A 144179-nucleotide genomic window follows, 5' to 3' on the forward strand; every position below is an offset into this window, starting at 1 on the left:
ACTTAAGACAGGACGGTAATTTTAATACGACAAATAAAATTAAAAGGTTAATATATACTATTATTTTCCGGGCGGGATGGAGCGCCTGGTCCCCGGCACGAATCCGCACGGCGGATTTGTGTCGAGGTCCAGTGAACCGGCCAATCTGTGGATGGTTTTCAAGCGGTTTTCCACCCGCCTCGGCGAATGCGGGCTGGTTCCCCTTATTCCGCCTCAGTTACACTATGTCGGCGATTGCTGCGCAAAACAAGTTCTCCACGTAAGCGTAAACCATCATTACTCTACCACGCGAACATAGGGGTTACACTCGTCTGGTGTGAGACGTTCCCTGGGGGGGGGGGGGGGGGGGGGGGTCCACCGGGGGCCGAACCGCACAATAACCTTGGATTCGGTGTGGGGCGGCGGAGAGGTGAAGTAGACTGCGGTAGTCGTCGTGAGGTTGTGGACCACTGCGGCTGCGGCGGGGACGGAGCCTCTCCGTCGTTTCTAGGTCCCCGGTTAACATACAATACAATACAATATACTATTATTATTATTAGTGTCTAACTGTATGCCCGTACTTCGTAACGGAAGTTAAAGAATGGCTTTTACTTCCGTCGCGTTTATATGGTTCCGTATCTCAATCTGTAAGACGAAATTTTGTACAATGGGGTGAGAAAGTCATGGGATAGCGATACGCACATACACATATAGAGGTAGTATCGCGTACACAAGGTATGGGAGGGCAGTGCCTTGGTGGAGCTGGCATTTGTACTCACGTGATTCATGTAAAAGTGTTTCCGACGTAATAATGGCCACACGAAGTTGAACACGGATTAGTAGATGTAGGTAGATGCGTGGGACATTCCATTTTGGAAATCGTCAGGGAATTCTATATTTCGAGATCCACAGTGTCAGTACCAGGCCGAAAATTGCAAATTTCAGGCATTACCTCACATCATGGACGAAGCAGCGGCCAACGACGTTCACTTAACGACAGAGGGCAGCGGCGACTGCGTAGAATTGTCAGTGCTAGCAGACAAGCAACATTGCGTGAAATAGTCGCAGAAATCAATGTGGCACGTACGATGAACGTATTCGTTAGGACAGTGCGGCGAAATCTGACGTTAAGGCAATGGTACCAGACGACCGACAAGGGTACGTTTGCTAACAGCACGGCATCGCCTGCAGCGCTTGTCCTAGGCTCGTAACCATGTCGCTAGACGACTGAGAAACCGTGGAGTGGTCGGATGAGTCAAGATTTGAATTGTTAATAGCTGACGGTAGGGTTCGACTGTGGCTCAGACTCCACGAAGCCGCTGACCCAAGTTGTCAATAACTCACTGGGCAAGTTGGTGGTGGCTCCATGATAATGTAGGCTGTGTCCACGTGGAATAGACGGTGTCCTCTGGTGCAACTGAACCAATCATTGTCTGCAAACGGATATTTTCTGATACTTGGAGACCATTTTCAGCCATTCATGGACATCATTTTTCCAAACAATGATGGAATTTTTTTTTTTTTGGATGACAGTGCGCCATGTCACCTGGTCACAATTGTTCGCGCTTGGTTTGAAGAACATTCTGGGCAGTTGGAGCAAATTATGTGGCCACCCTCATGAATCCCATCGAACATATACGGGACTTAATCGAGAGGTCATTTCGTCCACAAAGTCCTGCACCGTCAACATTTTGTCATTTATGGACCGCTAAGAGGCAGCATGGGTCAGTATTTCTTCAGGGGACTTGCAACGACTTGTTGAGTCCATGCCACATAGAGTTTCTGCACTAAGCCGGGCAAAGGAAGGTCTGACACGATATTAGGAGGTAACCCATGACTTTTTTCACCGTAGTATGTGATCACTTTGTCAACAAATAAAAGTCAAATAAAAATAAAACCTATCGAAAGAAGTAAAATAATTTTGTTATGTTTCAATACACTATGCAAAATCAGTAAATTCGTATCTCATAGCCAAGCAAATTCAGAGTTAATCTGTCAACGTAATGATAAGTCAGCGTTGCTTATTCTGTCACTGACGTAAATAGCCGGCCGGAGTGGCCGTGCGGTTCTAGACGCTACAGTCTGGAGCCGAGCGACCGCTACTGTCGCAGGTTCGAATGCTGCCTCGGGCGTGGATGTGTCTGATGTCCTTAGGTTAGTTAGGTGTAATGAGTTGTAAGTTCTAGGGGACTGATGACATCAGAAGTTAAGTCGCATAGTGCTGAGAGCCATTTGAACAATATTTGACGTAAATTTCTTGTAAAATTCTGCCAGTGAGCTAAATAAAAACCATCAGTGTCACCTATTGGCTCTTTGTTGTAATACGAAACTAATATGAGGAACGGGCTAATTTTCATCATTTTATAAGCGATGATACAATACAATCAAAACAGTATCTATTTCTCAGTGCAAACTGTTTACAATTATCACATACATTGTATACATTTTAGGACGTTTTGTGGCATTATGCTACTGTGACGAAGAAATTGACGTCTGTTTAATATTAAGCAAGTTTTTGTTATACACTTTGAAACGTCCCCTTGGAAAAATTAATGAATTACTGTGCTGGTAAACCCCTTACGTTATTTGATTTTCAAACAGCTGAGCAAAACTGAACGTGCACAGACATTTCTCTCTTTATTTATTCAGATTATCAATAAACTGACACACAATAGTTTTAGCACAACGCAATCTGACTTTCAATAATCCCAACAAAAGAATGGCCCTGATTAACCTTTCAGGAATCACTTACCTCACAAAAATCTTCGTTACTCGAACTACTGCAATATAGCGAGCGCCAATACTGCCAGCTAAATAAAAGATTCAAACTACTGAAGTCACTAACTACTGATGGGCACAGTTAGCAAATGAAAGATTTTGATAAAGAACAAACAATGTATTTACCTTAATAGTGTTCAAAAGTCATTATATATATATCAGTTCATGACATCCAGTCTTACAAATTTACTGTCTCTGATGGACACACGTCTAGATCATCTGCTCTCAAGACTCCGCCACCTCCCTCCCCACAGCCACCACTGCTGGCGGCTCACCTCCAACTGCGCAACGCTACGCGCTGTTCACATCCAGCTGCTCAACATTACAATAGCGAATATTACAACAATGCCAACCAGCCACAGACTGCACACAGCACAACCAGTGATTTTCATACAGATCGCTACGTGGCGTTACCAACATAAAAACTTAAACAGCCTACTTACATTTTTTTATACTTTACACAAATGTATGGCCAAAATCTAATGATTTATAATACACCAAATTTCCTAGGCTTCTGACGACAATAGAGTAATCTGTTGAAACCGATAAAGCGAAATAAAATTATTTGTGCAAGTGACGACTGAAGTTTGTTCTGTAGTACATACTACAGTTGCTGAGAAAATAACAGCTGTGACTACAGTTATGAAACGCTTGTACTTCCCACTGTCGGTTAGAACCACGTTCTTGGTGGAAGTTTTCGGTATGCTTGCTTACAAATATGCCAGAAATTTTCATGTACATTGTTTCTTTTTCATACTTCGAGCCCCCTTTCTTTTTAGCGTCTCATCATTGTAATGATTTTTGTGAGACCGTTTAGAAATGTTGTGGAGATTAGAGATTCCTCTCCGCACAGCATATCTTGTCTTCTACTTTAAGATACCGAAAAATACATATTTCTTAGACTATAAATACAGTAATTTGTTGTAGTGCATATTTCACTATACCTGCTTTTCTGTACGACATCTAAAGTGTGCTAGAACGTAATGTGTCGACGACCGCCCCCTGACTTCGGTCAAATAACCACCCCATATGTATCTGCAGTTCTTACTCGTAGATGAAGAAGCTTGCACAAGACACAGAGCGTGGAGAGCTGCATCAAACCAGTCTTCGGACTGACGACCACAACAACAACAACACGTTTTCTCTTCGCTCTCTATGACAGCAGTCTGGATAACCGGAAGGAACGCACTGGTACTCGCCGCTTTGTCGGATCCTATTAGTTGTAGTCCAGACCACTAACCGGCCTCTCCGTCTGCTCCGGCTAGGCTCCTACGGCAGTACCGAAGGTAACGGGCAGCGTCACATTGACCTGTAGAACGGCTGACTTAATGGTCGGTTAACTTGACTCGCTCACCGCAGCTATATGCTACAAACTTCCCCTGCCACAAAGTGAGAGCCTTTCTGAAGCCGTAAGCAGTGTGTATAGTGCGAAATTGCTGTATTTATGTCCTGGTCAAGTATATAGTGCGAGATTGCCGTATTTATGTCCTGGTCAAGTCTCTACTGGATGCTGGGAACAAGACTGCCGTATTTATGTCCTGTTCAAGTCTCTACTGGATACTGGGAACGAAGTATGTGCCTAAATCTTACGGATGGTTGTGATGAATGTTTGCACAGTATAATGTTACAATTGTGCACTTGTGAAAGGGTGATTTCTACAAACACCAACTAGCTCGCTGAGCTTAATGCTTCCACCTGACTGACGAACCAGTATCAACAGTTCATATACCTTCATTCCAGTTGACAAAGCAGCAATTTTTTCGTTATAAGCTAGGACTATGATGCAAAGTATGACAAAATACCGACTATTTATTTACTTGCTGTTTAATTGTGGTCTATATCTGTGTTTTACAACGGACCACACTTAGCACATACAACCGTAGGTGTAATACAAAGCCGGCAGGGGTGGCCGAGCGGTTCTAGGCGCTACAGTCTGGAACCGCGCGACCACTACGGTCGCAGGTTCGAATACCCTCTCGGGCATGGATGTGCGTGATATCCTTAGGTTAGTTAGGTTTAAGTAGTTCTAAGTTCTAGGGGACTGATGACCTTAGAAGTTAAGTCCCATAGTGCTCAGAGCCATTTGTAATACTAAGGTTTGACAATGTAACGTGCTGACATATGCGCATCCAGAATTCAGAACACAAATTACATGTTACTGAACTGCTCCCACCCACCAAATATACCAAAAATTTATACTACACTACGCATAACTACAGTACACCATCCTACTCTACTGGAAATTATGACTTAAATATGGTATTTATGTATTCTTGCATTCCCGGGATCCCGGGTTCCATTTCCGGCGGGGTCAGGGAGTTTCTCTGCCTCGTGATGACTGGGTGTTGTGTGATGTCCTTAGGTTAGTTAGGTTTAAGTAGTTCTAAGTTCTAGGGGACTGATGACCATAGATGTTAAGTCCCATAGTGCTCAGAGCCATTTGAACCATTTTTTTTATTCTTGCATTGGTAATCTTACTAACAGTGTCTCCGCCAGATAGGCTCGCATTTTATAGTCTGATATTATGCTTCATAGTATATTCAGATTATGCGATAAATATACCTTTATATACATGTTTCTGAGCCAGTATCGTTTTGTGGCGGAACACATTCATGCCAATGTTAGCACCGTTCTTGTCTATATTTCATTCGCATTTTCTGTGAGAAAAATATGACTGATGCGCCTTTAACTTTTATATAACATGATCCACTTGTTCGGTGGCGGCCAAATTCCTTTATAATTGGGGTTGCACTCTTTCCCTACCATTCGTCATTACGACTGGCCAGAACTCTGTGAGCAAGGATTAGAAAAGGCAGAATGTCTCCGCCGTTGCAGCAGTTCCATCACGTTTCCTCCGCTGTCCGGAAATATTTACGAAATTAAAACTTTCTCCAAAACTAGGTGTACCGCTGCGGCGCTAGAATTTCTTTTAATTAAAATTCTCGTCTTGATGTCTTCGTCTTGCCAGGCGGAAAGTTGTTTCGTATAAAATATTTTAATTGCTTATTATCGCTTTCGCTTCTACAGAAATGATAAAATTCTTCTGCCAGACAAAATACTCCCTCGTCAGAATTCCTTCAGAAACTGCAAATATTTCTCTCGCCTCTGTGACGCTAACGATTCGCTAACAACGCTCTGCAAACAGGAGAAAATGAGGAGCAGGCACTGTGTTATGGCTCAGGAATAGTTTCTGTAAGCGAGGCGGCGGCGTTAATCTGCTAGTCTAAGTTTATCGGTAAATGTATTTATTTAATAACACAAGAAATTGATTCAAAGTGTACAATACATTATTAACTGCGAAATGTTCAAACTTAAAAGCAGAAGGGAACGTGAAGAAAGTAAAAGAAAATTTTTGAAGCAGAATAAATGATGAAACTCTAAGAAGTCCTAACCCTTCTGAACTAATGTAAAGCAGACGTGGAATACCTGCCGAAAGAAATGGACAGCTCATGTAGTAAGGAATGAACGAAGCAAAGACGAAGGTGATGGATAGTAGTAGAAAGAAAAATAACGGTTTTCTCAATATGAAAGTCAGAATGGACAGTGGTAGCAAATTTGGGTGACAGGTAAAAAATAGCAGAACAGATGAGGAGAACTGGCTATGGAAGACCTACACCAGAAGAACGAATAGGTTATTGGTAGATCTCTAACGCCGTACAGGATTCGGCTCTGGAAGGAGCAGTAGAGTGGCAAAGTAGTGGAAGGAGCCAAACAATGGAAAATGGAAAGCAGCTTACAATGTATTTTTGGTATTGTTCGTATGTAGAGATGAAGAGATCAATACAGGATAGGAAACGATGATATTTATCATCAACCCACCGAAAGACACGATTTAAAAATGATAGAGAAATTTTAGCCGACCAGGGTAGTGACGGTTAAAACGATTTGCTCTGGATATGCCGAATGATACTTACTATTAGGGAACACGATTTTGTGAATAATCAGTACCCATTCAATACTCCTTCGTTGGCCCTTTACTCTCCTTTGAACCGTAACTAATTGCACAACGAGCTAAGACATTAAAGTGTCTGAATCAACAAATTTCATATTCTACTTCTGTCACCTGAGTTTGTGTTCATAGGAATTACTTGTTCTTCTCAAAGCTATAATATCATCAACCGTCGATACTATATCCCGTACTCAGAGATAACACTAATAATACAACTTTTTTCAAAAATGAGACTCTATCAACGATACAAACAATTAAGCTCTATCGATGATGAATTTACCGCGTTTTTTTTTTTTTTTTTTTTTTTTTTTAGCAGTTTCGATGCCGATGCCTCATTCACTTGCTTGACGAGTCAGTTTGGAACTCTCAAAAATCTAGCTACACCCAGATAGATCAAAACAGTAACTGGTAGGCGACTGATGACCTCAGAAGTTAAGTCGCATAGTGCTCAGAGCCATTTGAACCATTTGAAGTAACTGGTCGAGATTACCTAATATCTAACATAAAGTGGTGAACATTATTTCAAGACCAAGTGGATCAGTTTTACATGTATCAAAACTTATTTTTAACGATACATCTTTACGTATGACTCTGCAGAAACTGAACGTGGCGTACTTCTTGCTATAGACAGCGTCGAGTCGTTGGCAACTTCACAATAATTTTATTCATTAAGGGGCTCCGGAAAGGCTCAAAATCATGAAAAGTTCAATTTTTACTTTTTTGCGTTTTCTGAATCTGCAGACTATTACCTTTTAATAGATATATAATTTATTCAATTCCGAAGACTACAACTATTTTTAAATTTTTTTTGAAATGTGTTCTACATGGGCGTGACCCACTTTGGCGCTGTTAAACTGCTGTCAAATGGTGTTATTATTAACGTCCGTGTTCATCAGGTACATTTTAGTGATGTGAGATAAAGTATGTGTTGTGGCTAACCTGTGATGGTTCAATATATATCGCTGGTGTGATTGTCAATTGTTTCATGTTTATTTACTCTGTCGTTATCTCGAAAATATTCGTAATTAATTCTGTTTCTTGAGTCTCTGTTTTGTTGAAGTATAATAATGAGTAAAAGTAAAGTTATTAGAAATCCTCTGAAGGCTTTTAAGAAAAGAAGAAATGTTGGAAAGCCAAAGGTATGTGTTATTACTGTAAACAATAAAGACGATGAAAATCCCCAACATAGCTTGTGTCCCAAAGAAGAAGACAGTTGGTGTAAATATAACAAAGGATTGCTAACTGGTGAAGTGTACACTCATAAGCATAGTCTGCCTCATGCAATAATGGAGGTGATAAAACCTATTTTCAGAGACTTAGCAGCACCTGAACTGTTGAAAAAGTGTATTCACGGAAAAACTCAAAACCCCAATGAAAGTGTAAATAGTGTTATATGGTCGAGAACCCCCAAGACTGTATTTGTTGGAATAGAAACACTTCACTTTGGTGTGTATGATGCTGTTGCGACTTTCAATGATGGCAACATTGTAAGGTATTTAGAAATATGGGAATGAAGATAGGTTCTAACATGTTACGAGCGATGCTTGCTTTAGACAAGGAACGCCTTCGGGCTGCAGACAGGGCTGTAAAGAGTCTAGAAATACAAGCAAGAGTAAACAGGAGGAGGAACAAGAGGAAACTGGAGGAGGAGTTTGCAGAGGATGAAGATAATCCATCCTATGGACCTGGAATGCACTAAAAAGTTAATCCAATCTTTGTCGCTCGATTCCCAAAACTTTTATTTTCTCATACTAATTACATGTTTTCTAAGGATCTTCCAAACATATTTGTTTCAACCTTTCAGTAAATGTTACACAGTACCTTCTGCATAATTTAACACAGCCTTTTTCCAAAAAACTGTATATTTTTGAATATATAAATAAAAAATTGCAAAAAAATGTTGTGAATTTTCATTACAATTGAAAAAAATCATCTTTAATAACTGAACTAAAATTTTGTAAAATCCCTGTGTTAAGTTGTAGCCCATACTCCAATAAATAATCTGTAAAAAGTTCAACTTCCTACCTCAAATACTTTGTGAGGAAAGATGTAATTTATAAGCGTTATTTTAACATTGCAAGTATAGGGCGTTCCGGAGCCCCTTAAGCACCTGTTTCAAATACGTGGGGCGTATAGAGATGTAGCTTTTACTTGAGGAAAGCACACAAATCACCAGAAGGATGTAGAGTTTTCCGGCGGTAATATTAAATAAAAATTTCTCGGGTTTCTAACCGCGTCAAGTTGTTAAAATTACACGAGCTTTCGGCCATTGCTATGACTGCGACACCACATTACAATGACTAAGGAATGCTTTTCCTAAGACTTGTGTAATTACAGTCACTTGACGCGGCTGGAAATCTGAAAACTTTTGAACTTGCCTCAATGACGGTTTCGTTTTCGTAATAAGCATCGCTGTGTTAATACACTCTAGTTTGTGCACATCATAAAGCTCGTTGCAAAACGACCAAGGACGAAAATGTCGGCATGACTGTCAGCTGACACGATACATTGGCAAGAAGAAACGAAAGCACTATACTTAACACACAAATTCGTCCGGGTAGCCATGTGCGTTTGCATACCGTTTCATGATTCGGGGAGTTGCGCCGGCCGCAGACCAAATGTAGTCGGTGGACAAAAGACGACATTGTGCTGGCCAGCCTGGATGTCGTTTTTAGGTGGTTTCTCAAATCCGGATAGGTGAATAAGGGACTGGTACCCACGTCCGGTCTGAGTTACGCGATTCGCAAACATTTGGAAAACGTTCGCACACTTTCACGTGGCTAACACTAGCCGCAATCAGGTGGGATGCACAATTTTCGTCTTCGGTTACATTGGCCAAGTCGGGTTAACACGCCAGCCCCGTGAAGTACGGGATAGGGCCAGGAAAGAAGGAGACTAGTTAACACAAGCAGATCGAAATGAGCTCACATTATAGCGATCTAAGAAAAAGACAGTGCAATAATATCAAAAAATAATTGCAGATATGATGGAGCAAATTTTGTGATAGGAAAGTGAATTGTGGAGATTACCTAAGATTCAAGTGGATATATTATTATTTCTGCAACAAGTGCATATATTTTACGACTCCACGAGAGAAAAACAGCTGACATACCAACGCGAGACGAATGCGACGAAATGCTTAAAAGTATTCAATGTCAGTATCGCGTATTTTCTCGTGGTGGCTGGGAGACTGGACAGTCCGAAGTCGACACAGGCGTCCGTCATGCTTCGCTATGGCCGAGTTGTATGCCCTGTAATTAAGATTCAGAATTTTTTTAAATCTGGGAAGTTATGTACATAATTGTCAAGCATAAAGAAGCTGATGGCTTGCCGGTGCATTCAAACGTACAATCCCGTTAACTAATTCCGTTTACAGTGCAGTTACAAATTTAATTTGCGAAATGAGTTGCCACGTACGGCGCATCTGTACTGAAATTGATGACAGACTCGAGTGACACTCGAGTAGAAAGCGGACAGGTGTATTGTGCGTAATTGTGCCGGCTTTGATGTGAGAGCGATTGGATTAGTCGACCGTGATATTAATTACATGCTGCTCGCAGATACGTCCATATGTGGACATCAAACGGATCTGGCATTTTTAAACCGATCTGAATATATTCCCCAAACGGGGGCTCGCTAACTTGCGTTTCAAATGTAATGCACACGGGCATTTGTAATCTCCTCCCCCTGAAGTGATGTGAGTCGTTTGTTTCCATTTTGGAAACAAGGCAAGGAACTGGTTAAGCAGTGGACGCAGAACTGGTGATACAGTAGCTTAGTTCTACGCGCATGCGGCTTGTTCCATTATAACTACCACATCTGTAGATGCACAGTACTTAGTTGTCTGGATACTGGCGGAGTTAGTAGAACGAATGTAATTGCTTCATCACTACAGGCCGTTTTCGGAGTGAATTATTTCTCTCTCAGAAAGTTACACATATATCTCTCCCAAAAATCGAATGGAGCATTATCGTTCCACTTCAGCAAATATCTTAAAGCTATAACTTATCAAAATTTTCTGCTAGGCTAAAACTGTGAGTCGGGTTGGATATTGAAGCCAGAATTTTCAGATCGCGGGCTTTAATGTACCAGAATGTTCCAAAACGGGGTACACATTGCCGCAGAATAAAAGATTCATGCCTATAAATTATTGTCGGTAATGACATAAATCAGAGTTTAAATGATCATTCTAACCTTTAAACCTTACCCAGTTCCACTATTTAGTGATCTGGTAAAGTCTCTCTCCCTCTCCCTCTCGGTATTAATATAAATTGCATCCGTTATGGAACTAAACTTCTTAAAATCACTTTTAGATCACTCTAAGTTTCTGAGGCTCATAAGTTTGTAATAATAGAGTATAACATTCAGCTAACATTATTAAACAACCGCGCGAAGTAGATTGGCAAGTGCTCTGAGACAAGATAAGGAGCAGAGATACGTAATATGAAAAATTGTCTCGCTGACGTTGGTTTTATTTAAAAATAGTAGGACTTCTCCTACATCTGTGGATCTGGATAGGTCCGAAGCCGATACGGTTTGGACTTAGGGTAAAGATTCTTGCAACAGGGAAAACTCGATTTGGCAGTAATTGAGAGCTCAGTGTAATGAATGGCATTAGCAAATATTGTTTGCAAGCAAAACCCACTCTGTATTGCCGACTATGTTAATCTCAGGACGTCTATATTTATATCGCTGACGCGAAGTGTTGTCAACTTCCTCCCACGTCGAATGAAGTGGATTGGTTCAAATGGCTCTGAGCACTATGGGACTCAACTGCTGAGGTCATTAGTCCCCTAGAACTTAGAACTAGTTAAACCTAACTAACCTAAGGACATCACAAACATTCATGCCCGAGGCAGGATTCGAACCTGCGACCGTTGCGGTCTTGCGGTCCCAGGCTGCAGCGCCTTTAACCGCACGGCCACTTCGGCCGGTTAATGAAGTGGAAACCGACACAGTATGTATTAGTAAACCTATCTCCTTGTGGTTTCAGTTAATCGAAGTGTCTAACTTCTTGGGCCATCTGAAACTTATACATGTCATACATATCAAAAAGTTGTGCTTTTCTGGATTTGCTCTTTTGTCTAAGAATTTTCCCACATCCAAAAATCTGATATACATTTATGTTTGTTTTGTTTCAGGTACGTATGACGTTACTGCACGAAATTCCCAGCTGGCAGTGAGTAAAACAGATTTTTCGTTTATGAATGGTCCAGTGTTTCAAATACTGGGTGTAGAAACATTATTGATAATTATGGCATTGTGTTTACACTGCTTTCATTTGAAACCTTCCTTTTCGGTAAATACCATTCACTTATAATCTAGTTTTAAACGTTTCCAACTGAATAGTTAAGAATCTCGTGTTTTCTGTGGCGCTTCATCATCTGAAATACATAGATATTGAAAGTCATTGTAATTTGAAAGACATTTAGGCCAATGGTAACTCTGTCTTCATTGTAAAATATGTTCATAATGCCTCATCGTTGACGTTGCAGACTTCATTTAGGAAACTTGTTATTTGTCATAGACGCAAGGAAGTTCAATTGTTAATAGTTTCGACTAGTTAAATGGCCACTTTCAGAGCTCAAAGTATACAGAGGGCACACACAGACACAAACAGTGTCTACCTCGGTTATTAAAGTGAGATGCTTTGTAACAATCATGTGACAATTCCAAGCAAATTACACTGGACTCGCATTCGGGAGGACGACGGTTCAATCCCGCGACCGGCCATTCTGATTTAGGTTTCCCGTGATTTCCTTAAATAGCTCCAGTCAAATGCCTGGATGGTTCCTTTGCAAGGGCACGGCCGACTTCCTTCCCCGTCTTTCCCTAATCCCATGAGATCGATGACCTCGCTGTCTGGTTTCCTCCCCCACAACAACCCAACCCATAAGTTGTAGTTACAATACGTATACGCTATGCATCATTTCATTGTACGGTATAAAAGATATATGATAGTGATTGTGACAAATCGTTTCGCTTTCATAACCAACGTAGATACTGCTTTCTATTGTGTGCCTTCTGTATAACTTCCGGTCTGAGGATGGCTGCTTAACTGGTTGAAACCAATAATCGTTTTATCCTTCCTTGTGATCTTGGCAAAAGAAGTTTTTCAAAAGAACACTACAAATACTATACTTACAGATCACACTGCTCCAATCACACTGCTAATTTCAGGTAATTATGTTTGTCATCGAACTGAATCTGAATCTGAGATTGTACTCCGTTTCTAGTGACCGAAAAGTTGTAGTTTTTCTTCTTCTTTTATATGTACTCCCCGGATACGGGGCAAAAGGGGTGTTTGTTGAGGTGTGTGGGTGATAGTAAGATGAAAGAAGTAATGTGTTACAGCTTTTCATCATTTAAGTTGTAAATATGTAGTCAAAAGTCACAAGGTGGCAGGTTGAAAACCAGCTTCAAATTACACATACATTCTAAATACCCACAATATTGGAACATATCAGTCTACCTGTGTTCCACTTAGCTGCAGATCAAAATATCTGTGAGGTTTGTCGTTATGAATTCTAATTAAGTAGAGTTCGTTAAAAAAATCCTTCTTTAGTTCCAGGACATCCGATTATCAGATACTACTTCTTCTTCTTCTTCTTTTTCTTCTTCAGTAGCGCTACAGCCCTTGGTGAGCCTTGGCTTCTTCAACAATCTTCCTCCACACTTCTCGGTTCTTTGCTGCTCTTTTCCACCCCCGGACTCCCATACTGGTGATATCCATTATTTCCTCGTCGATCCATCTTCTTCTAGGTCTCCCTTTTCGCCTAGCTGAATGGATCACACCTTTCATCATTTTCTTTGGAATTCTATCCTCTGCCATTCTCTCCAAGTGTCCTAACCATCGTATTCGCTGTGATTTCACAAATTTTAATATGTCCCTGCCTTTATTAACTCTTGTAATTCGGCATTGTAGCGTATTCTTCTGCCTTCTTCCTCCCTTATTGGCCCATATATTTTGGGTAGTATTTTCCGCTAAATGGTTCTTAGTGCATTTTTATCGTGTTCTGTCAACGTCAATAGCTCTGACCCGTATGTGATAACTCGGCGAACTAGGGAATTACATATTAGCACTTTTGTTTTTCTTGTAACAAGGCTATTTTTGAAAAGTTGCATATTTGCAAAGTAAGCTCTGTTTCCTGGTTGTATTCTTTCCCTTATAGCCTTTCCAATACTGTTATCATTTGTTATCACGGCTACCAAGCAGTTAAAAGAGGACACTCCCTTGAAACATTTCCCATCGATGTTCAGGTTTTTGTGGGTTCTTCTGGTCTCATATTGTGACATCACCGTATATTTCGTTTTGTTTTCTTTTACTATGAGGCCAGTTTTAAGGCTTCTGTTTCCATTGCCCAGTATGTTTGTAGGACTGTGTTGGCACTTCTTCCTACTATAGCAATGTCATCAGTGTGCGCACATGTCTGGCTAGTTTTCATAAATATGGTGGCTTTTTTGTTCATTTTATTTACTACACTATGGAGGGCTATATTGAATAGGACAGTGGAGAGACTATGACCTTGTTACACATCTTTATTAAAGACAGAGCTTTCACTTGTTCTTTTAAGGAGCTTTACTTTTGCTCTTGTCTCTGTCATTGTCATTCTGATTAGTCTTATTAGTTTATCAGACACTAATGTCTGGTTATTTGGAGGTGCGGGCAGTTGAAAGATCTACCCAATAGTGCAAAGTGATTCAGTCGCCATTGACAGTATTGAAAACTTTCATAAGTGCAACACACCTTTAATTGGCCTGTTACCTGCTCAATGTATTACGTATTACTTAGGGGTAATATGCTTCAATTGTCAACAGTAACTTAAACATTCCCGGAGGGTAGGGTTGGTGGCCACTTCATTATTTTAATGTTTTCGTCCTTCAATTTTGTACACTGGATTTATTCAATATGATACTTTTTCACACCATGTAGAGCAAAACATGAAGGACGGCGGGCAACATTCCGAGAAGTGCTTGGCGCGGTGCCCTCTACAGACAATGAAGGTACGAGCATACGGGATAGAATCCCAGGCATGAGAGTGGCTGAAAGACTTCTTAAGTGACGGACCGCAGTACATTGTCAAGTGTTCATCAGAGACTAGGGTATTGCCAGTAGTGCCCCATGGAAGTGTGATAAAAGTCTTATTCTCTACATACATGAATGATCTGACGAACAGGGTGAGCAGCAATCTGAGGCTGTTTACTGATGATGTGGTGTACGGGAAGGTGCCGTCGTTGAATGACTGTGGGAGGATAGAGGATGACCTAGAAAAAATTTCTACTCGGTGTGATGAGCGACAGCTTGCTCTAAATGTAAAAAAAATTAATCTAATGTAGACGAGTAGGAAGAACAAACCTGTTATGTTCAAAAACAGTATTACCAGTATACTGCTTGATACAGTCACGTCGATCAAATTTCTAAGCATAGCAACGAAAGCCGATAAGAATTGGAAAGAACATGTAAGGACGGTGGCAGCAATGGCGAATGGTCGACTTCTGTGTAGCTCGTCTACAAACAATATAGCGTATAGAACACTAGTCCGACGCATTCTTGAGTAATGCTCGAGTGTTCAGGATCCCCAACAGGTCGGATCAATTGAATACATCAAAACAGTTCAGAGGCGTTTTCCAAAATACGTTGTCATTAGGTTCGATCAACAAACTAGTACTACAGGGATGCTTCATTAACTCAAACTGGAATACCTGGAGTGAATGCGATTTTCTTTTCGCGGAACACTATTGAGAAAATGTAGAGAACCGGCATTGAAGATGACTGCAGAACGATTCTACTGCCGCCAACGTACATTTCGCGTAAAGATCATAAAGGTAAGATAAGAGAAATGGCTCTGGGCACTATGGGACTTAACATTTGTGGTCATCAGTCCCCTAGAACTTAGAACTACTTAAACCTAACTAACCTAAGGACATCACACACATCCATGCCCGAGGCTGGATTCGAACCTGCGACCGTAGCAGTTGCGCGGCTCCGGACTGAGCGCCTAGAACCGCGAGACCACCGCGGCCGGCAAGATAAGAGAAATTAGGGCCAGTACGGAAGCATATAAACAGTAGTTTTTCCATCATGCATCTTATGGTGGCTCGCGGGATATGTTTCTGGATATAGACTTAGAAGATTCATAAATGATTTGATTGTTTCGCCGGAAGTTACACCGTAGTCTAGTGCCTTAGGCGTTAGTTGTGGCTTATTTGTTCATTCCTCAAGTAAGGTAGCACCATTAAACGTTTGGGAACGGTGAAGGAGGCGGTCATGGAATCCGAGTGGAAACATTGTAATTGATTCTGAGCTTGACCTCGAAATGTCAAAGGCGAAGGCGACAGGTCAAAGCTGCGAGCAAGATCAAAGAGCCTGCACATATTTCGCAGGGCGCATATTCGACCCTATAAATACGCAGCTGCCGCGTGTTCAGCTGAGGGGAAAATCTTCGCTCAACAAAAGGCTTTAAAAATAATTCTACAGCAGTGCGGCTACGGAGACATCATGTTTTCGCAGCTTACCGTAGTATATTTTCATATAACACATCTCTCACTTAAGTTATTAGATTAATTGCGCGGTCTTGAAATGCACCTGAGAAAAACTAACGTGCTATACACACATTACAGTCCGATTCTTGGAAGCAAAATTATATCTGTGAGACTGGGTCTATTTACACACTCAAATTATTTCAAAGCTAATCCAAGCCTTGCGGTGTGAATGATACGGGGTGTCCCAGGAGTAATGGTCAACATTCAGGTAGATGACACAACGATCGTCTGAAGCAAAAGACTTCATATAGATATACGTCTTTCGAATGGCTTCCAAGGTAGATCACATTTAATGTACATTGTTATTTATTTTCACTTGTATTCAATATATTGTCATGTTTACACATGTAAAACAGTTATGGAACATAACAACATGTGCATCAATTGAAAAATACGTATTTTTAACACATTCACCCCTAAGCATTATCGTACACGTCCCATTACTGTTGTTGTACAGTTCACAATAAATGTTATATTATCCCAACGCCAACTTCAATTAATTTGTGTGCTCTTCGGAGAACATGTTGTGTTGCTTGTCTGAGTGCCTTTGAACGTTTCCTAATGAGGGTAGCAGCCTCCATATTGCCATCAACCAATCCATATTCTTTCGTTTGTACGCCTCAGACTACATCCAACCACATAAACAGAAATCTAATGCCGCAAGGTCTGTCGATCATTGTGGCCAGTTAATACTACTACCAAGACAAATCGAGTGAATAGGGCAAGTGCAGTTAGGGTGGTCAAATGGATCAGATGGATCTGAGCACTATGGGGCTTAACATCTGAAGTCATCAGTCCCCCAGACTTAGAACTACTAAAACCTAAATAACCTAAGGACAGCAGGAGGCAGGATTCGAACCTGCAACCGAAGCAGCAGCGTGGTTCCGGACCGAAGCGCCGAGAACCGCTCGGGCCACAACGGCCAGCTAGTTAGGGGGTTCTGTAAAGAGGGTAGCAGCCTCCATGTTGCCGCCAACCAGTCCATATCGCGTGTTCATCATTCGTTTGTACACCTCAGACTTCGTCCAACTGTATAAACAGAAAGCTAATGCCGCAAGGTCTGGCTATCACCGTGCCCAGTTAATATTACTACCAAGACAAATCCAGCGACTAGGGCAAGTGCAGTTAGGGTGTTCCCTCACACATCTGGTAAAACGTGGAGTGGCTCCGTCATGCGGGATGTACATTGCGTTCCGTATGAGCGTAGGAAAGTCATCAGAGCGTTCAACAAAAGAGTTTTCCAAAAAATGATAGTAACTCTGTCCCGTAAATTGCTCTTCTAAAAAGACTAGACCTATTAATATGTTACCGATAATGACGCACCAAACCAGATTTCTTGGCCTTTGTGGTGTTGGATGGCCCCAGATCGAATACGTCCGGCGGACTACCGACGAGTTCGGTGTGCCGGCCTGATTGGATATGGTTTTTAGGCAGTTTCTCACATCCCACATCGGTGTGCCGGCCTGATTGGATATTGTTTTTAGGCAGTTTCCCACATCCCACATACCACAAAAGCACTCAAGTCCCGCATCAGTTACAGGTTTCGTAAACATTTAGAAAACTTTCATTCCTTTTCACATGAATAACTCTACACAGAAACACATATTTGTCCCGAGCGATTGCGTGGTGGCTGTAGAAAGGGCATTCGGCCACCCTTTAAACTATCCGTGTCAAATCCGTTAATAACCGTTACGACCCCGCGCCTATGTGTGACAAAGGCTCAAGGAAGAAAAAAATGGACCTCGTTGACTATACATCATCTTTCAAGACTTGAAAAATATCACCCAGTAGTCTGGCTTACTCGTTCCTTGAGGTGCTTATTTTCGCCGCTGTGATGAAAAGTATGAGTGCAGTAACTTAGAAGAGTAACAGAAATAATTGCACTTTTCATGTTCTGCCTTCTTCCATTAATTACGGTACATGCACTCCATGTAGAAAAATTGTTCAAATGGCTCTGAGCACTATGGGACTTAACAGCTGAGGTCATCAGTCCCCTAGAACTTAGAACTACTTAAACCTAACTAACCTAAGGACATCACACACAGCCATGCCCGAGGCAGGATTAGAACCTGCGACCGTAGCAGCAGCCCGGTTCCGGACTGAAGCGCCTAGAACCGCTCAGCCACAGCGGCCGGCGATGTGTCGGTCATTTAAATTTTATGCGCAGAGGAGAGTGCAACATCTCACCCGCAGGTGAGACGTAAGTTTCCCTTTTCGTCTGTAGAGACGCCTGGCCAGTTATTTCGAATTTTCTCTTTGGAGCGAGAACGGTGACGATTGTCTCCTCTCACGTCATTGGATTACAAGAAGTCATGAGCTTTGATTGGCCAAAGTCGGGCCAGACGCATCATTTTTCACGAGGATGCCAGCAAGAGAGATAAGCAAAGTTTATGGTCACTGGCGCTGACTCCGATCTTGAGGTTGGTTCGGTAAGTGCTTTTTCTATTGAGTGATTGATCTGAACCGAAAATGGAGAATATGTAGTTTCGGTCAAGCTTCATTTTTATTTTTAGCCTCACGATGACCCTTAATTTATTTGATATCGCGTCAGTGATTTCATTATTTTCTTACGAGTGCTATATCTTAGTGAATCTTTGTCCACATAACTGCATGTGATTGCATCCCTGAATCCCGGCATCCCTGACCATCCCTCTCTGCCCCCCCCGCCCCTCCACCCCTCACAGCATGGTCAACTAATTATTTTTGCAGTATCGGTGAGTGTAGATTCGACCGTGATCTGTAATTTTACCGATTTTGATTTCCTACATAAGTGTCTTATAGGGGATAAGGTATCTCCTTCATGGTGCCTTTACTCAGCCCGAAAAAATTATATTTATCAGTGAAACACGAGTAAAATAACTTTGTTAACGCCTTTAGCAATGAGAACATGTTTGATAATGACCTAACGGAACCGTGTTCATTACCTGGAAGTTGTCCGCAGCTCGTGGTCGTGAGATAGCGTTCTCGCTTCCCGCGCCCGGGTTTCCGGGTTCGATTCCCGGCGGGGTCAGGGATTTTCTCTGCCACGTGATGACTGGGTGTTGTGTGATGTCCTTAGGTTAGTTAGGTTTAAGTAGTTCTAAGTTCTAGGGGACTGATGACCATAGATGTTAAGTCCCATAGTGCTCAGAGCCATTTGAACCTGGAAGTTAGCAACTAGCTGATGCTAAATGAAATTCGCAAATGGTTCAGAAACGTTGCCTATTGGCGTACGTTTCACCACCAGAAACAACGGAATTAACAGGACCTATCAAAATGGGAAATGTGGAAGTAACAACTTTCCCGTATATTAGCTCTGAACCTTTTACGAAAGATATAGCGCAGGCAGCATAAAACGAATTGGTAGGGACAGCGGACACACCCTGTATGCCAATTTTATAAGTATGTTGAATTGGAAGGATGCTTTCGAAACACCTTGTAGCTCCACTCTCTTTCGATATGTCGAGACGATTTGAGTCGTCTGCTGTGTCAAGTTAGTAACAGCACTACAAGTTCCAGGTGATACACCTGTCGCACAGTATAGAAGTGCAGGCGCCCCCCTTGATTCTCGCACCTCCGTTGTTTACGCCACGCCCCCGCTGCCTACTCTCCCACACGACACATTTTTTTCTTTCTTTTTTCGCCACGTCGCGCAGTGAGCGGCGTGCTGTCACAGGCGACGTTATCTCGGCCAGGCGGGCCCGCTGCTGTGCCACTAAGGCTGGCTGGCGATCGCCGCTGCACGTCCCACCTGTCTACATACCTGCCGGGTCTGCGAGCACGAAAAGGGACCACTTCCCCGATACTACCACCTCTGACGTGTCGCCGAGTCTGCTACAAAACACTGTGAGCCATTTCGGAAAAAGTGCCTCCTACGAAATGCAAAAGCGTTGGAGACGTTCCTTCCGTTACGTCGCGTCTCGGGAAGTCTCCCTCCCAGATGCTGGTGGCCAGAATTCGTGCACCCCTGGCGAAGTGTGACGTCCTCGGAAAAATAAATAAATAAGCTGATGAGCCAAAACATTATGCCCTCCTCCTTAATAGCAGGTTTGTCCGTCTTTGGAATGAAATACGTCACTGACTCTTCGTATCATGGGTCCGACAGTTAGCTGGTAGGTTTGTGAAGGTATGTGGAATTAGATGTCACAGGTCATGTAATTTGCGTAAATAGCGGGCCGCTGATTTGCGGACGTGGTGATGACGCCCGATAGCGACCCAGATGAGTTCCATAAGATTTACATCAGAAGAATTTGGTCGCTGAGGCATCAACGGGAGTTCACTATATTTTTTCTCAAACCACTGTAGCACTGTTCTGGCTCTGAGACACGGACAATTATTCTGTTGAAATAAGCTGTCGGGGAAGATATTACGCATGAAGGGATGCAGGTGGCTGCCAGCGTCCAAGTGTACGAGTATGTCTCCCATAGCTTAAAAAAAATGGATTCAGCCGAAGAGCCGACACGTTTCCATTGATCGACAGTCGAATCCAAATGGTGCCATGTCCACTGTAGTCGTTATTGACGATGTCATTGTGCCAACATGTGAACGCGTAGGGGAGGTCTGCCGTGGAGCTCCATGTTCAACAGTGTACAATGAACGGTGCGCTCCGAAACACTTGCACGTGCATCACCATTGTTCTTTTTCGGCAGAGATGCCACAGATCACCATCTGTCCTACTTTATAGAGCAGACAAGCCTCGCAACGTCTGTGAAGAGTCGTGGACGTCCAACCATTTAGCGCCTAGTGGTAGTTTCACTGTCGTTCTACGTCTTTCCGTATATGTTCACGGCAGCAGCATGTGAACTTTCGACGAGCTCGCCGTTTTAGAGTTACTCGTTCACAGGCTCTGCGTAATAATAACCTGCCCTTTGCCAAATTGGCTTATCTCAGTGGATTTCACCATTTGCAGCCCATATCTTCGCCAGGGTGATCCACAGTTCGTGTCTGCTTCGCTTACATACTTTAGTTATCGCGTCATGTGCCGGCAACGCCACCAGGAGGGATCCAACTTCACGGTGGTCAGTGGTCATTAATTATGGCTTAGCTTAAATTGGCGTGCTCTCTCTCTCTCTCTCTCTCTCTCTCTTTCTGACACACACACAAACACACACACACACAAACGCACACACACACACACACACACACACACACACAGTACATTGTACTCTTGGTTGGCACAATTGATAACGTAAGCTTACTCCCTATCGTGTGCCTTGTGGGTAGTATAATTTAATTGTAATCTTTAATTAAACATCTTACACTGGCACTGTATATGTGACATAAGTTAAACCTCCCATCAGGAAGTTTCATATCACCACAGGTCTATATTTACTGAATGACACTGTAACTGTTGTGTACGACTTCGACACAACGCTAAGGAGACATGGGTTACGGAGTGGTGCGGCAACTGTCATCTTAAGAAAGCTGGACACTAGCAGAAGAGATTAACGAACAAGTTAATACACCAAACCGAAGATTTATGTGTATTTCTTCAAATGTACGAAGACTCATTACAAATGGTGCAACAAGGAACATAGTCCAGTTGTCTCATTGTCAACATGGATGAAGCACAAACTATGGTGTTGGAGCTGTGACCGGATGGGGTCTGCGTAGCACCACGTGGCGATGTGTCTCCGAGCGAAGGTGGGGTGAGTTGCTGCCGCCGGCGGGGGATGCTCAAAGTGCAGGGCTGCAGGAGGTTTGGCTCGGCAGACGTTCATCATTGGGTCCGCCAGATCTCACATGATCTCTGTCAGCGTTGGACAGAAGCTTGCAGTTCCACGCCAACTGTGGAACGGCAGTGGGATGGTATCGAAATGAGATATAGCAGTAATTGTTCTGCCCCAGCTGTTGTTTAGGCGTATTTACTTTCTTTATTTTCACATGACGCGGCTCAGCCTTGTAGACCATTGTCAAGTTCTGTAAGTGCCAACATGTCTTAATGTATCCAGTCATCTAGCAGCAGAAGTGATAGTTCTAACTGCGAGCACGTATACATGTAAGCGTCAAATTTGAAATAATATGTTAATCAACTACAATAACAGCCATTATAGAAACTATTGTCACGTTCTCAGACACTGTACGAATCAGTTTCATAGTTTAAAAAAGGTCCGTTCTCAGACACTGTATGTCCTCATTTATGTACTGGTACTTTAAAACTAACTCAATCGTAAAGTACATTTAGCAGTATCCAAATACATAACATTTAATCATGTCATAATTTATAAGCAAATTTAGTACGAATACATAATAGTTTATCAACACGTGAAGAAAACAAACAGATTTGAATGCGAAACTTCCTGGCAGATTAAAACTGTGTGCCAGACCGAGACTCGAACTCGAGACCTTCGTCTTTCGCGGGCTAGTGTTCCAACATCTGAGCTACCCAAGCACGACTCATGACCCGCCCCCAAAGCTTCAGTTGGGCCATTACCTCGTCTACTACCTTCCAAACTTCACGGAATCTTTTCTGCGAACCTTATTAGAGCACTTGCCCGCGAAAGGCGAAGGTCCCGAGTTCGAGTCCCGGTCCGGCACACAGTTTTAATCTGCCAGGAAGTTTCATATCAGCGCACACTCCGCTACAGAGTGAAAATCTCATTCTGGAGATCTGAATTCCACTGACCGTCACCTGAAGTCTATACGATCAGGAGTTGAGATCGGTTACACTAACGGTGCGGATATACTGACGTGCTGATTTGAAATGATCAACCATTTTTGGCCGATGTCGTCTATCAGTGGAACCCCATGATGTCAGTGTCACTGTGATTACAGCTTCTCTCGAAGCTACGCATTTCAGATGAGGGTCAGCGGATTGGACCAGTGTCCTTTCTTCATCTGTTGCTGTTGGTAAACCACTGTGTATTAGCACTAGACATCATTTTAATTTAAGCCATGATGGTATATTACGTATTTGGATTAAAGAATGTGGATATATTGCTAAATTAACTTTGTCGTGTAATTGTAATGTGTATACTCCATTTTGAGGGAAATGAAGTCGAGTACAAAAAAAGAAAAAGAAAAAAAATCCTTACTGCATCATGGGTAGTGATGCATCTCAAACGACCCCAGTTAGTAATCTATGTCGTACATTGTAGTAAACACACACCTTACAGTATCTGTCAATAGTCTCAGTCATTACAATATATCATTGCGTCCTATAAACAAAACGTGGGCTGTGAGTATCTTATAATTTTAATATTAGAAAGGAATAGTTTATGGCATGCTGATAGATACATCTTGGCAACTATTTTTTTACGATGAAGTATTGTTAAAATTTCTGAATGTTGAAACCGTTTCAAACTTTCATTTAATGCTATTAACTGTTCAATGTTATCTAGGAAGAGAGAGACATAGTACTAAATAATATTTAATATGACATACATCACCAGCTCAAATGCATTTGAGAATGGCCACAGGCCGAAACTAACCAGCAATATAATATAATACATGATGATCTTTATTTCATCTTGTATCAAGAAACTGTCCCCCCCCCCCCCCCACGCCCCCTCACCCATTCCCATTAACCATGGACGTTGCTTGGTGGGCAGGCTTGCGTGCCTCAGCGAATCAAGTAACTGTAATACAAGAGTAGGTTTAATAATTAATTAAAAATTAGGAACGCGGATAAGCTACTACGAACAGCATAGTGAACGCATTATTGTAGCGAAGATAGACGCGAAGACCGTGCCTACCACAGTAGTACAAGTTTATATGCCAACTATCTCCACAGATAGTGAAGAATGTTCAAATAGTCATGGAGGACTGGAATTCGACAGTAGGGAAAGGAAGAGAAGGAAAAGTAATAGGTTAATATGGATTGGGGAGAAGGAACGAAAGAGTAAGTCGCGTGTTAGTTTTGCACAGAGCATCATTCCTAATACTTGGTTTGAGACTCATGAAACAATGTTGTATGCATGGAAGGCACCTGGAGTCACCGGAAGGTTCCAGATTGACTATATAATGGTGAGACAGATATTTAGGTACCAGGTTTTAAATAGTAAGACATTTCCAGGGGCAAATGTGGATTCTGACCACAATTTATTGGTGATGAACTGTAAATTAAAACTGAAAAAACTACAGAAAAGTAAGAATGTAAGGACGGACCTGGATAAACGTAAAGAACTAGAAGTTGTAGAGAGTTTCAGAGGGAGCAATAGTGATCGATTGACAAGAACAGGGGAAAGGAATACACTAGAAGAAGACTGGGTAGGTTTGAGAGATGAAATAGTGAGGCAGCGAATGATCAAGTAGGTGAAATGATGAGGGCTCGTAGAAATCCTTGGGTAACACAGGAAATATTGAATTTAATTGATGAAAGGAGAAAATATAAAATTGCAGTAAATGAAGCAGGCGAAAACGAATACAAACGTTACAAAAATGAGATCGACAGGAAATGCAGAACGGCAAGCGGGAATAGCTAGATAGCTAGAGGACAAATGTAAGGATGTAGAAGCGTATATCACAAGGAGTAAGATAGATGCCGCCTACAGAAAAATTAAAGAAACCTTTGGAGAAAAAGAACTACATGTATGAATACCAAGAGCTTAGATGGTAAACCAATCCTAAGCAAAGAAGGGAAATGCGAAAGGTGAAAGGTGAAAGGGGTGCGTAGAGGTTCTATACAACGGAGATGTACTTGAGAACAAATTTGGAAATCTGTGGTAAGTTCTTTGAGGCCAAATTTCTGAGGTCATCGGTCCCTAACCTTACACACTATTTTCTCTGCATTAAACTTAACTACACTAAGGACAACACACACACACAGCCATGCCCGAGAGACGACTCGAACCTCCGACAGTAGGTGCTAGAGGGCAGTGTTATGGAAATGGAAGAGGACGTAGATGAAGATGAGATGGGAATACGATATTGCGTGAAAAATTTGGAAGAGCACTGGAAGCTCTAAATAGAAACAAGGCCCCAGGAGTAGACAACATTCTGTTAGTACTACTTACAGCCTTGGGAGAGCCAGCCATGACAAAACTCTTCCATCTGGTGGACAAGATGAATATAGTAATTCCAGTTCCAAGCAAAGCAGGTGGTAACAGGTGTGAAGATTATCGAACTATCAAATTAATATATCACGGTTGCAAAATATTAACAGGAATTCTTTACAGACGAATGGAAAACCTGGTAGAAGCTGACCTCTGGGAAGATCAGGTTGGATTCCGTAGAAATGTAGGAACACACGAAGCAATACTAACGCTAAGGCAAATCTACGTTTCTAGTATTTGTATACTTAGAGAAATAATGGAATGTAGACCAATGAAATCGGGTGATGCTGAGTGAATCAGATTAGGAAATGAGACACTTAAATTAGTAAAGGAGTTTTGCTATTTGGGGAGCAAAATAACTGATGATGGTCGAAGTAGAGAGGATATAAGATGTAGACTGGCAATGGCAAGGAAAGCGTTTCTGAAGAAGAGAAATTTGTTAACATCGAGTAAAGATTTAAGTGTCAGTAAGTCGTTTCTGAAAGTATTTGTATGGAGTGTAGCCATGTATGGAAGTGAAACGTGGACGATAATTAGTTTGGACAAAAAGAGAATACAGGCATTCGAAATGTGGTGCTACAGGAAAATGCTGAAGATTAGATGGGTAGATCACATAACTAATGACGAGGTATTGAACAGAATCGGGGAGAAGAGAAATTTGTGGCACAACTTGGCTAGAAGAAGGGATCGGTTGGTAGGACATGTTCTGAGGCATCGAGGTATCACCAATTTAGTATTGGGGGGCAGCGTGGGGGGTAAAAATCGTAGGTGGAGACCAAGAGATGACTACACTAAGCAGATTCAGAAGGATATAGTTTGCAGTAGGTACTGGGAGATGAAGAGGCTTGCACGGGATAGAGTGGCATGGAGAGCTGCATCAAACCAGTCTCTGGAATGAAAGCCACAACAACAAAAACAGAGAAAGCTTTTGACAGTGTTGACTGGAATACTCTCTTTCAAATTCAGAAGGTGGCAGGCCTAAAATACAGGGAGCCAAAGGCTGCTTACAGTTTGTAGGGAAATCAGATGGCAGTTATAAGATCCGAGGGGCACGAAAGGGAAGCAATGGTTGAGAAGGGACTGAGACAGGGTTGTAGTCAGTCCCTGATGTCATTCAGTCTGTACATTGAGCAAGCAGTAAAGTAAACCATAGAAAAATTTGGAATAAGTATTCAAATCCAAGAAGAAGAAATAATAACCTTGAGGTATACCGATGACATTGTAATTCTGTCAGATCAGCTAAGGACTTGGAAGAACAGTTGAACTGAATGGACAGTGTCTTGAAAGGAGGATGTAAGATGAACATCAACAAAAGCAAAACGAGGATAATGGAATGTAGTCGAATTAAATGAGGTGATGCTGAGTGAATTAAATTAGGAGAAGATGAGTTTCGGTACTTGCGTGGCAAAATAACTGAGAATGGTCGAAATAGAGAGGACATAAAATGTAGATTGGCGATGGCAAGGGAAGCGTTTCCGAAGAAGAGAAATTTAACATCGAGTATAGATTTAAGTGTTAGGAAGTCGATCGTGAAAGTATTTGTATGGAATGTAGGCATGTATGGATGTGAAACATGGACGATAAACAGTTTAGACAAAAAGTGAATACAAGCTTACGAAATGTGGTGCTACAGAAGAATGTTGATGATTCGATGGGTAGATCACGTAACTAATGAGGAGGTACTGAATAAAATTGGGGAGAAGAATTTGTGGCACTACTTGACTAGAAGAAGGGATCGGTTTTTAGGACACTATCTCAGACATCAAGAGATCACCAACTTATTACTGGAGGGAAGTGCGCAGAGTAAAAGTCGTAGAGGGAGACCAAGAGATGAAGACACTAAGCAGATTCAGAAGGATGAAGGTTCCAGTAGTTACTCGGAGATGAAGAGGCTTGCACAGGATAGAGTAGCATAAAGAAACTGTCAGCCTATAGTAGATGTTTAACATGACTGTTTTATCATTCAAAAATTACGTCGAGGCCGTGGATCCACACATAAAGAAATTAATAACTAAAATTATTCGCTAAAATTAGTTGCATAAATTGAATGATGCAGATGATCTGCTAGCAAAATTAGTTAAAACCCGATATTCTGCGATTTTATTACTTCACCATGCTTAGTGTCAGATACTATGCTGAGTAGTACTCAATTAGAATCGTAACTGATAATAGAGCAACATTAGTTTTTTTTAACAAGTTCTAAATAGAATGAATAAATTAAAGTCGCATGTGCTTACGAGTAACCGCTCGTATCTGAAATAAATTTCCTGAAGTCTGGTTGCATTTCCATGTCATCATGAGCATGTAATGGAACGTATCTCCACAGATGTGTTGATACAGTTCATTGTGTCATGATCGCTTTTGTTCCTCAAAACATCATCATGTTGCTGTGTAGTGTCAATATCACGATTTAAGAATCTAGTTGTCTTGTGTAACTCAGTGCACACAACAAGAGTTGTTACATGCCTTTACTGCTCGTCTTATTCTGCTACGCAATCAGCAGAATGTCTATATGATAGTCTTTACGAGATATTTCTACCAATGTTACATAAAATGACGTCTTAAATCAAGATAGGGGCACAGTTTGCTAACTTAACGAACGAAACCAATTTGGCACAATGAATGTCTGTCAATACATCTGCAGTGGTTCTCATTAATTATTTCAATTGGCTGTGGAGCTCAAAATGATCAACATTAGAATGTCTTTCTCTTCATTCCCATAATTCGTAAGCCATTCTGGTTGTTCTAGTAACTGAGTGAAGAGTGCATGCTATTCGCCACGTTCTTCTCGAGACAGGTTGGTCTATCACTCGTTCACACGCAATCGACTTCGTGTTAATAGGAAAGGCCATAGTGCGGGACTTATTTCGTTTGGTCCCATAGGAACCTACCGCCGCCACCACCACCACTTATTTCTAAGCACAGAATAACCGAGACATCCATGTTGTCGTAAATTGGAGATCGGATTAACTGTCTCCAAGTTACTGGCCAACATTGTCAGGAAACGGTGACGACGCGTTCTGGTGACTGTTGCCAGTGCCTCTTTGACTGGAGTCTACATGGACTGAGACTGACCTACCTGGACAAAACCCCCCTGTGTGTGTATGTGTGTGTGTGTGTGTGTGTGTGTGTGTGTGTGTGTGTGTGTGTGTAGTGTAGTGTGACTGGTGTTTCTTACTGTCGTAAGCGTTATCTTCTACTAGGGTGCTAGGTAACAGGAAATTTTCTCTGTATGTTAGCACTTTCGGGGGGGGGGGGGGGGGTTGCTGGGCACCCAGTGGGTCGTTTCCAGATTCATAAATTAACAGCACATCGACATCACAAGGAGAGCATAGTTAAGGGAAAGGAAGGTAAGTAGTACTCTGGCCAAACGGACTAGTTAAGGCACACCAAATGCCTGAAGAAGACATTAATGAGTGACAGGATGCGCGTAGCTTTTTGTTGGACCATAAACAACAGCAAGAGCAAGTGCAATAGGCAACATAAAAAAGGCAAAATAATAGGTAGATTGAGGCTGGTGACGTTCAGGAATCGCTGCTTGCGCCTATGTCTGCCATCGACACTAAGACTTGAATCGGGATAGCTACTGATGTTGACGTTGTGGTAGTTTTTGCGGAGGCTGCGAATGGAGTGACTCTGAACGGACATAGGAGAATTGGTAGGCGTCCTGGGACGACGGCCTGACGGAAGTATTGAGCCGAGGAGGCCGTGACCAGGCAACATCACGTCATTGGTAGGCTGGCCACCTTCTACATGAGGCAGGGTGGTCCTGTTCACAATTACGGCCATTTTTTCTTCTCTATCCTTGGAAATGTGCATCCCGAGAATGATGGTAACCTGCACACTTCACACACCGTGTTGTGAGGTGGTAGTAATTCGACGTATGCTCAAAGAACTGGCAACGTTTACACTTAGGGGGGCCCCTCTTTCCGCATATAATCTTCGACTCAAGCGCTAGTGTCAAGTACATATTGAAGATTGCAAATTCGGTCGTTAGTCTTATCTAACGGAAAGAAAATAACGTAAATGTGAAGAAGTCGTAAGTCCTAGGACGGGTCCGTTTTTGTGTTGGTAAACATTAGCTCGTCAAGACGTGTACTGGATGCGCCGGAAGACTCTTCAAGTCAACTTTCAGCCCATTTTCGTCAGGATGCTGGTGTATGAAGAAGTCAATTTGATGTGGTTGTAAAAAGGCGATGACTTTCCGTTTGTCAGTGAAGGTTGCAGAAGATACTTGACCTTGTCGCCTTGACATACAGCCTTGGGGAGGCCGTCTAACAGTGCCTTCAAGGCCGTATTTAATTCAAGGTATTTTTTCAGTAGAATAGATGGTAACTGGCGGAACTTTCTTCAGATGATGTGAAGCAGTGGCAGTCACAGGTTTCTGTGACGGCGAGCGGGTTTCCTATTGAGTCACTGGTGAATCCCCGTCGTGAGCTGTTGTAGAATAAAGGGTTGGGATGATTGGACGTTCCTACAGTTTCCAGCTGCCGTTTGCGATGGTTGGAGTCACGGGGCGGCAAGACAGATTTATGGTGACTTTTCGATTGATCCATAACACAAGCTTCATCGTCGGACCATCATCGTCGTTGAGTTCCTGCGCCGGTGTGTTCCATTTTCCATGGTCTCAATAAATCCATGTTCAATCTTATAGTTAGGAATGGCATCGACATCACGGAGGCTGACCTCTGCTGAATAGGAGCTGGTGTCTCGTAACGTCGTGGGTTGAGCAACACGCATGGTTTGGTCGACAGTTGTGGTCTTTCGTCCCGTTTCTTTAGGTCGAAAATACGGCGAGTAAACAAGTCCGCTGCAGACGGAAGGATGGGCTGAGGATAAACAACTATTAGCGAAAAGCAAGTCAAGACAATTATTGAACTGTATGAAAGAAAATCGTCATAACTTCTGAACGTTTTCGGTTAGGACGTCGAAACTGCACGGTTCATCACGGGGCACGATTGGTATTAGTATGCGCATGCATGGATAGGTTGAGCGACAAAGCCCACTTGCATTTGCTTGGGCTCGTCAATAAGCAAATTTGGCGCGTTTGGGGGATTGAGAAACCGCATTTCGCTATCGAGAAGTCTCCTCGCCCTCAACGAGTCACAGAATAATCGATGCGATATTCCTTGATGGCACGGTGACTACCGTAAGGTAGGTGAAGGTTTTGGAAGATGATTTGATCACCATTATCCAAAGTGACCCTGATTTCGACATGATGTGGTTGATGGAGGTCGGAGCTCGACCCTATCGAAGGAAGAGAGTTTTTGACGTCCTAGAGGAACACTTTGGGGGCCGCAATCTGGCTCTGGGGTACCGAGAGGCCACTGGCCTGGACCTCGATTGGCCGACATAGTCACCGGATCTGAACACATCACCGCCAATAATGGAAGGTGTATCGAACATAAGATAAATGCGAATACCTTTACATGTTGGATAAAGTGCATGCACGCAGTAGTTTATTTTTATTTTTTTCAAATAGTTCAATAACTGTCACCCTGTAAACACGCTGGCGCGGCCAGTTCGTACCTCGCCGGATTCAGACCAGGGACTGACCCACTGCCAGAGCATACCATAAACCGGCCGCAATAGCTGCCAGGTATGATCTGTCACAACCGTGCGGTCATTTACGGAACACAGTCGTATACTTACGGTTATTTATTACGCATGTACGTACTGAAGAAGTACATGGACGCATTCGGTCAGTCACTCTTGTGGACAACCCTGGAGGACGCGTTAGTGAGCGGTGAATGTCCAGCGAGAACGGTCTCAGGCGACGGCGGGGGACCTTTGACTGCTGCTGCTGTTGGCGGCGTGTGGCGCCGGGTTGGGGGGGGGGGGGGGATGGGGGGGGATGGGGGGAGGTCTGGGCGGAAGGACGAGCGCTGGCCGGAAGGAAGGAAGCGCTGCCACGGCGAGGCCCGGCCCGGCGTGCCGTGGCGTGCGGCGGCCGATAGCGGCGGCGCGCTCCAGACCGCTCCAGGCCCGGCGAGGCAGGCCGGGCGGGCCCCGCCTCAATTATTCAGCCCGCCGGAAGTGCGGCCGCAGCGCCAGACTCCAGCAGAGCGCCGGCAGTGTCGCAGGCAGCCCGCGAGCCGTCAGCTCCTCGTGGCCCGGGCGCCCTACATGTGTCGGCACTCTGAAGAGGCGTGGCTGCACTAGGTCGTCTGCAGTAATGCAGACATGCTGCGACGAACAATACCAGAGTGGATAGGAACAACCAACGTATAATCAACTTCTGTGCGGAAGTACCTGGTTGTATTGTTATAGAGCAGAGCCGTAGACCGGTGGTTCCCAAAGCTGCTGTACGTGAAGGTCTATCCCAGTCATTATGTACATGTCTCTTGAGCAAGAGGCAGGCCGCGAAAAGAAGGAGAAGGAACAATTTCGGCACTACTTCGAAATAACGAGTATAGTCGCGGGCCTATGTATTCCTCGCATGGGTAAGCAACTGAAAGAACTGAAAATACGTACGTCCCCAAGTCCGGATAGCATCCCGCTAAAGTTTTGGAAATAGTAGGCTACTCTACGGCATTGCCTCCTAACTTAGCTTCCATTTATCGCGAATCTCTCACCACAAAGTCGCAAGTGACAGGAAAAAAAGCACAGATCACTCCTACACATAAATAACCCAAAGAACGAACCCGTAAAATTACAGTCCAGTATCCTTAACATCATAATAATAATTGTGTTAAGGATACTAGTCTGTAATTTTACGGGTGCAATTGACCAAATAACCACAATGCGTGAGGTAATTAGTCGATCCAATGAGTATGAAATGCCACTATGCATAGCCTTCCTTGACTTCGAAAAAGCCTTTGATTCTGTCAGCCACACTGCAGTCATACAAGCAGTGCCGAGCAAGAAGTGGAAACAAAATATATAAACATATTGTGCAACATTTATGACACATCTGTAGCATCTATCAACATAGGAAAAAAGAAGTGCGAATCTCCGATTGGAAAAGGAGTAAAGCAGGGCGATCCTATATCCCCGAAGTTATTTATACCAGTTCTCGACATGGCTATGTCCAAAATTATTTGGAGCAACAGACGAATAAGGATAAATAGTAAAAGGCTCACCAACCTAAGGTAATCTGACAATATAGTGCTCCTTGCTAAGAGTAAGATGGAAATGTAGCCCTCTATAAAAGACTTAACAGATCGCTGTCAGGAAGTTGGACTTAAAATAAATCACTGTAAAACCAAGGTTATACATAACAAGTGGGTAGATGCAGGACAAGTAACACTGAACGGCAACATACTAAACAGTATTACAGAATACGTTTATCTGGGGCAATTAATTAACGGAAAAGAGGATTTGAAACCTGAAATTTTTCGTCGAATTAAACTGGGTTGGAGAGCTTAAATTTCACCCTACGGCAGCGAGTGCGCTGATATGAGCATTTTCCGGTGGAAGGTGAAGGTCCCGAGTTCCATACTCAACCACCACAGAGTTTTAATCCGCCACGAAGTTCCATGTTTTTGTTTCTGTCTGATGACTGCGTTATATTGCTCCATTTTGGTTTTCTTGTCAGTGGTTTAGACCCTTACGCAATACCTCCAGTGGTGTATAATGTAGCCCGCATCTCGTGGTCGTGCGGTAGCGTTCTCGCTTCCCACGCCCGGGTTCCCGGGTTCGATTCCCGGCGGGGTCAGGGATTTTCTCTGCCTCGTGATGGCTGGGTTTTTTAAAAAAAAAAAAAAAAGTACATGTAATGTCCGTAGAAGGCAACGTATCTGGTTCGAGACGTGGTGTGGTATGCTGTTTCAATCTGCCAGGAAGTTTAAAAAACTCTACAGGCAACACAAAATTTTAAACATAGAGAGAAGGTTAGAGCATAACGCCCAGTATTAACATCGACGTCATGAGAGGCAATAATAACATCATACACCCAATACAGGTGACCGACAACGAATTTTACATTATAAAGTTTAGTTCCCATCAAAGTGGTTCCTGGGTGGGGGTGCAAAAATAGCTTTCAAACAATACTGATTACTCATTAGTTTACGTTATTCTTAATTACATAAACTTTTCCTTAGATCTATCATTTTAGTAACGCACTACGCGGGTATGTGGGTTCAACGATTCGGTTTCTGAGAAGCAGCGAGTGGCTTCAAGGGCCGAGTGGTCGCGGCCAAAACAGTACACACATTCGAAAAGAAGAACCAAGAATAACCCAAGACGTGTAAGCGAAGAACAGCCAACCATGTACAAAGTCACAATAACCAACTGAGAGGGAAACCTAGAGGAAGCGATTAACTCTGTAAGAAAGTAATGTCGGTGATCAGAAAACTTCGGAAATATCAACATAACTGGACGAGGAAAGCATGCGCACATTAGCTTACGATGTCAGAGGGTATTGCCAGCTGAAGCAAAGTCCACGTACGTCGCCCGTGTGCGGACGTGAAACCAGGTAACTCGGCATGGGCGAAGCCGGTGCGTTCACCACGATTTCGATGTTCGAGACCGGCGAGGATACACTCTGGTCGAAGTGCTCTAATTTTAAATTTTTAATTACGCCTTCTCCTCATTACAGTTGACTTGCGTTCTCCCAGGTATCATTAAAGAGTCTCACAGGAATTAAATTTCGAAATGCTTTGATAAAAATCGTTTGAAAATCATCGACAACATTTGCACATCTATCAAACGATAGCTTTCATCTTTGTCGTCCACAATGTTTCTAAAGAATATTCCCTTCTTCAGGTATGTTAGCATCTCTCCCTCTCTCTCTCTCTCTCTAACTTTTCTTTCCCTCAGACAGTTTTTCCTTAAAAATTGTTCAACCCAGTGCGTTTCTTTCTTTCTGATGTAGTCCAGAAGAGTTCATGTAATCTTTACTGTTTTGAGAACTTCACTATTCTCCACCCCATCCGTTTCCGTCCTTTTCCACAGCCACATTACAAAGCCTTCCACATGTTTCTCTGCTTTCTTTGTTCATCCTCTTCAACCTTGTAGGCCATATGTATTTACATTATAAATAAAAAATTTTACAAATCATTTTCTTGCATCAATTGCTATTGCTATAGCTGTCGGAATGCTTACATTTTTCTATATGCTTCCTCTTCTTGTTCTATCCTGATTTTACTGTTGCGGTACAGCTTGCAGCTGGAGTAAGCATGCTTCCTAAGTAAGTGAAGGAATTGTGATTTGTATTTTCTGGGTTGTGCGTATTTACTCCCTTCATTACTTTTCCCTTGGATACTTTTTTCTCCTCCTTATGTCAACAATTTTCTCAATTTTTTTCGCTTACTGATAGGACCTCCTGATAGCCTGTGTAGTTAATAACTTCCTTTCTACCTTCTAAGGCCTTCCTTCTGCTTATATTATTCAAGGTTTCATCCACACATCGGTGATATTAAATATTGTAGAGGGCTGAATGCATGCAGCAACCTTATGTCACACCTCTAATAACAGCTGTTGCATCAGTTTCTTTAACTTTCTCTGTGTCTTAAGTTTCCTGTCCTTCCAATCTACTGTAATTATTTCAATAATATTTTCATTTCTTTTCGATCAAATTTATTTTTTCATGCTACGAATCACACATACACCTCCCTCTTTACTTCCGTTACTTTTTTTGTTTCAATATCATCGTCACTCTATCTTGTTCCCTTTCCGTTCCAAATCCAAATTGATCCTCTATTAAGTTATTGTCTTCGTCAACTTCTAAGATAGAGGTGTTTACTTAGAGTTTGCCAATTACTTATCATCGCTGAGTGGAAAATACAGGTTTCAGACAACTTTTTCAGTCAGACAGGAAAGTAAGATAGAGGATACAAAGCTCCGATAAACACTTGAAAGATTGTGCATGACTGAGTAGTCTCGTCAGGTTCTCATTATCGCCACACGATGTACGGAGCACGCTGTCTCGGATATTGCAGGTCATTTGCCTCTCAGACGATAATATCGTCGTCGGGCGAACGCTATTTTTTCCTGCGCCGCACAAAAAAATTGTATTTTGCTGCGAATAAATTTGTTTAGCGAGGAACAGCTTTCTTCCCCGTCGGTAGACATCGTTACAAAGCACTCCGCGTGAAATAGAACCTATCTCTTTTAAAGTGGGTTTGGCGCACTCTTTTCTGAAGGGCTACGGAGGGGTAGATTAACCTGTTTGGAAAAAGAAATTTAGCCACAGGTTGCTGTGAAAGCACTTGTTACGGCAACTGCAAAGGAGACGTCACGTGTAATAATGTAATATTGTCCTATTTATATGTAAAATACGTCTGAAGAACTTAGTCTCACCAAATTAAAAAAAAAAACTGCTCTGAAGCACGAGAACGCTGCGGTTAGACATTTACCATCTCTAAGTTTCTGCATCGGTTGTAATATATCTGGTGGTGTATGGGTCTGTTTTGTTGCAGTCCGGTCAGCTACCTCACCATAACGACGAAGATGACTATTTCGGTAGTGGATGAAATGGGCTCGTAATTAAGCCGATGATGCGTAATTACAGCCTTATTACCCACGTTTTCTCTGCCTCGTGATGACTGGGTGTTGTGTGATGTCCTTAGGTTAGTTAGGTTTAAGTAGTTCTAAGTTATAGGGGACTTATGACCACAGCAGTTGAGTCCCATAGTGCTCAGAGCCATTTGAACCATTTTATTACCCACGCGAGGAAATCGCAATACTGTAAAATATTTCGATGGAATTACGGTGTCACTGTTTACTAGAGATCAAATAATGATTGACAGGCTTCCTTCAGCAGGCTAGACACGAAGGCTGGAAAGATTGTTGTAACAGCAGATAAGTCAACTGCGTTTGTCGAAATTTATGGCGTGATTTAAAAGCCAGAAGAAATTGATAGATTGTCACTCCCACTGTAGAAGCAGAGGTTCATTTGTAAAAGTGTCTCTAGATTCTAGTTTTATCTGAGAGGCAAGAGCACGCAAATTCGGTATGCTAAGTGCGGGGTATTTTTTCTGAGTTATTGTACTTCTTGGCAAAAACACATACGGTTTTCAGCCCAATAAGTGACTTACTTGAAGAGTTTCTCTTCGTAAACCCCACTTCCACGAGAGAGGTGCCATTATGCCATTCCGAGGATGAAGTGAATGGCGCAAAGGACAGAAAACTCCTGTACGTATAGGACGCCCTTTGAAGTTGGAAGCATTGTTTGGCTGCACCCGGCGTAACTGCCGAAGCGATCGTTTGACACGGCGCAGCGGTATCGTTTTCGGAACTGTAGAGGAAGCCATGCGCTTCCGTCTCGCGCCTTCGTTCCACCTAGGAGCGTAACCGGTTCACCGTTCGCTTCCTGTTCCGCCGTATGGCTTCCTGTAACCGACACAGTGCTTGAACTCTCGGCACCAAAGCAATCGTACAATCGCTATACTAACTTGAAACGACCACACTTACACTTCTAACGTCATATGCATTACCAGCCGACCCCGCTCTCTCCTCCGCCCCCCCCCCCCCCCCCCTCACTTTCCGCTGTTTCTTACATGTTTGTACTACCAGCACCTTTTCTGTCTCTATTAATTTAATATACAGAATCCCTCAATAGAATACGAAATGATGCAGCAGTTCTCTAGATAGCTAGATCTGAGAAGTATTTTCCATATTATTTCTTCTCATTTCATTCTTACACTGATCACTAAATTTCTAACGAGCGCAGCGTTTTTATTAATGTCAGTTTTTCTGTCTCCCTAAAGGCCATGACTACCATGTCGCTCTGTGCTGCAGAAGCTTACTTTCGGAAAGCTGAGTCTACTTTCTCGGTTAAATCTACTTTAGTGTTGGTCAAATTAATTTGTCCGTTTACCAAACAGCTCTTTTGCGTTATTTACTGTCACCGTCATGAGTGAAAATTTTTCGTAAAAATTGCGGCTTAAACTGTTAAGTCTTTTTGGTTTAATGGTTATCTGGTTAATGGATCTGTTCGATGACACTGTTCGGTGGGGCCATTTGAGACCATTTGACGTCAGATAACTCACAGAAGACTTTTGACAAAATTGAAAGTAAAGGAAAGACTACAGAAATGAAAAGAAGCACAGAATATAATTATAAAAGAGTAGTTCTGAGTCTTAGATGCTGGTGTTTTAGAATATTTTGTGTTTCTTTCATTCGTCAATCTTTATTTTGTCCTAAGTATTCTGGTAACTGAATTTAATACAATAAGTTTGGTGAAAAATACAACCCCCGTAGGCTAAATTTAACTGAAGTACGCCACAGACAACAATTTTGTTACATAACAAAACAGTAATGCACACAATCTCTGCTATGAAGACCTCACATACTGTCTATCATTAACACCTCTAAACACTGTGGCATGTAATCAAAGATAGACAGAAAGCATTCCTAGGCAGCTGCTTCGACCACATTTGTGTGTGACTTCACTACTTTGGTTACTAGAGAAACCGTGGTGAACACGGAGTGATACGTCAGAAGAACGCGAAGGCGAGGGAAGCAGGACTGCGTGCTTCAGTTTGTAAAAAACGAGCGCATTCCTCGCCTCTTGTGATGCAGGCCTTCATTATAAGGCACCGGCCCTCCGACAGCTTTAAGGCTGTTCGTCTTTTCATTTCTTGTGCTAATTTTTACGTTTTTAGGTAGCTACTATACTTTTTATCCCAACCCACTGTCATCACTGCTAAATTATAGTCCATTCAAGCACCGGGCTATGCTTTACAATCCAGAGTGTGACTTAATGCTTCTTGAACTGTGTTGTAGTGCAGCTGATACCGCCCTGTATAAATTGTTCTTTTTTTTTCTCAATTATACCCTCTTCTGTGTTAATTTTGTAAGAGGTTTTCAGTCTAAATCGCAATTTTTTCATCTTTTATTTTATTTACTTTTTATTGTTTCTCATATCGATAGTTTCGCCGATTATAGCCATCGAATTTGACGCATCGTATCTCGCCATAGTACTAAGTGTGGGTTGCAGGTGGTTGCAGTTAACACAAGACTACAAACACCTGCCTACCAACCTGAGTACCATGATGAAATAAATTGTATCAGTTGTGTATCGTGATCAACTGATTATGGCAGAAGATGAAACATAAAAAATAAATAGGGTTCTATACTTACATTAGCAGCGAAGGTCGCTGCCTCTAGATACACTTTCCGTCTTATTTTAATTTGACAGATGTTGTTCTTCAAAACTACTTCTTTAAATCAGTATCAAAGAAGCCTACTTTCCTTTACCCCCCTCCCCCATAAGTACCCTACCTTCCGTACTCTCCCTTACAGTTGCGTTCCATTCACCTAAAACTGTCAAGTTTTCATCCCACTTCACATAGTTTATCAGTTCCCCTATTTCTGGCATAGTCATGCTGTCCTGATGGCTGAAGCAGTGTTAGTAACTCAGGCTCTAATAAATCCTTCTAGATTTAACGGTTCCCGTCCAGGTTACCTAACGTCGAGTTAGAAAATTGCATCAGTGAGTCTCTAGACCTTGTTTGTCCTCTAAGCCTTTCAACTGCGCAATCAAGTGTCCTGTAGCCATCGTGGTAGCATTCAGCGAGTGTGCAGTCACCATTGTTGACTGTTCCTGTTTTTGTTGTTGTTGTTGTTGTTGTTGAGTTTCAGTCCAAAGATCGGTCTGACGCAGCCCTCCATGCTATTCTATCCTGTGCAGCCTCTACACGTCTGTATAGCTCCTGCAACACCTATCAATTTGAACCTGCTGAATGTATTCAATTCTTGGTCTCGCTGCACAATTTTTACTCTTACAAACTTCCATCCATTACCATAATGATAAGTCCTTGAAAACACAGAATGTATCCTATCAACTGATCGCTTCTTCCAGTCAAATTCTGCCATAAATATCTTTTCGCCCAACGTCGATTCAGCACCACCTCATTTATCATTAGATGTACCCATCCAATCTTCAGCTTTCTTCTGTTGCACCACGTTTCAGAAGCTTCTATTGTCTCCGTGACTGAACCATTTATCGTCCACATTTCACTTCCGTATAAGGATACACTCCATACAAATATCTTCAGAAAAGATTTCATAACATTTTGTTGATTTTAGACTTCACCAAATTCCACTTTTCCAGCAATGCTTTCCGTAATATTGCCAGTCCGTATATTGCTTCTTCGGTCCCTCAACAGTTATTTTGCACGCCATGTAGCAAAACTCATCGACTACTTATAATGTTTCCGTTTTCTAATCTCTTTCCTATAGCATTGTCCGATTTCATTCGATTACACTCCATTACCCTTGTTTTACTTTTGTTGATGTTCATGTCAGAAGTTTTCTTAAGAATTATCCATTCCGTTCAATTATTCTTCCAAACCCTTTGCCGTCTCTGACAGAATTACAAGTTATTGGCAAATCTTAAAGTTTTTATTTCCTCTTCCTGATTAATTCTCTTACCGAATTTCTCCTTGGTTTCCATTACTACTTGCTCGATGTACAGATCCAATAACGTGGGGGACAGGCTTCAACCCTGCCTCAATCCTTTCTCCACTCTTGCTTCGATTCTTATATCTGCAAACTTGTATCTGTGCAAGTTGCAGATAACCTATCGCTCCCTGTATTTCATTCCTGTTATCCTTCGGAATTTCAAAGATTGTAGTCTAGCCAACTCCGTCAGAAACTTTCTCTAAATCTACAAATGCTATAAACTTAGGTTTGCCTTTCCTTAACCTATATTCTATGAGAAGTCGCAGGGTCAGCATTTCCTCGCGTATCCATTTCTGCTGAACCCAAACTGACCTTCCACGAGGTTGGGTTCTACCTGTTCTTCTATTCTTCTGAAAATAATTCGTGGCATTATTTTGCAACCAGGTGAAATAATTTTTTCGTGGTTTGCCCTTCCAAGGATCCCAATGATTCTGAGAGAAAGTATGGTCTATTACAGGTATCTTGTGACCACTTTGCTCTTTAAGTGCTTTGCCAAATCCTCTCCCAGTTTCATATCTCCAGTTCCATATTCATCTACTTCCTCTTTATTACAACAGTTGTTTCCCTTATTTTATGTAAACCCTCGATATATTCCTTCCATCTTTAACTTTTCCATTCTTTGCTTAGAATGGTATGGTATTCCAGCTCTTGATATCAAACAATTGCTCCTCTTTTCTCCAAAGGTCTCCAATTTTCCTACTGGTGGCATCTGTCTTTCCCGTAGTTCTGCATGCTTCTAAAGCCTTGCGTTAGTCCTATAATCATCCTCGCTTAACTATTTTGCACGTTCTTTCAATTTCATTTTTAAACGTCTGCATTCCCTTTCACCTGATTCACTTCTTTCATTGTAGGACACCAAATAATCGCATTCAGCTCGCCAACACCAGCGTCCATGTGACTATTACGACGTGTTTATGGAACTGATGGCAACACAGTGACATTCATTCCGTCGAACCGTCCACAGAGATAGGTACATACCTTTTCTAGTGCATCGGTGTTATAGTCAGTCTATAAATTGAACAGCGATCAAGTGGATCTCCAATCTGTCTACCCCACTTCGTCACAAGGAGCATCTCCAGGCTGGTTCACAAAGTTAGATCACTCCTTCAGTATCACGCCTTTTAAATCAGTAGCGAGACAGTGCACAGACATGGCCAGGGAGTCTTTATTTCCGATTAAATACGTTAACACAGTACGGAATACAGAAATTAGTAACCCATAAAGCTTAGGAAGAAATCGAACACGAAAGTAATCTACATATATCACTGCACGCTCTACTACACTGGTAGACGGCAGTTGTAGCGACCTTCCCTTCTGGAAAGACCGCTTACACAAACACAAGCGCTGCTCACTCTTCAGTTATAATAATAATAATAATAATAATAATAATAATAATAATAATAACAATAATAATTTCGTGTTGCTCAGTGGTCGAGAGCAAGCTTTTCAATTGAACGCAGTCTCGGTGACTTATAGGTCCTTAATCCACCCTACTTATCGAAGGTGAAATCTGAACAACGCGTCGTTCCGTGGTCCAGCAGGGACTCGAACCCGCGACAACTCAGTTTTAGGCACGCCCTCCACCGTTAAACTACCAGGCCGGACGCTCATCAGTTTACACTCAGACTGTAAGCCAGCGCTGAGGACCACATTGCGTCAGACAAGATGGCGATGACCTCGTACTGTGATAAGAATGAGTCTTTTAGTATTGCCTAGTTCTTCATACCCACATCATCTAGTACACCACCACCGGTTTCCCAGACAGGGAGTGTTGTTTACCTCCGAATTCGTATGCTGGTACTGCAGCGGCTGTCGTCGACAAAAGCACGCTGTCGTTTGCAGTCACATTTCCATTTCTGTCGGCAGCTAATCGTGTTTTGAGCCTGACATAATACCGACGTGCCAGGTCACAAAGCCTGCTGTTCTTTTCTCGTGTACATATTCCAGCAATCTCGATGATTAATTTTCTAGCTCACTGTTGTACTCACCTCACGAATTTGAATTTATTCTGGCTATCCTTACAGGGTGTTGCAATTTTCACAAGCGTTAGTGTAGAAGCTTAATATGACGAGCTGGTCATCCTGAACTTTCATTTCTATTATGAAACATTGAAAGAGTTGGGATAAAACTCTTTCATTACTGCTAAGCGAGACTTTCGCCGTAGTAGACTGGCTTCGTGCAAATCTCGACTTCGTACTCTGGCAGTTCAACACAGAGCCTCTGGAGCAGGAATAAGCACCATTCCCTGTTTATTTATTTGTGTTCTATCCTTGCTTAGCCCCACTTCCTTTCATCCATTTTCTATGAATGAGTAAACGAGTAGAAGAGATCAGTTCAAAACTCGCTCCAGCACAGTCAGAGTGTTTGGTAGTTTGTTATGGTTAAATGCAGCATTGCCAACTCAAACTTCTGGGTAGGCAACGCTGACCAAAGATGGTAACTAGACTGTGTGGTCGAACCATCGTTTCCGCATGCATTGTGCAGTTCACGTTAAAACATGCAGAACCGCATGAAGCATAGTTTGTCTCCTAATTGTAGATTTCGCTAGTGATCACGTTGAGGTTGTCGACAACTGCACAGGTTATAATATACTGTATTTCGTGTGGATATGCGTGTGGACCATCTTAATTTTAACTAGTTTTCTTTGTAATCCGCATATTTGGTATTATGTCTCCTACCAATGTAGACTGGTTATAAAATGTTTGCGTGTGTTATAATAAGCATGATGGCATTCAATTTCCTTGTGAATTTTCCTAATTTTAAGTAGCTCTCTTTGTGAACCATCGTATGCTTCAGCCACGCGTGTGGTCCGTTACTCTGTAACTACTCTAGAACAACTGTCAAATGATTTCATATGTTATAATAAGGATAATGATATGTGAAGTCTCGATTTTTTATAATTTTCATAGTAAACGATAATTTAGCTTTGGCCCTTGGTCCATCCCCGGGGTGGTCACTTCAGAAATCGATGTAGAGAAGTGCTACGATTTTGTTGCCGCAGTACATCAGTGGTACACCTTTTTCTGTTTGAACCGCTATATCCACATTTTCTTTTCTACGCTTGCTATCAAGTTTAAGTTTGTAGATGAAAAAGTTTGAATGCAAACAATAAACAATATCAGATGCACTATCAGCTTTTGTGCCTCACTTTTAGTCTTTGAAGGGCACTCTGTCCATGACGCCACTAATGGTCATACACTTGTCCTATACTGATATAACTCAACCCCCCCCCCCCCCCCGGCTCTCCCTGCACATCTACTCTCACAACCTGCACTGGACTAGTATGCCAGCATCCAGCATGAGGAAACGTGGGCCAGATCTTCCCTAAATGAAAACGTTGAACTCTAAAACAAGCATGCCTCAGAATCCCGCATTGTAATGTCTGTCTCAATCTTGGGTGGGGGGAGGGGGGGGGGGAGAGGGGGAGCAAAAATTTGACATACTTGAAAGGAGAGACAGCATTTGTCGTATATTTTTGTTTATTATCGCAAAATCGATTTTCGGTCACTTAGTGACCATCTTCAGTGCTGTAATATATAACTTAAATTAGTATGCACTGGTGTCAATAAGCTTATTGACACCAGTGCTTACTAATTTAAGTTATATATTACAGCACTGAAGATCGTCACTAAGTGACCGAAAATCGATTTTGCGATTACAAACAAAAATATACGACCAATGCTGTCTCTCCTTTCAAGTATACCCATTATCTGGTCGTAGTGCACAGGACACTATGGAGTCGCCAATCAATAAAAATTTGACAGATAAATATAAACAGCAAATTAAAAAATAAGAAATTAGAAAGAACTTGAATAAAACTTTCTACGTTGCAGCATATAATATTCTTACCATGAGAGTTGTAGAACATTTAGCATGCCTCGAAAACGAATTGCAGAACGTCAAATGGGACGTAATCGGAATTAGTGAGACGAGACTGAGAGGCGAAGGGACTACTTTCTTCAACTTCAAACATCTCCTATTTCAGAATAACTTAATTCACACAATGGCGGTGTAGCTCTGCTAATTCACAATGGGGAAAAATAACTCGCCACCAAGACCCTGTCCATTTCAGGCAGAGTGATCTAAGTGACCCTTTAGGTGAATACTAAGATTAGCCTTCACATCATTTATGCCTACGCAGTCACTTCCACCTCAACAGCTGAAGAGCTGTAGCAGTTCTCTGAAGAAACAGCAAAAATTTCAGAAAAACCACACTTTCCTTAACAACCAGTGATTTTAATGACAAGGTTGGAGTGACGTCTCCAGAAGAGCTTCCCGTCGTTGGTAACTTTGGACCTGGAACGATAAACAAGAGAGGTGAAATGATGATTCATAATTTTAACAAAGAACGTTTTACTGTATGAACAAATTTTACAAGTAAAATCCGAAAAGGACGTGGACCTGGAGAAGCCCTGACGGTATGGTTAACTATGAAACAGAGATCACGTCTTAACACGAACAAGCGAATGTGTTTAGATGTGTCCGTCTAAATCGGTTCAATACAGGAAGCGATCGTAGGTTAGAGCCAGAATTCATATTAAGACTCGACTCGAGAGAAAACGTATAATGGAAAGGAAGACCAGAGCTACAGAAAATGAGAAGAGAGAAGGAAGGAATTCATTCAATGAATAGGCAAGCAATTACCAGTAGAAAAGTTGAGAGGAGTAGAATGAGGGAACTATCGACAGAAATTACCAGTAGTATTTGAACTACAATAAAGGAAGTCAGTGCACTCCAAAAACGGAAAAATCCGGAATTAAGCCATGAAACAGAATAGCTTATAGAAGAAAGGAGAAACACTTACAGAGACTCGGACAAATACAAAAACCTCAACAGAAATGCAAAGAAGTTTATCAGAAGAGATTAGAGTGCGCAAAACACCCGTGATCCACAAGACGAAAACAATTTGAATATGTGGGTCCTTCATTACAGACAAGCAAATGGCAATCTGATCATCCACAAAATTCAGACTGGCAGAAGAGAAGTTCTTACTGAAAGAGACAAAATTATAATAATTTCCGAGGCCTTTTATCGGACGCTCTACAGTGACATGCCAAAGCCTGCATGATTGATCATGAAAATCTGTAATGAATGTGGCAGCGGAAGAACTGGAAGCTATCAATGAATAATAAATGGAGACACCCCTGAAAAAACTCAAGAATTGTAATGCTCCAAGAGGAGACCAGACTACAAGCGATGTGCTTAAAATTGTAAGATAAGCAGTTGCAGAAGCACTCCTAATTCTATTAAGGGAATTTCTAGAGGGAGGGAAGATTCCAGAGTGATGGCAAAATGCATAAGTCATTCATAACGCGATTATCGAGAATTACAGGCCTATTATTATTTTATCTTTTACAAATCGTCAGTAGAAATTTTGACAACTACTTGAATCAAAAATTTGACTTTTATCAGCCATTCTAAAGGGCGGGATTCAGAAAAGGTTTCAGTTCAACTGACTATATTCAAGCAGTAAGTACATTAATAGCGAAATGTAGGGAGGATCATATCCCACATCACGTGGCCTTCATAAGACTATGAGAAAGAGCTCGAAACGATCGAAACCTGGGCAGTGCTGAGGGCGTTAAACAGAGCCCGCAGCTATTACAGCTTATTCCTTTATATTTAGGAGACTACGACTTTACTCGTAAAATTTAAGCAACTCTGTATTACTGTAAAGGCTTCCGTGAGAAAAATCGCCAGACAAGTGTACGTAGTATCAGCTAAGTGATTATTAATTTTGGCTCTGGTGGATGTGTCAACTGCCTATCCTGCCGACAGAAAGGTTTCAACATAGATGGTCAACGTATCAACCATATTGATTTTGCAGATCATTCTCTTTATAACAGAGACAAACCAATTGTCAACAGTGATCCAAGAACTCAGATATGCTTCCCAAGTCGCAGGCTTCAAAAGACCAAATTAATGAGCCCTGTCAGTGATCAGTGCTTGGAGAGTGAATCAGCAACAGGATCAAGAACGAAGAGATAAGGAGAAGAACGAGGGTCTACGACATTCTCGAGCAGATAGCGGGACTGAAGTAGCGTTGGGCATGACACGTGGCCAGGAATAACTTCAAATGAATCTCAGCATTCATGCAGTGAGGTCCGAGAATGTCAGAGGAAAGGTTCGAACGTCCTCTGGCGAGATGGAAAGATGAGATCCAACTATATGCGGGAAAACTGGATCTAGACTGCCCAGAAAAGAGCGACATGAAAATCTTTCAAAGAGGCCTACATCCAGGAGAAGATATCTCGAGACTGAAGAAAAAGAAGAATAGAGGAACAAAAATGTTATTGGATTTACGAATATCTCTCCCATATACAGCTCAGCGGTCGAAAATATTTTACAGTACGTAAACTGAAATTACAATTACATTACAATTTGCCAAAAGAATGTAATATATTATTTTAATTTAACTGCATTCCTGGAAACATACATTGCAGGTTTATACAACTTACGTAACAACCATTTATTACCAGATACTTAAAAGTAACACAGTTAATGCAGTTCTCTTTTATAGGTGCAACGGGACTCGGAGTGCATTAGTATTGTTTGTGTTTGGTGTTGATACGAGGCCTGTTAGAGCATTGTGGAGAGGGACAGCGGTGTTAATCCTGACGTCATGGTGTGAGGAACCATGAATTATGACTTCAATCATAGCTGGTAGTGATTGATGGAACTCTAACGGCACAATGGTAATTCAAGAGCATACTACTTGCACACGTGTCCTACCTCCGTGCTATAATATCGTGGTGCCATTTTTCAACAGGACATTGCTCGTCCCTACTTCGCACATGTCTCTACGAACTGTCAGCATTACGTTCAGGCACAACCATATTCTCAGATCAACAAGTGTTGAATTACCTCAGGCATCAACTCCGCCCCCCTGTCAGTATCCAGTATATCAGGGACCAGTTACGAAATTTCTTTGCCTTCTTGGCTGAGGAGAGGGTACGATAGCTTTGATTGGTTCAAATGGCTCTAAGCACTATGGGACTTAACATCTGAGGTAGTCAGTCCGCTAGACTTAGAACTACTTAAACCTAACTAACCTAAGGACATCACACACATCCATGCCCGAGGCAGGATTCGAACCTGCGGCCGAAGCAGCAGCGCGGTTCCGAACTGAAGCGCCTAGAACCGCTCGGCCACAGAGGCTGGCTGGCTTTGATACCCATGCCAATCGAATCGCTGCATGCATCGGTACCAAACTGGTTACATTATCCTACGGAAACTCTTTTTAAATTCGCACAATTTTGTAACTGATGAGGTAACATCACATCCCTTTCCGACCTTAAGGTTTCATGTCGTCTCCTACTATGCACGTAAGAGTTCACCTTTTTAGTCAGGTAGTGCATGTTCTACGGATTCGTATGGTTCCTTCCACTGTTTCTATCATTGTCGTAGAGCGAATTCTTTCAAGACAATGTACGAGGGGTACATGTGAAAACACCTTTCCGGAAGTTCAGATGTATCTCATGTAAGCGACACAATAACAAGAGAAACTAGGGCACAGAAGGGTCAGATCCCAGGAATCTGCAAAGAGTGAATTTCTGTGAACGTGGAGGACAGTACTGCATTTCTGGAGAGTGGTTCGCGTGAGGCGGTTTCGGTATTGTAAGATGGTATGTTAACACGAATCGCTCGGGCTGAACACATAGCGTGAATAAGCCCTTCAGGAAGGTCGCTGGGAATGCGAAGAGGGCTCGCAGGTGTTCCTGCATTAGCTGGGCGTGCCTCCCACCGGCAGACGAGGTAGCATTCTCCCCCCCCCCCCCTTTGCCACCACACCCAGTTCACCCCTTTGCCCACCGACCGCATAACCGCCTCAAACCCCACACTCTCCACCATCGCCTGCGCCGTCTAATGAATGTTTACGAGCCAGAATCTGGCCGTCCAATTTCCACACAGATCGGTATCGGTATAAAACTGTATTACAGGTCCGACTCCCGGGTCCGAAGGCTCGCAGGAGGGTCTGCCCTCCAGAACGAGGAGGAGGTGGAGGGGGGGGAGGTGCGGAGGTGGAGGATGGCGACGGAGGAAGCCGAGGAGGTCCGATAAATCTCGATAGAAGGGCTGCAGATGGGGCGGGAAGGAAGGCAGGGCTATTCCCCGGGACTCGCCCCGCCGCGGTCATAAATGCGGTCTTGCTATTAGAAATATCTTCCGCGGCGCCCTGTTTTACTAGGTATCCCCCGGATGCTATCTGCGCCCCTATCGGTGGGCGAGCGTGCGGCGGTCGGCGGGGGAGGGTGGGCGATGCGAAATGAAAGTTTTATAAGTGGGATTTGCGCGCGTCCGCCATTGAAGTTTTTATGGTCTGTCGAGAGCCTTGTTGCAGAAGGAACGAGACGTGATTGCGGAAGACTTGAATCGTTCCCGGAGGCTGTTAATCTTTCTCCGAAGACGTCATTTATCTTAAAATTTACATAGATAGAATTTATCAAGCTACTCTCTGTCAGTGGGGAATTAAAACTGCGGTCAGTCAATTCTGGGAACAATATCTGGTTTTTTCCTTAACTTCTTTTTGAGCCTTTGCTCATCATCTGATAACAGTCTTAATTTCCTGCACAAATACTAAAATTTTTATTCTATAAGGATAGCAGAATGTAGTCGAGTTAAATCAAGTGATTCTTAGTTATTTACGAGGGCTACTCGGAAAGTAAAGTCCGATCTATAGCGAAATGGAAACCGCACTGAAAATAATTACTGCCGGCTACGGTGGTCGTGCGGTTGTAGGCGCTCAGTTCGGAACCGCGCAGCTGCTACGGTCGCAGGTTCCAATCCTGCCTCGGGCATGGATGTGTATGATGTCCTTAGGCTAGTTACGTTTAAGTAGTTCTAAGTCTAGGGGACTGGTGACCTCAGATGTTGAGTCCCATAGTGCTCAAAGCAATTTTTGAAAATAATAACTGCTGTATTTGCAGAGGTTACCTTCCAGATACTTCTCTACATAGTCCCGCTCTGACTGGGACATCTGTCGTAGCTTTGTACCATTAATTTCAGTTTGACATTCCAGCAGCGTTACGCACGGTTTTCTGCAATATGTACAATGAGACAGAACCTCTGATGACTGTAAAGCAAATTTGTTTTTCTATAGATACTTTAAAAGAAGCACATAAAAATGTCGTGTTTATGACGTGTGAAAGATGTCAAGAAAATTATTGCTTGCCCTATTACACGATGGGTACAACCGTAGCACATGAACTAATAAAATGTAGAATAATGAAAGGATCCAGTTTTATACACGAACTTGTGTAAGTCTCTCAGCCCTTTCTTGGAAATTTAAATGCTATCCATATTTTTCTTTTCCTATTATAAAAATATTAATAAATACTGTGCATAGGGCATTATTTCGGTATATCTGCACAGTGAGCAATAGAAAAATTGAAAATCCAAGTTTTCACGTAGTGGCTTGACACAACGACCCTGTTTTGTTTTTTTCTCTTGTTTTGCATATCTGCCACTTTTTTAAAAAAATGGTATTGTTCATGGGGCAGAGGGGGCAGAGTTAGTGCTTGTAGGCCTGGGTAGGGTGTCCCCGTCTCCTGACAGGATAAGGGAGAGGCAGGACGGAACATTGTACATTTATGTAATTTTTTCCTTTATTTTTTATTTATTTAATTTTAATATCCCAGAAAAAGAACACATATGAAAAATAGAGGAAAGAAATATATGGCCGAAGTGACTTCCTCATCACTACACTGGAAGTAATATCCTATCCCGCGAAACTACGTAAACCTGGGACTGCCCACCGCTTCGGGGGGGTCATGAAACATGCTGCCTATAAAGTTCACATCGTGCGTTTTGTATTTAAAGTGACGTCGGATGATTTCATGTTGTTCTCGTAGATAGGGCCAATAGTCCATGCCCGATATCACGGTCCGCGACAGCATGTAGTGCTATGCGTGTCCTCCAGTCCAGCAAATGGCCGACGTTTTCTGTGAGGGAAAAAAGAGAGCGTCTGGGAAAAATTAAGCGTCCGTCGTGATGGTGGAGTTGTCGGTGCGTCGTAGGAGTGGCATGATGCGTTGTGTCAGCCACCAAACATCCTTCGCCTCACTGCACTGCAGAGAATGTTCGTCTGTGTCCTGCGTGCCCCGTACAGGGTGTTACAAAAAGGTATGGCGAAACCTTCAGGAAACATTCCTCACACATAAATAAAGAAAAGATGTTATGTGGACTTGTGTCCGGAAACGCTTAATTTCCATGTTAGAGCTCATTTTAGTTTCGGCAGTATGTACTGTACTTCCTCGATTCACCGCCAGTTGGCCCAATTGAAGGAAGGTAATGTTTACTTCGGTGCTTGTGTTGATATGCGACTCATTGCTCTACAGTACTAGCATCAAGCACATCAGTACGTAGCATCAACAGGTTAGTGTTCATCACGAACGTGGTTTTGCAGTCAGTGCAATGTTTACAAACGCAGAGTTGGCAGATGCCCATTTGATGTATGGATTAGCACCCGGCAATAGCCGTGGCGCGGTACGTGTGTATCGAGACAGATTTCCAGAACGAAGGTGTCCCGACAGGAAGACGTTCGAAGCAATTGATCGGCGTCTTAGGGAGCACGGAACATTCCAGCCTATGACTCGCGACTGGGGAAGACCTAGAACGACGAGGCAATTCTTCGTGCAGTTGACGATAACCCTAATGTCGGCGTCAGAGAAGTTGCTGCTGCACAATGTAACGTATGGAGAGTGCTAGGGGAGAACCAGTTGTTTCCGTACAATGTACAGCGTGTGCAGGCACTATCAGCAGCTGATTGGCCTCCACGGGTACACTTCTGCGAATGGTTCATCCAACAATGTGTCAATCCTCATTTCAGTGCAAATGTTCTCTTTACGGATGAGGCTTCATTCCAACCTGATCAAATTGTAAATTTTCACAATCAACATGTGTGGGCTGACAAGAATCCGCACGCAATTGTGCAATCACGTCATCAACACAGATTTTCTGTGAACGTTTGTTTGGGCAGGCATTGTTGGTGATGTCTTGATTGGGCCCCATGTTCTTCCACCTACGCTCAATGGAGCAAGTTATCATGATTTCATACGGAATACTCTACCTGTGCTGCTAGAACATGTGCCTTTACAAGTACGACACAACATGTGGTTCATGCACGATGGAGCTCCTGCACATTTCAGTCGAAGTGTTCGTACGCTTCTCAAAAACACATTCGGTGACCGATGGATCGGTAGAGGCGGACCAATTCCATGGCGTCCACGCTCTCCTGACCTCAACCCTCTTGACTTTTATTTATGGGAGTATTTGAAAGCTCTTGTCTACGCAACCCCGGTACCAAATGTAGAGAATCTTCGTGCTCGTATTGTGGACGGCTGTGATACAATACGCCATTCTCCAGGGCTGCATCAGCGCATCAGGGATTCCATGCGACGGGGGGTGGATGCACGTATCCTCGCTAAAGGAGGACATTTTGAACATTTCCTGTAACAAAGTGTTTGAAGTCACGCTGGTACGTTCTGTTGCTGTGTGTTTCCATTCTATGATTAATGTCATTTGAAGAGAAGTAATAAAATGAGCTCTAACATGGAAAGTAAGCGTTTCCGGACACATGCCCACATATATTTTCTTTCTTTGTGTGTGAGGAATGTTTCCTGAAAGTTTGGCCGTACCTTTTTGTAACTCCCTGTATAAGGCAGAGCGGGGAGTCTACCATGTGAATATCGTACAGTCGTTGGCGGCTGACTGTCTTGCGGTTGATTAATGTATACCAAGACGATCTCGCTGCCGGGCGAGGAAGGACGTAGGACAGCTCGCTAAATCTATCGCCAATCCCTAATTGGGTATTTAAGTTCGACAACATTGCTGCCATAATGACGCCTCAGGTATCGGTATATCTCACGGGTAGAGGGGATTTTTTTGGAAGGTATCTGTAACTGAACATAACTAAAATCAACAAAGAATCGCGCGATGTGATAAAAAGAAGGCGAAATTGTGCCTACCGCCACCGGCGGTTCAAAGGAAGGGGGAAGAAGCACTTCCAGGATCGCTGACGTGATGGCGTGTTGCCATTGGTTCCAAGTCCTTAGCGTCGCTCGCAGGTAAGAGCTAGGCCTTGTTTCGCACATTCGTTAGATGAAGTCCTCCAGAATGGTGTGGGAGAGTTAAAGTCTCGTATTTGACCTTCAACAACATGCCTTGGCTGACATAGTATCCAAAGGCCGCCATTAACCTATCAGCTATACCATGTGGCATTGGCAGTACCTGTGCCAGGTGCGGCAGTCGCGAGGCCAGATGAACATCAGTGTATTCCACCCCCTGGAGCAGGTCGTGGGTTCGGAGGGAATTGTTGCGTATGTGCAGTCGGACGTGCTGGAGCAGACGTCGGTAGCTCGCTGCCGCTGATTGCCGTAGCCATAAGGTGAACAATGCTCCTAAGCATCGCAAGATATCCAACGACGTAAACTGACTGTGCAGGGCATCCAGCCCTCGTCCGATGTGCATAATCTTGGTTTTATTCATGTTGACCCTGCTAACCGCCGCTACTCCGTACGTAGTAAGAAGGGTAACCATCTTACTCACTTCGTTCTCCGACCGGACGAGTATCATCAAGTCGTCGGCATATGCACGACACATGAAGGAACTATTACAGAATAGTCCGTCTTAAGAGAGTGCATTTCTGGTTCGAGCGCTATTGCAAACAGCATCATCGACAAGGGACATCCTATCTCCCTACCATTAACTCTCACCGTCGAAGGAGTGCAGCGGAGGAGGAGCATGAGGATGGCAATAAAATCCTGATTGCCATGCGTCATGGTTGATTCTGTCAAAGGCACGATCTAAATCCACTGATACGAACGTCGCTCGCATGCGACAAGCTTCCGTCAGTGAAATGATGTCAAGGTATTCGCCTAGGATAGAATGGATGTTGCTTCGAACTCCTAGACAAACCTAGTCTGGTTGTAATGTCTTGGCTATCAAAGTCTTGAGCCTTGCCGCCAACATTCGCGCAAAGATCTTTTAGTCCGTATTGAGCATCGTTAGCGACTGTAGAGGAAGATAGAGATTGTAATGCATGTAGCAAATAATTGGGGACGTAGATTGCAAGAGGTATTTTGAGATGAATAGAATGGCACAGGGGAGGAATTCGTGGCAGCCGCATCAAAATCAGTCGGAAGAATGATGACTTAAAAAAATACAGCAATGTCCAGTAGCACATGGGAACCAAAATTACAGCACATAAGAAAAAAATCTACGCGATCCATATCATAAAAAATTACTTGATTAATGTAGCTGCCGTAATGGCTTAACACATTGTCAAAAAAAATGGGTAACCACGTACGTACTGAATATACAGGTGGAGTAATCTGACCTATCTTTCATATACAGTCCACTAGAACGAAGGTCATAAAATGTAAAATGTGTTAAGCAGTCATGGCAGTTTCACTAAAGAAAACTGTTTTTATGTTATGTACGAGGGGCGTTCAGAAAGTAAGCTCCGATCGGTCGCGAAATGGAAACGACTATGAAAATCCGATAAATCTTTGCACAGATGTGTTAGGTAGTGTCTCTAGTATAACCCCAGTTAGCATCACGTCGCTCTTCTCATTTCTGAGCTCGCAGTGAGTGCGTAAAGATGTCTAGAAAATAGTGTCTGCCGCCAAGTACGAGGGCCTGGTGAGAAATTTCGCCTGAAGCTATGCAGCTAACATTACATAACTGTCGTGCTGTTTCTTCTTCAAGACAATTCTCAGCCGCATTCTGCAGGGGCAATGAAGATGCTCCTGCATCGTTTTCAAATGGAAATGTGAGATTACCCACAATACAGTCCGCAATTGTCTCCCCCTGAGTTTCATCTCTGGTCACATGAACCGCTGTCTTTGAAGACAACATTTTGACACAGACAACGAGGTGTAGGCCAGCGTGGAGAATTGGCGGAAAGCACTGGCGGCTGCCTTCTATGATGAGGCTATTGAAAAGTTGGTACAACGCTATGACAAAAGTCTAAGTCAGAACGGCGACTACGTAGAGAAGTAGCTGAAAGGTGTAGCTAATTGTTACAAGTACAACATTTCTGATGTTCACTGTGGTTTCAATGTGGCAATCAATCGGAGCTTCCTTTCTGAACAGGCCTCGTATGTTTAAAAAACTTACATGGTGGTGTACATTGCTATATTTTTATATGCCGTTTTGTATCCTAGATCTGTAATTTTGGTTCCCTTACGCTGTCGGACATTATTGTGGTTTTACGTGCAATTTTATCTTTTATTACCGAAGAAGGCTCGTGTGTAGCTGAAACTAGTAATCACAACATAATTTGATTGCAATAAGAGTCAACTTAAAGGCTGCTGTGTCAATTCGCCACCATGGAATGCAATAATTTCTACAATAAAATTTGTTTGCGGTCTTGACTTTGAGGATTTCATACATATCTGTTAATGAGGTTCGAATCCTCGTAATCGAAAAATGGCAAATTAAAATGAAGAACATCTAACTGCAGTCGGAGGTAAAGCTTCTTTCCTGTAATTCTTGTAATTGCTTTAATTTTTAAAGGCATTTTTTATAACTGAAAATAAAATGATTTTATGTGATTCAACACGTGTACAATTAACGGCGTATTCTTATTACCTTGGACGTATTGTGTCAGGTCGCCTCTCGTTGTCTGTGATTTTTTCTTCAAATTAATGATTTATTGTACCCAGGTTCCTTACATATAAGGTTGTGTCGGCGTTTTCTTTACATTTTCAATGTTGCGACGAAAATCGCCGTAAAAGTGATGAACTAGGGAAAATCACTAAATATGACATTCAAGCAGTGGAAGGAATGCCAATAAAAAGAAGTAGTGTATTCGCAATTGCCAGTACGATTAGACTTCAGTTGCAGAATTTATTCGTGACATACGAAAATTTGTGCCGGACTGGGATTTGAACCCAGATTTCCCACTGTGCGTGAGCGGCAGCCTTAACAACGTTGGCTGTCCGTGTACGCCTCCAGGACAGATCAAAGTCTCCATAAGTCATCGTGTGTCCACTTCCTGCACTCGTACAGTTGTTCTGATTCCTGTGTGGGGAGAGATTTACATATTATTGTCGCTGCCTCTCTAGCCGTGTAATACAGTTTGGCAGTGCCTTTGTTTTACGGTATAGTTTTTAAAGTCCTTCAGATATGTATGCAAGTCAGCTGGAACATCTACTGCTACGATCTACAGCTGTATGAAACAGAAGAAATGTATAAGCTACGGCGAATGTTATTAGCCTCTAAATGTTAATATGATTTTCGTTAAAGCCTGCGGCTGTGTTATTCATATTTTACACGACGTCTTTCGAGAAACGATTCCCATTTTCAGGTGTGTTTTGTCTTTTCAATATGCCATTTTTACGTAATGTTTTCGATGGTTCTGCTTTGTTGCTAAATTTTGGAAGGATTTGTACTTAAAGTTTTCTTATGATCGATTTATGCAGAGTCTTACACATGTTAAACATCACACACAACTTTCAGTGCACAGTATACATCGAGAATAACTTACACATAGAAACAGTTAAAAAGCTGTTTTTAGATGTAGCTGGAGGACGAGCAACATTATCTCTGTCAATTAAATCCACAAACATCTTTATAACTTTTTCGTTATGTAAGTTATGTGTGTTGTGTGTGTTGTTTAACGTGTGTGAGGCTCGGCATAAGTGGACCATAGGAAAACTATTAAGCACAAATTCCACCAAATTTCGCCGCTAACTACATACAACAATAAATAAACAACAAAAAATTGAACGTTTTTATATATTGCAATAAGGTCAGCAAATCAAAGTTCAACCTCATACATTGAAACCTTAACGAAGAAATGGCAAAGTACAAAGAGAAAGCACACTTGAAAATGGGAATCATTCCCGAAACACTCGTGTAAAATATGAATAAAGGAAAATCGAGAGTGGTAGCAAAAAAGTTACTTTTAAACAAATACATTCAAATTTTAATGTCACCAATGAATTGCGCAACTGAAGTCCAATCGTAATTGCGAATACATTTCTACTATTTCATGCAGCCATAGATCGTAGCAAAATCTATTCCTTCAGAAGTCATGTATGTCTGAAGGACACTGCACAGTACGTCGTGAAACACAGGCACTGCAAAATAGCAGAATACATACTGGCCATTAAAATCGCTACAGCAAGAAGAAATGCAGATGATAAACGGGTATTCACTGAACAAATATATTATACTAACACTGACATGTGATTACATTTTCACACAATTTCGGTGCGTAGATCCTGAGAAATCAGTACCCAAAACAACCACCTCTGGCCGTAATAACGGCCTTGTAACGCCTGGGCATTGAGTCAAACAGAGCTTGGATGGCGTGTACAGGTACAGCTGCCCATACAGCTTCAACACGATACCACAGTTCATCAAGAGTAATGACTGGCGTATTGTGACGAGCCAGATGCTCTCCCAATTGGTGAGAGATCTGGAGAATGTGCTGCCCAGGGCAGCAGTCGAACATTTTCTGTATCCAGAAAGGCCCGTACAGGACCTACAACATGCGGTCGTGCATTATCCTGCTGAAATGTGGGGTTTCGCAGGGATCGAATGAAGGGTGGGGGACACGGGTCGTAACACATATGAAATGTAACGTCCACCGTCAAAGTGCCGTCAACGCGAACAAGAGGTGACCGAGACGTGTAACCAATGGCCCCCCATACCATCACGCCGGGTGATACGCCAGTATGGCGATGACGAATACACGCTTCCAATGTGCGTTCATCTCGATGTCGCCAAACATGGATGCGACCATCATGATGCTGTAAACAGAACCTCGATTCATCCGAAAAAATGACGTTTTGCCATTCGTGCTCTTAGGTTCGTCGTTGAGTACACAATCGCAGGCGCTCCTGTCTGTGATGTAGCGTCAAGGGTAACCGCAGCCATGGTCTCCGAGCTGATAGTCCACGCTGCTGCTAACGTTTTCGAACTGATCGTGCAGATGATGGTTTCTGTCCTGCAAACGTCCCCATTTGTTGAATCAGGGACCGGAACGTGGCTGCACGATCCGTTACAGCCATGCGGATAAGATGCCTGTCATCTCGACTGCTAGTGATACGAGGCCGTTGGGATCCAGCACGGCGTTCCGTATTACCCTCCTGATCCCACCGATTCCATACTCTGCTAACAGTCATTGGATCTCGACCAACGCGAGCAGCAATGTCGCGATACGATAAACCGTAATCGCGATAGGATACAATCCGACCTTTATCAAAGTCGGAAACGTGATGGTACGCATTTCTCCTCCTTACACGAGGCGTCCCAACAACGTTTCATCAGGCAACGCCGGACAGCTGCTGTTTGTGTATGAGAAATCGGTTGGAAACTTTCCTCATTTCAGCACGTTGTAGGTGTCGCCACCGGCGCCAACCTTGTGTGAATGCTCTGGAAAGCTAATAATTTACATATCACAGCATCTTATTCCTTTCGGTTAAATGTCGCGTCTGTAGCACGTCATCTCCGTGGTGTAGCAATTTTAATGGCCAGTAGTGTAAGATGAATGGAAACTTAGAGTAGTCCAAAGAAGAAGCAAGAGAAGAAACTCAGTGGGCGGTGATAGTGCGAGTAGCCGGCAGTCTCGTACGTGCGGGCGGCGGCTAATCGCGGCGCGCCAGCTTTAGCGGCGCCATTAGCGGGCGCGTTTATCTTCATCTGGCGCCAGCGCAGCCGCTCGTAAAGGCGCCGCGGCCAGCAGCGCGCGACCGCCGTCGTAATGACGACTCGCACTGGCGGAGCGCAAGCCCGGGCCAATTCCCTAGTGAAACGCCGCCGCGTATCGACAGCCGCCAGGAATCTTAATGACCGCGCGTCTCTTTCCACGGAGACCGCGACACACAAATAACCGACCCCTCATGCCCACTGTGCTTCCGTCATACGTCTTAACTTACGAATAACTAAGTGTCTTCCACTTGCATGTAAAGAAGTTCTTTACAGCTGACTATTAATATCGAAACTGTCCTATAACGGTCTACAAGGGAGGAGCAGGGAGTGAGAGGGTGGAGGTAATCAATACCTTCACTGCACGATAATAATCGTAATGTTATTGACGACAGCACCACAAAAGCACAATTACGAAAAACGGTTTTCCGAACTTCCTTCACATAAAAAGCCGAGATAAATTTTCCAGAATTCTAATCAAGAACAACTGCCAACATGAGTAACTTAGAGGTAGATATTTTCGGTGTAGCCAAGCAGCTAAAAGCATTTGAGGAAGGCAAGGTTTCCCGTGTAGATTGTATACTAGTCAGGTTCCTTTCAGAGTATACTGATACAATAGCACCATACATAGCAATCATATACAACCCCTCGCGCTCGTTTTAAGATCCATACTCAAACATTGGGCGCTACAGTCTGGAACTGCGCGACCGATACGGTCGCATGTTCGAATCCTGCCTCGGGCATGAATGTGTGTGATGTCCTTAGGTTAGTTAGGTTTAAGTAGTTCTAAGTTCTAGGGGAATGATGACATCAGATGTTAAGTCTCATAGTGCTCAGAGCCATTTGAACCCAAAGACTGGAAAGTTGCACCAGTCGCCCAATACCCAAAAAAGGAAAGAGAAATAGGGCCTAATTCCCTGAATTACAGACGTATCTCACTAACGTCGAATTGCAATACAATTATGGAACATATGCTGTGCTCGAACGTAATGCTTCACCTGGAAGAAAACGATTTATTCACAAATAGCCAACACGAATTCAGAAAATAACGTTGTTGTGAAGTACAACTAGTCTTTACTCACACGAGGTAATGAATGCTATGTACGGAGGCGTCAATTTGATCCCACATTTTTGAATTTCCAGAAAGCTTTTGACACCTTTCCTCACAAGCGACTTCTAATTAAATTGCATGCCTATGCAGTATGGTTTAACTTGCATCACTGCGTTCGAGATTTCCTGTCAGAAAGATCACAGTTAATAATAACTATCGGAAAATCATCGAGTAAAATCATATGTTCCCCAAGGGAGTGTTATGGACCCTCTGCAGTCTGAGTAGCCCTGATAATGTTGGTTTGTGGGGCGCTCAACATCTGTAGAACACTGTGCCGTCATGAAACTGTTTTGGACTTTTTAGCAGATGGTTTATCACCATCTCAGAATTAGCCTATTCCTTCATTGTCATGTTACAATGGGAAAATTTATCCTGCTAAGCTCCGCCTCCATACTTCCGCTAATTTCTGGAGATAGCGAGCTTGGGAACAACTCTCTTGCTTTCCCAGTCATTTGTCTCTGTGATGTGAAAGTCGCCGGCAGTTGCAAGCTTGGCCGGCCGGTGTGGCCGTACGGTTCTAGGCGCTTCAGTCTGGAACCGCGTGACCGCTACGGTCGCAGGTTCGAATCCTGCCTCGGGCATGGATGTGTGTGATGTCCTTAGGTTAGTTAGGTTTAAGTAGTTCTTAGTTCTGGGGGACTGATGACCATAGATGTTAAGTCCCATAGTGCTCAGAGCCATTTGAACCAATTTTTGAGTTGCAAGCTTACTGAGCAAGAGGGTCGTCAGCAGGTTGGGCTGATTTTTGTGTAACATCTATGGCTTATTTTTGCCTCTGACGGTCATGTTGATCTGGCGGGATTACGTCGCTAAAGTTAGCTATGTCTCCTACTGGACTACAGAGCTGTACCGTGTCGACTTGGTAAGTTCAAAGTTAAACTCATTATCTGAATGGAGTGAGGACATCTTGACGCCAGAGACATTCGTGGCACCATAATTACGACGAGTATAGCAGCGTTGTTAAATTAAGAATCAAACTCTCAGGTGCTTCATTATTCTGCATCTGTTTGGATTGCAAATGACTGTGTGGTACGTGGCAGATGGTACTCAGCATTGTACCACATGTTTTTGTTTCTTGTAGTTCCGATCACTTACTTAAATGATTCTCTGCGTCCTGTAGTCGATGCTTAGAGCCTGAAGAATCTCTCTAGATTCTTCGCTTAATACTGGTACTTATGACATCGTGATTAGGTGTAAAACGAAGCCATAGAGATACAAAAATCACCCAAGTTGGTCTCTCGGAATTACGTTGCTGAAGATTAGCCGGTGACTGATTCAGAAGTGGAGGGCTGATTCGTTTCGACGTGATAAGCTCAATGCTAAGCTCATTAACTGGATAGAGGAGAGACATCTTGGCCCCTCAGAGTTCAGCTACACCACAATTACGAGTCCAATCGCGTTTTTAAATCAGAACCTAAACTTCCTGTAGCTGAGTTATGAAATCAGGACCTATAGTGCCTCTTATGAACCTGTCACAGCATAATATGTGTTTCGGGATTAGGGGAAACAATAAAAAGAGACTGAAAACATGGAAAACCAGCGACATTTGGTCACACTAGAGTTTAACTAAATATTAATTCCTGTTATTGATCATGTTGTTGTACAATGGGATGAAGTAAGGTTTATCGTCTGAAAGGGTTAACCAGCAAGCAGTTATTTGTGTGACGAACGCTTTAACTGTTAAATTCTGAGTACCGAAGTCCCACTCATCTCTCTCTGTTTCTCTATTTCTCTCTGTCTCTCTCTCTCTCTCTCTCTCTCTCTCTCTCTATTTCTCTCTCTCTCTCTCTCTCTCTCTCTCTCTCTCTCTCTCGCTCTCCCTCTCTCTCTCTCTCTCTCTGTCTGTCTGTCTCTCCCTCTCTCTCTCTCTCTCTCTCTCTCTCTATCTCGAGTGTGTTTGCAGCAACTCCTAGACGAGGAGTCGGAGGCTGAATGCCTGCAATGCCTGCACAGGTTGCAGCTCGGGCGGGTGCTGGTCGATGCTTCTGACAAGGCACGTAGTGGTACATGGCCGCTCCACCGGACACACATCGCGTACATTTGAATAATAAGACAAATTAACATTCGCGGCAACCGTGTTCGGCCACTGAGATGGCGACGCAGCGGAACGAATAGTGCTGCCCAAGTAGTCTGCATGTAGCACGACGCGCACTAATGTGGCCCGCTATAATAGAGTACAGCAGCAGAGCCTGCGGGCTATAAGCGCGCTGGCTCGTAGGTAAAGGAGCGACGTACTCATGAACGCCAGTGTTCGCCATACCTCTGTCTCCCTAGGAAAGTAGGCGGCAAATTCTACGAAATAATTTTGAGAGTGCAAATATAATGTAACGACGAACAATCCTGTTGGAAGAACATCCGCAACTGAGCATTGTAGCAGAGGTTGTAAATACCGCATCGGTTGTAAATTACATTATTATCACACGACCGGTACACGCGGTGCTCGGGGACCACAGCACAGCTACAATACCTGAGGATGGGCTTAAACAGTGTGAAACCGGTCGTGTGAAAATAAAGTAATTTTCAACTGAAGCGGTATTTTCAACCTCTGCTATAATGTGACAACTTTAAATTGGGCTGTCTTCATTTTATATTCCCAGCTTAGAGGAGTAGCATTAAGCATCTACAGCCGGACGACTTGTCTCGCTAAGTGGTAATAAATTAGACACACATACCTATATGGTATTTCACTGTCTATTAGTGGGAAGTATCAAAACGCTTACATACAGTAGTTTATGGCATTATCTTCCGGACATCCGAAAGAACAGATACCACACATATAATTCGGGCGACGACGGCCAATGATCCGTTCGTTGTGGATGGACACAAAGCGCGAACTCTCATGGGAATCAGCAACATGCCGCGAGTAATGAAGACAGTGAACAAGGGACACTGTATCAGTATGGTGTGGATAAGTTGAGAATTTGGGGCTGACGGGAGACGTGCTAATGTACTCCGTGCTGTTACGATGACCACTGTGTCCGGGTGGCGCAGTGGTCAGTGTATCTACCTAGCAAGCAGGAGACCCAGGATCGAATGCTAGTCCGCCACAACTTTTCAACTTTCCCCATTGATTTAAATCAATGGCCACTGGCATTTAATGTCATTAATTCCTTTGTGTATTGAAAAGAATATGAAGCGTTAGGCTGTGTCCAATTACTCTTCACCTTCTTTACTGTTCGACATTTCGATCCTCGGTTGCGATCTTCTTCAGGGATCCGCTGGTGTGCCTGAGTGGCCGACCAGTGTGTACAGAACGTGCCGCCGTCGCTTATAAGATGCTATTTTACCTCACTCTTTCGGAAAAGTGGACTTACCGGGAAATAATTTTCCGGCTGCTACTAATGGAACGCCGTCATGGGTAAATACTGAAAACAAATACTAACAGAGTAGCGGAATCCAAAATACGCTGATGGAAAACACCAAGAAAAGGATGTTCAACATAAATAAACTTTCGCAGGTGTTTTTCTACATCTGAAAGATGTCTATTCAAATTTCGTGCCAGTCGCATAAGATTAGTACTAGCAGCGCCACTATGAGGTTGCCAATCAGGTTTGCCTTAAATACATGCTATAACGGTCGTCAGCGTTAGTTACCTTTGAGACTGGAGTGTTAAGTTGAATAATATCAAGATGCCTTTAAGACTCTAAACACACCATTACCAGCACCACACTGGGTTTGTACGAGGTAGTGCAATAGGGCTACGAGAAGCTGAATTTTTCTTCGGCGATATTGCAGAAAGACTCGGTATGAATGTAGCCACTGTACATGATGGCTGGCAGCGGTGGTCAGGAGAATGTACGGTCGAAAAACGACCAGTCTACGATCGGCCACGTGGCACTACCAAGAGGGAAGGCCACCGTGTTCGGCGTATGGCTCTCGCTCATCGTGCTGCAGCTGCAGCGCAATTTGGACAATAGTTGGCACCAAAGTATCAGAACGAACTGTTACAAATTGCTTGCCTCAAGGACAGCTCCGGGCCAGAAGCCTTTTAGCGTGCATTCCATTGACCCCAAACCATCGACAATTGCGAATTCAGTGGTGTCAAGCGAGAGCTAATTGGAGGGAAAGTTGGCGGTTAGTTGTGTTTTCTGATGAAAGCTGCTTCTGCCTCTGTGCCAGTGATGGCCGTGTGTTGGTTAGAAGGAGGCCATCTGAGGGCCTGCAACCAACCTGTCTGCATGCTAGATGAACTGGAACTACACTAAAGTTATAGTCTGGGATGCGACACAGTATCTACATCTACATCTACATCTATACTCCGCGAGCCACCTTACGGTGTGTGGCGGAGGGTACTTATTGTACCACTATCTGATCCCCCCTTCCCTGTTCCATTCACGAATTGTGCGTGGGAAGAACGACTGCTTGTAAGTCTCCGTATTTGCTCTAATTTCTCGGATCTTTTCGTTGTGATCATTACGCGAGATATATGTGGGCGGTAGTAATATGTTGCCCATCTCTTCCCGGAATGTGCTCTCTCGTAATTTCGATAGTAAACCTCTCCGTATTGCGTAACGCCTTTCTTGAAGTGTCCGCCACTGGAGCTTGTTCAGCATCTCCGTAACGCTCTCGCGCTGACTAAATGTCCCCATGACGAATCGCGCTGCTTTTCGCTGGATCATGTCTATCTCTTCTATTAATCCAACCTGGTAAGGGTCCCATACTGATGAGCAATACTCAAGAATCGGACGAACAAGCGTTTTGTAAGCTACTTCTTTCGTCGATGAGTCACATTTTCTTAGAATTCTTCCTATGAATCTCAACCTGGCGCCTGCTTTTCCCACTATTTGTTTTATGTGATCATTCCACTTCAGATCGCTCCGGATAGTAACTCCTAAGTATTTTACGGTCGTTACCGCTTCCAATGATTTACCACCTATGGCATAATCATACTGGAATGGATTTCTGCCCCTATGTATGCGCATTATATTAAATTTATCTACGTTTAGGGAAAGCTGCCAGCTGTCGCACCATTCATTAATCCTCTGCAGGTCTTCCTGGAGTACGTACGAGTCTTCTGATGTTGCTACTTTCTTGTAGACAACCGTGTCATCTGCAAATAGCCTCACGGAGCTACCGATGTTGTCAACTAAGTCATTTATGCATATTGTAAACAATAAAGGTCCTATCACGCTTCCTTGCGGTACTCCCGAAATTACCTCTACATCTGCAGATTTTGAACCGTTAAGAATGACATGTTGTGTTCTTTCTTCTAGGAAATCCTGAATCCAATCACAAACCTGGTCCGATATTCCGTAAGCTCGTATTTTTTTCACTAAACGTAAGTGCGGAACCGTATCAAATGCCTTCCTGAAGTCCAGGAATACGGCATCAATCTGCTCGCCAGTGTCTACGGCACTGTGAATTTCTTGGACAAATAGGGCGAGCTGAGTTTCACATGATCTCTGTTTGCGGAATCCATGTTGGTTATGATGAAGGAGATTTGTATTATCTAAGAACGTCATAATACGAGAACATAAAACATGTTCCATTATTCTACAACAGATTGACGTAAGCGAAATAGGCCTATAATTATTCGCATCTGATTTATGACCCTTCTTGAAAATGGGAACGACCTGCGCTTTCTTCCAGTCGCTAGGTACTTTACGTTCTTCCAGAGATCTACGATAAATTGCTGATAGAAAGGGGGCAAGTTCTTTAGCATAATCACTGTAGAATCTTACGGGTATCTCGTCTGGTCCGGATGCTTTTCCGCTACTAAGTGATAGCAGTTGTTTTTCAATTCCGATATCGTTTATTTCAATATTTTCCATTTTGGCGTCCGTGCGACGGCTGAAGTCAGGGACCGTGTTACGATTTTCCGCAGTGAAACAGTTTCGGAACACTGAATTCAGTATTTCTGCCTTTCTTCGGTCGTCCTCTGTTTCGGTGCCATCGTGGTCAACGAGTGACTGAATAGGGGATTTAGATCCGCTTACCGATTTTACATATGACCAAAACTTTTTAGGGTTCTTGTTTAGATTGTTTGCCAATGTTTTATGTTCGAATTCGTTGAATGCTTCTCTCATTGCTCTCTTTACGCTTTTTTTCGCTTCGTTCAGCTTTTCCTTATCAGCTATGATTCGACTACTCTTAAACCTATGATGAAGCTTTCTTTGTTTCCGTAGTACCTTTCGTACATGATTGTTATACCACGGTGGATCTTTCCCCTCGCTTTGGACCTTAGTCGGTACGAACTTCGAACTTATCTAAGGCGTACTGGACGATGTTTCTGAATTTTTTCCATTTTTGTTCCACATCCTCTTCCTCAGAAATGAACGTTTGATGGTGGTCACTCAGATATTCTGCGATTTGTGCCCTATCACTCTTGTTAAGCAAATATATTTTCCTTCCTTTCTTGGCATTTCTTATTACACTTGTAGTCATTGATGCAACCACTGACTTATGATCACTGATACCCTCTTCTACATTCACGGAGTCGAAAAGTTCCGGTCTATTTGTTGCTACGAGGTCTAAAACGTTAGCTTCACGAGTTGGTTCTCTAACTATCTGCTCGAAGTAATTCTCGGACAAGGCAGTCAGGATAATGTCACAAGAGTCTCTGTCCCTGGATCCAGTTCTGATTGTGTGACTATCCCATTCTATACCTGGTAGATTGAAGTCTCCCCCTATTACAATAGTATGATCACGAAACTGCTTCACGACGTTCTGCAGATTCTCTCTGAGGCGCTCAACTACTACGGTTGCTGATGCAGGTGGTCTATAGAAGCATCCGACTATCATATCTGACCCACCTTGTATGATGGCAGGAACACTCTCGCGGTTATCTCTCGCACCCGGACTGAAAATCTGTGCGTCAGTCTGGTGAGTCGACCACTTGTGCTGCCATTCACGAACAACATTCCTTGAAGTGTTTTCCAACAGGATAACGCTCACCCACATACCGTTGTTTCAACCCAACAAGCTCTACAGAGTGTCACCAGATCTGTCTCCAGTCGAGCACATGTGGTATATCATCGCACGACAACTCCAGCGTCAGCCACAAACAACATTAACCGTCCCTGTATTGACCGACCAAGTGCAACAGCTATGGAACTCCATCCCACAAACTACCGTCGGGCACTTTTACAGTACAGTGCATGCACGTTTGCTTACTTGCATTCAACATTCCGGAGGTTACGCCGGCTATTTATGTATCAGCATTTCACATTTGCAATGGCTTACGTCGAGTTTACATTAACATATGTACTTGAAATGTTAATTACTTAAATATGCTGCCTAGTCAAAAGTACTCCCAAAATTTCATTATTACTCTACATTAGTTAATTTTAGTGCTACGATTTTTTCCAATACTGTATTAGTGTTATTGTGTCGCCTCGGCTGTTTCGTGGTACTTGTTTATGTTCCTCGTTCACCATGGTTGGGCGCTTACTTCCGTGTCAGCCGGTAACCCTTTAGATGAAATGAGATGAAATGAGATGAAATGGCTCTGAGCACTATGGGACTTAACATCTATGGTCATCAGTCCTCTAGAACTTAGAACTACTTAAACCTAACTAACCTAAGGACATCACACAACCCTTTAGACGGAAGCCTGTAGCTGTGATGTTTATTGAAATTATGCTCATTCTTCGTTATTTCGACTGCTTCACCGACATAGCGTCTAAAAATATTTCTTTCTATGACTAGCACGCGTATGTTCTTAAATTCCATAACCTGGTCACATTCTTCTTGGTGCTGCGCAACGGCTGATTTTACATTTTGTCTTATAACGTTTGAGGCGTTCGTTTTCTTTAATATGTTCTTTTACTGTTCTTCGAATTTCGCCGATGTATTGTTATCAACAATCACACAAACCACTTCGTACAGTCCCGGAAGAAGTCTTCTATCTGATGATTGAAAAACACAGTCCTTAATCTATTCTTCCGACGGCGGCAGGTTGCTCTAGAGCAGGGCTCCACAACAATCGCGCTCAGCTAGCGGATGGCGAGTAGAGGCCAGCGAATGACGAGTGCTGGATTCCCTCCATCGTTAGAGGGAATTGCGTGGGGAGCCGTGTGGAGACTTGGGTAAACCAGTAAATCGACCCTGAGGGAAATACTTGGAGAAATTTAGACTGTCTTTATCTTTCCTTCCGTATTGCCGATCAGTTACTACAGAGTTTCCTACATTTTAGCTTGCCTGGGTCACAGTGGAAGAAGACGAATATTTTTGGCCGCGTAATATACTCGTACTTGACACTAACAATAACCGCTGAGAAAAAAAGGAACGGACACATGAGAGAATGGCATCGCTTGATGCTGGGGGTTTCAAATTGAAAACATTCAGTTTATCATAATTTTACATAACAGAATTTTATAGAATTCGTTTTTTTCGATCCTGTGATATAAGCTCACTTTTTAGACCTCGATACTTGCGGTCTGCGGGTTGGTTTCTTGAGTTAATTCATGCTGCAGATGAGGTCGAGTTCATTCGTGGAAGATTCTTCATTTTCCCCAATCAGTTCCATTATGAATTGGCGCTTTATGTATAGACAAAAGCTAATAAATTCCGTGACAGACTTATATTTCGTACATTTTATTCAACGTTTGCTAAAAATGTCACGTCCAGCTATGCCCCTGATATCTACATTTTCATAGTGTGCTAAGGAATATGCAACAAATTTTACAAATATGGACGCATGATTGTCGAGTTTGATAACGACACTAACAAAGAGAGGTCCCCAAACCAAATATACGGTGATACAGGTCGGTATCACACCCTGCAGCCATTCACCCCAGTGGGACATCATTTGCATGTAACTGACGAAACAAATTCGGAATTTTGTGTGACAGTCAGGAGCATTAATAATATTTCTTCAAACAGCCTGCTTGTGTGGTATATTGGACACGGCAAAAGCTTCATATGCAGGCGGTGTGGATTCAAATCTCACCAGGTTCAGTACATTTTATTTATTATTAAATCTTTATCGAAATGACTCTGATTATCATTTTTATTCAGCTGACTGATTTAAATGTAATATTTTATTTCTATTCCTTTGTCACATCATTTTATTTCTAACATCGCCTTCTTCATTTACTCTTTTTTCCTGTCATCCTTTTTTCCACTTAATATGTTTGTTCGTGCGTTTTTAATTAATTCGGTGTATTAATTTCGATTTAATTTCTTTTGTGCTTCCACCTTATTTTTACGTCCACATCATTGCATTTATTATATCTATTTCTCATTTTGCTTGAATTTCGTTGTACTTGTGAATCATTCTTTCATTTAAATCTTCATCTCTGTTGTTTCACCAATAGTGCAATAGGTAATTAGGTTATGTTTTATATATCTGTGTGACGATTACCATGCAAAAAAAATGCACATCTGATAACGGAAGATACATATTTCACACCACTGCACAGTCAATGTAATAGAGTATTTGGTATTTGTTTTTTAACTGGAAGCTCGGAATTTTCAAATAATTTAATATTATAATAAATAAATATAATTAAATTCATAGTCAAGAAAATTAAGATTGGAAAACGAATGATATAAAGAAAAAAATGAAACAAAAGAAAAAAGTTCATACAGCCCTTGGCATCTCTTCTTGTAAGCGTAGCTATTCTACCGAAAGTGGCCGAAAATATGCAGCTCCTGTTACCAAGTATTCTTTTTAAATCACTATCCGTGAAACGAAACAAGAACTTTTATAAAAGTAGTGAAACTTTATAGCTCATCAAAATAGGACGCTCACTTGTTTTTTTCTTTCTCTTCTTCCTCCTGTTAAAGAGACTCCTTATCAGCTTTAAAACCTCTTGTACACACTCAAGTCCTTTACATTCTCCGCTTCCATAATCTTTGTCGTAGTAGGACAGGTAGTGCCTTCGTAAATTGAACTTCCTGAAAACATTCACTTCGTGTGACGCACTAAACATTTCGCGTACCCATGCAAACAGGTAAGATTCCTCGCACTGCAGGTTGCCTTACGCAGGCATGTTCGGCGTAACACAACGCTTACGCACCGCTGCTACTATTGGACGGCACCGTTGTCAAATCTGGCGCCCCTGTATTTGAGAGATGGCGCTTCTCTCGTGCTGTCGTGGCCGCATGGTGCGCGAGCATTTCTCTCAAATGGTTCTGAGCACTATGGGACTCAACTGCTGAGGTCATTAGTCCCCTAGAACTTAGAACTAGTTAAACCTAACTAACCTAAGGACATCACAAACATCCATGCCCGAGGCAGGATTCGAACCTGCGACCGTAGCGGTCTTGCGGTTCCAGACTGCAGCGCCTTTAACCGCACGGCCACTTCGGCCGGCTAGCATTTCTCTCACTCCGCTCGACGCGGCAACTGGTATGCTCACGAATAAGAGCGCGAATAGACGTGAATGTTGACGCCCATGCTTAACATTAGCGAGTTGTTTAAATATTTCTCAGCAGAGAGATCGAAACGAAGAGTACTGAAGTAGTCTGTCTGTAGATACATCGGGAGTAGTTAATTTTCTCCTGAAGAGAAACACAAGGGAAAAATGAGGCGGTTATCCATCTATACAGATAGCAGGTTCTAGAAGATATTGTGCATATGGAGAAAAAACAAAGTTAGACGGAGATCACAGTGTATATGACCCAGAATATTGACAGCTACACGTATGTAGGTATGCGAACGTTATACAAGATAGGAAGCGAGAATGACATAAAACAAGTCGAAAGTATGATGGCTTAAAATAAGTCTTACGTCATGTCTGAAATCTCAGTCTTGTTCTGATAGTTGTTGTCAATTATCGTGCACAAGCCAGATATTGAGTTTTTACATTTCGGCAGCCAGAGGAAATGACACTCTTTTCGAGATAAGCTACGGAACGGGCTGGGGCGAGAACTTTCTTAACTCGACTTCTTATATTGAAGGAAGTTTTTCTCATCAATTTTTAATCTGGTTTCAGGGAAGCGTGCTTCATTAGATGTCGGTCTTCGATATCTCAAAATATTTTTTCCTCGTTATCTCTGGTTTCAGCCATCTTTTTGCGCTGTTTGTGATTCCTTAAGAAATCATAAGTTAATTTACACTTTTGCATTTTTTTCCTACTCTGAAGGCGAGGGCGTCACTGATTACATCCATGTCTCCTCTCATACTCTCACGGAAAACGGTGCTACAGCCTTGTAGAACCAATTACGCTTTCAAAAATTCTTTTACAAACACTTGTTGTCAGTAACGAAAATTGTAACGTGACATCAACGGCAAAAGCAAGATGAGAAAAGTGTTAACTGAATGACATCTATAGAACATAAACAGTTTCTTCATGCTGTGTGCAACGGGAAATTTTGTGCCATCCATTAAAACCTGGCAGAGTTGGAGTCACCTCAGGCGATATAAAAGCAATTTTGATTTTATGTCGCCACCAGTTTCGAAGTTTCCATTTTCAAGAGATACGGTACATGCAAATAAAAACGTCAATCATGTAGAGCGAGATTTTAAAAAATGGTACCTCCGTGTCTAAGCATCTAAATATCGAGTCGCAGTGAGAAGTATTTCGAAGAGAACCTGTGTCGAATGAAATGCTTCTATCTTTAGCAGCTACAGGAGATAACAGACAGTTTTATGTTTCCAAACTAAGTGCTGTCTCACGTTAACTGGAAATCACTTTCTTCCCATTAGTTACATTCATGCTGAAACCGTAGACAACTTGAACGAAATCGGCTTAAGCTGCTGTGTCTTAGCGTTAAAAATGACTTTCATCAGCGACAATTGATGATTCTTTTTCCACGATTACTATCCTATGACATGACAAGGTGATCCACTGATTCACTATTCTCTTCTAAGGGCTTCCCCAGTCTTCAGCTCTTGCCTTGTGTTCCCATTCGCCAAATTTCACTATCGTCGCAGTTTTCCTCTTTCAGCTCTCTCTTCGTCACCATTTTAATTGCTCTCACTTTCCTCGTTAATCTCGACCGCCCGTGGTTCCCCTTCCTGGCGGCGACCATTTCAGGATTGCTTCTGGCCATACTCCTTGCTCCATTCGCTCTACACGGCCATACCAATCAAGAGCTCTGTTCTCAGTTCTTCCCATGATCGGTTAATCCATATCCTTCATCACTCGTAGTTTCTTCATTTCTTCTCCGCTCTGCCCACTTTTGATACTGCCCCGCTCCACAGAACTCCGTTTAGCATTTTAATTGCTCCTCTGACCTGCTAGATCGTGGGTTCCACATTTGCTTCACAACTTCCCGAGGAATGGATAATCGATTCTAAGTATTTAAACTTCTTAGCAGCTTTAGTAGTTCCTTGCGCCCGTACTACAACCCATCCACCTCCTACCGTTATTAAATATTCTGTTTTGCTCATCCTCGTTCACTTAACTTCCTTACCATAAATTTGACATCCTGTCTACTTTGTGCTATTAGTACATGATCATCGGCAGGTGAGTAGATAGTACCGTGCTGAAGAGGAATTCGCATACCTCCGCATGACTGATTCCACCGTTCCAATATATACCGCTTCTTAAACAGGGTCGGCGTTTCGGGAAAGGAGTACCATACATGTCCGTACGTTACCCCATAAACATTAACGTCAAGAACGCTATAGCTCTGACTTGATTCGCTGTCGCGTCCGTGAACTTAAATAAGAATGTGAATCAGTCCCTTGGATGTAGAGGGTAACAACAGTAATGGAACTTAGAGATTATAATACATCCAACAAATAACTGAGGATGTAGGGTACAAGGGGTACTCTGAGATGAAGAGTTTTACACAAGAAGAAAATTCATAGCGGGCCACATGAAACCAGTCAGAAGATTGACGACCAAAAGCAAAGTGTTCTGTTGGTGGTGGGGTTCATACGAAGTCGGAATACCACACCATAATTTCGTCAAGGGTCAGAGCCGACAATGTAAGGAACTAGCCGTATGTTTGTTTTGATAAGTGTGGGAAACCGCCTAAAAAGGAACTCAGACGGCCAGTGCATCAGAACCACAAGGAAACCGTCACACTGAATTCTGTTTTGAGTCTAGTTCGTCGTCCTGTTTGGTACGCTAGCGCGCTGCGTTTTAAAGGAGACTATATCTTCTACAGGAAATGAGAAACTTACACGTAAGCCTAAACATCGAGAAGTTTGTCAAACTAGTCCACACATTTTGAAGTATAGCTGCAATCGCTATTTATACTGCTGCCATTTCGTGGAGTTGCTATTCACCCATGGTTATCAGAAGGGGAGTCACACAGAGGAAGTCTTTCACAAGTCTTTCCAGAAGAAAAACTAGATTTTGCGATATCAGGAGACCTCGGAGGCCAATGGTGCGCAATCCATACACCCGTACAGACAATCTGGCACTGTAGCAGCACATTGTGAAGAAAACCATGCCACACAATGTAACTGAATTGCACGTGTTGAAACGGAAAACGTAATCTGCCTTTTGTTGCTGTATTATCGATATCCCTGATGGCCATTGGGGAACAACCGACCGGCATTTCATGTTCTGCTAATGGCGTCACCTGATGTGGAATGGACGGGCGTAGTATCAGAGCACCGCTGTTCGGCTGTTATCGGCTTTCATCAACTTCTAGACACTACTTCTCATTCCAGCAGCTCCTCAGTTGGCGTCTTTAAGGCTGAATGCACCCCGATCCAGACATATCACCAAGAAAAATTCCATGGTAGTATCAGAAAACGAACCAGGGTCCTCCGCACAGCAACCAGACACGGTGACTGCTCAAAAAGATTCGTCCGATTTTAGAAAACGATATCTTCTACATGAAAAAAGGTGCAGACGATCTTCATCATGCAAAGGTCATCTGGGAACTGCGTGAAACGGCAACTTAAGGCTACTGACAAGCGCAACGTTATAGTTTCGATGTATAAGTCAAAATTCACTCAAATTTTCCACGTTCTCAGCCATTTGCATAGGATAATATGGCTGTCGGTCGGTCCCTATTGGCCCATCAGGGGTGGAACGCAGAGCCTTGGTTTATCGCTTGCTATGTATAAGGGATGAACAAAAAGTTTCCGTTTTAAGGGCGTTGCTTCAGCGTAAATGCAGTGTAGACCGACTCCTATACGGGTGTATAAGCACCGACATGGAGACAAGAGATAAATGTGGCATTCGTGTCTTTCCGACGTGACGTACGACGAAGTTATTACAAAATGTATCCAGACAGGACCAATGTGCCATTACGAGCATTCGGAAAGTAAGTTCCGATCGGTCGCAAAATGGAAACTACTGGGAAAATCAAAAATGGTTTATTTGCAATAATTAGATACACCGTTCATCTACTTCCCTACATGGTAGCCGCTCCGACTTAGACATTCATTGTAGCCTCGTGCCAACTTTCCATTACTCCCGTCATTGGCTTTCTGCCAATACTGTACGCTGGTCTACAGGTCATTGACTGTGCCAAAATGTTGTCTTCAAAGGCAGCGTGAGCGGAGATGAAACTCTCGGGCAGCCAGTTACGAGGTGTACTGTGGATGATCCCACACTTCTCATCGGAAACGCTGCAGGAGCATCTTCATTGCCCCTTCAGAGTGCGGCCGATAATTGTCTCGAAGAAGAAGCTGCATGACAGTTCCGTTATGTGGGCTGCGTGACATCAGGCGAAATTTCTCACTAGGCCATCATAACTGAAGGGATAGACGATCTTCTAGGAATCTTAACGTGCTGACCGTGCGCTTAGAAATGTATGGAAAACAACGGGGGCTATGTTGAAAGGCAGTGTAAATGTTCTGGGTTTTTATGAAATAAATCGGTTTCTTTATGTGTACTCCATTCCTTTTTTATTGCGAAACAGAACTTATTTTCCGGTCTACCCTCCTTTTCTTGCCTGCTGAAGGACAGACACGGGTAGACATCCACCTGAGAGTGGAGAAGAGTATGAGGCAGCATGTCTGTCGCAAACCACCGTTGTGGAACGGTGCGCCAAGTTCAGTACTGGTCGGCATTCGGCATAAGACGCCACCCTATACTTCCGGTATCTCACCATGCGGTTATCATGCTTTCGCTCTTTTCAGAAAGGCTATGATGGGTCGACGATCCTTATCGCACGAGGATATGCAGCAGGCAGCTACGGATATCTTCACACAGCAGGACACTGTGTATTGCGAAACGGGTATCTTCATCGTGGTGCGTCGATGGGCTATTTTGCCTGAGTGGCATACCGACCCTGGACCTTACAGCCTTCGAACGGAAACTTTTTTAACGTTCCTCGTACTAACCTGCGAAACTGCTAAGATAGCGTATTGAAATTGAAAGCCTCGCGTTGCTGGTATCGTAGTTTGAAGCGATGTAAATCCTGGTGCATAGTAGACGTTGTTTGAAATCCTGTCGAATGGTCATTAGCGGCAAATGACAAGCGCGGTTCGGCTTCTGTGACGACAGCGACGAGGGTTGATCCCTGACGTCCGGCGGAAATGTCGCGGCCACTTTAGTGCCGGGGGCGAGCGCCGTGTGGGGGCGACGTGGCATTTCCAGCACGCGGCGTCCCCGGAGGCCAGTTACATGGCGGCGGCGGCGGCGGCGGCGGCGGCGGCCCCCGGACTCTTTGAAGTGCCGTATCTGGTTGCGTGCGACGCCCGCGGTTTATTGAAATAGCCGACGGGCTTCCGAGGGTCGCGTGTCCGCTCGCCGCTGAATCGCGTTTACCTTGCTGCTTGCCCCCGCCGGGCTCTCGGGCGAAACATCGCGAACTGACGTTTCGCTCTCGACGTGCGCCTCCCTGTATTTTCGCACTTGCTCGCGCTGCAGATGAGGATTAAGGTGGGAGAGTCGTATTATGCCTCTGACGCATCGTAATACCTTGTCGTACTGCGTCTTCTGCACTTCTGCATGGCAAGTGTCAGTGACGTGCTATTTCATAAATCACTCCCATTTCCGAACATGTTCTTACTGAAATGGCACAGAGCATGGATGTGGAGTGCTAAGGCGCAACGTATACGAAATACAAGCCTTTTACACTTTCATTTTGCCTCAGCAGCAGTAACTCATCCAAATAATAAAAGATTAAGCTGCAAAAGTCTGCAGTTTTTTGACACAGTGCTTTTTAATCCAAAATAATTCAAATTATTGTTTTTGAATATTTCAGAAAAATTTTTCGTTTTTTATTTTCATTTTTGGGTAGACATACTTATCCACAGTGGCAGGCTGGAGGAGCCAGTGGAAACACTGCTGACAGTAAAGAATACTTTACTCATCTTCCGTACAAGCTTTGCAGTGGCTCAGTTAGGCAGAACACAATTCACTCTGTAGACCCTGGCCAGCGCTGGTATACGGGCAGTTGCTTCTGATAAGAGGATGCTGCGTAGGTGCCCTTGGTTACTGACTGCAGGACCGTGGATGGCCAGCGGTCTCTGTACGGTACGGACTTGACGGCAGTCGCAGACACTATGTATCTGTCAGCGATGGCGCCTGAAACGACCCCTCAACCCCGCACGGATTCCCTGTGGTGGCGCGTGCAGACTGCTGTGCACGGGAAATCAACATGCTGCGATCTGGCAGGAGTCGGTCGGCGGTTCGCGCTGAGGCACTTAGTTTCTCTTTTTTCTATTTAATAAAATTACAGCCAAATAGCCATATACAGCTACTTTTCTTAACATTTTACATTTACAATTTAGATTTTTGCATATTCATTTATCGATTTCACTCTTTTACTACACAGTTCTGTCTGATATTGTTCACTGGCTTCGTTAGACAGTTCACATACACATGTTGTGGTTGGGTCGTGGTAAGGTTTTTTTTTTTTCAAATTAGACGATGAAAGCCGTCAATAGAAAGTCTAGTTACGACATGTCGCAGCTCGAGATTTGGTGCTGTCCATAAGCGGTTCGTCATTGCTTCGGTGCCACAGAACTCCGGCCATACTTTTTCTCGTTTGTTCTCCATGATCTTCAGTTGCTTTCTGGAAGCCCTGGTATGTGGCATCATATATCAAAGTTTGGTGTCTTCAATTAGGAATGTCTCTCGCTAGCATGTACACTAGTCCAGATGTTGTTGAGAGAGCTAGTGCTCTTTTTAGATAAGTCGATTTCACCTTTTCTAGTGTTTCTAGATTTTTTCTGTTAGGTGGTCCCATATAACCTCCCTCCCATAGGCCAAGATTAGCAAAATTTTTGCATCGAATAATTTCGTGACTGTTTCTAGACTGAGTAGGCGGATGTTTTTGATGTCCTTTATTGCTATTATTGCTTGGGCTGCACGTTCTGTTGTATGTTTCGTGAAGCATTTGGCTGTTGGTAGCAATGTCACCCCTAGGTATTTAAAGTCTGATGTGATTTTTATTTTTTGTTCTCTGATGTTGATTTCCGTATTTTAGGTGTTTTGCCTCCTTTTCTGAAAATCACCATTTCTGCCTTTGTTATGTTTATATATAGTTTGTGTTCACTGCACCATTTGTCTATTTTCTCAATGATTTTCTGCAGCTTCTGTACATCTGTTGAATCTACGGCTATGTCGTCAGCGTATGCATATACATATAAATCTTCTTCATTTTCTCCAATTTGGGGTACTTCTTCAGTGGCAAGAATGTACAGCAAAGGGCTCATTGGTCACCCTGTAAGACTCCGTTCGATTGCAGAATTGGGTTCGAAAAGGAGAGGTTGTCTGATATTGTGATTAAGTTGTGTTCGAGAATTGATTTGATTATTCTTGCCCATACGCTATCTTCTCCCATTCTGTTTTCCAGTTTTCGGACTATGAGATCTATTTTCAGTAGGTCAAAGGCTTTGGTAAAGTCTATGAACACTGCGTAGAACTTTTTTTTTCTTTTTTAGCACTTCGTCGATGTTGTTTAGAAGAAGTCTCTCTGCCATAAGTGTTGAGCTTCCAGATCTGAAACCCTTTCGTCGTTCTGGGAGATGACTGTCCACAGAGGCTTTGATTTTTTGTGTAGTTATCTTATATATATCTATACAATGGCAAGACAGAGATTTAGGAACCAGGTTTTAAATTGTAAGGCATTTTCAGGGGCAGATGTGGATTCTGACCACAATCTATTGGTTATGAACTGCAGATTGAAACTGAAGAAACTGCAAAAAGGTGGGAATTTAAGGAGATGGGACCCGGATAAACTGAAAGAACCCGAGGTTGTAGAGAGTTTGAGGGAGAGCATAAGGGAACAATTGACAGGAATGGGGGAAAGAAATACAGTAGAAGAAGAATGGGTAGCTCTGAGGGATGAAGTAGTGAAGGCAGCAGAGGATCAAGTAGGTAAAAAGACGAGGGCTAATAGAAATCCTTGGGTAACAGAAGAAATATTGAATTTAATTGATGAAAGGAGAAAATATAAAAATGCAGTAAATGAAACAGGCAAAAAGGAATACAAACGTCTCAAAAATGAGATCGACAGGAAGTGCAAAATGGCTAAGCAGGGATGGCTAGAGGAAAAATGTAAGGATGTAGAGGCTTATCTCACTAGGGGTGAGATAGATACTGCCTACAGGAAAATTAAAGAGACCTTTGGAGAGAAGAGAACCACTTGTATGAATATCAAGAGCTCAGATGGCAACCCAGTTCTAAGCAAAGAAGGGAAGGCAGAAAGGTGGAAGGAGTATATAGAGGGTTTATACAAGGGCGATGTACTTGAGGACAATATTATGGAAATGGAAGAGGATGTAGATGAAGATGAAATGGGAGATAAGATACTGCGTGAATAGTTTGACAGAGCACTGAAAGACCTGAGTCGAAACAAGGCCCCGGGAGTATACAACATTCCATTAGAACTACTGATGACCTTGGGAGAGCCAGTCATGACAAAACTCTACCATCTGGTGAGCAAGATGTATGAGACAGGCGAAATACCCTCAGACTTCAAGAAGAATATAATAATTCCAATCCCAAAGAAAGCAAGTGTTGACAGATGTGAAAATTACCGAACTATCAGTTTAATAAGTCACAGCTGCAAGATACTAACACGAATTCTTTACAGACGAATGGAAAAACTGGTAGAAGCGGACCTCGGGGAAGATCAGTTTGGATTCCGTAGAAATGTTGGAACACGTGAGGCAATACTAACCTTACGACTTATCTTAGAAGAAAGATTAAGAAAAGGCAAACCTACGTTTCTAGCATTTGTAGACTTAGAGAAAGCTTTTGACAACGTTAACTGGAATACCCTCTTTCAAATTCTGAAGGTGGCAGGGGTAAAATACAAGGAGCGAAAGGCTATTTACAATTTGTACAGAAACCAGATTGCAGTTATAAGAGTCGAGGGGCATGAAAGGGAAGCAGTGGTTGGGAAAGGAGTGAGACAGGGTTGTAGCCTCTCCCCCATGTTATTCAATCTGTATATTGAGCAAGCAGTAAAGGAAACAAAAGAAAAATTCGGAGTAGGTATTAAAATTCATGGAGAAGAAGTAAAAACTTTGAGGTTCGCCGATGACATTGTAATTCTGTCAGAGACAGCAAAGGACTTGGAAGAGCAGTTGAACGGAATGGACAGTGTCTTGAAAGGAGGATATAAGATGAACATCAACAAAAGCAAAACGAGGATAATGGAATGTAGTCAAATTAAATCGGGTGATGCTGAGGGGATTAGATTAGGAAATGAGACACTTGAAATAGTAAAGGAGTTTTGCTATTTAGGGAGTAAAATAACTGATGATGGTCGAAGTAGAGAGGATATAAAATGTAGACTGGCAATGACAAGGAAATCGTTTCTGAAGAAGAGAAATTTGTTAACATCTAGTATAGATTTAACTGTCAGGAAGTCGTTTCTGAAAGTATTTGTATGGAGTGTAGCCATGTATGGAAGTGAAACATGGACGATAACTAGTTTGGACAAGAAGAGAATAGAAGCTTTCGAAATGTGGTGCTACAGAAGAATGCTGAAGATAAGGTGGGTAGATCACGTAACTAATGAGGAGGTATTGAATAGGATTTGGGAGAAGAGAAGTTTGTGGCACAACTTGACTAGAAGAAGGGATCGGTTGGTAGGACATGTTTTGAGGCATCAAGGGATCACAAATTTAGCATTGGAGGGCAGCGTGGAGGGTAAAAATCGTAGAGGGAGACCAAGAGATCAACACACTAAGCAGATTCAGAGAGATGTAGGTTGCAGTAGGTACTGGGAGATGAAGAAGCTTGCACAGGATAGAGTAGCATGGAGAGCTGCATCAAACCAGTCTCAAGACTGAAGACCACAACAACAACAACATCTTTGAAAACATCTTGAACTATTTTCCAGGGCTATGCCTCTGTACTTGTTTGGGTCCGTTGGGTCTCCTCTACCTTTGTAGAGAACCTTTATTGTCGAGTGTCTCAATTGTGTCGGAATTCTTCAGAGTTCCAGGCATTTGTTAAATAGTTTGATCCACACGTGTTGGAGGGCCTCTTTCGCATCTTTTATATGTTCATTCTAGATATTATCGGGTCCTGCTGCTTTCTTTTCTTCAATGCTTTTATTAGTTCTTTTACATCTTCTTCATTCAGAGGTTCACATAAATTGTCTTTTTCCTTAGTTTGATGTTGTTTCTCTTTCTTTGGGGGTGTTTTGATTCCTCGTTTGTTCAGTATCTTACTAAAGTGGTCTTCCCATTCCTTCATGTACCCCTCAACCCCGCACGAATTCCCTGTGGTGGCGCGTGCAGACTTCTGTGCACGGGAAATCAACCCGCTGCGGTATGGCAGGTTCGGTCGGCTTCTCACGCTGAGGTACTTAGTTCTGCGGGGGAATCAGTGCAGGTGGCAGCAGGCGCGGTTGGGTGGTTGGCGTTGCTGTGACGATCTCAGGGTTGGAGCCGAGGGCGCAGCCCACTCTCGAACACATGGCTGCTGCTAACAATCCATTGTTGTCTCGCTGTTTGGCGTTGCCCTGAGGTTGTGGTCGTGCCGCTAGGCTCCGGCAAAGGGACTGCTTCTGCCTCCAAATTTAGACATATTTATATCGCCCTGAGACACATTTGTTTCGCCAAGACGGAGCACCTACTCATGTCGCCCATGACAAGAGAATTGCCCTGGTATGGTGATACTGACTCATCTGCTACAGTTCTTACCGCTGCGTGGTACAGTTTTACACTGAATGCAGCTAGCCTCGTCTTGCAATCCCTTACTCCCGTGTCATTCTGACCCAAATGTTGCCACATTGCAGCTACCAGTCTGTGGCTGCTCATGCAGTATTTCATAGCAGCTTTCTAATCACTTATTGTTAACTTTTACTAAAAGACTGGATTGCGGCTCTACAATTTCAATAACACTTTAGACACTTAAGGAGAATTTTAAGCTTCCGAAAACAGTTGACTCTCAAAATCATAAATTCTGTAAGATAATGAATGATTGCGAAGTTCACGAGTCCTAAGTCAATAAGTCACGAAAGTGGAAAAAGGCAGATGCATTTGAGACACCTACTTAAGGTTGAATTAAGAGGGAGTTGAAAATAAATCTGTTAGACAACGTAAGACTAACGGCTTGAGCTCAGCTTGATGCAGCACATCTGTAAAATACACACATGACACACATTAAAGTCATATAACAGAAATAAACTACAGATTTTGCACGGTTCTTTGACCTTGGCTTTGCAGATGTTAGGCACAAGAAACCGTGGCTGTTTAACCTATGAGCATTTTCAAGTTAACAGAGAATTTGTGATACAAATGTTTTATAACAGTTTCATTAATTAAGTGCGAAAAAGACACTGTTTTAAGACTAACTCGGGCATGTTCCTATTATTAGGGATGCTGATCCACATTAACAAAACAGGCCCAAATAATGGCCACTAGCAAAAGCTACACAGAGTCGTATACGATTACCCTAAAACTAATCTCTGTGACAAAGGACTAGGTAAAAGAACGGGTATTTCGTTTAAAATTCATTTCCATTTGATTTTGAAATCGTACTGGCTTGGATGGTTGGTTGTAACTTTCCTGCTGTTTTGTTTTGGGTACCTATGTGCATTTACAACTGCAAGGGAAACCAAATACATCTTCCTACGAGAATACAACAGGAATTTTGCTTTAAACAAAGTGTTCCCTGTGCTTCAATTATCTGCCTAATAATGTTGTTTATGAAATGGTCCCAGTTGATAATTTTCGTTGCAAATTGACGCTGAAATGAAACTATCTTATCCCGTAATGTAATTGCTTGAAAACGCGATGCTTGCTGCTCTCTGCGCATCTGATGAAAATTTCTAAATACAGTTGCTGAGGGCTACATGCAATGCTCCAGACAACAAGAAAACAATATTTTGATAAAAATGACTTGGATCGAGGATGTGGACAATGCTTTTAAGTGAAATATTCCTGTAACAAACTGTTATCAAATTATCGGAGTTATTATTAATTGTATGGAATTCATGTTAACGCACTCATTAACACTGACAATGGACAACATTTATAACAAACTTTACTCTGACAAATGTCAGACAAATAATTGAAAAACATGAAAAATAGGCCCTGCCTTACAGTAAAAATTACACAATCTGTAATGACAAATTTAAAGTCCCCCCCCCCCAAAAAAAAAAAAAATGGTTCAAATGGCTCTGAGCGCTATGGGATTTAACATCTGTGGTCATCAGTCCCCTAGAACTTAGAACTACTTAAACCTAACTAACCTAAGGACATCACACACATCCATGCCCGAGGCAGGATTCGAACCTGCGACCGTAGCAGTCGCGCGGTTCCGGACTGAGCGCCTAGAACCCCTAGACCACCGCGGCCGGCTAAAGTTCCCAGTTATGGATGTCTCATTCAACAATGGTTCCAAACTATGAGGGACCTTCATACGCTTTTCTCATCCCGTTACATGTCATTTCATTCTAAATCACTAATCGAATCTTTTTTTCTCTGTTACATAATATTCAATACAAATCATTTTACTTAAACACAGATGCACTTTACGTCTACGTTGCCACGAGTCCTCTGCTCGGCGCTTGTCTCGCTACTTATCTAGCGATAGAACTCTCGTGCTCCTCGCTGCCAGAAGCAATGACAAAACAACACATCTTCCTGCGCACAGCTACTCTGACCAAACACCGCACGAATAACGAGCGAGTCAAAATCGTCCTTTACCATTTAAGGCATACAGAGTGCGTATAAATTCCAGAAACGCAATTAGCAAACTCTCAATAGACCTATTACACTGTTACCAATCGGAACATCCAGAAAGACAAGTTCTCGCAGAGAGCCAGACTTGAAATGAAATCCAGTGAAAGAGCTACAAGGCCAGATATGTTCGCCAAGCGACGAAAATCGATATAAGTGGGTGCAGGGCTCCCTTACGTAATCTCATAAGTTGATGAAAAGAATATATACTTAGGTATTGTAAAAATATATGTATTTATCTACGTTCCACAACTCCTCCTAACTCACTGCATCGATTTCAACCAAAATTGGTAAACATATCACTTACTGTCTGGAAAGAATCGTTGTTGGGCTGAAAACCGCCTACCTGTCAAAAGAGTGGGTGTTATTCCACCATGCGCTAACGCCCAACCTTCAATCATCCAGTATTTTAGAATGAGAGCACTTAGTGGTTTGCAACAAAATTTACACAAAATTTCAGAAGTGCTGACACCCCCCTCCGTTACAGCGTAAACTGGTCCTACATGTGTGCCGACGTTCACGAGCTCTTCACACGCACACACACACACACACACACACACACACACACAGCATGGTGTCTGTATAGTGAATGGTTATTACTTAGATCTGAACTGCAACAGTTCTCGGTCATTAAGTTCCACATACAGGTTATGCTTCCTTAGAAAATGAATAAGGCTTAAATTAAGAAAATTCAATCTGACAGTTCTCAGTTACGCTTCCGCAAAAACTTATATGAGTACCTATGTATCACGATGTAACATTTTGTTTGATATATAAATACTGTAGTTTTTCCTGTTGCTCAACCCTCACATTCCTCAGTCGAACTTGAATCCTTCTACCAATATTTCATATGTGCCTAGCAAGCAACACAGAGACCAAAACTCACCCTTTCGTGTATGCTGTTATATTTCGCTGAAATGACCTTGCACCACCACTGTTTCGCAAACCCAGTAAATAAATTAATAGTCTCCTTGTCGAAGTATTCGCGGTAACTTACTGTCTGAGACTTCAAATAGTTTTTTTGTGAAGGAACAGATATGGTTTTGACAGAAAAAGTGATTTGTGATTCGGATTAAGCACGAGAATATTTAATTGCTTTCACATAGGCGTTGAACTACGCCTCATGGGTGCTCGCTTCTATCGTATAATAAAATTAGTACTTCATTATGAAAGGTGCAAATCTGGAATAAATATGAGAATTAGATTAAATTTGTAATTATTATTGTGTTCTAAAATTACAAAAGCCTTACTTAGTTCAAATTGATTAATGATACTCAAAACTCCTACTACTTCCAATGCAGTCAAACAAAGACCAGTTCGTTAACATGCATTTTAAAAGGCACAGACAACGTAAAACGTGTTTGGTGAATGCAAAATCGGCTTACTAAACCCGTTCGCTAATCAGAAACGACATGTAGACAAAACAGGATCTGTTCCCCATCGATCGTAACCTTGAGCGTCACTTTATACTCATCCCATAACCTTACCTAAGCAACCACGGTGTTCCACTGTGGCTCACCAGGCCCTGAAGCAAAGAAAGACCTTATGTTACAGAACAGGTGCATAGTGACGATATGTAAATGCTGGTGCTTGTTATAATCACTTCATCAATGCAAGTCCTTTGCTGCTTTGAAGCATGGCTCCATCTCTTTCTCTCAACATCCGCACCATAGCACTCGCGAGTTAAACACACCTCTCCCTCCAGAGCAGCCCAAATGGAATACACAGAAGCAGAATGCCTTGTTTTCCTTCAAAACAAGCAAGCCATGCGTAGCGACGACGCCCTCGCTAGACACTGGCTGAAGCCACACGTGACTCAAAGACCTCAGGCAGCTCAGGAGCTTATGAAAACATTCTTCTTCACTTTGTACACAAATATTTAGTAGGTCAACAGGCAATTACTTAAATTACTTAAATATTTTCTCTGTAGTTTCCATTTTCAGTGAACCACGTCAAATACAATTCAATGGAAAAGGTCTTGTCGACCATGATGATGCAGTAACAGGAGGTTGCAAAAATTTCATTTGAGATACTGTGCTATTCCAATTGAGAGATATGCGTGTGTTCCACCCTGATGTAAGTGCATTCTAGATCTAGGATTCTTCAACAGGCGGATCTTAGCGTTATCGCACTGTGAGATTCGAATTAACGACAGACTACTCACTACCCAACACATTATCGATACCTGCGATGTAAGAATGGGATTTTTCGACATCGTTTTCAATGTGAAATCTATAGTGAGATGCCGTCAGTGCCTGGTGGCTTCTTCATTTTGAGTAGCCTTAACTCTCGTTCAACTGGATGTTTATATCAGTATATCTCATTCGTGTGTGCGGCAGTCAAACAATTTTACGGTAGGGTCGACCTCATACGTAAACGCATTTCTGAATTCGGAATTAAATATTTCTGATCTTTGTCTGATTTCATCAGTTAACACCACCAGACTGATCTAAGAAAGACGAATAGAAGGTGTTGAGCCGGTCGTAGGACTGTCTAATAAATCTTTCGCCAGGATACGGTTATGGAAGTTATTGTAAGCTTCACACGTAGTCCTTCTTACCTATGCAGGATCTGTGATTAAGTTTACTGTATCAGTTTCTTGGCGTGTTTTTTGTATCGTGGGTGTATTAGTCTCTGTTTTCGCAAAATTCTTCAAATCGTTCCGATAACTAAGGTGGTTCTTATTTAACTTCGTAAGTATCGATGTGGACCGTATTTTGCAACGTCTTCCGGTGTAAACCGCAACAGTCAAGCATATACCGGAAGTGCACAACAGTCTCAGGTCGTCTTTTAAATATATGATAATGGTCACATTCTTATCAAATACAAGTAATTTCATAGCTTTTTGGCCCCTGTTGACCTCCTTTACTTTAACAGCTTCATGATCGCTAACCACGTCTCAAATAGAGGTTCAACGTCTAACTTGTTTTTGAATTCTAATAAAACTGATGCTGCATACTTACTGCAGATGATCCTTCATAAATTAATTCATTAGGGTGCTTGTCACGAGCTTTCTCGAAATGACTGTTTTCGAAAACAAAAGCTTCCTCAAATGACTGCCAAGCAAGGGAGATGGTACAGTCTTCTTATTACTGTTATTCTGAACACAACTTACAGCTTTCAATAGTGGTGTGCACACATCAGACATCAACAGGTCTGCCATTCTGTTTAAAATCTTACAATAATTTTCCCTTTTATAATCTGTTAACAATAAAGAAAGAATGTGCACAATGGTACCGACTATCTAACGGAAATCTTTATAGAAAGTGATATTTACTTATCACCAAGAGCTGATAATAACCATTTTTTTAGCAAATTTCCATGGAAATAATTAGGGTCGGGTAACTTTTATATGAAGACCGCCATCATCGCTGAGTGGTCAGTGCTGCTGACTGCTATGTGAATGATCTGGTTACGATTTCCGGTACTGCCAGGGATTCCTTGCTGGAGAACTAGAATGGGGTGCACCCCACCTCCTGATGCCAGCTGATGAGCTGGTTAGCGGAGGATGACACGGCGACCGGTCGGTACTTGGTCGATGGACAAAGTTCAGTTAATCTTTATATCAATTCAGAGGATAAATGACTTCCATTCGACCATCTAACTACCAACGCACGATGTTTGATTAGTATGGTCACCAAACTGTAATAACGTAAATAACTGACATAACATAAATTCAACATACCGGTATAAAATTATTAAAGCAGTCTACATGGCATCGAACCGTCCCGAAACATTCAATACCGTGTAGCAGAACGAAATGGAACTGGCAGTATTCATAAATGTAAGCTAACAAGTTGGAAACTAAACATTTGCACACAGTTGCCTGCTATTTATACAGTAATGTAATCTCAGTACACTCGTAACTCATCCACACTCTCCAGTAACTAAATAAAATGTTTTTTGGATTTCCAGCACGCTGGTTTCATAACAGCACAGCAACGTGTGTTAACCAGTTTGATGTAGAAAACAGCAAAGATTGCGAAATTCAGTTCTTTTTATTTCATTTTTCTGTTTCCATGATTTGACAATGGGTTCTGATACCGGTGACCGGTCATTGGTTAGTAAAAAGAACTGAATATCATAACTGGTTGTCTTCCACATCAAACTAGATAATATGGATACCTTAATGTTCCGTAGTTTTCAAGAAAGCCATTTATTGTTGTTGGGTTGTTTTTGGGAAGGAGACCAGACAGCGAGGTCATCGGTCTCATCGGATTAGGAAAGGAAGGGGAGGGAAGTCGGCCGTGCCCTTTCAAAGAAACAATCCCAGCATTTGCCTGGAGCGATTTAGGGAAATCACGGAAAACCCTAATCAGGATGTCCGGACGCGAAAGCCATTTATTCCGAAGCATCTGACATCAGAAGGGTGAGAATAAACGTACCACTAACAGTTATTATGCCAGCAAAATACATTAAACCGATTGCAATAGAAACTTGAAAAATGTGTAATTGAGTAAATTGATTTCGAGTGTCCACTGAGAACCGAAAGTGAAGTCGTTTTATGAAATAATACTGTCGCCAGTTCGTGTTTGACCAGAAGTAACGAAACTGATTATGTTTACCTTAATGTGATTTTATGTAATAAGTACTGAAATTTCTGTAAACAAGATGTTATAAAATTTTTAAAAGTTACTTATCGTGATCTTGTACACACTCTAATAAATCAAAATCAAAAGATATTAACAAATTCTGAAACGTAGCACGGTAGTGATTGAAACACATTACTCCACCATCTTGCCGGCCGGTGTGGCCGTGCGGTTCTAGGCGTTTCAGTCTGGAACCGCGTGACCCCTACGGTTGCAGGTTCGAATCCTGCCTCGGGCATGGATGTGTGTGATGTTCTTAGGTTAGTTAGGTTTAAGTAGTTCTACGTTCTAGGGGACTGATGACCACAGATGTTAAGTCCCATAGTGCTCAGAGCCATTTGAACCATGCACCATCTTGTTTATGGAGTTTACATTTCACTGATCAGTGAAATCTCAATAAACAAAAGTCATTACCAGAAACACAATAAACACCTAACACATCACTTTCAACAGCAATGGAAACAAGAAACGCCGAAAGTACGAAAACCAAGAATCACTGAACTTACAGTTAAATACATCAAGTTACATAACACTGTTGAAATAATTGATTCAAATGTTTAATAAATGTCTTTCTGAAAAAGGCGATGAAAATATTTTAATTTCCAAAATCTAATCGACACTGTCAGTTAAGTTAAAAAGCTTAATTTTTGCATTGAGCTAACAGAATTTAAGATTTACTGTCTAGCTCTTTTATGAATTTAAAATATAAGCCTTGTCATACATTTGTCACTGGGTCATATTAGTGACAGGAATAAGATTCTACTGTTGGTAACGATGACCTGGTATAAATATTGTCGCTGACAAAATTTAAAGTTAACAGAACAGTCATAATGTTGACTTGCTAATTGTAATACGCTGGCACGTCTTTTACATTTCTAAACTTCTGAAACGGTGCCGCCTTACTTTGACGTGAGTTGCTGCAAGCACGGCGTGATGATTTGTTGCAGAAAATTGTTCGTCAAAGGGCTCTCCCTTCCATTTACAAGCCGAATTAAATACATCTGACCACATTCTTCTTCATTAATACTCTTGAACTCTTCTTAAATAATTATTGTACTGTGGCACATAATATTGCTCGTTATCTTCATACTGTCTTGCTTAACATATCAAATGGCTCTGAGCACTATGGGACTTAACATCTGTGGTCATCAGTCCCCTAGAACTTAGAACTACTTAAACCTAACTAACCTAAGGACATTACAAATATTCATGCCCGAGGCAGGATTCGAACCTGCGACCGTAGCAGTCACGCGGTTCCAGACTGAAGCGCCTAGAACCGCTCGGTCACACCGGCCGGCCGCTCAAAATATCACCGTGATGTTTACACACCAAGTTTTGTACGCCCTCTCGCAGTTACTCATGTCCGGTCTCACTTACTGTCAACTTGCAGCTTTCTCGTGTGCGCACTCCTCCGTACCGTCGATGATAGTGCTACTCGGATATATCTTTGGTTAGAGACGTACCAACGATGACAGTGGCACTCGGATATATCTTTGGTTAGAGATTATTGTTACCAGTGATCTCTAGTCTGGAGACCACTGGTTGTTAACTCAGAGTATAAATATATGCAGTGAGCATTCGAATACGCAGAACCAGAATGCTGTCCGCAAGATCTACAGCTCAAGTCAGGTGATTTTGGGACGGCCGCATGTTAGCCCGTACAGCACTTAGCGTATTCTGAGTATTATAATTTCGCTGTTACAGACAGATCACCTTCAGAAGTACCGTGAAACTTCGTATAAGCGTTTTACAGACACCTTAAAAATTTGACACCAGGAACGGAAGTTGGCTTAAAGATTTGAAGAGCAGTGGTATCGTTCTTTTCCGCCACAGTATCTTAGTTCAGATTCCATTTCATTTACGTTCTTTCGGTAACAGGATAAGAAGGGGAGCCAACAATATTTTTTTTACTCTTTCTGTTGCACTTACTCGTATTTTCGAAGCTCTGTTCTGATTAATTACGTTTCAGTGACACTGTAGACGGCGAGAAGGGTCACGAAAAGACGAATTTGGAACTATGAAATTGTTACAGTAAATACGGCAAGCAATATGCACCACCTGCTTGTCCATTATTGTTTTCAATTCTTCTTTACTTACTCCTCTGCTATTTATAGCCAAGTAAAATACCTACAACATTTTTCTCCATCTCATGGGAAAACTAAAATCATACATTATGCACAAAAAAATAAAAAATACAGTATCAATTCTCCAATTTTGGAGTAATAAAATAAATGACAGCCATCTATATTTCTTTAGGTTTTCAACTGCACGGATTCATACTCTCGAATCTGTTCTAATTAGTTACGTTACAATGACACTGAGTGGAAAATTGTCTCGAGCAGAAATACTTAGATACACAAAAGGATTTTAAAACATGCGTAAATGAGAAAATTAATCGGACTGTCATGTATGAATTTTATCTGCATATGAATTTTGCATCAATATCCATACAATGACAGTCAGTTTACTTAGACACAAATTTTTCCAGCACTTGTCTCGTAAACACATGGCCATAAAATCGCAAAAATAATCTCTACAATATCGTGTCTCGACATTTTTCAACATATAAAGTGACTCACATTAATATGAAATTTACAATGCTGCATTTTTGTACATACCTATCAAAAGTAACTGGTACTGATTTCACATACTTCTGTTTACATCCGTAGCAACGACAGCTCCGTAACACAGCTGTTTCTAAAACTCAAACGTGCAGAAAGGTCTAAAAATAAGGCGGATAAGTTTAAACTCCATTTTTGCTGCTACCTTAAATTGAAGGCAAGGAGCATCATCCGAAAATCACGCGACTAGCCCGTTTGATGCTGACAACACGTGGAGTAGATTATGCTCGCTGCATAGGAATACATACTCAATGGTTATTATTCATATCAATTACTCTGACTTTACCAACGTGCTCAATACATTTTTACAACTTTTTTAAAAATGATTTGCAGTAAGTTTGAGTTTCAGTATTTCTAATAATTGTTAATAACAATAAAATAACAAAAATGTACATTAACTATCTGAATTACTATCAAAATGCGAAAAGACAAAATGTAAAATTATGAAGAACTGTGTTATGCTGTTACACACTGTCCGCTTTTATGTGCCATGGTGACTAATGGAGTGCACTCTGCATATTGAGTAACTGTACAGTTCATATCTGTTTACAGTCTGCCCGCATCTCGTGGTCGTGCGGTAGCGTTCTCGCTTCCCACGCCCGGGTTCCCGGGTTCGATTCCCGGCGGGGTCAGGGATTTTCTCTGCCTCGTGATGGCTGGGTGTTGTGGGCTGTCCTTAGGTTAGTTAGGTTTAAGTAGTTCTAAGTTCTAGGGGACTGATGACCATAGATGTTAAGTCCCATAGTGCTCAGAGCCATTTGAACCATTTTGTTTACAGTCTGACATAAATATGATGCAGTGTTGTGTATACTATACTATTCCTTCTATATACACTTGGGAGAGATGGAACAAAATTGGAAAAACAAAGTTAATTCAACTCACCTGACGAATGGTAACGTACTCCATCCAACAAGCTGACTTCTGTTAAGTACGAAACATGACTTTTCTCACTACAGTTTTTGTCACCAGCCAAAGTCATTATAGTGAGGTCTTACTTAAATGAACAAGTGGATAAGGTATAAATACTGTAAAAAGGTTTTGTGACACCACTCGTATATAATCAAACGAACGACTATAGTTCCAGGAATTGAATAACTTCATTGTCCAGTTATATCGGCTCAGACCAAACAGTATGTTAAATTCTTGCTAACAGCACTGCTGAAAGAGTTGTCGGCACTGTGGGCCACGTTTCGCATGCTCGCTGTCAGCGGCTCTCCAGACAGCAGGTGCTGGTGCGCAAGCCATCCGGCTGCCCTGGTGCTCGCTCCGGTTTTAATTAAGGCTCGTGTTTACCAAACGATATGTCCGCGCCTAATGACAGCGCCAACGCTGCCATTGTCGGCGCCAGAAAACATGTGTGGGTCGCATCACATTGTCAGAGTCGGCCGACATTTCTGTAAACAAATGAGGCGAGGCGCTATGATAGTCATGTTTGAAACGTGAAACAGGGCGGCTTAAAATACCAAGGTAACACCAATATTTCATAATGATATCTTCCATTATTCAGAGTTATTTTGAGTTAGTACTAACAGCAGCCGACTGCTCCGTCAAATTCAAGTCTACGTCCAGACACAAGAAGTCGCCGTAAGCTGCACGGTAGCTAGTTTGGAAAATAAGAACCTAAAACGTTAACTTCTGCGATTTTGCAGGGAACATTTATTTTCCCCTGAAACCTCCCTCAACTCAAGAAATGATTATAAATATCAGAATCAAGTAATGCAACAACTGATGCAAGTCAGACAATGGTTGAAAACCACTTCAGATACGATTATGTTGTTAGACGATACAATAAGTGAATTTGTTTTATAGGTGAGAGTGAGGGATTAGGAAACATCGCTACAGTTCAACAAAATTATTAGAAATTAACCACGAAGATTGAGAGAGCTGCGCAACAAGCGCAACCGAAATCTTGCTCACAAACTAAAGCTGAGTAAAGTTAAAATAAAAATCATCAATGCAATAGGAGAAACGTGCACTCAGTTCTATACCAAAATCTTACCTGCTGATTGACGAAAATCCTGGGAAATAAATCATTGTACCAAAGTTAACGCCCCCACATACTCGTCCATTATAGTGAAATCGAAACGGAAGAAGATAAAATGAAAGCTAAAACACCAGTGTCTTTATTTATCCTTTACGGTTAAAGAACACACAGCCATTTTCGTAAATTACGCTGTAGGAAATACTGTAACAAACCACAATTTTTTCAGAAATGATATTACTGTACTGTTATTGAGCTCATCGTCAGGTGGTACTGTTGATGTTTGAAAAGCTTTATTACTGTCCTAAAGTATAACAACGTTTTTGTAATTATATAGTTTACAAACATTCCATTAGAACTACTGACAGCCTTGGGAGAGCCAGTCATGACAAAACTCTACCATCCGGTGAGCAAGATGTATGAGACAGGCGAAATACCCTCAGACTTCAAGAAGAATATAATAATTCCAATCCCAAAGAAGGAAGGTGTTGACAGATGTGAAAAATACCGAACTATCAATTTAATAAGTCACAGCTGCAACATAATAACACGAACTCTTTACAGACGAATGGAAAAACTAGTAGAAGTCGACCTTGGGGAAGATCAGTTTGGATTCCGTAGAGATATAGGAACACGTGAGGCAATACTGACCCTACGACTTATCTTAGAAGCTAGATTAAGGAAAGGCAAACCTACGTTCCTAGCATTTGTAGACCTAGAGAAAGCTTTTGACAATGTTGACTGGAATACTCTCTTTCAAATTCTGAAGCTGGCAGGGGTAAAATACAGGGAGCGAAAGGCGATTTACAATTTTTACAGGAACCAGATGGCAGTTATAAGAGTCGAGAGACATGAAAGGGAAGCAGTGGTTGGGAAGGGAGTGAGACAGGGTTGTAGCCTCTCCCCGATGTTGTTCAATCTGTGTATTGAGCAAGCAGTAAAGGAAACAAAAGAAAAATTCTGAGTAGGTATTAAAATCCACGGAGAAGAAATAAAAACTTTAAGGTTCGCCGATGACATTGTAATTCTGTCAGAGACAGCAAAGGACTTGGAAGAGCAGTTGAACGGAATGGATAGCGTCTTGAAAGGAGGATATAAGATGAAGATCAACAAAAGCAAAACAAGGATAATGGAATATAGTCGAATTAAGTCGGGTGATACTGAGGGAATTAGATTAGGAAATGAGACACTTAAAGTAGTAAAGGAGTTCTGCTATTTGGGGAGCCAAATAACTGATGATGGTCGAAGTAGAGAGGATATAAAATGTAGACTGGCAATGGTAAGGAAAGCGTTTCTGAAGAAGAGAAATTTGTTAACATCGAGTATAGATTTAAGTGTCAGGAAGTCGTTTCTGAAAGTATTTGTGTGGAGTGTAGTCATGTATGGAAGTGAAACATGGACGATAAATAGTTTGGACAAGAAGAGAATAGAAGCTTTCGAAATGTGGTGCTACAGAGGAATGCTGAAGATTAGATGGGTAGATCATATAACTAATGAGGAGGTATTGAATAGAATTGGGGAGAAGAGGAGTTTGTGGCACAACTTGACTAGAAGAAGGGATCGGTTGGTAGGACATGTTCTGGGGCATCAAGGGATGACCAATTTGGTATTGGAGGGTAGTGTGGAGGGTAAAAATTGTAGGGGGAGACCAAGAGATGAATACACTAAGCAGATTCAGAAGGATGTAGGTTGCAGTAGGTACTGGGAGATGAAGAAGATTGCACAGGATAGAGTAGCATGGAGAGCTGCGTCAAACCAGTCTCAGGACTGAAGACCACAGCAACAACAGCTTTTTATAGCTTTTTCAATCAACTTTTAAAGGAAGTTACCGACAAAATAAACTGTACATTAAAGAAATAAGCAAGTATGACAAAATATGAGTTATTCAAATGACTTTGTGTCTGGTTGCTGTCTCAACACCATCAACATTTGTATTCATGCTGTGTTTATTTGGTGTGTAATTGTGGAGAATACGATCTTGTGACAAACATTTGCATAATGACAAGATATACAAAATTTAATAAATCAATACGTCGCTTTCAGCAATGACAGCTATAGAGCAGTACTAGCATCTGTGACATTGTATTTTGAAATTGCATGAATCTATTAAAGATTGTTGATTCAGAGGTTCATTGTGAAAATAATTGGGCACTGTTAATTATTAATTGTCGTGGTTATAAAGACATTGATACAGCTGCAGTGTCATTCGATGCACTTCATTTTTCTGGAATCGCTAATGTATTCAGATTTGTATTTAATACTTCACTGTAAACTATTATAGACTGTCACATAGCAGTAAGACGCAATTTTTCAGCTTGTCTCAGAGTCCGCCTTTGCTGGTCATTCCGCATTCTGCTAATCCAGAGATCTTTTCCGGCATCCTTCTTCTGGGATTTACCCATATCCAGTCTTCATCTTGGGCTGACCTGGGCAGTCCACTCTTAGCCCCTGTCCCGCCAGCGCTGAGCCATACATCAAATTCATCTTACCTTGTAGCAGCAATTTTGGGCTGCCGATTAGCTCATCTAAAAACGCGTAACGTCACATGTTGCGCTACGGATGACATGCACGTCGGCCTCCACGGTACCTGTGGTACTGGTCAAAGGTACCTGACAACTGTGGACTAGTTGAGCGCCTGCGTTACTTCATTCTTGAAGTCTACACAGATGGCAGTGGCAACTTCCAGCAACATAACTGTCCGCTTCGTAAGACCAGAAATATGAGTCAGTGGTTTGAGGAGCATGGCAGCGATCTCATGTGATGTCTTGGCCACCAGATCGGCAGATCTGAACCTGTTGGAAAGGATTTGAGTCGCTAATGGTTGTCAGATCAGCGCCCACGAATCACCTGCACGTATTTCATGGGAATTACTTGACGTCTGTAGATATCTTGTATAAAAAACCTTCCACAGACAGGTCGAACTAGGTCATGCAGTATCGCTGCTGTACTGCATTCCAGAGGTGGACCAACACACTATTATACAGGTGGGCCTAATGTTATGGCTTATCACAGTACATCGAATTTATGGAAAGCAAGGGTCACATAGGTCGCAGGGAAAACTGAACATTCTACGTGACTGGAAAGCAGCACAGGTTCTTCCATACTTTATGGGGAGTCGCATTTCAGATGCGTAGAACTAAAAAGCTATGTCGCCGACACCTTTGCTCTATAACTGTGTGACATGTTTTACGCTCACGTATGATGATCCTCTGAGAGATCAGAAAACTCCACTTTCTATCGTTGCTCTCAGAGCGTTGGCAATTGGATAAAATCAACTGTGAATTATCTTTCTTTATTAATCCGTGCGTATTGTTTTAATTTATTTGGTATAGATCTCGAAGCAACTACAGTATCATCTACAGATAATTTACGACTGTGATCAACGTGACGTGCTCTCGGAAGTTTTCCAGCATCCTACAGTGTTGTATCTCTGAGACTCAGTTTACCCCATGTGATTAATAATTTGCTTTTTCTGATTGTTTCAATTGCTCCGCATTACTTATTTCACGAAATTTAACCATGATTCAGTAATGATGTCTACTGCAACATGCGTGATTGTTAAATATGCTTACAGTTTCTAAATATGCTGTAGTGTCCAAATTAGAAGTATTAGCTGAGCTGTGCTTTTTTCATCTTTTTAAACCCAACGCAGTAATTCAATCGAATTCGAATCTTAAAATGGATAAGCGTTGTTATTTGACTGTAGAGGTCTCTTTTTATTGTGAGTGGCTGTTTGACACAACGTCACAACGCAACAGCGCCTGGAGGAATAGCTTGCTGCGGGCAATGTAGAACCAAATATTCCAGAACGGCTTGCTAAATCAATAGAGGTTAGTTTTACACTTTCGCTTTTAAGCCTACATCTAAGTGCCTGTTCTAAACAATCCTGAAGCGCCTTGCTATTATCGACAATGCCGATAGAAAAAAGTAGTAAATAATAAAAATGAAGGAATTATATATATATATATATATATATATATATATATATATATATATATATATATATATATATATATATATGAAAATGGTCCCATAGGATAATGAGTTATTTAGACATTTGACGATACGTTTATTCATAATAAGCACACGTATATATGTGAATTGTAGCCTCATATCAAGCTGATAAATTAACTACATAACAATTTAACTTTAGCTCCACAGTGTAAGCATAGCATTTACAAACAATAGCGAGTGCAGAATAAATGCATGACTCTGTGCTTTAATTTACGAAAAACAAGAAGAAAGATCATAAACGTTTCTCACACAATTAAATCAAGTTGTAATAATGCAACCTAATGACTAAAGTTCACAGGTTCTTACAAACAGTTAAATCACGATAAGGTCACGTTGATGCAATGAATGATTTACTGAAAATAAACTTTAAATTTTTAAGTCCCTACTGTATTCAACTCTCATTCAACAAACATCCTCAATCCCACTAACTCAGTGTGAATCTCCAGCAGCGATCTGGCCGCACAACCAGACACGAGATCTAACCAATCTGGAAACTAATCGACAGAAGACCGACAAAGGGCCTTGACATTGCTCTGCATGTTTATTTAAAGCCATGGACACGTGACTACTCCGTTATTCAATACAATGTCTTACATCATCACCATTTTTCGAGAAAGTTGAACTTTACATGAATACATTTTACATCACATAACTAATATTGTCGACCAGTTTGCCACCTGATCACAAAGTATTAAACCAGAATCTAATAATAATAACGAACTTCAAGGGATTTATTCACCACATCCGGCAATGCAGCCTAAGTAGTCAGAATATAGATTTTACATACATCGGCACTGCAGCTTGACTCTACTTAATACATCAACTTTAAAAACAAATAATACGGAATTACAGTTAAATAAACATAGTAATCAATGAGGTCATAGACTAGGATTATCATACTAGTTTTAATGAAATTTTCTTCTTGAGGGGAAATATTGGTTTAGGGACATTCACGCATATTATTGAAAAAATAGTTTTTATGTACGGATTTGTTCAGTAATAAAAGTGACTTTTTATCTTCATTTCTCATGCCAAGAGCTTTCAAACGACATGTCATATGTGCATTTCACGTGCTCACAATTAGCTCGTCTCCCTAACACAAATCATAAGCTGTCTTCAGTTTTCTCGTAGCAAGTCTGTAAAACCACCTTAAGTATTTTTAGCGAATATTACAATTTTTACACTTTGTTATAAGCCACTGGGGCCATCTTAACTCTCTCAGTGGGCATGAAGTCTGTGTTCCAGCGCTATTGGGGATTCCCGCTGGCGATCAGTTTGTACCTAGCTTACAATGCGTGGCGTACTATAACCTCTTCCAGTCACCAGTTCGCTATGCCTAGGACAGGACTGGCCATTGCGTGCCAGACTTCACGCAAGCAAGGCATTCTGGCCAAGGCCTGACCTGTCATTCGACTTTGCTCTGTCCTTCTCGGAAGAACCCGGAACAGTGTGGTATTTCATTGCGTACAGCCGTGTGAAATTTGTCGGTCGGCATAACGCTCTTCCGTTCGGAAGATTCGTGGTGTCAACATTGCTTACCCTCCGCTGTTTGTTCATGGCATGCAGGACGTTCACAGGTCCAGTGGCCGTTTGCAGAAAAGGAGGCAGTCTAGTTGTCTATCGTCACGAGTTTGAAAATCGAATGAGAATGACAGAAAAGACGGAAGGGAATCCTAAACATCTGCTACGCAGTTGCATAATCGATAGGTACCGCAGATTTAGTATGAAATGGCATCAGGATATCATTCAGGAAGAATTTAAAGGTTTAGTTGACAATGAAAGAGCAAAATACTTAAAAAGATCGACAGACGGGATTCATGGTTCTGTGTATCAAGAAGTACTTGGTGCTAAATTTGCAAGCACTGAGCATATGAAGCAACTGGTGTACAAATAGTGAAATTTCTGAAGTCACATGCATTATCCACTATCAGTTGCAACAGTTTTCGATGCAGACTTTACATATTACTGCGAAGTAAGCTGTTTAAGTCAAGGGGTACGCCTGGAACGATTTTTCGATTTGAAACCCGCTGTTGAGTTTATGAAGGAAAAAGGAAAGTAGAAACGAAAACTTGACCCCGAATGGATTCTAGACCTCGTATTTTAAATAGACTTGACGGTACACTGCCCACATTGCAAGGTGAGAAACAACGTGAGTCCAAACGAAACTCCCTGGCAGATTAAAACTGTGTGCCAGACGAAGAATCGAGCTCGGGACCTTTGCCTTTCGCGGGCAAGGGCTCTAACATCTGAGGTGCCCAAGCACGACTCACGCCCCGTCCTCACAGCTTTACTTCCGCCAGTACCATGTCTCCTACCTTCCAAACTTCAGAGAAGCTCTCCTGAGAACCTTGAAGATCTGGCACTACGCTGCAGAGTGAAAATCTCATTGTGGAAACATCTCCCAGGCTGTGGTTTAGCCAGGTCTCAGCAATATCCTTTCTTCCAGGAGTGCGAGTTCTGAAAGGTTCGTAGGAGAGATTCTGTGAAGTTTGGAAGGTAGGAGATACGGTACTGGCGGGAGTAAAGCTGTGACAACGAGGCGTGAGTCGTGTTTGCGTAGCTCAGATGGTGAGAGCACTTGCCCGCGAAAGGCAAAGGTCCCGAGTTCGAGTCTCGGTCCGGCACACAGTTTTAATCTGCCAGGGAGTTTCATATCAGCGCAAACTCCGCTGCAGAGTGAAAATGTTCTGGAAACGTGAGTCCAGTTCCCTAAACTTACTGGCCTTAAAGAAAATGGGAGCTGTGAAGAATTAATTGTAGCCTTGAAAGAATTACAAGCATAGTTTTCTAAACGATTTGAGGACACTGCATCTTACATCTGTTTTATGAGCTATTTCCAAGACCATCTGCTATTCCAGTTGAAAGCGTCTCAGTGCATGTGCAGGTGTACCTGATTGATGTGCTGTGTAATTCCCATTTGAGAGACAAAACCATTTATGTTAAAATTGTCCAGGACATCTACATTGTTTTCATCAAGTGGAGTTTCCATATCGCGGTGGTTGCAAAGGTGCTGCTCTATTTCGATCAACACATGTGTGCAAAAGACCTTTTTTCGATTACGAAATATTATTATCATGTGGCAAACAAAGTACGAAAATCTGTGAAATTTTCTGTTTACGTCCGTGCGCCAACAGACTGTACCAGTTGAAGTTTTATTGTCTGTTCAGTGCATCTCCAGCATGTCAAAGTTGTTAAATAACACTGAAAATTTGTTTTGTTTGTGATCTATGTTCTTGAGAAATACAAAATATTAAACTAAGTAAATGCAGTGCAGCTGCACTGCCATCTAAGTATGGCGTGCCTGCAGATTCCCCCTTTCCTCCTCCTACTACTCAAACAGTGTGGTGTGGTGGTTCAAAATGGCTCTGAGCACTATGGGACTTAACATCTATGGTCATCAGTCCCCTAGAACTTAGAACTACTTAAACCTAACTAACCTAAGGACAGCACACAATACCCAGTGATCACGAGGCACAGAAAATCCCTGACCCCGCCGGGAATCGAACCCGGGCACCCGGGCGTGGGAAGCGAGAACGCTACCACACGACCACGAGCTGCGGACAGTTGTGGTGGTGGAGAAGTGTGTAGCCAGGCTGAATGCTCTGGCACGCGAGCTAGGACACGGTTTGTGAGCCGAATTACTGGTCGCCCCCGATTAAGAATGTGCATTAGGCTTATTTATGAGCGAGTTATTACCGTCTGTAACATCATAGATTAAGGGTCGACCTGCGACAGCAATCGCACAACTTGCGTACGGGCCGCTAGACGCCGCCGCGAGCGCTAAGAGTGCATTGAAATCGCAGGCGCGCGTGTTGCGTACGTGCCGCGAGGTGCCGCCGCGAGCGCAACCGTGTATAAGTGCCGACGGAGTTCGGCCAGATCTCATTTTGTTGGCATCTCATTTTTGCCTATTCTCTTATTTGCTTAGTTGCTTAGCTCTTACTCGTTTATTGCTCATGATATTGTTCTCTCTTTCAGTCATTCTGATTGTTTTGATTTACTCCCAATTGAGAAGTGCTCATTTTGGCATTTCACTTTTGCATATTTCTTATTTTGCTAATAATATGCTCCTTAGCTTTTTACAGTTGAATTGATTTACATAGTCTCATGTACTGTTTGTTCATTTCAGCCTGTTCATATTTTGATGTTCTTTAAATACTGTAATAATTATCGGAAGCATTTCTTCCCTTAAACTCGTGTAAAATATTCTCGATGTAGGATTTTTTCTGTGCCACAGTTGTAAGGTTTTGAATATAAATTATATACGAAACTGTGCTTTAAAAGGAATTTATTTTTTCAGTTTGTACTACATCAGACGACAATTTTGTTATATGAGGGAGAAATTTGAGGGGCGAACCCATAGAAATAGTCTTAAGTGACCCCCTGAAAGAACGTAACACTGTAGGCACCGAAAATTTATATATATAAAAGTATACGTCACACGTCGCATTGTTTGCTTTCCCGCAAACACATCTACTGCTGGAAATCGAAACAGAGTCTTCGGGACTTTGATAATGCCATTGCTGCCCAAAGCGTTTCTGTGATTTATGTTCTTCGACAGATAGCATTACCGGGATTTCTTCCAGTCGCATTCATAATACGGTCTCGTAGGGAGAGAGTGTCAACTTGGGAAACGAGGTCGCGCTTTACGGACGTCTGCGGGGGTGCGCCGACACCTCTAAGTGGAACAGGCAGCCCCCCCGGGGCGGTATTAGCAGGCGCTTCGCTGCTGATTGGTGGAGCGTGAGAGATAACGGCGGCACGGCGACGCTGCTGTCACGAAGCGACGTCGCCGCCCCCTCCTCCCTCTGCAGCCGGCATCCGCACACCAGGAAGGACGCATTGCCAGCCTCCCAGTTATTACGCAGGCGCTGTTTCCGCCAGACGTTGCTAGTGGGCCGTACACAGTAAACGCCACGACAGAGGTCAACACAGTTCTTTGCACTAATGTATAACTGCCCTACAGCTGTTGTAAATCAAATGTGTACTACTGTGTTCCAAAGTATCAGAATCTTCACGTTCAGGTCACGTTGTTACAAGACCTGCATTTACAGCTACATCTACACAACTATTCTGCAGTTAACATTTAAGTTCACGGCGAAGATTTCATCGAAGCACTTTTACTTTATTTCCCAACAATCCAAATCTCGAGCAGTGCCTTGGAAGAACGACTATTTTAATCTTTCAGTGCAAACTATGATTTCCTTATACAGGGTGTTTCAAAAATGACCGGTATATTTGAAACGGCAATAAAAACTAAACGAGCAGCGATAGAAATACACCGTTTGTTGCAATATGCTTGGGACAACAGTACATTTTCAGGCAGACAAACTTTCGAAATTACAGTAGTTACAATTTTCAACAACAGATGGCGCTGCGGTCTGGGAAGCTCTATAGTACGATATTTTCCACATATCCACCACGCGTAGCAATAATATGGCGTAGTCTCTGAATGAAATTACCCGAAACCTTTGACAACGTGTCTGGCGGAATGGCTTCACATGCAGATGAGATGTACTGCTTCAGCTGTTCAATTGTTTCTGGATTCTGGCGGTACACCTGGTCTTTCAAGTGTCCCCACAGAAAGAAGTCACAGGGGTTCATGTCTGGCGAATAGGGAGGCCAATCCACGCCGCCTCTTGTATGTTTCGGACAGCCCAAAGCAATCACACGATCATCGAAATATTCATTCAGGAAATTAAAGACGTCGGCCGTGCGATGTGGCCGGGCACCATCTTGCATAAACCACAAGGTGTTCGCAGTGTCGTCTAAGGCAGTTTGTACCGCCACAAATTCACGAAGAATGTCCAGATAGCGTGATGCAGTAATCGTTTCGGATCTGAAAAATGGGCCAATGATTCCTTTGGAAGAAATGGCGGCCCAGACCAGTACTTTTTGAGGATGCAGGGACGATGGGACTGCAACATGGGGCTTTTCGGTTCCCCATATGCGCCAGTTCTGTTTATTGACGAAGCCGTCCAGGTAAAAATAAGCTTCGTCAGTAAACCAAATGCTGCCCACATGCATATCGCCGTCATCAATCCTGTGCACTATATCGTTAGCGAATGTCTCTCGTGCAGCAATGGTAGCGGCGCTGAGGGGTTGCCGCGTTTGAATTTTGTATGGATAGAGGTGTAAACTCTGGCGCATGAGACGATACGTGGACGTTGGCGTCATTTGGACCGCAGCTGCAACACGGCGAACGGAAACCCGAGGCCGCTGTTGGATCACCTGCTGCACTAGCTGCGCGTTGCCCTCTGTGGTTGCCGTACGCGGTCGCCCTACCTTTCCAGCACGTTCATCCGTCACGTTCCCAGTCCGTTGAAATTTTTCTAACAGATCATTTATTGTATCGCTTTTCGGTCCTTTGGTTACATTAAACCTCCGTTGAAAACTTCGTCTTGTTGCAACAACACTGTGTTCCAGGCGGTGGAATTCCAACACCAGAAAAATCCTCTGTTCTAAGGAATAAACCATGTTGTCTACAGCACACTTGCACGTTGTGAACAGCACACGCTTACAGCAGAAAGACGACGTACAGAACGGCGCACCCACAGACTGCGTTGTCTTCTATATCTTTCACATCACTTGCAGTGCCATCTGTTGTTGAAAATTGTAACTACTGTAATTTCGAAAGTTTGTCCGCCTGAAAATGTACTGTTGTCCCAAGCATATTGCAACAAACGGTGTATTTCTATCGCTGCTCGTTTAGTTTGTATTGCCGTTTCAAATATACCGGTCATTTTTGAAACACCCTGTATATATATTTCTCGCCATGCAGGTGGGCTTCAACAAAATAGCAGTAATTTTGCCACGAATGGCAATGATGTGGGTAGGGGAACTGTCACTGAGGAGACATAAATCAAAGTCTGTAATAAGATGATCAATTAGGAGACCCCTATCCATTGAATTGCCACTCCCTCAGACGGGTTGGTGTGCATTGAAGTTCCCGAGGAGGAGAAACGGGGGCGTGATTTGGTGTGTATTAAGGTAGACGTTGCAAACTGTGATTGGCAGAGTCGTTTGCACTCTAATCACCGTTGATTCCAGGCTGATATGGAGGGGGATCCAGTCGCTAATGACATCGGAGTAAACCAAACTGCAGATTGAAATTTCTTGAAAAAATCTCTCCACAATGAAAAACGCCTTTGTTTTAATGATTGTGATCCCAGATATCGTATCATATTCGTGACACTTTCTCCTCTATTCCGTGGTAATACGAAACGAGCTGTGCTTCTCGGAACTTTTTCGATATCCTCTGTCAGTCCAACTTGGTAAGTAGGCCATACTCTAGCAGAGGACGAATAAGCACAATGTAGGCGGTCTCCTTAGTAGACCTGTTGGTTCTTCTATGAGATCTGCCAATAAGAAACAGTCTCCGGTTCGCCTTTCCCACAACACTATCTATGTGATCTTTCCGATTTAACTTTTTGGAATTGTAATTCGTAGATATTTAATTGAACTGACAGCCTTCAAATTTGTATGATTTATAGTGTAACCGAAATTTAACAGATTTCTTTTAGTACGCATGTGGATGACCTCAAACTTTTCATTATATACAGATAGTTGCCAGTTCTCGCACTATACAGAGGTCGCGTGTAAGTCATTATGCAATTCCTTTTGATCATCTGATGACATAACAAGGCGGTAAATGATAGCATCATCTGCGAACACTGTAAGATGGTTGGTCAGATTTTCTTCTAACTCGTTTGAACAGATTAGAAACAGCAGAGTTCCTGTAAAATGGTTCAAATGGCTCTGAGCACTATGGGACTCAACTGCTGAGGTCATTAGTCCCCTAGAACTTAGAACTACTTAAACCTAACTAACCTAAGGACATCACAAACATCCATGCCTGAGGCAGGATTCGAACCTGCGACCGTAGCGGTCTTGCGGTTCCAGACTGCAGCGCCTTTAACCACACGGCCACTTCGGCCGGCAGAGTTCCTGTAACACTTCCTTGAGTACGTTAGATGTCATTTCTGTTTTACTCGACATCTTTACGTCAATTATTATGAACTGCGACTTTTCTGACAGGAAATCATGAATTCAGTCACACAACTGACACAGTACTTCGTAAGCATTCAATTTGATTGAATGCCGTTTGCGAGGAACGATGTCAAAAGCGTTTCGAAAATCTGGAAATACGGATTCAATTTGAGTTCGCCTGTCGATAGCACTCATTGCTTCATGAGAGTAAGGAGCTAGTTGGGTTTCACAAGAACGATGTTTTCTGACTCCGTATTGACTGCGTGTCAACATCAAATGCCTGCTAAATGAGAGAAATCGTCGTTTTCAGCTCACACTGCAAAGTAGACTAGCTAGAAATAACTCAGTGCGGTGCTGATAAGTCTCCGTGAAGCCAGTATAATATGAGTGATAAGTTCAACAGAGTGACAGGAGAGTGAAACGTCTGATTCATTAAGTGGGTTATTTTTTTAACAACTTGAAAACAAATAAATTAGGACAAAACTTAATCACCTCCCTTGATCACTGTGAAAAAACACGTCAAAAGTAGCAATTTACCAAAAATTTTAAAAATTTAATTTCTAAGCACACGCGACAGGCACTGTAACAAAAAGCACTTTGACTTCAATGTTTAGGCCCAGCAGCCACCTTAACGAGGAATTTAGAAATTTAACTGAATGATAAGGCCCAATGACCACTTTATCAAAAAAATTTTTAAATCTGAATTAGTTTGAGACACAACAGGCACTAGAGCAAGAACAATTCAGTAATTACGCAGAATTGCCAGTTTACCGAAAAAAGCTGTAAGAGTTGAATTTAACTAAGCAGTTACAGCAGTTACATAAAAATAGCAAGATGTCGAATATTTGGTTCCGATGATTTCATTCTTCAGAGGGTGTATTTGAATTCATAAAATTATAGACATGGAGGCTTCCTTCAGCACTTATTTGAAAGGAAAATGTAGCCTTATTCAGGTTCCTCCTTGGTGCCTGACGGTTGCATCAGTGGCCCTGTTGACGCCCTGCACAGAAGGGCCCTTCCACATCCGATAAGACTTTCAGGTGTCAGTAGAGTTGTTCCCGGCCAGCAACGATCACGGCGGGCTGCCATGCACTGTTGATCATTTCAGCTAGATGCCAACAAACGTTCTGTTTCGAAAGCCTCGCTGCCCCACGGTGCGCGGTTGTCGTGCGCCCTCTAGCACCGAGATGTCACTCGGCGTGACCGCAGTGAAATTCGGGGTTTCGTAGGTAGCAGCCGCGGAATGGAGTCGTGTACATCAGGACACAGTAAGTCTACCTGATCGCTCGCGTGACGGATTCCAACCAGGCGCCACTGACTGATAGGCTCTTTGCCTCCATGGAGCTTCGCATATTTTCTGGGTGATGGCTTCGGTGCTACTTTCCTTGTAAAATTCTCTGAATACTACCGGTGACTGTCAATCAAGAGTACTGTTTGCATGCACTCATTAAGGAGGCACACAACTGGAACTTAACCTCAAAATCCCTTTTAACTAATGTGGACGTCTGCACAGTGTTGGAAAGAAGGCATTATTGCTTTAATTTATGCACGTGAAACTAGTCGCGCTCACGCTGAGTCACAACCCATCGCAAGACTTTTTCCTACTTTGTGACGTTGTAAGGACGTGACGCCGTAACGAAAGTAAATAACCAGAGCAGAGTCGAACGGCGAGTCATTCTATCGACAATAAGGGCCGCAAACTGGAAATTCCGCTCACTAAAGCGACTTTGACAAAAGACAGCGTTATCGTGACCGTGCTCCTGGGGACGAGAATCTCGGAGAAGGTGAAGCGGATGGTTTATTCACGTGCTACTGTCGTGAGCATCTATGGAAAGTGGTTGAAGTTCGGTGACACCACTAGTAGGAACAAGCTGCTCGACGCTGATGCCTCATCGCAGACAGTGGTGGCGACGGTCTATGGAACATCTGACTCCAGCGTACAGTTCTGGACTGGCGCAGGCATTTTGCAGGGCACTGTTCAGCACACACTGTCATGCATGGGCCCCACAGCCGACAACCCTACGTGTTCCTATGTTGACCCAACGACATCGTCAATTACGGCTGCGGGAGCAGGATCATCGAGATTTCACTGTGGCTCGATGGAAACATTTTGTCTCGTCAGATGGATCCTTTTAAACCAGGTCTACCGGATAGGCTGTCATCCACGTGAATGACTGCTCTAAATCTGCACCGCGCCAGTGACACATACCAGTGGGAGCAGTATTATACCATGTTCACCTGTTTTTCTGTGGTACATGTGGTACTAACCGAAGACATCATTACAGCTGTGGCCCACGTGAACATTATTGCAAACCAACAGCATCCCGTTATGCTTGATATTTTCCCCAACGGCAGTTACATTTCCCAACGGGATAACATTCCGCGTCACAGGGTAAAATCGTACTACAGTGATTTGAAGTGCTTGATAGTAAACTCACATTGATACCTTGGCCAACCAATTCACCCACTATATGTAATTCTATTGGGCACCACCTCCATGCTACCAAAGCTCTGGTACCATACACATCTGGAAATATATCAAGGACCTGCAGAACACATGAAGCTTTGAATCGCTAATGTATTTCCTTCTAAAGGTGTACCAAAATGCGGTCATAATGATCTGGCCCATCATACTACACACCGATGAAGCTTAGAGACTAGCTGCACTTTATACAGACATGGCAAACTAACAAATTTCCGAAGACATTACACCACTTGAAAGCTGCAGCAAGCGGGCCAGTCGTTCCCGCTCAGGTATGCCAACATTCATGCGTTGCGACAAGCAAATCTGTGGCGAAACCTTCTCCCTTTTACACGGCCTGCAGATCTGGTGTAGTTTTATGCAGAAGATTTCAGTGGTTCTCGGGAGCTGCTTTGAGAAGGACAGCGGTCGGCAGAACTAAGATCCCACTTAATTCCAGTCGAGGGGCTGTACACTGATTGTCATACAAGACAGCTACCCACGACAAGGAGGACTGCGATCATTGTTGGAAAACAGGCACACGGAACCACACGTAGTAAAAGATTACACTATCAGCCGTGAAGGGCCAACATTTATTTCACTATATGGCCACAGAACGTACATCATAGCGAGGGCTGTTAGGGAAGTAACGTCCAATAGGGCGCGAAATGGAAACCACAGTGAAAATCCGATGAAGATTGAACAGATGTGTTGGAAAGTTCTCTAGTACACTCGTCGATCGCATCATGTCGCTCTTTCCAGTTCTGAGCACACAATGACCACGTAAAGACGCCTAGAAAATTGTGTCTTCCGGCAAGCATGAGGGCCTGGTGAGAAATCTGGCTTGATGTCATGCAGCCCACATAATATAATTATCATGAGTGCCCTTGATGACAATTCTCGGCCGCACTCAACAGGGGCAATGAAGATGCTCCAGCAGCGTTTTCGATAAGAAGTGATCACCCACAATACGGCCCATAATTTGCCCCCGTGAGTACCATCTCTGCTTACATGAATCGTTGGCTATGAAGAAAACATTTTGGCACAGACAACAAGATGTAGAACAGCTTAGGCAATAAGAGAAAAGCACAGGCGGCTGCCTTCTATGACGAGGATATTGGAAAGCTAGTAGACGGGTACGACAAATGTCACTGTCGGAGTGGCGACTATGTAGAGAAGTAACTGGATGGTGTTGATAACTGTTGCAAAAAAAAAAAATTATTTTAATGGTTGTTTCCATTTCGCGTTCTATCGGACCTATCTTTCCGTCGGGCCCTTACGGTCTTGAATACAATCGTCCAGACGTCGCGGCATGTAATTCTACAGGTCTTGAATGTAGTCCTATGATACTCCATCTCATACCATTTGCATCTGAATGCACAGTTCCCACAGATTGATCGGTGGAGGTGAAGTCCTGATGAAATACTTAATGACTCATCACACAATCTCGATCGCGGAGAGATCGGGGAATGCGGATTTCCATGGCAAGTGTCCATAGCCGCACACTGAGGAGGCGGAAATGGTATTTGTCCTGTTTAAATAGAACATGGGCGTGGGCGCGGAATACGATGACAGCACCACGTAGCATTCTGAAGCCGATCTCCTCGCTGATCAACCAGATGTGGAACCTGTCGTCCGGCCGTCGTGCACGTGTTGTTACACTGGCCGGGGTGGCCGTTTGGACGCACTAATTTCAATCAGTGGGCATGATGTCGTGGCCCCACTCACACTCACCGCGCACGTGGCTACCATGCACAAGTCGCCATTGTCACAACTGAATGTGTGCAACATATGCACCCAGTATGCAGCGGATCAGTTTAAATGGTTCAAATGGCTCTGAGCACCATTGGACTTAACATCTGAGGTCATCAGTCCCCTAGAACTTAGAACTACTTAAACCTAACTAACTTAAGGACATCAGACACATATATGCCCGAGGCAGGATTCAAACCTGCGACCGTAGCAGTAGCGTGGTTCCTGACTGAAGCGCCTAGAACCGCTCGGCCACAGCGGCCGGCAGCGGATCAGTCGGGTCCTTCTGGATGCAGCTCTTTTTATGACGGTAACTCTATTTGAATCCTTGATCGAACTCTTCTAGTCACCATGGAAGATTCCTCGTTATGTTGTAGGCTCATTATCTTACTGATAATCCGAACGTAACGGGTCGGTTACCATTTCACTGTACTACTCCAGAGTTCGTTGCAGGGATTCACTAGTATGTTTACTCAGTGTCTGGGAGTGAACAGCTGCCTCCTTGTTATGATCTAAAGATGACTGGTGAAAACCACAACCTGTAATTTCTTGTGGGAAATGTATGTGATTTTCCCCTCTGTATGGGATAATGAGTACGTGAACGCTGTGTGTTGACTGCTCCAGGACACCAGCAAAAGCGAAGACCGAGTCCTGGAATTCCCAAGCAACCTGGTACGATAATACCATAGGTTCTTTGGGTGCCACTTGTTACAGAAACAGAATTGAAGTCGGGAACGGGGGCTTCTGGCAGCTGAGGTTTGAATGGAACGTTCTTGGTGTTCAGGCCGCATCAGTTCGAATAAAATCCTCGAGCTCAGCAGCCAGTCAGATAGACCCAATGTGTGGCGCGCTCGTAGATCGCCCCAGGCAGCTAGCGGAGCTATTGCCCGTGGCAGCACCGATGACGTCAGGTGGCGCCAGGGGCAGGCGCCATGTTTGAAACTACCGTTCCCGCGTCGCGCATCTGTATTTGCTTTCTTCCGATGTCCAACGCCCGTCCCTATGCCCTGCTGAGCGTGTACCCCTGGTCTCTGTTGAAAATGTTCCTGTTTAAACGAATCTCGGCCGCTTCCTGTATAACGAAGCCTCAATATGAAGATGCATGAGCCAACACTTTTGTATTTTCGAACTTTAATTAATGTCCGTCTTCTAGGCAATGCTTTGCTATGACCGACTTGACAAGCTTCCTTTGTTTTACAAGGCGCTTATGCTCAGTACAACGCTCCACAACCGTGCGAATTGTTCGTCCGATACACATGCAACCACATTCACAGGGGACACTCGAAGAGCAATTTCGTCTTCAACAGAGTGCAACATACCTCATATCTTGGCAGGCCGGAACACCGGTCTTAGTCCATGTTTCTGCAGCAGACGTCCTAATTTGCTGCTAGTTGCTCCACAGTATGGCAGGAATGCACTCCGTTTGGCCTCTTCTACTGATCCACCAGGTGTCTTTCGTCGGCGGCCCTTGAAAGCGTTTGCGATGTCTCTTTTGCTGTATCCATTATCCCCGAAGACACGTTTTAAGTTCTGCAATTCAGACTGTAGGTGGTCGTCGTCAGAGATAATGTTGGCGCTATGAACCAACGTGTTCACGACTGCTTTCTTGTATATAGGGTGAAGGAAACTATTGGCGTTCAAGTACCGACTAGTGTGTGTTGGTTTCCGGTACACTGAATGACGAAGCTGGCCTCCTGCCTTCTACTCAACCAAAACATCCAAGAATGGTAGCTTACCGTGCTTCTCCATCTGGACAGTAAATTTAATGTTGGGATGGACACCATTCATGTGATCGACGACTGCTCTAGTGTATCTTAACCATGACGCCATATCAGGAAGGTGTCATCAACTTATCGTAGAAAGCAAGACGGCCGTAATGTCGCAGTTTGCAACAAAGTGCTCCATTAAGAAATTTGCGACTGCTAGAGACAGTGGCGATCCCATGGCTGTGCCGTCTGCCATCTCATAATATTCATCGCAATACAAAAAGTACATTCTCGTTAGGACGTGACGGAACAACTTAATGATTCCAGCTGGAAAATGTTTGGCCAAAAGATCTAGCGTATCTTGTATTGGCATCCTTGTAAAAGTGACATAACGTCCAGGCTAACCATTAGGTCGTTTGGGCCTAACTTCTTTCTCTTGAGTGTCTCAACAAATTTCTGCGAGTTGACAACGTGGTATCCCAGTCGTTGCGACCAAGACTGATTAACATTACGTCATCGCACTGCACTTCATATCACTTCCACAGACACGAAGAAACCCCTCTCTTCTTCAAGGGCGAGTTGTAAGGCCCAGGCATTTCACTTCACGAAAAGACCGAATCTTGTGAATTTCTTCCTATTTTGGAGTGTATTTTATTTTATAAATTTCACATTTACTAGAACTCGGCAAAAAGCAGAAGTTATGCGCTGAACTATTCAGCACTACATAATACGATGGCAGCGAATAGGAAGATGGTAATCAAAGAAGGTAATTTTGACGATTGGTCCATATGGCGTGGCAGTGAATCACGGGAGTGGGGAGAAGTACGCGAGCCCTGACAGGGTATCTTGTTTGGCAGTCAATACTTAGGGAAACCACAAAATTCAGAATTTTCTTCATTAAATGCTAATTATTAAAATCCATTTTTGAAGTGGCAGATACTGGGAGGAGACCACAAGCAATCAAAGCTTTAATACTACAATAACACTATGCATTACACCAGTTAAGCCATTAAAATTGCTACACCACGAGGATGACATGCTACAGACGAGAAACTTAACCGACAGGAAGAAGATGCTGTAATATGCAAATGATTAGCTTTTCAGAGCATTCAAACGAGGTTGGCGCCGGTGGTGACACCTACAACGTGCTAACAAGAGGAAAATTTCCAACCTATTGCTCATATACAAACAGCAATTGACCGGCGTTGCCTGGTGAAACGTTGTTGTGATGCCTCGTGTAAGGAGGATAAATGCGTACCATCACGTTTCCGACTTTGATAAAGGACGGGTTGTAGCGTATCGCGATTGCGGTTTATCGTATCGCGACATTGCTACTCGCGTTGGTCGAGATCCAATGACTGTTAGCAGAATATGGAATCGGTGGGTTCAGGAGGGTAATACGGAACGCCGTGCTGGATCCCAACGGTCTCGTATCACTAGCAGTCGAGATGACAGGCATCTTATCTGCATGGCTGTAACGGATCGTGCAGCCGCGTCTCGATCCCTGAGTCAACAGATGGTGACGTTTGCAAGACAACAACCATCTGCACGAACAGTTCGACGTTTGCAGCAGCATGGACTATTAGCTCGGTGACCATGGCTGGGGTTACCCTTGACGCTGCATCACAGACAGGAGCGCCTGCGATGGTGTACGCAACAACGAACCTGGGTGCACGAATGGCAAAACGTCATTTTTTCGGATGAATCCAGGTTCTGTTTACAGCATCATGATGGTCGCATCCGTGTTTGGCGACATCTCGGTGAACGCACATTGGAAGCGTGTATTCGTCATCGCCATACTGGTGTATCACCCGGCGTGATGCTATGGGGTGCCATTGGTTACACGTCTGGGCCACCTCTTGTTCGCATTGGTGGCACTTTGAACAGTGGAAGTTACATTTCAGATGTGATACGACGCGTGGGTCTACCCTTCATTCGATCCCTGCCAAACCCTACATTTCAGCAGGATAATGCACGACCGCATGTTGCAGGTCCTGTAGGGGCCTTTCTGGATACAGAAAATGTTCGACTGCTGCCCTGGCCAGCACATTCTCCAGATCTTTCACAAATTGAAAACGTCTGGTCAATGGTGGCCGAGCAACTGGCTCCTCACAATACGCCAGTCGCTACTCTTGATGAACTGTGGTATCGTGTTGAAGCTGCATCGGCAGCTGTACCTGTACACGCCATCCAAGCTCTGTTTGACTCAATGCCCAGGCTTATCAAGGCCGTTATTACGACCAGAGGTGGTTGTTCTGGGTACTGATTTCTCAGGATCTATGCTCCCAAATCGCGTGAAAATGTAATCACATGTCAGTTCTAGTATAATACATTTGTCCAATGAATACCCGTTTATCATCTGCATTTCTTCTTGGTGTAGCAGTTTTAATGGCCAGTAGTGTAGTTTTGCGATGTGAGCAAGAGATGTCGATAACGTGCCAACATAGCCTGTTGGCGATAGGATGTAGTCAAAGCCTCCTCTTATGTGATAGTCGGCTTAACGATGCTGTTTCAATGTAGTAACTTCTTGAGATTAATCTTTTGTGAAATCATCCCGGAACTTATTTCAAATAAATTAGCTGTCTGCATGTCCACTTATAACCACACGTAGCCCGCTTGCATCTTCTGAAGAATTCAAGAATTCAATACATACAAGAGCTGCTTCGAGGGACATCATCTACAAGAGATTCAGAAGAAACAGGTAGAATGAAATTCTTCGCGCCGATTCAATAAGTTAATTCACTAAAGAGTTAGCGTAACTAGCACAGTCTCGGATGGGAAGACGTGACCAGTTGCATCACCTATACATCATCTGTACCACTTTCTACGGATATCGCAGCTAAACTGAGAAAATTGTGCATTTGTTTAGTACAGCGAGGAGATTTTTCAAGCTCTACCTGCATACAACGATCTAGTACAGGTGGTATAGAAGCAATCATCTGTTACAAGTTCCATCCACGGAAGGATTTAAACGTAACGTGCACTGAAAAGTTTCCATTATTACTCATTTAACACCGGTTTGCAGAGCTTGGATGCTTCAGCAGGTACCATCGACGCGAACGCCAACTATTTAGCTGTATTAACGTTTTATCTAGTGAATGCATGCCAGCGACATGTACGAAACCTATATACTGGACGTCCGGTCGTCTGGTACATGTACACGTACAAAATTAGCACACAGGCTACGCGTGTGGAGGTAGAAAGCAAGCGGACACATCGCGGTGCCCGTGAGCGCTCATTACGCCAAACATGGCTCGCGGACACGCCTCGTATGTGCAGATAATTAATGGAGAATGACGAGAGCTGCCCGCGTAGGGGGCTGTCGGTGAAGCCAACAGCATTAACTCTGTCCGCACTGCTGCTAGGCAAAGGATACATGTTGTTTACCGCCTTTGCCGCACCTGAAACCTTCCTGCTACGCATTCATTCCACTCTAATGTTCCCATCCTCTGAAGCTGATATTTCATTAAATTGTAGATACACGGTATGCCAGAAAACGGTTTCCACGCAAATTTGTTTCTCTTTTCTTGAATTGGTACGTGCAACGTCCTGATTGGCCAACTTCAATGCCAAATAGTTCGAAGACGACGCAGTTAATCGATTTTTTTTGTTTTTCTCACCACAGTCTACACGTCTACACAGCAGTACCCTTAAAAACTTTTCAGATTGTTTTCTGAGCACCTTGTGTAGTCCAACACCGCGCAGTGTATTATTTCTTCCTCAGATGTGGGAAAAGAACTTGGAAACGTACGATGTGCAATTGTCTGTAGCCTTATAACTACATGAAAATAATAAAATCATTTCATTTCCAAAAGAGATGGTATGGTGGCAGCCATGACCGTCAGTTTGACATATCCTGCGATGCTCGACAGGGGCTTGCATGTACAGCAATGGCATTCGCAAACGACCTCCTCATTTTGGAATACTGATTGCCGGTTTGACGTCTGGACCTTGATTCGCAGGTGGGTGTGCATGTCATCAGAAATTAACCAAATCGAAAGGAAGAATGCAGAGTGTCGATATTACCAGTTACAGCTCATCTATTCTTTCACTTCAGGTTATGATTTGTTTATGTGAAAAATGCAATTACACAATGGTTCGGCGTCCAGGCTGAAATTCACGTCCGCCTATAGCTCCCTGGTTAAGTAAGTTCAGACAACAGACCTCTATACAACCTTGCCAAGTAGAGTACTGTGACATTCAAACAAAACTTCACGATGTGGATAGCATTGCTTACTTATTTATAAACGTTAAAGATTAATAGTGCATCTAAAACTGAATCCACAACCCGTACAAAACTGCCCAGTGAGGACTTTTTTGCCTGAATTGGTTGTACTAATTAGACAAAGGTTGTGGGGAATCAAGCACTTACCGGACTGTCTAATGTAACGATTTCTGTCCTTCGGCCAAGGTGAAGACAGCAGAGCATGGCGGTAGCCATAAATAGAGCGCAAAAAGAGGTTGCATTATTTATATAAAATTAAATACTGTTGCAAAAATTGACAGGATTATGTATATTTCGTGTCTCAGCATGATCTGGTAAATAATTTATTCAAAATTCCGGTTTTTACGAAATTATAATAGTGCTTAATATTAAACTTAGAAAATTGTACTTTTGGAATGGGATTCAGTTGGTTATAAAAACATTCTGTAGAGGTTTACATGAAACTACCTCTTTTATTTCTTGAAATATTCTACAATTTTCGAAATCTCAAAGGCGCAAAATATTGAAGTTAAAAATATATGGCAGAAGTTTTCATGATGCGACTTCTTAATATTTTTAATTATTAAGTAAAAACCAGTGTGGGTGCTAAAACTGGAAACACGAGTTAGATAAATTACCTTACTAAATAAGATACAGAGCTAAAATGACAGGACTGTATTTGCTTTAAGTAATAATGAAACTGTACCAATTTTCACCATTATATTGTAATTCAATAAAGCCACAGAAAATAGAAATGGGACAGTTCAGAGGCCACTATCTCGGTTCTATTTGAATAATTCTGGAGGTTAAACCTTAAAAGTAAAACTTTATTTAAAAACAGTGTTAAAGAAAAATTAGAATCTTTGTAGGTCTTCAGTTAACAACGATGTAAATAATTGTGTAGTCAAGAAGGGTGCGAGGTGAGCGCTGCTGTCGATGCTGCAAGCAATTTTGGAGCGTTCCCTTCGCCATCAAAATTATACAGGGTGTTACAAAAAGGTACGGCCAAACTTTCAGGAAACATTCCTCACACACAAATAAAGAAAAGATGTTATGTGGACATGTGTTCGGAAACGCTTAATTTCCATGTTAGAGCTCATTTTAGTTTCGTCAGTACGTACTGTACTTCCTCGATTCACCGCCAGTTGGCCCAATTGAAGGAAGGTAATGTTGACTTCGGTGCTTGTGTTGATATGCGACTCATTGCTCTACAGTACTAGCATCAAGCACATCAGTACGTAGCATCAACAGGTTAGTGTTCATCACGAACGTGGTTTTGCAGTCAGTGCAATATTTACAAATGCGGAGTTGGCAGATGCCCATTTGATGTATGGATTAGCACGGGGCAATAGCCGTGGCGCGGTACGTTTGTATCGAGACAGTTTTCCAGAACGAAGGTGTCCCGACAGGAAGACGTTCGAAGCAATTGATCGGCGTGTTAGGGAGCACGGAACATTCCAGCCTATGACTCGCGACTGGGGAAGACCTAGAACGACGAGGACACCTGCAATGGACGGGGCAATTCTTCGTGCAGTTGACGATAACCCTAATGTCAGCGTGAGAGAAGTTGCTGCTGTACAAGGTACGCTTCTCAACAACAGATTCGGTGACCGATGGATTGGTAAAGGCGGACCAATTCCATGGCCTCCAGGGTCTCCTGACCTCAACCCTCTTGACTTTCATTTATGGGGGGCATTTGAAAGCTCTTGTCTACGCAACCCCGGTACAAAATATAGAGACTGTTCGTGCTCGTATTGTGGACGGCTGTGATACAATACGCCATTCTCCAGGGCTGCATCAGCGCATCAGGGATTCCATGCGACGGAGGGTGAATGCATGTATCCTCGCTAACGGAGGACATTTTGAACATTTCCTGTAACAAATTGTTTGAAGTCACGCTGGTACGTTCTGTTGCGGTGTGTTTCCATTCCATGATTAATGAGATTTGAAGAGAATTAATAAAATGAGCTCTAACATGGAAAGTAAGCGTTTCCGGACACATGTCCACATAACATACTTTCTTTCTTTGTGTGTGAGGAATGTTTCCTGAAAGTTTGGCCGTACCTTTTTGTAACACCCTGTATAAAGACTGGGGTGTCTGCAATTTAGAAACTGTTCGATCGTCGTCAGTCATACAGAATATGTTACGTTCTGCTACAGAATATGCAGTACTTCTGGCCGTGTCCATATCCGCTCAAGCCTTGGACGGCGTTAATGACTAGTGACATGATCATTTTTTTATCCAATATTACACGTGTATATCTTGTCAAACTATGCAAAATTAAACTTACATTAATAATTTATGTGGACAGCCCGCTTTTCGTTTTCGATTTGATGTTTCGTGTGCCGGCCATTATACACTCCTGGAAATGGAAAAAAGAACACATTGACACCGGTGTGTCAGACCCACCATACTTGCTCCGGACACTGCGAGAGGGCTGTACAAGCAATGATCACACGCACGGCACAGCGGACACACCAGGAACCGCGGTGTTGGCCGTCGAATGGCGCTAGCTGCCCAGCATTTGTGCACCGCCGCCGTCAGTGTCAGCCAGTTTGCCGTGGCATACGGAGCTCCATCGCAGTCTTTAACACTGCTAGCATGCCGCGACAGCGTGGACGTGAACCGTATGTGCAGTTGACGGACTTTGAGCCAGGGCGTATAGTGGGCATGCGGGAGGCCGGGTGGACGTACCGCCGAATTGCTCAACACGTGGGGCGTGAGGTCTCCACAGTACATCGATGTTGTCGCCAGTGGTCGGCAGAAGGTGCACGTGCCCGTCGACCTGGGACCGGACCACAGCGACGCACGGATGCACGCCAAGACCGTAGGATCCTACGCAGTGCTGTAGGGGACCGCACTGCCACTTCCCAGCAAATTAGGGACACTGTTGCTCCTGGGGTATCGGCGAGGACCATTCGCAACCGTCTCCATGAAGCTGGGCTACGGTCCCGCACACCGTTAGGCCGTCTTCCGCTCACGCCCCAACATCGTGCAGCCCGCCTCCAGTGGTGTCGCGACAGGCGTGAATGGAGGGACGAATGGAGACGTGTCGTCTTCAGCGATGAGAGTCGCTTCTGCCTTGGTGCCAATGATGGTCGTATGCGTGTTTGGCGCCGTGCAGGTGAGCGCCACAATCAGGACTGCATACGACCGAGGCACACAGGGCCAACACCCGGCATCATGGTGTGGGGAGCGATCTCCTACACTGGCCGTACACCACTGGTGATCGTCGAGGGGACACTGAATAGTGCACGGTACATCCAAACCGTCATCGAACCGATCGTTCTACCATTCCTAGACCGGCAAGGGAACTTGCTGTTCCAACAGGACAATGCACGTCCGCATGTATCCCGTGCCACCCAACGTGCTCTAGAAGGTGTAAGTCAACTACCCTGGCCAGCAAGATCTCCGGATCTGTCCCCCATTGAGCATGTTTGGGACTGGATGAAGCGTCGTCTCACGCGGTCTGCACGTCCAGCACGAACGCTGGTCCAACTGAGGCGCCAGGTGGAAATGGCATGGCAAGCCGTTCCACAGGACTACATCCAGCATCTCTACGATCGTCTCCATGGGAGAAAGGCAGCCTGCATTGCTGCGAAAGGTGGATATACACTGTACTAGTGCCGACATTGTGCATGCTCTGTTGCCTGTGTCTATGTGCCTGTGGTTCTGTCAGTGTGATCATGTGATGTATTTGACCCCAGGAATGTGTCAATAAAGTTTCCCCTTCCTGGGACAATGAATTCACGGTGTTCTTATTTCAATTTCCAGGAGTGTATTATACAAAATCGCGTGGCAAGTGTGAAGATTATTCTCCACTTTCATGGAGACCTATGAACTTCACGTAATTAGAAACAAAAATCAGAAATCGTCTCTGAACTGTCAAGTGCTGAGTACGATAGAACGACTCTTAATGATTTTCCAAACTAATTCTTGCGTGTGTGAAGTTTTGTCAGAATATACTGCTCAGTTAAACGACAGTAGACTTTTGTTATCGTCGTGCTTCCTGAACTCATCTGCCTTGTTCTTAGATAGAATATTTTATGTAAGTTTCAGCGAGCTGAAGGACGGACCTGTGGACTGAAGACTGTGGACTGTACATTATCCATCACTTTCAGGCTGTTCGCACAAATAGTTTTCAGGCCTTTGTAAATGGCTGTGTATTCAAAAATCTCACAAGTACGCCAAACACAAAATTATTAACTAACTGTAACTCTTACCGGGCACCTCGCAACGTCGACGTGTCATAAGGTATCAGGCTGATTTCAGCCACAAAAGGCCATTCTCAGATGACCAGTACAAGTACATTTATAAAGACTACACACATAATGTCCAGATTTCAAGTGGATCTGCACGTAAATAAACAGTTCAGGAATAATTTTCGGTCATTTTCATGACTTGCGTAGGTTATTATCTTGATCTGTAGTCTTAAACTAGAGGAAGTTGTTACATGCTGCCACCTGGATGCAGTTCAGTAGAGACTGCTTTCTCCAATCGCGTACAGGATGACGCGGATTGCTTATACTGTATGTCTATGTCCCTTGGATGATTGGTCGGTTGATTTGGGGGAGGGGACCAAACAGCTACGTCATCGGTCCCATCGGATTAGGCAAGGATGGGGAAGAAATTCGGCCGTGCCCTGAAGCGATTTAGGGAAATCACTGAAAACCTAAATCAGGATGGCCGGACGCGGGATTGAACCGTCGTCCTCCCGAATGCAAGTTCAGTGTGCTAACCACTGCGCTACCTCGCTCGGTCCTTGGATGAATATTTGAGGTTTAATCCGTAGGCACATTTTAATTTTGCGGCAAGAATTGTTGTCAACGCGAAAAGTTGCCAGACTGAATTGCAGTACACAGCGGTGATTCGACCAAACAATCGCTATCATGAAAAAAAATCTTAAATATCTGCCACGGGTTCTCTTTCCTAGAAGTGCGGGAGTTGTCTGACGCGTGATAACCATCGTTGAAGTGTCTGGAGGCAGGCAGGCACCAGTGCACGACTGAGCCAATGGTAATACGAAATTCCAAATCCACTCACTACAGCACTACGTTTATTCAGCAAAAACGATTACTGGATAAAATTTGTCACGAAATGAAATGAAATTATTGTATTTGTTAAGGGTATTAAGTATTCATATAAACTGTTACAGTGTACCTCAGTACGGGGCAGAGTATAACACATACCAGTGTAAAAGAAGAACTACATTCATGTTGCCTTGACTTGTATTATACAACATATTGCCAATACAAGCTACAATTAAATGCTATACAATTCAACTAAATACTTAGGGATTACAGTAACAAATAAACTAAATTGGAACGATCACATATATAATATTGTGGGTAGAGCAAACCAAAGACTGCGATTCATTGGCAGAACACTTAGAAGGTGCAACAGGTCTACTAAAGAGACTGCTTGCACCACGCTTGTCCGGAGTATCGCTGTGCGGTGTGGGACCCACATTAGGTGGGACTGACGGATGACATCGAAAAAGTACAAAGAAGGGCAGCTCCTTTTGTATTATCGCGAAATAGGGGAGATACTGCCGCAGACATGATACGTGAATTGGAGTGGCAATCATTAAAACGCGTTTTTCGTTGGGACGGGATCTTCTCGTGAAATTTCGATCACCAGCTTTCTCCTCCGATTGCGAAAACATTCTGTTGGCACCCACCTACATAGGGAGAAGTGATCATCACGATAAAATAAGAGAAACCAGGGCTCGCACAGGAAAATTTAAGTGCTCGTTTTTCCCGCGTGCCGTTCGAGAGGGGAACGATAGAGAGACAGCTTGAAGGTGGTTCATTGAGCCCTCTGCCAGGCACTTTATTGTGAATAGCAAATAGTAGATGTAGATGTAGACAATATTAATATTTGGAATCTTCGAAATTCATAACTTCAATAGTTTGATGCTATTTGTCGAACATTGAAACTCCTTGGACTGACATCAAATTTATGGCAGCCACCGTGCCTTTAGGTTTTCCCAGATCAAACAGGTCTTGGTGAAACTATTACCACATTTCTTCTGAGAAGAATGTTGTATCAGCTCTATGAGATTCATATAGATCTTAAGCAAACGTAACTCATCCTGCGAAAGAAGTAGCATACAAGGCGCTTGCTCGACTGATTATTAGGTATTGTTCATGTATCTGGAATCCTTTCCACTAATGACTGATAGAAGAAATAGAGAAGATCCAACGAAGAGCGTCACGTTTCAACACGGTATCGTTTAGTCGGCGCAAGAGTGTTGCTGAGATGCTCAACAAAATCCAGTGGCAGATGGTACAAGAGAGGCATTGTTCATCACAGAGATTTACTACTGAAATTTCCGGAGAGCACCTTCAGGGAAGAGCCGAACAACATAATACTTCGTCCCACATACATCTCGTGAAACGACCGCGAAGAGAACATTTGAGAAATTAGAACCAGTACAGAAGCTTTTCGAATTCGAGTAGTTAGAGCCAATACAGAGGCTATTCGACAATCATTCTTCCCACACGCCATTCGCGAGTGGAACGGGGAAGAGGGGATCAGTTAGTGTTCTTATAGGTACCTCTCGCCACACACCTTTAGGTGGCTTGCGGAGTATAATGTCGATAAATTCGGTTGGACTTCTGGCGTCCCTTTGGGAAAATGTCAGTAGTCATCATCCACTATCATCATCCTCATATCTGATCACTTTACCAATACCGTGAATTGGGAACCCTACTAAAACATAAAGTTATTGAACAGTTGGAATAATGACTTCTTCTTTGACCTCATTTTGATGTTTAATATCGCCATTGTCTGCGTTATCTAAAGGATCACTCATTTTGTTTCCAGGGCTACAGGCAACTCATATTCCTTTTAAAACATTGGTTTTAGTTTTCTTTTCCCTTTTCTTCTGCTGTTGTCTTCAAAAATATTAAAACACTTCTTTAACTGCGTCATCTGTTCCATCGCAACTCAATCACCTCTTTTTAGGTTTTTGGTTACTCTTTCTTTCATCAACTTTAGGGAAACCTCTAAATAATCAGGCCCATCTAAATTCTGCCATGGTGTATCCTCCTCAGTTGCTATATTAGAAGAGTCTTCCTGTTAGTGACCCCTCAGCATTGTCTGTGTCTCCTAGAAGAGGGGTCACACATTTTCCATTGGTGTAACAGAGTTGTGCTGTACCCCAAATTAAACTGTTACACTATGGTCCACAGGAAGGTTTATGAGACTTCATAAGATTCCAGAATAGTGCCTAACTATTACCAATTTGCGGAAGGTCATGCCCGTCGTAAATATTTGAAGAGCAGCTGAAAAAAGATTTTTTTGTTTGACAAGCAATTTGGGTCCACGGACCGTCATCAGGTTCATAAAAGCATTTAAAAACCATATTTGGCGATATAAAATCATTGTCCTCAGATAAAAAAAGTCCATGAATTTGTCACTGTTGTCGTATAGTAATACAAACTACGTCGACAGTCGTAAACTGTGCCAGACAGTTTACTCGTTCATGATGCATCAACGGTCAACATTAGCATTAGGAACGGATACATGGTCAGTATGTAGAGTGCCTCCATTATTGTGATTCATATTAATCATACATATCAGTTCAACTCGCAGACCTTGAAGATACAGATAGTCCGTTTTGCCAGACGCGCCATATCTGAGAATTCACAGAATGGAGAATAACTTTCAAATATGGGAAACTAATTAACAGTTTTTAAAGCGACTGTTAACGTTTCTCACTCGCGTGAAATCACTATTAATTAAGGTAGGCAAAGGTAGACGCACTGACCAGGTTTCATTTGAATGAACCTCCTACAAGGAACGTAACTGCTGAGAAGCGTCGATCGAGGCAAGGATTACTGCACTTATTGCTAGACGGAAGCTGGAAGTACAAAAATGTTCTGAGAAGGACAGAAATACAGCAATATAAGTCAATGAGGAATGAAATAAATAGAAATGGCAGGGAAGTCAAAGCAAAATGGCTGCATGAAAAATGTGAAGAAATTGAAAAAGAAATGTTCATCGGAATGACGGATTCGGCATAGAGAAAAGTCAAAATAGCCTTCGGTAAAATTAAATGGCAGGGTGGCAACACTAATAGCATAATGGGGGGATTTCCTTGATAACCTGATAAAAGAAGAAGTCAATATCGAAGAAGTACGTGACCCAGTATTAGAGTAAGTTTAACAGAGATGTAGAATACTTGGCATCAAATAAGGAAGAAGGCACACATGATATTCCTTCGGAATTTCCAAACTCGTTGAGGGAAATGGCAACCAAACAATTATTGAAAATGGTGTGTATCTGTGAGACTGATGACGTACCATAAGACTTCCGGAAGAATATCATACACACAGTGCCGAAGTTAGGATGAAAGACAGGGATGCAGTCATTCTCCCCTTACTGTTTAATCTACACATCGAGGAAGCAAAATGATTAAAATTTCGGGTGAAAAGACATCAGTGATACGATTCGCTGATAACGTGCGATAATCAGTGAAAGTGAACATGAATTACGGACGTGTTGATTGGAATGGACAATTTAATGAGTACTGAAGATGGATTGAGAGTAAAACAAAGAAAGACGAAAATAGTAGTAATACAAATGGGATTAGCTATAAACTTGAAAGCCTTCTAGTTCTTTTTGAGCTAAACTGAGCACATAATTAACAATAATTGTTGAAAGTGCCCTGAAAATATTCCTCTTTTTACATCAACTGTTGACCTAAGTGCGGGTATTAACACGATCTGACTTCAATTTAATTGATACATAGAGAAGTTAGAAGTGCTTTTACAATTCAACGAAAAGTATAAGTGCTGCTTGAGAAGTGTTTAACTGAATGCAACAATATAATCTCACTTAATTTTCTGGAAAATTCTGAAAATGTCTTCATGTCCTCCGTTATAGAAAGGAATTTAACGTCTCGTCGACGATCCGGACATTGGAGACAAAGCGCAGGCTCGGAAAGTATGGGCAAGCAAGTCAGCGGTGCCCTTTGCAAAGCAACCATCCCGGTGTTTGCCGGGAGCGATTTATTGAAATCATGGTAAACCTTAACCTAGATTCCGGACTGGGATTTGAAGCATCATCCTCCCGAATACGAGTCAGCTGTGCTAACCACTGTGCCACCTTGCTCGGTCCTTATACTCTCATGTTCAGAACAGCTTGAAAAACTAGAGATACGACGTTCATAAACACTGAAATGTACATCAATATGTTCTGCACAGATGTAGCATTTGTATCATGTCCACCCGCCGGGCTCTCGTTGTCACTATAAACCGAATGTAATGCACCAGTGTCATTTGAACAGACGTGCAGGATGCCTCGCAGACGTATGCCCAAACACTACCGTCAAATGATTGAGATTGAAAGAGGACGCATAATTGGCATGAGGGAATGTGAATGGTGTGTGGGACGAAGTGTTTCGGCCGTGCAACGGGTGTGTACCAAATGGTTCACGGAAGGCCGTAGAACACGACGAGATGGGTCAGGGCCCACCACCCAGACAACCTCCCCCCCCCCTCCCCTCCCCCGAGAAGAACTACATCTCATCCGAATGGCAATGCAGGAAAGATCTGTGTCCTCATCGACCCTGGTGCAACAATTTATCGGTGTAATACATCGTACACTATAAGGAGTGACAGTCGATCGCCGTTTGTTACGGCGTGGGTTATGTGCGCATCCTCCATCTTTGATGAATGAAGAGATACGTGTTAGACGGCAATGGTGTATGAAACGACGTCACTGAGGACAGGAATGGCATCAGAAAGCGTTTTCGGATGCATCCGGTCTCTGTTTGTTTAAAACTGAAAATGGTGGTCGCATTTTGGTTCGCCACAGACAGGAGGGGGGGGGGGGGGGCGCATAATTGTGACTGCATTCCCAAAAGACACACAGCGCAACGCAAAGCCTTGAGGTGTGGGGTGTTATTGGGTACGACCACCAACCATAGTTGGTGCATGTCCAGGGCACTGTGACCAGTGTGACCTTCGTGAATGACATCCTGTGACCCGTAGCCACTTCCTTACTGCACAACACCCCTGAAGTCATTTTTCAGCAAGACAATGCACGACCCTATGTTTCTGCACGAACACGTGACTTCCTAGTGTCAGAGGATGTCAGCCTTTTTCCCTGGTAAACCAGATCACCAATCGAAAGTGTGTGGGATGTGGTGAAACGAAGAGCGCAGAACTGTGACCCAATTCCAACCACCACAGATGAACTTTGGTACCACGTGAATTCAGAATGGCTGACTACATCACAGGACGCCACTCGCGCCTTATACGCGTTGAGACCATCATGCATGGAACAAGTTATCAGGTCCCGTGGCGGGCCCTGTGCCTACTAAGCGACAGGACACATGCTGAACCGAGGTGACTGAAATGCCAATCATTTCTGCAAAACTTAACGATGTACACGTCTTCTGAATATGAACATCCTATCTCTAGTCGTTCTGAGTGTTCTGTTTCTTCTCAATATGAGTCTAGAAATAATATGTGCTATGAGGATGTATGTGTTCACTTTGCAAATCCTACAACCTATATACAACCGAAACAGAAATGCAGCAGTCATTCTTAACATATTATCGATAAGCGTGCAGTATCGAAGTTCTTGGAAGCAATAAATTACCTTATAATGGCAAAGCAAAGAACTGAAAAATGTTTCTGCTGATAGCAACTTGTTTGAGAGATATTCCTGCTGAAGACAGATTACATGTAATAGCTTGTGCTTACATCAGCTACCGATTTATGTAAGAGTAGAAGTGCACAAGCAAGCAACTCAGAATACGTTATAATTTTACAAACGATTGTGGGCGAAAACTTTGTGTTATTATTAAATAATCGAATGAGAGATTACAGTATCAGGATAATATTCATCCGCGTGAAGTACAGTTCCACGAACATTAGAATGAGAACAAATGGAAAGCTCATACCATCAAAAATTCCTGTAGCAATGTTAAATAAGTGGGAAGGTTAAAGTTCGCCATGGCTTGTATACATGGATAACCAAATGAAATACTGATTTTGATCTCTGCGCTTTGAACAAACCTCTCTCTTTCAAAAACAGATCTTGATCTTGGAAACGAAGCTATCTATGAAGCTGAAAACTATGCAACGAAATACTGCGCCAAGTTGCGCCTCTTAGCAGCAGCCTCACAACAAATTCCTGTATGCTGCAGCGTAGAAATGGCCATAGAAATAAAACATCATACACATCGTAGTATGAGTACAAGCAGCCTATTCACGAAGCCTGTAGTCGCAACGACTCCGGAAAGAAGACATAACAGAACAGCTGCTGACGCGAGAACAGCTGTATACAGAATGCTTTGTCCCACCCTCCACTTGGGCGCATTGACTCATTATTCATCAGTCAGCTGTTCCTTAAGTGCAAAGCGTACAGAAAGATGGTGTGGAAGGATGTTGAAAATTTGGTGGACTGCTAAGAAATGTGGATGTTCTCCTTATAACTGGCGAATGAAAGAGCATTTGGAAAGCAACACGGTTTTAGAAAGCATCTCTCTTGCGAAACTCAACTTTGTCTTTTCTCACATGATATATAAGGAACTATGGATGAAGGACAACAGGATTTCTAGGATTTCTAGGTTACCGAAAAGCATTTGACGCGTTGCTCCTCTACAGACTGTTAACGATGGTACGAGCTTACGCAATAACTTCCGAAATACGTGAGTGGCTCTAAGGCTTTTTAAGTGATAGAACCTCGGCGGTGAGTGTACATCAGAGACAAAGGATGTCATCAGGAGTGCCCCAGGGAAGTGTGACTGGACCGCTATTATTTTCTACATAGATAAATGATCTGGCGGACAGTTTGGGTAACAATCTGCTGTTGTTTGCTGAAGATCCTCTACTGAACGGGAAGGTGTCGAAGCTGAGTGCCTGTGGCAGGGTATAAAATGACTTAAGAAACATCTACACTGAAGCGCCAAAGAAACTGGTATAGGCATGCGGTTTCAAATAGAGAGGTATGTAAACAGACAGAAATACGACGCTACGGTCGACAACGCCTATGTAAGACAACAAGTGTCTTGCGCAGTTGTTAGGTCGGTTACTGATGCTACAATGGCAGCTTATCAGGATTTAAGTGGGTTTGGAAATGATGTTATACCCGGTGCAGGAGGATTGGACAGAGCATCTCCGAGGTAACGATGAAGTGGGGATTTTCCCGTACGACCATTTCACGAGTGCATCGTGAATATCAGGAATCCGGTGAAACATCAAATCTCCGACGTCGCTGCTGTTGTAAAAAGATCCTGCAAGAATGGGACCAACGACTACTGAAGAGATCGTTCAACGTGACAGAAGAGCAACCCTTCCGCAAATAACTGCTGATTTCAGTGCTGGACCATCAACAAGTGTTAGCATGCGAACCATTCATCGAAACATCATCGATGTGGGCTATAGGAGGCGAAGGCCCACTCTTGTACACTTGATGACTGCACGGTACAAATCTTTATGCCTCACCTGGGCCTGTCAGCACCGACACTTGACTGCTGATGTCTGGAAACATGTTACCTGGTCGGACAAGTCTCGTTTCAAATTGTATCGAGCGGGTGGACGAGTACGGGAATAGAGACAACCTCATGAACCCATGGAACCTACATGACAGCAGGGGACTATTTAAGCAGGTGGAGGATCTGTAATGGTGTGGGGCGTGTGTAGTTTGAGTGATATGGGACCCCTGATACGTGTAGTTACGACACATAAGTAAGCATCCTGTCTGATCACCTGCATCCAATCATGTACATTGTGCATTGCGACTGACTTGGGCAATTCCAGCAGGACAATGCGACATCCCGCACGTCCAGAATTGCTACAGAGTGGCTCCAAACCCACTCTTATGATTTTAAACACTTTCACTGTCCACCAAACTCCCCAGACATGAACATTATTGAGCATATCTGGGACGCCTTGCCACGTGCTGTTCGGAAGATATCTCCGTCCCTTCGTACTCTTACGAATTTGTAAACAACCCAGCAGGATTCATGATGTTAATTCCCTCCAGCACTTCTTCAGACGTTAGTCGAGTCCATCCCACGTCGTGTTGAAGCAGTTCTGAGTGATCGCCGGGGCCCTACACGATATTAGGCAGGTGTACTTGTTTGTTTGGCTCTTCAGTATAGTTGGTGTGATGAATAGCAGCTACCTCGAAAAGTAGAAAAATATAAGTCAGTGCAGAGGAGTTGGAAAACAAACCTTTAATGTGCGGGTGTAGCATTAATAGTGTGCCGCTTGAAACAGTGACGTCACTTAAATATTTATGTGTAACGGAATGCAATGGAATGAGCGTGTGAGGGCTGCGGTAGGGATGGTGAATACTTCTCTTTGGCTTATTGGGAGAATTTTGGAAATGAGGGTTCATCTGAAAAGAAGTACGCGTATAGGACGCTAGTGCGATCTGTTTTTTGTTCTGCTTAAGTGTTTGAGATCCGTACCATCTCGGATTACAGAAAGGCATCGAAGTTATTCAGAGGCGGGCTGCTAGATTTGTGACCGGTAGGTTCGAACAATACGCAAGTGATACGGAGATGCTTCGGGAACTGAAATGGGAATCCCTGCAGGGAAGGAGTCGTTCTTTTCGAGAAACACCGGTATTTGAACGATTCTGCTGCTGCCAACACACATTCTGCGTAAGGACCGCGAAAATATGAGAAATTAAGGCTCATACGAAGACATATAGACGGTAGTTTTTCCCTCGCTCTATTTGTGGGTGGGGCAGGAAAGTAAACGACTAGTAGTATTCAGAGTGGTCACCACCACGCACAGTACAGTGGCTTGCGGAGTATGTATGTAGACATACATGTAGACTGACGAGAAGAAGGACGTAGTGATAGGACTTAAGACATCAGTTAATATCTTCCATGGTGCCAAAGGCACCTCTAGAGGGTAAAAATTATAAAAGAAGACAGAGGTCCGAAAGTAGCCAACAAATAACTGACGTCGTAGGGTACAATTATTACTTTGAGATGAAGAGGCTGCCACAGGAGAGGAAGTCATGGCGGGATATATCATACCAGGCCGGAAACATGTGACTCAAAAGCAGCTGCAAAAATGTACTTGCCTCTGGACGGAGAGGGCTGTTCACAGCTGTGTGAATAATGCACGGTAGCGTCAGAAGCCTCGGCTGCGGCGGGAGGAGGAGGACAGTGTTACTGACGCAGGGTGCGTTGCTGCAGAGGCCTGGGTGAGGGTTTTGGGGGAGGCAGCGCACCGCGTAGGCGTAGGGTTAACGATTATACGCTCGGGCCCCTAAATTAGGAAAGAGAGCGCAAGGAAGCACGAGAGCGGCGCGCGCTCCTGTAGGACCCCGTGGCACGCGACGCACCGCACCGCGCCCTGCACTGACTTCGCTCTTAATTACCCGGGCGGGCCCACTGATTTCCTCCCGTATTCCTTACTCTCTAGCAAACGACGCTAGGCTAGCTATCAGCGCACATTTTTCCCAGCGAGTGCGCACAAGAGCTTGAAACTATCTTTATTACTCGTCTGTATTACGAAGAGAAAGGTGGTTGAAAGTGCTAGATCGATGATTTTCGTTTATAATTTCTCATGCAAACTTCTAGCACGCTTGTGTAAGCCATAATACATTTGTTCTTTATTCCATTCACATCATTTCATTTCCTTTGGGCCTTGGTCCCGCTTCAACGCGGGGTCGGCCTTGTTACCACGGATTTGGCAATGTCAGTGGCAGAGGGTGGCCGGATGCCGTTCCTGTCGCGGATGTTTGATGTTGTACGGTACGACACGCAAACAGGGGGGTACTCAAATACGCTATCAGCAGCATTGCTCATTTTTAATTACTTCTTTACGCAATTTTCACTGAATCCACTTCCACATCTCACTATTTCACAATAACAGCACTTGCAGCCACACTTGAACTTCCGTAATAATGCATTTCCCGTGCAGAGCTACCCACAACACAACATAGCAGCTCCGTGTCCTGTTCCCGAATCTGCAAATTCAGCCGCTCGCAAACATCGCAACCAAACCAGCGATATGACATCTTAATGTGGGTGACCTTGAACGGGACTTGGTCGCTGGAGAGGCTGCTGCAACGACGCAGGCCCTAGTTTTACTAGGCCCACCTTGCAGATTCTGCGGTTTTACTTCCAGTGATAAGGGACTGTAGCGCTCTCGGGCGGTAATTTTCCTGTAACAGTGTAGGCGCTGCAGTGGCAGTTTCATGTTAAAGTGAGGCATTAGAGCCTTAATAGAATAAAACCTCAAAGTCCCTCTCAGACGCACAGACGAAGGCCATCCTAGAAAATGGCCTCACGTTCAGTGAGGTCTCCTTATCAGGGTGATTACATTAGGCATTAAATGATTATTATGTTTTTCGGGTGATTAGCTGTGTTTAGGAGTGGGGATGGTACCCTTACTGATAGAAGAAGAATGGGTAACTTTGAGAGACGAAATAGTGAAGGCAGCAGTGGATCAAGTAAGTGAAAAGATGAGGCCTAGTAGAAACCCTTGGGTAACACAAAAGACATTGAATTTAATCGATGAAAGGAGAAAATATAAAAACACAATGAAGCAGGTGAAAGGGAATACAAAAGTCTAAAAAAGGTGAAAGGGAATACAAACATCTAAAAAATGAGATCGACAGAAAATTCAAAATGGCTAAGCAGGAATGGCTAGAGGACAAAAGTAAAGATGTAGAATGGTAAGACAGAGATTTCGAAACCAGGTTTCTGCTGTTGGTTGCCTGAAATGGTGTAAATAAACATGCAAGCGGGTTTAGGGGGCCGCTCTACACTAAACTCAACACTCTCCTATGTCTGGTATGAACAATTATATTCTGAGACGATAAGAAAATAAGGGTAAGGTAGATGCTGCCTACAGGAATATTAAAGAGACCTTAGGGGGAAAGAGAACCACCTGTATGAATATCAAGAGATCAGATGGATAACCAGTCCTAAGCAAAGAAGGGAAAGCAGAAAGGTGTAATGAGTAATATAGATGCTCTGTACAAGGTAGATGTGCTTGAGGGCAATATTATGGAAGTGGAAGAGCACGCAGATGAAGATGAGAAGGGAGATACGATATTTTACAGAGCACTGAAGACCTAAGTTGAAACAAGGACCAGGGAGTAGACATGCTTCCCATAGAGCTATCGATGTGCTTGGGAGAGCCAGCAATGACAAAACTCTTCCATCTTGTGAACAAGATTATGAGATAAGCCAGATACCCTCAGATATCAAGAAGAATACAATAATTCCAGTGCCAAAGAAAGCATGCGCTGACAGATGTGAAAATTACCGCACTCTCAGTTTAATAAGTCACTGTTGTAAAATACTAACACGAATCCTTTACAGAAGAATGGAAAAACTGGTAGAAGCTGACCTTGGGGAAGATCATTTTGGATTCTGGAGAAATGTAGGAGCACGCGACGTAATACAGACTCTACGACGTCTCATAGAAGACAGGTTAAGGAAAGGCAAACCTACGTTTCTAGCAATTGTAGAGAAAGCTTTTGACAGTGTTTGGAATACTCTCTTTCAGATTCCGAAGGTGGCAGAGGTAAAATACAGCGAGCGAAAGGCTATTTACAATTAGTACAGAAACCCTGTGACAGTTATAAGAGTCGAGGGCCACATAAGGAAAGGATTGGTTGAAAAGGGAGTGAAACAGGGTTGCAGCCTATCCCAGATGTTATTTAATCTGTATATTGAATAAGCATTAAAGGAAACAAAAGAATAATTTGGAGTAGGAATTAAAGTCCAGGGAGAAGAAATGAAAACTTTGAGGTTTGCTGATGACATTGTAATTCTGTCAGGGACAGTGTCTTAAAAAGAACATATAAGATGAATATCAACAAAAGAAAAACGACGATAGTGGAATGTAGTCGAATTAAATCAGATGATGCTGAGGGAATTAGATTAGGAAACGAGACACTTAAAGTAGTAGACGAGTTTTGCTATTTTGGAACGGATGATGGTCGAAGTAGGGATGATATGAAATGTAGACTGATAATGGCAGGAAAAGCATTACTGAAGAAGAGAAATTTTAACATCGAGTGCAGATTTAAGTGTCAGGAAGCCCTTTCTCAAAGTATTTGTATGGAGTGAAACAGTTTACACAAGAAACGAATAGAAGCTTTGGAAATGTGATGCTACAGAAGAATGTTCAAGATTAGATGGGTAGAACACGTAACTAATGAGGAAGTACTGATTAGAATCGGAGAGAAGAGAAATTTGTGCCACAACCTGACTAGAAGAAGGTTTCGATTGGTAGGACACATTCTGAGTCATCAAGGGATCCCCAATTTAGTATTGGAGGGAAGTGTGGGTGGTAAAAATCGTAGAGGGAGGCCAAGAGGAGAATTCAGAAGGATGTGGGTTGCAGTAATTATTCGGAGACGAAGAGGCTTGCACAGGATAGAGTAGCGTGGAAAGCTGCATCAAAGAGCAGTGTTTGGACTGATGACCACAACAACAACAACCTCTTATCTTCGTGGAATCTGCATGTTAATTATTGGATTTAGTAACATTTATTAAGCTTACAACAGCATTTATTTTACAACATAAATAGTAATACACCAACAAGGACAGCAAAAGGAAAGGAAGGCAGTTAATAAGAAATCAGCAGTGTTTTGCGCAGAAATGTTTCTTGTATAAAAATGGGCATCGAATAGACAGTAAAAGAATGAAAAAGCTAATGATAAGCAGATACACTACACAAAAGAATTAGAAAGTCACTTTCTCGGTATTTCATCGTTTTTCCCCATTGCGATGCAGAAACTTGAACTACAGCTTCAATGTTCGTCTGTAATGGTACAAAAGCGTGATGCCGTGGGACTTCACACTCTGATTCGGCTGCACTTGAAACACTGAGGTGATGGCACATGCGGAACAAAGGCCACAGCTCATAAGTTCACGTGAGGGTTAAGATGGCTCAAAATTTTGCCACAGTTCTGCCCAACATCACCGTGGACGTCTCACACGCTGAGAAGATCATCACATATCCCTTATCCACGTCTCAACACTTCTCACCTTCTCACAATGCCTCTAGGACGGAGGTCAGAGCTGCGACGACCAGCGTTGTAGTCACGTTGTTGCCTTATGGGTGGCTGAGGAAGAGATTTCACACACACCATCGCTGAGAATCGACAAGAAAAGGCCTCAAGAGATTGCATAAATGGCGTCAATGAATTCACACCCTTCCCTTGGGCTGTTACATTACGCACGTAATTGATCGAACACGACAGAGCAACATAACGGCGTTCTTGACACTTCTGACACTGCCGACACCGCGTGACGATTCATCCCTTCCCTAAGGACGTCGTCATAGAGCAGCCCCAGAGTGGAACAGCTCTGATACTCTATCGCTTGCTTTTGTGCACGTGGAATCCGAGGGATGTCGAAGAGGTTGCCTGTTCGCAGGCGTCTAGGATTCGGTCAAAGGAAGTTCAATTGTGATCCATAACAACAACTTAAACCCACCACGCTACATCCGTAACAAGTCCGGACAGTGTCCCATTGGATGGGCGCTCCGTGGCTCGGACCCCGGTAGCCTCTGTGGATTATGGTAGTTTCATAAGCTGTAGTGGCAGCATCTTCCAGCTTCACTGACCACGACATCCGGACCACCTTGGCCTCTGCGCCGTTCCTTCGTCCTCACATTGTGCTGCAGGCTTGTCTGCGACGTTGTCCTCCTGATAACGTCGTTACTATTCAATGGAGCTGACTCACCTCGGCCATATCGCGCCACTCCGCCTAAGCTCATTAGCGACGCTGCTGCAGTAGCACACCGTCAACCACTCCCTCCGGCCAAACCATGAGCGCCAGAGCAGCACTGCCGTGGTCGGCTGGGCGGCAAGGATTGCAACCACGACGCCAAATTAAGTTCCACGGAGTACTACGTCAATGCATTTTACTGTTGATTGCATCGTACGAGAATTGTCCAGAAACTAATGCACCGCATTTTTTTTTTTCTCAGCCGAAAACAATGCTGCGAATGCGAAACGTTACGTATGAATTATTTGAAGTCTCCTGAGTGAGCGCGCCAAGTTTCCGTCACTTCCGACAGATAGCGTAGCTGCAGGACAGTTTCAAAATGGCGTCTGTATGTGGTGTACGTTACAAACAACGTGCCGTCATTGAATTTCTCATTGCAGAGAAAGAAACTGTGGGGAATATTCACAAACACTTGTACGAAGTCCATGGAGCATCTACTGTCGAGAGAAGAACAAAAAAAAAGTTCAAATGTGTGTGAGCTCGTAAGCGACCAAACTGCAGAGGTCATCGGGCCCTAGACTTACACACACTACTTAAACTAACTTAAACTAACCTATGCTAAGACTAACACACATACCCATGTCCAAGGGAGGACTCAAACCTGCGGCGGGAGGGACCACGCAGTCAGTGGCATGGCGGAGAGAAGAACAGTTAGTGGCTGGGCACAGAGGGTGAGGTCATCAAAATGCTCTTCGGCGGAGCTCCACGATCTGCAGCGGTCGGGGTGACCATCTGCGGCTGTCATACCTGACATGTTGCAGCGGGCTGATGTTGTCATTCGCGAGGACAGAAGCATTACGACTCGGCAGTTGGCTCTACACTGGTCAATCAGCAAAGGCAGTTCATACAATGAAGCACTGGCTCCGCACCAGGATAAGCTGTTTCAGGCTGGAGTAAGGCCATAGAACGGGATGGAGATTACGTGGAAAAATATGCTGTGTGGATAAAACACCATTCTTCGTCTGTGTAATACTCATTATGTTCAACAAAGAATTTTTGCAGAAAAAAATGCGGTGCATTACGTTGTGGGGAACCCTCGTAAGTAGCAGTACAACTGGACCGTTAAGATAATGGTTAGAGCAACTGATTGAGCTTGGGACTACACCTTTAACAAAGCATTTATTACAATAATTCCCAATTTTAACATTGACATAAATTTCTGGTTCACAATCAGTTTCATGCGCTCAGTCCCGCTAAGGAAAAACTTGATGTCCAAGTTAAAAGAATCTTTTAGCACTGATTCATATTAAGAGAAAATAGAGCAAACTTAATTAAAAAGATGCACAGTAAATCATTACTACCCTAGTGCGTCCAGCTAAACCAGAAATAAGTAAATGTTCTCAAATACAATATACCATGCGGATATCGTAACCAGAAATACTTTAATGAGACAATTACTTTTATAGCCTCAGTTTCCACGTGCAGCCACCAGTGACAGTTATATTTGTCTACGATTCCGTGCGCAATACGGCATCACACAGTTGTAAGAAATTTCTGAAACGGGTTAAGATTATATGAGAATCTGAGCTCAAGATTATAATTACCCGTCAAAAAGACATCAATCGGTAAGTAGTAACTTCCCACTAACATACCTTCCCCAAAATGTTCGTTCAGCTACGCCAGCAAACGTGATACTAACAGAGAACGCAATTATACTCATATTCTAAGCAGAAAAGTGGCCAGTAATGTTTAATTGCAGCTTACTAAGAAAACTATTTGTTTATAATTGTTGTTGTTGTTGTTGTTGTTGTTGTTGTTGTGGTCTTCAGTCCTGAGACTGGTTTCATGCAGCTCTCCATGCTAGTCTATCCTGAGCAAGGTTCTTCATTTCCCAGTACCTACTGCAACCCTGTTTACAATTATACATCATTATAGCCACAAATTAAAACGCAGAAGCTAAAACTAAGTCAAGGCAAAGTACCTTTTCCGATCAACAGATGAAATTCGAGCTTCGCAAAGTATCATGATCGTGTTAGCTTTTAGATGCTCAGAGCCTTTTGTAATAAACAGGTCTATACCAGGCTCTGCAAGTAGTGAAGCATATGCCAGCTATAGCTTCTCCGGTTAAGTGGAAACTATGTCACGCCACGCTGCTTCCCAGATCTTTAGTACATGGCAACTTCAAACTTAAACGCACAAATGCAATAACCAGGAACAGACTGTTATTAATTCAGAATAATGTCATATGTTATTATCAGATGAGTTCAATTTTTATACAAGTTATGATAATAACAAATAGCGTTTTACAGCATTGTCAGATAACTTGAGTTTAACTTGACTTACGAAAGTAGTTACACAGGTACCATAACTCTTATTTGGAATTACACCAATTGAAAACGTACGAAAGATTATAATATCTCTCTCATTATAGCTCTCGATTCCTCCAAGTGGTGTATCACCTCCTCGTAGTATAGCGATTGTTGGACAGTTGGCTTTGGTGTAAAATCAAAGGTATCTACATTCTTGTAAACTGGTAGTCTCATTCTCCTTCTGGTACGGTAAGGCATGGCTGTCTCCTACGTGCTGCTGCTTCGTGAACAGTCAGAGCTGCAGTGGCCTCAGTAGCCAGCTGATGGCGGAAGTCGCTACTGATAAGCGCCCAGCCAGCCAATCAGAGCACGCCGGAAGGGCGTCGCCGCAGCGGAAGTTCTTTTTAGCAGCGGATCGCGCTCTGTTAAAACTAGAGCGCGATCCTGCGCGGCAGCCTCGTCAGCGACTAAGTCCGTTTCAAGGCCACCCGCGTTACGCAACATCATGCGAAGTACTAAAGACAGCCATGCTTCCTGCTAGCAAAGCTGACAGAACTTCACACAGCCCAAACGCTCCCCAGTGAACTCTATGTAGCTAATTACTACTACTCGCATGATGTCACGCAGTAACAGCACAGCCAGTTCCACTTCATCTACATTCATGATCTTCCTTCTTCATGACCCGCTGGACTAGTGGTCGCCACAGCACACACGGGCAATCCACAGCTGTAGCATCACATGTCTGACCAGCAGCGGACCGCGCTTCCAACGCTACATCAGCTACCAGCACTTCCTGACCCCTTCTTCCGCCTTGTCATTCTCAGCTAAACAACCTCTCCCACCAGCGATAGTCCGTAGCTCGTGGTCTAGCGGCCAGCACTGCTGCCTCTGGATCACGAGGTCCCGGGTTCGAGTCTTGGCCGGGTTGGGTATTTTCCCTGCTCGCGAACTGGGTGTCTGTGTTGTCCTCATCATATCATCATCACTCGTGGCAGAGGCTTGATTGGACTCTGTTAAATTGGACTGTGTAAAAATTGGGACTTTGTACGGGCGTTGATGACCGCGAAGTTGAGCGCTCCTCAAACCGAACGTCATCATCACCAGCGATATCACGAGTCCAGAAGGCGGAGGTGCTGCCAACGTCTATATACAGTGCCAACACTGACAAACTGCCTATTGCCTTCTGTTTCGAGTTCTTCGACCAACGTTCATCTGATGATTTTACTGACGTTTCGCCAGCACGAGTGGCTGGCGTTGTCAAAGCGTCACACGCCATTGCCGGTGGTGAACTGGAGCCGAGCTGGCGGCCGCACACGATATGTACCTGGCGCGCCAATGTCCGAGGGCTTCTCCGCGGTCATTTCCGGTGCGGTCTCCTCTTGCTACCTGCGACGGTCGTTCGCTGCAGTGCGGCAAGCCAGGATCCGTTCATCAGATGAACGTCGGTCGAAGAACCCGAGACCGAAGCCAATAGGCAGTTTGTCAACAAGTGGCCACGAAAGCCTTAACAACTTTGTAGTGCCAACACTGGTACCTATACGTTTTACTACGATGGCAGTGACACAGGATGGTCCGTATTTTATTTGACGGGGCAGAAAAACATTACCATTGAGGCTGTTAATAATGTTATGATATTCTGATGATGGTTATTTGATCCAAACCGTTAGTTGATATGGATTAACCCAAATAACAACAATTTCCAGTTCTGAAATGACTTTTTTCACATTCACGGAGAGAGGTATGAAGAAGATTGTGTCCTCGGTTCTCCCACAACATGCGTAACAAGAGTGGAAATGTACTAAGAGAGCCCTGACAGTGGTCTGTGGCCATACTGGCTTGCACAACGTGTACTTTATTATACCCGCTCTTTGTTTCTGTTCTCTCTCTCTTTTTCTCTTTCACTCTCACTCTCACTCTCTCTTTCACTCTCACTCTCTCTTTCACTCTCTCTCTTTCACTCGCGCTGTCTCTCTCTCTCTCTCTCTTTCACACACACACACACACATATACACACACACACACACACACACACACACACACACACAGACGTACACTGACGAACGCACCCAAATGAGGGACCCATGTCGCGGCACATTGTGGGAGGTGGGAGAGGCAGAACAGGAGCGCAGACCACAAGAAACGAGACGCCAAAGTAGAGGGAGAGGGAGCGGGACAGCGGACGGTTTGAAGCGTAGCAGAGGGCTAGCGAGCGCCGTGTCGGGCTAACGATTACACGGCCGGCTAAATTAAAAAAATGCCCGCTCGGCTGGCGCGCCGGTCGGCGCCATAAAAGGTTGTAGGGCCTAGCAGCCGCAGGGCACGCGATGCTATGCGAGGCGGGGCCCAGCTGAGCGCGGCCGCTGCCGCTCCCGCTGCTACATCTCCCGCGGTGCGTGCCGCGCCCCACTAAATGTCCCCCAGCTCACGGCCGCATGCCGTACCGCACCGCACCGAGTCTAATTATTCCCAGACTTGCATGCCGCAGGCGGAGGGCCCGGCTCAAGTCCCGCGTTTCCTCCAGACACACACCAACTGCTTGCTTATAGCCGCTGCGGACCCGCTTCAGACACAGGTCGATAGCGTCACGCCAACTTCTTCGTCCCCTTACGCCACATGACGTTTCCGCTCGTCCGTAAACTAAATAAACCAGCCAATGGTATTAGACATCTATAGGTACGTGTACGAGGGGTGTTCGCTAAGTTCTAAGACAGAATTTTTTTCATGGCCGAATTCGGCAGAAAGAATGTGGAATTTGTTGTAGGACATGGTGGAATATTCCCGCTTCAGACCTTATAGTTTCATGAACTTCCAATAGATGGAGGCGCTCTAATGAGCCTTCAAAATGGTGTCTGTGACGGAGGTGTGTTCCAAGCTGCCCGCATCTCGTGGTCGTGCGGTAGCGTTCTCGCTTCCCACGCCCGGGTTCCCGGGTTCGATTCCCGGCGGGGTCAGGGATTTTCTCGGCCTCGTGATGGCTGGGTGTTGTGTGCTGTCCTTAGGTTAGTTAGGTTTAAGTAGTTCTAAGTTCTAGGGGACTTATGACCACAGCAGTTGACTCCCATAGTGCTCAGAGCCATTTGAACCATTTGTGTTCCAAGCAGAGAGTTCCCTTCAAGTTTCTTTCAGCGAATACCGGGGCATCGCTGATATTCTAAGGCTGTTGCTGATGTCGACGGAGGCCTGGTAGTGAACAAAAGCACAATGAGTCGCTGGGCGAGGCGTGTGACATCACCGCAATAAGGCCCCGCAAACCTGTCCATTCTCCAGCGTGCCGTCTGACCGCACACAGCTGTGATTCCTGCAATGGTGGAACGTGTGGATACTCTCATTCGAGGTGATAGACGACTCCAACAGCAGGCCGCACAACTGGACGTCTCTGTTGGTAGATCTGACACATTCGTCCACTAGTTGGCTTATTCAAAGGTGTGTACCTGCAGGGTTCCTCGCTGGGTTACAGAAGACCATAAAGACCAACGAAGGACTATCCCTGCGGTCTTGCTTGCACGTTACGAGCCTGATAGTGACAATCCTTTTAGTCGAACATGGTCACAGGCGATGTAATATGGGTTCATAACTTCGGACCAGAAACAAAACAACAATCCTTGGTGTTGCGACACACCAACTGTCCTCCGAAGAAAAAGTTCAAAGTCGCGCTCTCAGCCGATAAAATGGCGACGATCTTCTGGGACACTGAAGGATCGTGGTCGTGCGGTAGCGTTCTCGCTTCCCACGCCCGGGTTCCCGGGTTCGATTCCCGGCGGGGTCAGGGATTTTCTCTGCCTCGTAATGGCTGCGTGTTGTGTGCTGTCCTTAGGTTAGGTTTAAGTAGTTCTAAGTTCTAGGGGACTGATGACCATAGATGTTAAGTCCCATAGTGCTCAGAGCCATTTGAACCATTTGACACTGAAGGGGTTTTCTGTTTCATGTACTCCCTTATGGTGCTACTATCAACTCTAAAGTGTATTATACTAACCTCAGGAAATTGAAGAAACGACATCAGCGTGCTAGTGGCCACAAAAATGCGAACGTAGAGCCTCGCACAAATCTGCGCACCCAAGAGGTGATTACAAATCTTCAATGGACTGTTCTTCCTCGTCCACCCTGCAGCCTGGATCTCAAATCTTCCAACTTCCATTTGTTTGACCCAACGAACGAAGCATTTCATGGGAAACAGTACGTGGGTGATGGGGTGGTTGTTGATGCAGTAAGACGTTGGCTCCGACGTCGGTCGTTAGAGTGATACCACGCCGGCATACACGCCCTTCCGATAAAATGGCGTAAGGCCGTCGCACTGAACAGAGGTTAAGTTGAAAAACAGGGTTTTGTAGCCGGAAGAGTAGGGAATAATATCGTGTATTGGAGTCCTAAATTAAACCAACCTACTTTAAGAACAAAACATGTGTTGCATTTCTTATTGAACGCCTATCGTAGTTGATTACCAGGACGACCCTTTCACTCCGAAAAGGAGTGTGCGCTGTTTTTACTCTTATGGTCAGACTAGAACTTCTCTCTCATCGGAATTAGTGCCCGGTACTTTGGCTTTCGCTCAGGCGTTGCTCTTAGCAACCAAGCTATCCAGGAACAGCATATAGTACCCTTCCCCAACCAACCACCTCCCTTTATCACACTTCGCTTCTAAGCTTCTGCTAGTATCTCTTTCGCACTTTCCAGAATTCCGCAGAAGTCCCCCTTCACTAACGTGCTCGACTTGTAGTCGTGGAAGAAAGAACGGTACAATTTTAATTTTAACCAGTTTTGTCTTCATATTTTCTTTAGTAAGGGAAACTCCAATTTCGCGACCCATCGTATCATGAAAATACATTAAATACATTGTCTTATGTGCTCTTAGCTAACATGATAAATTATGTATTATACAGTCGCTCGTGGCTGGTTTAAGGAATGTGGGAAATTTATGAACACCATTATCAATTACTATTTTTATATACAACAAATTTTACCAGCAAATGAATAAAATCCGTAACTGCACCAAACGTACCATCGAATATGAATCAGAGAAGAGCGTAAACGTGTTAGATGTAATAAACATAGATGTATGTGATGACAGTGGTTTGATTGTATCTAGGTACGGTTGTGGAGTGAGCCATCACTTGAAACCGACAGTAGTAAATAAAATATAAAAAAGCAGCTCTCGAGGATTGTTATTACAACAGTGTGCTCTTCATGAACTGATATTCTTTGCCCTTGCCTTTTGCTGTTTGCCAGGATCACTGCAGTTGAGTTTCATTCTGTCACCCAGTTCGCCGCATTTCTTTCATCATACTGCAGTTGCTCGTAAGTGACATCTCTCAGTAACTGACCAGTTCTTTACTCACAAAAATGCCACATATTTCGGTGGTCACGTCTCTCACATATTAGAAGAAACTTTGCTAGTATCAGTCAAAATGAGCAAATATTGACTGACGGCTTGAGCCTCACAATTGGAACAATAGTATCCTTCATAAATGAAACAAATCCCAAATGCACTGTTACTTTTTTTCTGATCTATCGTTCCCTTTTGTTCTGCTCTGCTTTGAAATCAGATTAAAGCAGCTTTCCTTTTTTAGACCACACAGTTCGTGGTTTATAATGGTATTTTACTAGATCACTGTTACGTAGTGTGATATTATGTCTAATAAACAACTCAAAGAATATTAAAAACCATGACCACTTCTGAAAAATAATGAGCGTGCAGGCAGATAATACAATATACTGGTTACGCGGCAAAGAACCTGCTCATTAGTAGCGTGTCGGCTGACAGCTGGGGTCCTTTCTTCCGTAACTCCTTATCACAGCACGTAGCGGCGTCTAACTGTACGGTGAAATCACTCAGGCTACCTTATTAATATGAAAAGCGTTATTTTTACACCACGGAAGGGAAAACTAGATTGGAAGCGCGTGAGTTTAAGAAGTTTATTTAGACCGAAATTGCTCCGGTCGGCAGTGGTGGGCGCTTAAAGTCAGATCAAAACATTTTAAATCAAGCAGAAGTGCAGGGGAGCACGCGATGTTGTATGCCGGGAGCGTCTTTGTCGCAGAGAACCGGTCGTTGGCGGGTGTCTCGTAGTCACCGGAGACTTCCAGAGGAGAGGCCAATGAGAGACAGACGTTCTGGAGGGCTGTGTACATTCCTCTTAAATAACACCCATATATTTTATACTTGCTCCCGTGAAAATACCCCTACGAGACTCCGGTGCCTCTTTTCGTTTCTTTGTCTTAAAACACACAGAAGGACGTCACGCAGAAATTAATTATTGAATATGTGATGCTCTACAGCTTGCTAGCACTCGTATGTCATGTCCGTTAACATTTGAAAATGCACTAATTCAAGGAATAATATAGCCATACATGCCTCATATCACATGGAGTTTTATTGAAACCATGAACGAGAGCTAAAAACAGCTGAACAGCTAAACGTCAGTCACGTTGCAGAATCATATATAAAATGAATTGTAGTGACAGAGGGAGACAGGAGCGCCAGAAATCACGGTATGTTGACTTTACCAGAAAATATACTTTTAATGAAGCTTTACTACGGGAATGGCGAATCCGCTACTGCAGCATTACGATCCCATCGCCATAAGAAAGGTATTCGAACAGGTAAAGGTCCTCTGACAAGTGGGAACATGATCGCGAAGTTCGAAATTTTGGAAATTTGTGGTAAGTTCCTATGGGACCAGACTGCAGAGGTCATCGGTCTCTGGCTTACACACTATTTAACCTAATTTGAACTAACTTACACTAAGGCAACACACACACCCATGCCCGAGGGGAGGAATCGAACCTCCGACAGGGCAGCCGCGCGAATCGTCACATGGCGCCGTAGACCGCGTAGCTACCCCGCGCGGCCACTAAGTTCGAAGCCACGGGTTGTTTAGAGGATCGGTTCTGTAAAGAGCGACCAGACACAAGTGCTACATCTGCTCGGACCGTTCAGGAAGAAACTGAGACATTAGCGACTTCATCTCCATACGTCAAAGTCGGCGCTCGTGAAGTCGCACGTCGCAGCGGCATTGCACGTACTACTGTTTGGAGAGCGCTGAGGCGTGCCCTTCAATGCTATCCGTACAAAATCCAGCGCTATCATACACTGTTAGCCACTGAAAAGTGTGGAAACTTAAAAAAAAATGGGGAAAGGTGATGAATGGTTGTCTAACGTGCTGTCCACCGACGAAGCCCACTTCACACGCCGAGCGCCTGTCAACACCCACCACTGCACACCTTGGCAATCGAAAATGCTAGAACTGTCGTGGAAACCCCTCTGCATTATGAAAACGTCACAGTGTGGTGTGGAGTTACCACATCAGTCGTGGTCGGACCCTGCGGGGTGCTGCTTTTAGCCGGCCGGTGTGACCATGTCTGGAATCGCGCGGCCGCTACGGTCGCAGGTTCGAATCCTGCCTCGGGCATGGATGTGTGTGATGTCCTTAGGTTAGTTAGGTTTAAGTAGTTCTAAGTTCTAGGGGACTGATGACCTAAGATGTTGAGTCCCTTAGTGCTCAGAGCCATTTTGCTGCTTTTACAAATGTCAGCGAGATGTGTGCGAGGTACGCTGAAATGTTACAGAAACGCATCATCCCCAGCCTGGCTGATAAACACCTTCTGGCAAGTACAACATTTATGTAAGATGGAGCTCGACCCCATATTGCTACACGTGTGAAAGGTCTTTTGCGCACATCGTTTGGTCAGGATCGCGTGCTCAGCCGCCACTTCCGTCATGCTTGATCTCTCAGGTCTCCAGTCTTCAAACCGTGTGATTTTTGATTGTGAGATTACTTTACGTCGCAAGTATGCCAAAATGCCCGATCTCATTAGGGATACTAATAGACAGCTTCCGACGGGAATTCTTCACCATATATACTGACATACTCTACAATGCTCGACTACAGCTATTGTAGAGGAATGGAGGCCGATGTGTTGAGCAGTGTTCAAAAGATCATAGTCTTTGCTAAAAATCAATCATTATGCTAATTACTGGTTTTGTGTTATATGAAGCGCCATCTGTTAATCATACTGTGCACCTTTTTTGTTTGAGTAAAACCCCGTGTTTTTTCAAACCTGTGTGTCAATTTTTACCTCTCTGTCTACATTATTCCGTGAAGTATTAAATTTTCAAATGTAAAAGGATTTCTGGATCACCCTAGAATACGTCACTCTGTTTGGGCGTATGCTGACCAATCCGATCTTTACTGTTCTTATATTCCATTGCGTGACTAGTATCGGGCACATGTCAGTCGTCAACGATATTGGCATTACAGAAGACATACCATTTAGAATACACATATTTCTATCTCCAGCGTATGGTGTTTAGTGTGAGCGAATGTGATTGTTAACTATTAACATATTTATAATTGTCACGGTAACATAATAATTGGATAGTTACATGAATGTTATCGGCATGTGTCTTTGGAGACCAGCGTACGGTGTTTCATATGAACGGATGTGATTGTTAACTATTAACATAATTATGATTGTCACGGTAACCTAATAATTGGATAATTACATGAACGTTGTCGGCATGTGTCTTTGGTGAATATATATGATCACATGCGCTAACGATTAAATTGTAAACCTATCGAAACACGACCGTACTGTCTCGCAGATAGACGGCCGGTGTGGCCGAGCGATTCTAAGCGCTTCAGTCTGGAACCGCGCGACCGCTACGGTCGCAGGTTCGAATCCTGCCTCGGGCATGGATGTGTGTGATGTCCTTAGGTTAGTTAGGTTTAAGTAGTTCTAAGTTCTATGGAAGTGATGACCTCAGATGTTAAGTCCCATAGTGCTCAGAGCCATTTGAATCTCTCTCTCTCCTTTTTTTTTTTTGTCTCGCAGATGCAGCCGATTGAACAAAGTCACGCCTGAGAAAGAGCCCACTCATATTTATATAACATCGAATATTATAGAATATATTTTTATTAAATTATAAGAATCTATTAGAAAACGTCAAGTTTTTTAAAAAATGTATTTGGATCCAGTGAGCCGCAACACATCAATCATTACCGTACATAACACTACTCGTGATGCTATAGCGACCATACCTCCTGAATGTTTTATCCGGCATATCTTCATAATACGTAAGTTACAATAATTCTTCAACCACAAGATGATGTTCCCGTCATTTATTACAACGAATCATACGTTTATCGACGGATTTTCGAGAGATCCGACGGATTTTCGAGAGATCCGACGGATTTTCGAGAGATCCGAAATTTTCTGGTGCTCAGAAACGGCATATATACATATGAACTTCACCTGAAAGCCAATGTGGCTCTTTGCGACTCTGTATTGAAGAGACATGGCGTGTGGGGCCCACAAATGGCACGCATGTGACAGAGGTGGCTTCTTCAGTCTCATTGGTCAACGTCAAAACGCTAGTTCAGAATAACTGACGTGCTAGATACTGCTCTGAACCTTTGGGAAGACTCCCCAACGTGCTGTTCCATGAAACCGGCACGCTCAACCCTCAACGTTCGAGTGTATGGTCCGCGTGCCAACGGCTTAAGATGAATGTTGCCTTCTGCAACGCAGAAGCTTGTGTCAGTATGCGTAAATAATAATATGACATATTTCTGATGCAACAACCCTTACTTTCTATACAGGTAGAGACCCGCATTTACAACAATAGTTACTTCAAGCACGAATTGAGTAAGTCAGTTTGTAAAAAACAACATTGTATTGTAACTGATACGTCCTCAGTCATGTGATTCCTTTTTGTAAATGTTAATTCAGCCAACAGCATGACATTCATTATAAAGTGGTACAGGTTTAGATTTTCATAACAGCTAGAGAATGATTTTTTTCCACCGTGTACAAACGCTAGGGATTGATCGATCAGAGGATACGAACGAAAAAGGTCCAAAGATCTTATGTTCGGAAATGCATGGTTTCCGTGCTAGAGACCATTTATTCACTCGTACATTGTTACACAGACTGCGGTCTAATACGAGCTGTACCATGCAGCCAGAGTTACAGTATGTGTTGAAAATGGTTCCCAATTGGCTCGACGCATGAGTGCACTCGCCTTAGCGTGCTCTGTCACACACATTCACATCGGCCAGGTTTCATCCGAACAGTGTCGAAGGCAGAATGAATGCGCTGTTCCAGTGTCCCCACGTCTGGAATGAACTCTGCATACACGATGCTTATGAGATGGTCACATAACCAGAGCCGGCCGGAGTGGCCGTGCGGTTCTAGGCGCTACAGTCTGGAACCGTGCGACCGCCACGGTTGCAGGTTCGAATCCTGCCTCGGGCATGGATTTGTGTGATGTCCTTAGGTTAGTTAGGTTTAATTAGTTCTAAGTCCTGGCGACTGATGACCTCAGAAGTTGAGTCGCATAGCGCTCAGAGCCATTTGAACCACATAACCAGAAATCGCAAGGGTCGAGATCCAGTGAACGAGTAGGGAGTGAACTGGACCCACTCGTCCGGTCCGTCGGCCAGGGAAGACATGACTGAGATGTGTCCCGACGCTTACGGCGAAGTGGACTAGAGCGCCATCATGCAGCAGCCACCTAACGCTTCGAATCATCAAAGGCACTTCTTCCAGCAGCGGAGCCAAAGTTACAGCAAGAAACGCCAAAGATC

The sequence above is a fragment of the Schistocerca nitens genome, chromosome 4, assembly GCF_023898315.1.
Source record: "Schistocerca nitens isolate TAMUIC-IGC-003100 chromosome 4, iqSchNite1.1, whole genome shotgun sequence".
Lineage (NCBI taxonomy): Eukaryota > Metazoa > Arthropoda > Insecta > Orthoptera > Acrididae > Schistocerca > Schistocerca nitens.